A 144,179-nucleotide genomic window follows, 5' to 3' on the forward strand; every position below is an offset into this window, starting at 1 on the left:
AAGTTCCCAAATACTGCCCCCCATTATTAACAACTTACATTAGTATGGTAGCAGTGTTATACTTGATAACAGAATATTATTATACTTGTACTATTAATTATAGTCCATAGTTTACATTAGGATTCGCTCTGTGCTGTACAGTTCTATGCTTTTAAAAAAAAAAAAGATTTAAAAAAATACACAACCTAAAACGTCTCCTTTTAACCACATTCAGATATATCATTCATTGCCGTTAATTATGTTCACAAGGTTGTTGATCATATCAAAACAATCCTGTGAGGTGATAACCATCATCCTCACTTACAGAGTAGGACATTAGACTCAGAGAGGTGATGAACACAAGTTTTGTAACCCCAGAAGTGGACTTGCGAGTCAAAAGTTAAGGCTTTGTAGCTCTTGAGCACACTGCCAAATCACTTTCCAAAAGTGTAGAGACCATTTAAACCATAAGCAGCAGTGTGTGGGGGTGACAGTTTCACCGCAACCTCACCAGCACTGGGGATTATCTTGCAAAAAAAAGGTTTTGTACTCAGTGAGTAACAAGCAGCTTTTTCTTCCTCGGAGTTCACATCCTAACCCAGTCCATGAACACAGGAAAAAGCTTATGGACGTGGATGAGATTGAGTTATGGAGGGGACAGGGTGGGCTGCGTCTGCATGGGCTGGCATCATGGACAAGGTTTTGCACGAAATTCTTCATTTTTCTTGAGTATGGAGCTGGAATTGCTGTGTCACATAGCCACTAAATTATTGAGATGGTAACATAGTAGACACTGTTGTGACTCTCTTTGCTTATACTTAGCAAAATATGTTGGTGTGGACCCCATTATCAATACATGGAGGTCTATCTCTTTCTTATTAATGTCTGTTTAGTATTCCATTTGTTATATGCATCATGATTATTTTACCGTTGATTTCTGGAGAGTTCCCACCATTCCCTGATAAGAGTGGCTCCCTGTGCCTAAACTATTTGTGCATACACTAAGGTTCATGATGAACACCTCGTTCTGGGAGTTTTGAATTTATGTTCATGCTTCGCCATGTGTGTCTATATGAGCAGCTGCCTATAAAAACCCTGGGCAATCAGTCTCTAATTTAAAGCTTCTTTGGTGGACAACATTTGAAACATGTTATCACATCTGTTGGCTGGAGAAATTCAGTGTGCCTGTGTGACTCCACTGGGGGTAGCCTCTTGGAAGCTTGGGACTGGCTTCCTCTGCCCTTCATCCCATACATATTTTCCTTTGTGGATTTTGCTTAGTTTCCTGTCACTGTAACAAATAATAACCATGAATAGGACAATATAGAGTCCAGTGAGTACTCCTAGAGGATCACAAAACCTTAGACTGTTCTTGGGTTCCTCTGTCACAGACCAATACATAAGGAAAAAAACCAATCACTAGAAACTATCCCTGAATAATTCCAGATATTGGAATTACACCTTAAGAAACTGAATAATGAAGATCATAATAAGCCCAAAGAAAGCAAAACAAAGGAATTAAAGATTAGAGTGGAGATAAATAAAATAGAGAATAGAAACACAATGCAGAAAATCAATGACCGAAAGTTCTTTCTTTGAAAAGATCAACAAAGGTGATGAAATTTTAGCTAGACTGACATGGACAAAAAGAATGAGAACTCAAATTACTAAACTCAAAATTGAAAGAAAGGGTATTAATACCAACTCTACGTACATAAAAAGGATTATAAGGTAATATTATGAACAGTTTTATGTCATCAAATTATGTTACATAGATAAAATAAGCAGACACAGCTTACCAAAAATGACTCAAGAAGATAGAAAATCTTAATGAACCAAAAGCATGTAAGGAGATTGAAAAAATAACTAAAAACAACAAGAACAACAAAAGCCTCCTATAAAGAAAGGCTTAGAACCAGACTGATTCTGATTCACTGGTAAATTCTGAGAAATATTGATAGAATTAAAACCAAACTTCTACAAATTATTCCAAAACATAGAAAAGGAGAGATTATTTCCCAGCCTCTCATTCTAAAATACCAAAACCAGACAAAGACATCAAAGACAATAGCTCAATATCTCTTATTACTAGAGATGCAAAAATATTCAACAAAATATTGGGAAACCAAATCCTGCAAAAAAAAAAAAAAAACAAACATTATACATCCTGATCAAGTATATTTAATCCCAGGAATAGAATGCACGGTTGTTTGCATAAATGAAATTCAATGAATGAAATCCACTTATTAATAAAATAAAGTTTAGAAAGCATGTGATTATCTCAAGAAAATTTCTAAAAATGCAAGTAACAATTCAACACTCTTTCATGATAAAACATTGAACAAACTAGGCATAAAAGGAAACTTCCTCAACCTGATAGAAGTAATCAGTGAAAATCCAAGAGTTAATGTCATAGTTAGTGAAGAAAGCCTGAAAGCTGTAACCCTAAGAACAGAAAAAATACAAGTATATTCGCTGTCACCACTTGTGTGCAACTTTGTACTAGTTATTCTAGCCACAGCTAATAGGCAAGAAAAATAAATTAATGGTGTCCAGATTGGAAGGGAAGAAGTAAAATATCTCAATTTGTAGATGACATGGAAACTTAATTCATCCAAAATGTGTACATGAATGTTCATAGCAACATTATTTATGATAGCCAAAAAAGTAGAAACAACCCAAATGTCCATCAGCTGATGAATGGATAAACAAAATGTAGCATACCCATACAATAAGATTAACCAGTCATAAAAAGGAAGGAAGTACTGGTACATAAACTATAAAACAGGTGAACCAGAAAACATTATACTAAGTATACTAAATCAGACACGAAAGGCAGGATATTGTATTATTCTATTTATATGGAATGTCCAGAATAAGCAAACCTGTAGAAACAGAAATTAGTTGCCATGGCTGGGGGTGGGGATATTGGGGACTGACTGCGAATCACTAGAGAGTTCCTTTTTGGAGTGATGAAAATCTGGAATTACATGGTCATGTTGTACAACCTTGTGAGTATACTAAAAAAACCAGTGAACTGCCCACTTTAACAGGGTGATTTTACAGTTTGTGAATTATATATCAGTAATAAAAGAATATGCCTAATGTTTTCCTAGTTTTTCCCTAAATCATTACTCTCAAATCACCTTGATTAAATTTCCAGAGTACCTTGCATGCAGTAGGTTGTAGGGTGTGATACTTGATAGTCTATTCTTGGCTTTGGGCAGAAGCCCATTTTGATGCTCTTCAACCACAGCTGGGGCTCAGCCATACATTTTCTAGATGGTCAGTCAACCCTTATGTGTATCCTGTGTTTGAATCCATTAATATCTGTGCTGGTTTGGATGTATTAAGTCCCCCAAAATGCCATTATCTTTGATGTAGTCTGTGTGGGCAGGAAACGTATTGGTGTTGATTGGGTTGGAGACTTTTGATTGGATGTTTCCATGGAGATGTGATCACTCACCTGTGGGCAAGATCTTTCATTGAATAATTTCCATGGAGGTGTGGCCCCACCCATTCAGCATGGGCCTTGATTAGTTCATTGGAGCAGTATATAATCTCAGACAGAAAGAGTGAGCTTGCTACAGCCAAGAGGGACACTTTGAAGAATGCACAAAAGCTGAGAGTAGCTGCAGATGAGAGACAGTTTGAAGACAGCCGTTGAAAGCAGACTCTTGCTGCAGAGAACTAAGAGAGGACAAACACCCCAAGAGCAACTAAGAGTGACATTTTTGAGGAACTGCAGCCTAGAGAGGAATGTCGTGGGAGAAAGCCATTTTGAAACCAGAACTCTGGAGCAGTTGCCAGCCACGTGCCTTCCCAGCTAATAGAGGTTTTCCAGGCACCATTAGCCATCCTCCAGTGAAGGTACCCGATTGTTGATGACTTACCTTGGACACTTTATGGCCTTAAGACTGTGTAGCTTTATAACCAAATAACCCCCCTTATAAAAGCCGATCCATTTCTACTGTTTTGCGAAAAGGCAGCATTAGCAAACTAGAACAATATCTTTTTCTTTTCTCCTTGAATCCTTGAGGCAAGGCCCTGGAAGATGCATTCACAATATGGAAAGCTATTGACATCTTGCTAGCAGAAGACCATGGGAAAAATATTAATAGTTTATCCCAATGTCAAACTTTTGAACTCCTTATTCAGGAGCTGCCTGAATCAAAATGTCTCTTAAGAAAATGGATCTTGTATTTCAATATACATTTAAAATATTGAACAACAGACTAATTGCATGGGAAATACCTTTTTTAGATGAGACAGTATGGGAAGGCTGCACAGCCCAGTGACTGAGAGCATCCCATCTAGAAGACACATGTACCTGGGAAGGTACCTTAGCCCCTCTGGGCCTCAGTTCCCTGTTCTCTGGTGTGGAAATGTTAATAGGGCTTACTTATTAGTGTTATGTTATGAGGCTAAAAATGAGCAAATACAAGTAAACCCCCAAGAGAAATAACTGGCACTTCATAAGGCTCTATAAGTTCAGTTATTAAATGCCTGGAAGAATAAGCAGGAAATGTGGTAGTATTTGCCTCCAGAGAATTTACTGGGGGGGCTCTAGGACAGGAAAGGATGGACACTGACTTTCAGCCTTTACGTGGGTGTTATGCTTTACAACTCATGGAGAATATCTTTTCTCAAAACAGTGGAGGACACTGAAATTTAGAGAAAATAGGTGACTTCCCAGAGTCAGAATGTTGCAGTATGTTGGATCTGGGGCAAGAAATGTGGCTGGATCCCTGGGGACAGAGATCCTCAGTAATAATTATTATTGTCCTAGACCCATGTACCAAGAGCTCCCCTCACACCATGTTGGGGATTTAATGACATCCCTCCACGGAAGATATGTGCAAGTCCTAATCCCCCAGTCCTATGGGTGTAAATCCACTTGAAAACAGGACCTTTTGGAGATGCTATTATTTGTTAAGGTGTGGCCCAACTGAATGAGGGCAAGGCTTAATCTGCTATGTCTGAAGTCTTTATAAGCAAAGAAATTTGGATACAGAAGTAGAAGACAGAAGTAGGAGAAGCCAGAGAAAGAGAGGGAGGGCGAGAATGGGAGGGAGGGACAGAGAGAGATATTGCCCTGCGATGGAAGATTGCTAAAGACTTTGGAGAAAGCGTGGCCTTGCTGACAACTTGATTTTGGAATATTAGCCTCCAAAACCGTGATAAAATGAATTCCTGTGGCTTAAGCCAGCTATTGTGTGGTATTTGTCAAAGCAGTCCTGGCAAACTAAGACACTCCCTTCTCCAGATTTTCAAAGTTGCTAGGGGTGGGGAGAGAATTGATACCCTGGAGGAGGTGCCTGCACCAAGCTTTTAAATGTAGTATGGCCAATACTGAAGAACAATCCTTGGGGACCCATGACAGGGTAGTGTTTGTGCCTGATAATAGCAAAGCTATTTACTGAAAAAGTTGTAGGCCCAGTTAGATGTGACCCTGCATGTACAGATCTGGGAATCTAAGGAACTAGAAATAAGTAACAACACTTAATAACTAAGAATATGTTCTCATTGCTATCACGTGGTCTCTCTGGAAAAAGATAAATATAAATATAAGCAAAATGTAAAAGGATATAAGATCAAATTACTAATATAACAATCAAAAACATGGAAATTCATGACTACAATAAAAATAAACTAAAATTAGTAAACAACATACTTATAAATAAAGATATGTAAACATAATTCAGAAATGAAATGTTTTCACATCTGTAACATTTATAAAATTTATAAATTAAATATTCAATTTATTTTATATTTATAAAATAACTTTAAGATGACATGATTCTAAAAGTATGATTTAAAGGGTATAACTATAGATTTTGTTCCTTTCCAAGACTTGCTTTACAATAAGGACAATAATCAGGCGAAAAATCAAAATAGAGAAGGACAGGTGCAAGGAAGTTATAGAAAAGATTCATATGACAGTGGGAGGAAATCACAGCCATGAAATCTCAGGAGGCAAGCTGCCATATTTTTGAGCATTTCATAGGAACAACAGGAGAAATAGCTATGTGAGGTTGGAAAAGCATTTTTTGAATCATACTACTTTCTACAAATTCAAGAAAACGTATAAAAATTAGCAGCAGATATACATTGATATCAAATTCCATAGAAGTTATTATGGGAAAAATAAGGAAACTTACAGAATAACCCCACTGCAAAACATGAAAGCACATCACCTTGATGTATTCTATATACTGCGATGCACTTTTCAAAAATGAGGTAAAGGCACAGTAAGTAATGCTAAAGATATGAAAGGACCTCAAAAATCAGAATTAGAAATCTCGAAAATGAAGGTATAAAATTCTTGAAAGTTTTAGAGCAAAATTGAAAAATAACTTCAGAAATGAAATATAAACTGGAAGAAGCACAGTGAGAGATAATGCTGTCTGAGAAACAGAAGGTGAAGAAGAGGAAATTATGGAGAAGATTTGAGATAACATTTATTGGAGATAAACTTATTCAAAGATTTGAGAAAAATGTCAAAATGTAAATGTCAGCATAGGAGATCTAATATATGATTAATTTGAGTGCCTAAAAAAGAAAACCAAAACAAAGACACAAAGAAAATATTAAAATTTAATTTTTGTCTGGAAATAAAGAGAGGATTTGAAATTTAATATTAAAGAGAACAGTGAGCATTGACTCAGAATAACTTATGTCCAGGCATATTCTAGTAAAGTTACTGGATTTTAAAGAAAAGGAAAAATCTTTGTACATCTAGAAAAAGAGAGAAAATGACATATAAGGAATTCAGAATTGGAATTTTATGGTAATAATTTGTGCCAGAAGAAAATGGAGCAACATGTTTAAATTATTCAAGAAAAAAAATTGTGAGCCTTGAATTTTATACCCAAACTGACTTTCAGGCCTAAAGACACTGACATTGAAGTCATCGTGTAAGAACTCGGGAAATAGTCTTCCCAAGATCCCTTCCAGAAAAATGAACAAACTTCAGACAACAGCATACCTAGAAAGAGGTTGACGTAAGTAGCTGATAAGTACTAAATTTGCACTTAACTTTGCTCAACTAAGACTAAATGAGGGTTCTAGGAGAGAGAAAGTGATTGCCTTAAAATAATTCATTAAGTTCTAGCTTTGAGCTCCTTTTCTATATATGTGCTTTATTTTATAGAAAAAATATTTTAGGAAATATTTAATAAATAAACATTGATTAATGTAAAAATCACCTCCAATAAAAATTAAACATAACTCTAAAACTAATGGTAAATCTATGCTATTCACAAATTAAATATCTGGTACTAAATCAGCCGGCTAGAGAGGAGCATTTGTTGAGGAGAAGTAAGGAGGCCCGTGTTCTTTGGTGTCACATCTGACTTAGGGCTCCCAACACCGTGCAAGCTCCAGACCCTCGGAGGCTCAAGCAGAGGCCTGCAGGTGACAGCCTTCGCAGTTGTCAAGATCAGCATCTGCGACGTGAACATAGGTGCTAGAGTCACAGGGGAGAGGCACAGAGACTGATGAAGTGGGGCTTGCTCGGTGCGTGATCAAGACCCAGAAAGTGCCTGGGTCTCTAGAATGGCAATCTTGAACCCATGATGTCCCTTGGGTCAGATCCACAGGATACGGAGGCCTTTTGCTTTTCTGTCCTGAGAATGTTGTCTAAGGGCTGAGAGTGTCTATAAACGTCCCACGGAAGTGACTTAACCTGGGAGCTCACAAATATTTATCAAGGGGTTACTTTGTGCCAGGCACTGTTCTAGTTTTCACTTACATTAATCTATATTGAATCCTTACAAAAACTCTGTGAAGAACTTCTGTTGTACAGATAGGGAAGAGGAAGCATACGGAGGTTTAACTTTTCCTAGTTCTCCTTCCTTCCAAGTTGTTGGAACGGGGTTTGAAATCAGGTGATCTGGCTCCAGAGTCCATCCTCTGAGCTGGCTCCTAAACAGGCTTCAAAACCTGAGCAGAACTTGGGTTCCTGACCTGCCTTCATCCCATGGATATCTCAGACTTCATTGGAGTATGATGGGGAGGAGGAGAAAGTGCTGGGTAGCCTGCACACCAAGCCTGCACAACTGTCCTTAAAACTGACTTTAGATGAGGAACATAAAATGGAATTTCTGTAAACATACAAATGATCTTCTTTGAAAAAGTGGGCTTTTGCCTTTCCCATTTGTGGTGATGGTGATGGTAACAGTAGCTTCCATGTTGATGATGATGATGATGGTGGTGGTGGTGGTGGTGGTGGTGGTGGTGGTGACAGTAACTTCCATTTCTTGAGCACTTGCTATGTGCCCATGACTCTTCTCTGTGCTTTACACGTCTTCTCTTACTAAACCCTCACAATGCTATGAGGTGGTTCTATAAGAATCTCCACCATAAATCAGGAGAGGGAGAAGGCTGGTTTATTCTCAATTCTTTGGGCAGAAGGAAGAGGGAGGAGAGCTTTTGATCTGGGGCATGAGAAAATTCAGGAGTATGGAAAAGAGGGGACAAGAGCGTGTGGTGTCCATCCCTGCCCAGACATGTGGTTGGGATGGAGCTTCAGGGCAGAAAGCCTTTGGTTTAGTTCCCTATGGCTGCTGTAATAAATTAGCACAAACTTGGTGACTTAAAACAATAGAAACATATTCTTGCACAGACAGGAGGCCAGGAGTCTGAAATCAATTTCACTGGGCCATATTCAAGGTGTCAGCAGGCTCTGCTCCCCCCGAGGCTCTAGAAGAGGATCTGTTCCTTTCCTCTTCAACCTTCTGGTGGCTGCCAGCATTCCTTGGCTTGTGGCTGCATCGCTCTAAACTTCAGGGCCAGCATCTTCAAATCTCCCTCTGTCTTCACCTCCTTCACCTCTGTGTTTCTGTGGCACATCTCCTCTGCCTCTCTCATATAGGTGCCCTCACAGGTGCCTGGGCATTAGGGCCCAGTTAGATAATCCAGGATGATTTCCTCATCACAAAATCCTTAACTTGATCACTTCCACAAAGAACGTTTTCTAATGAAGGGAACATTTAAATGTCCAGAAATTAGAGCCTGAAATCTTTAAGGGCCTCCTACAGACCTGATGACAGGGGGACACGTGGGCCCAGCTGCTGTTGAATGGCTCAGAGTGAAGAGAGCACATTTCTGAGCTGGGCGCAGAGCCCCCTACTGCCCTGGCATCCTGAGCCCTCAGGGTTTGGGGACAGTGGGAGGCAGAGCCCTTTGCTAGACACAGAGGCAGATGGGGCAGAACACAAAAGATATGCTTCTGAGCCAGAGACAGGACCCAGAGCCCCTTCACCCGGGGAGCCTGGGGTGAGGGGAGGGGCCTCCTACTCCGTTAGCTGGTGGAGGTTCAGGCACATGGGAGTCCTGGTTACTGTTAAAGGGTCTTTGTCTGACCTCACCTGTTGGGGGCTCCCAGCACTTGCATATCACCTTCCTGGCCTCTCTCCCAACCCTTTCCCAGTCTTTTAGAAACTTTCTCTTTCAAAAGTCACCTAGACATTTTGTCAGTTTTCTTCTTCTCTGCTAGGGAGCGATCTACGCCCACCTTAGAAAACCACCATTTCTAATTCCTAAGATCGTAGTGTGGAAGACAGAAATGATCTGATCAGTCCTTCTCATGCTGCAGCAGGTGGAAAGGAGACCGGAGTGTTCACCAGGGCTCCGTCCAGTCATGGCAGGGATGTTAATTCCAGCAGTTGGAACTTGCTGAGCATTTAGTGTGTGTCAGGCTCTGTTCACGGATTAGCTCTTTTAATCCCTACAGGACCCTGTGATAGCAGCACCCATTCCATCTCTGAGGAAAGTGGGTCTCATCAGCACATAAGTGGGCAAGCTGGGATTCCACCCAGGTTTCTCTCAGTCCAGTGCTGGAGACAGAACCACCAGTGTCCCACCAACCAGAGTAGTTGCTGTTGATTGAGCACCTACTGTGTACTGTGCTCTAGACAAGGCCAGAAGAATGCGGAGATGAATAAGACTGACACACTCTATGGGTGATCCTTATGTGCCCCCTTCCCCCATCTTGGAAGCTTGAGTGTAGGGCTTAATTGTCCCTAGTGCCTGGAGCATCAGAGCCAGGTACACAGGAGGGCCTCAGTTAATGTTGGATGAATAAGTGAATGAACTGCTCCAGTCATACAAGAATCAGCACTTTAGTCATCTGATAGATTTTTTAGTCCATAAAAAAGTGAAGGTGAAGGACAGAGGATTCCTGTTGACCTCCCACTTGTTCCATTCACTGTTTCCATCTTCGGGTCTGTTGGCTCATCTGCACTGGGCCAAAGGCCCCTTCTGGTTCTGCAAAGCTGTCATTCTGTGGAATGGTGGTTTAGGTGGTTTAGGAATTATCATTTCTCAGCAGCATTTGTTTCTTCATTTACCCCAGTGTTTTTAATTTCTCTGGGGTCAGTGTCACTTGACATTGTGTTCCCAACACCTAGCACCATATTTGGCAGGATGTAGATATTCAATAAATATTTATTATTGGACCAAATGAATGTATAATTTGTGGTCCATAAATATATTGAATTTTTTTGAATGGGTTAAACTTTGTGGGAAAGTTTACCAACATACTTCTTGTTGGATCAGTAGGAATTAGAATTTCCTCCTAACTCAGCAGAATTGCTTGGTAATTAGAAGTGGTTCCACATTTTGGATTTTATGGGTCAGGAAATTGGAAGAAAAGAAAACAAAGGGCAAATGATGCAAGAATTTTTTTTTCCTTTCTGCTAATTAAGGGTAAAGAATAAATCATGCCTTTCATCTCTTTTCATGAAAGAACAGCTGCTTTAACACCTAAAGTGTAGGAATGAACTATAGTACTCCTTCAGCAGAGACAGTTGGTCTCCATGCAGTGTGGAAGTGATATGCTCTGCAATCAGTCACCCAATAAACTCAACTAAATTTGAGTAAGACATAGCAAGCAGGAGGCAGCATCTGGTAGCGGTTACACCCAAGCTTTGAAGTCAGACCAATTGGACTTTGACTCAGGTTCTGAACTTGCTAGATGGGGATGTTTTGCATCAGCGATGGTGCTTCTTTAAGCTTCGGTTTCCTCATCTTTTGAGTGGAATCATAATGACCTCTACTTCAGAGGAGTACAGTGAGGATTACAAAAGTGAATGTTTATAAAACACTTAAAATAGTGCCTGGCCCATGAAAAGCAATCAATGATAAGTAGCTTTGTTATTGTTTCTCTTATCCGTATTAGTATTATTATGTTTTCTAATAAAAGCAGAATAAAAATCAACACAATCAAGGGAATAACGAACCGAAGTGTAGAAATCAGGGAAGGCTTATATAGAGGATTTATTTTTAGTAACATATATATGACATGAAATTTTCCATTTTTGCCATTTTTAAGTGGCGTTAATTATATTCACAATGTTGTGTTACCATCACTGCCATCCATTACCAAAACATTTTCATCACCCCAAATGGAAACTCTGTACCCATTAAGCAATGACTCCACATTTCCCATCCCTCCAGCCTATGGTAATTTCTGATCTATTTTCTGTCTCAGTGAATTTGCTTACTCAGAATATTTTATATAAGTAAAGCCATACATTTGTCCTTCTGTGTCTGGCTTCTTTCACTCAGCATATGTTTTCAAGACTCATCCATGCTGCAGCATGTATCAGAACTTCATTCCTGAGAGGAGGCAATTTTTTAATCCACAAGCATATAAATTATTTGCAAAAAAATGACAAAATAGAGAAAGAGAAGATCACTCAGGTATCAATGTGGATCCATTCAGGAGACAGAAACCACACAGTTTTAAACATGGAAAGTTTAATATAAAGAATTACTAATCTAGGATAGAAAGTAACTGTAAGATGTTATGGAGGACTCTAAAGGGTATCCCAAGGCTCAGGCAGAGTCATAACCAAGTAATAAAACCCTTGGAAGGGGCTCCTTCCCCAAGGAAGGAAGGCTTCAGATGTCACTGGAGAAGAAGTGGTGCACCTTGGAAGGCAGAGAAGTCCTCTGGGCTGCCTAGAGTGGATCTGGTCCACAGTCCCTGGGCAAGTGAGTGACAGCTGATGAGCAGGCATGCAGGTGGTGTCAAGGTGTCCCCGTGAACAGGAGGCCTGGAGCATGCTGTGTCTGTAGGGAGCACTTGGAGGGGTTGGGAGAGGATCATCAGGCCAGGCTTTGTGAGGGACCGTGCATTCTCTGTGTGTGGCTGGGGCAAAGCAGAGCCAGAAAGAGGACAGCCGTGTCTGCAGATGCTGGTGGGGGGTGTCTGCACTTACATGTACATGCATGGCCTCTTGACATGTGTCCTTATCTCAAACTGCAGAGCCTCCATCTCATCATGCCACAGAAAACCCTGCCATGGCTCCCAGGACTGTGAAATAAATCCATACTCCTTTCTGGGTCAAGCCCCTCTATGACCTCCTCTTCTATGCCCTCATCACTCACGTGCCTTTATGTTTCTTCCTTTGGGACTTATTCTTTCCCTGCTTGCTCATCTGGCACCTGTCCTCCTCTCCAGCCCATTCACAAGTTCCCTCTTACACCTTCCTCTGCAAGCCAAATTCCTTTGTTTAACATTCTCCCAGCACTTTGCTCCCTCAAAGCCCATAATTCAGCTGCCATTCTGCATCCGTTTGCTCAAATCTTTGCTTGATGCCTGCCAAACTTTCCTTACCCCCAGACTGTAGAATTTAGAGGGAAGGAACATGTCTGTCTCATTCGCTACTGGGTGCCCAGTCCTACCGTCATCTCTGGCGCATAATAGAGAGCCAAGGATTTTTTTTTCTTTTTTCTTTTCCTTTTAATAAACTTTATTTGGTACAATTTTAGATTTGCAGAAAAGTTGCAAGGATAGCACAAAGAGTCCCTCTGTACGCTCCATCCAGTTCCCCTATTGTCTTCATCTCTCGTTACCATGATACATTTGTCAGAATGAAGAGATCAACATTAGTAAACTTTCTGCTAACTAAATTCCAGCCTTGATTTGGATTTCACGAGTTTTCCATTAATATCCCATTAATTTCTGTCCCAGGATCCAATCTAAGCCACCACACTGCATTTAATTGTCAGGCCTGTTCAGTCTCCTCTGGTCTGTGACAGTTTCTCATTCATTCCTTGTTTTTCCTGACCTTGACACTTTTGACCATGTATTTGTAGATACCATCTGACCAAGTGCATCAACTGGGTTTGTCTGGTGTCTTTCTCATGAAAAGACTGGAGTTAACAGGTTTTGGAAAAGAATCCTACAGTGGTGACATGCCCCTGGGCCCTCTCAGCACATCCTATCAGGTAGGGAGCACTGAGATCCACATGGCATCACTGGTCACTTTGACTTTCATCACTTGGAGAAGATGTACCAGGCTTCTCCACTGTAAAGTTACTATTTTTTCCCTTTCTAAACTCTGTTCTTTGGAAGTGTGTCACTAAATCCAGCCCACCCTCAGGAGGGAGGGCATTAATCTCCATTTCCTGGAGGGGTGAGTACATTATTTGAAATTCTTCTTTAAGGAAGATTTGTTTCTTCTCCCCCATTTATGTTTTATTCATTCATTTATGATATCAGTATGGATTCATTACATTTTATACCGCAAGACCCATCCCAGCCATAGCTGGTTGGGTGGGGACCATGGCAAGCCAAAGATACCCCCAGGTCAGAATTATGGGGGCACAGAGAATCTTTGAGTAGTAGGGACATGGGCTAGAGAGTGGAACTGAAGCAAAGAAAGAAATACATGCAATGTCCAGCCTGAAAAACAATGAGCCCTGTTTCTTTTCTGATTTTCCTGTCTCACCCTGGCTTCCTGTCTTGAACCCCGGTGGGAGTCCTTTGAATCCTGTCACCAAACTGCCCCCAGATGATTCCACTGTGCAATCAAAGCTGAGAACCACTGCCCCAAAGGAAGAGGAATTTAATGGGCTTGTGGTGGCCACCAGCAGCCATCATAGGTTATGAACCAAAGGGGAACACCAAGAAGAAAATGTCCTCTGCTGAGTGGTGCCTCTTCCAGCTGGCATTTTTCCTGGGGAAAAAAAAGAGATTATATTTCCTGATGGTTTATTTGCAACAGCCCAAGTTGACTTAACTAAAGATAAAAAAGGTAAAACCACCATTCTGAGAGAAGAGGAGGATGGAACTGAGTATTTAAAGTGTGAGGTTCAGGGCTCCAAGCTCAGAGGAACCCAGGCCAATGTGCTGGAGCTGAGGCTGGGCTTTCCACTTCTTAGGACATTCATATATTGACTTGTATTAAGATCTGTCTCCTTCGGTAGGGTGTGGGCTCTGGTGAGGGCATGGACCTTGTCCCTTGTTCCCAGTTATCTCCTGGTACCTAGAACAGAGCCTAGTATGTAGTAGATGCTCAGTAAATACTTGATGAATGAACAAATGATGCAAGGACATGAAAACTACATTTTCCAAAAGAGCTTCTGGGTACATGGCAGCACAGCTTTCTATCCCACCTGCTAATGGGGCCACAAGGAAGCAGTTGCTCATGGTCAAAACATCTCCTGATCCTTTCTTGAGTAATACAAACTCTGGTTGGAGTTCCCAGGAACTCAGCTGCACAATACTCAATAAAGAAAAAAATAATAATAAATTTAAAAAAACCATCCTGGGATTTAGTATTCACTTCCTAAAAGCTTTACATATATCAGCTTATTTCATTCCTATCGCAACCCTTTGAATTAAATATGAAGGCTCTGGAGAGTAGACCCGGATTCAAATCCTTCCTCTGCTCTTTCCCAACTGGGTGACCTTAGGTAAGTGACTTAACCTTTCAGAATCTCAGTTTCCTCAGCTATAAAATGAACTTCCCCTCATGACTGGCAAATGTAAGTAAGCACTTAGTAAAATGTCAGTCATTATTATCACCCCCATTTCAGAGGTAAGAGCATTGAAGCTCAGAGAGGGTAGGCAACCCACCTGAAGTCACACTGTGAGTTAGCAGAAGAGCCTGGATTAGAACCCAGATCTGTGTTTCCAGTCTGAGCACTTAATCATTGGACTTTCCTAATTCAGCTGACTGGACCAGGAATCCAGAAAAGCAATTCTGCCTGACACAGAAAAAGAAGGGACCTCTGGAGACTGTACCAGATATGATGTTCCTTCCACTCTTTCCCCAACCCCATCTTTCCCCCAAGGTTGCTTCCCCTCTTCTCTTGGCCTCACCTGCCACTCTAGCAAAGAGGAGAGGAGAGATCCCACTCCACCCTCTCCCCCTTCCTGGATCCAGCTAGCCACAACCAGGGGCCCTCCCTGTCTGTGACTTCTGGAGCTCATCAGTGCAGGTAGCCCCTTCCATGAGGGTGTCTGTCTTATATCCTAACCAGTGCGTTGGTGCTTCCCCAATCTGCCCTGCCCCTGCTGCCTGCTAAGCCTGCACCAGTGTGGGGCCTCCCAGGCCAGCTCCAAAGACAAGTGGGGCAGAAAACTAGTTTTTTTTTCCTTTCAGTCACTGGGTTTGCTATTGAGATATGCAGTAATTGTTACATCTGTTATCAGAACTTCAGTGGTAGGCCCTAAAGTGTGGCTTTTGATATTTATTTCTCTTAAAGAAATAGAGATTTGGTGATGGTGGCTGGGGGGGTGGGGGTTGGGGGTGTTTGAGACTTTGCAAAACTCTGAAACCCACATTTCTCTAGCTTATGTTGCACATGTGTAGCCAACAGTGAAGTTTAACTTCTTTTCATGTTTGTGAGTACTTTGATATAGCTGTGATGTTTTAGTTTCTAGACTTTTCTCCCAGAACAAACAGTGCAAATCGCCCAGTTTCTCTTCATTAAACCAGACAAGGTAAAATGGTTTATGCACATTTGAAAGCAAAACTATGAAAACAAATGAATCCTACCCTCTCCGTATACATACACAGCATCCCCAAAGAAAGTAAAATATTTGGAGTGCTTTCCTGAGCGACATTTGATTCAAAATATGGGGGAGTCCATTTCATATCAGTGCTGTATTGGTGTGTCTCTGGTAGTGACCCGGTGAACTTGGGAGCTGTCCATGGTTCTCAAAGCCTTCCCCAGTCCTGAGTGTGCCACGTGAGTTTCGAAATATGAAACATCTAAGAAAATGTCCATGAGGATATTATCCTAATCGTTCTACTCTCTGGTTCAATCTGAATACTTAACTGTGTCAAAATCTTATAAGTATTGCATTATTTCCCAGATGTAAATAACTGTTTGGATATTCCAAATAAAAATAAAATGTTTCCTGCAACATTCTTGCTGCTTGTTTCTAGAAAAAATACTGAATAAAACTGAATTGTGCCCATTCTAACCCAAAGATGACAGTTTACCCTGCAAGAAATTAAGATAGTAAAAATGTCAGCTATTCTGAAAATCTGTGCCTAAAGCTCAATGGAAATAAAGCCCTTAATCCATATTATATTTCTGGGAATGGGAGATCCCACATTAAGTCTTGATGGCTTGTTAAATTACCATGGAAATTAGTGTAAATGCATTTTTTACCTGAGAATTTTCTTCCTCTGCCCAATGATAAAAGAGCTTAATGCACCCTTATAATAGAATCTTATACAGCCATTGAAAAGGGAGCCATTGAAAACAAAGAGGTAGAGTTCTATATATCAGTTTGGAAAGGTGTCCAAGGAAAAACAAGGAGATGCAAAACCATATGCTCAAGTGGTTACCATTGAGAAGTGGGCCTGATTGGAAGTGGGCACAGGGGGCAACTTTTATTTTCTACTCTATCGGACTTTAAAACTTGCAGTTATATTAATGAAAATGGAAAATAAAAATCAAAGAGGGAACATTAATTCATTTTAAGCTTCATTACTGGTGATCATTACACACAAACATAAAAAATTAATTTGGAGGGGTTTGCTTTCTCAAGTCAAAGTAGCGGGTTCGAGCATTTTCCTTGAATGCTAATAGCAATCTCTGATCTCAAAACATCTGCTTTAAAAAAAGAAGTTTTATTCACACACCACGTAATCCATCCAAAGTATACAATTGGTGGCTCTCAATATAATCACAGAATTATGCATGCATTACTGCAATCAATTTGAGAACATTTTTATTGCTCCAAAAAGAAAAATCCTATATGCTTTGTACCCCCCTATTATTGACATTTAGCATTGGTATGGTATGTCTGTTGCAACTGATGAAAGAATATAACAGAGGCAGCCCCGCGTTTTGTTCGCCGACAGGAAGCCGGTGAGTTCACTAACGTGGAGGTGACAGCCGTCCTGGTTTAAGCTGAAATGGACGTTTCTGGACCTGATAATGAAGCCGCGGGTGAGAAGGAGGAGATGTGTGGGGTGCTTTGATAAAGCCTGGGTCACTGCATATGAAATATTTTCCCAGTCATGGGAGCCCCCACTTCTTCTGAACGAGTTCAGCCCTGTTTGCACAACCCATTATGGAACTGAGAAGAATTTACTAGATTGGTGAATGTGAAAGCCGTAATCTGGATCTAGTTGTGAAAACTTCATTCTGGTCACCAGTGTTGCTTTTTAAGGTAGCTGCTATTTTGCAGGAGAAGCCAAAAATGACCAAGTCTCAGGGGTTAGTGTCATTCAAGGATGTGGCTGTGGATTTCACCCAGGAGGAGTGGCAACAACTGGACCCTGCTCAGAGGACCCTGTATAGGGATGTGATGTTGGAGAACTATAGCCACCTGGTCTCAATGGGGTATCCAATTTCCAAACCAGATGTCATCTCCAAGTTGGAACAAGGAGAAGATCCGTGGATCTTAAAGAAAGACATATCAGATTGGATCTATCCAGACAGGAAGAGTAACCTTGACAACCCCCAACCATGTATCTTGGGGAGTATCTCCTTCCATAATAAGATATTGAAAGGAGTCACAAAGGATGGTTCATTGTACTCCATTTTAAAAGTCTGTCAAAGTGATGGCCAGCTGCAGAGATATCAAGAAAACCAGAACAAACTTTTCAGGCAAGTCACAATAATTAACAACAAAACAGTGACTGAGGAGTCAGGCGATAAATATAATGCATTTGGAAGAATATTTCAAGAATGCATAGACCCAGATACTTCAAAAGAAAGACGCCATAAATGTGATGCATTTGAAAAGATCTTGAAACTTAATATGGATCTACCTGGTTATAATAAAAACAATTCAAGAAAAAATCCTGATGAGAGTGTTGGGTGTGAAAAATCATCTAGCTACAGTGTGTCCAATTCCAAACTTGAGAAAATTCACAATGGAGTAATGCCCTCTGAAGATAATCAGTGTGGAAACATTCTTAGCAATAAACAATCTCATATTCAGTATGAGAAAGTCAGAACTAGGGAGAAAAACTGTGTATGTATTACATGTGGAAAAGCCTTTGCTAAGAAGTCACAGCTCATTGTACATCAAAGAATTCATACTGGAGAGAAACCATTTGATTGTGGCGCATGTGGAAAAGCCTTTAGTGAAAAGTTTCACCTCATTGTACATCAGAGAATTCATACTGGGGAGAAACCTTATGAATGTTCTGAATGTAGAAAAGCCTTCTCTCAGAAGTCATCCCTCATTATACACCAGAGAGTACATACCGGGGAAAAACCATATGAATGTAGTGAATGTGGGAAAGCCTTTTCCCAGAAATCACCTCTCATTATACATCAGAGAATTCACACTGGAGAGAAGCCCTATGAATGCAGAGAGTGTGGGAAGGCCTTTTCCCAGAAGTCACAGCTTATTATACATCATAGAGCTCATACTGGAGAGAAACCATTTGAATGCACTGAATGTGGGAAAGCCTTTTGTGAGAAGTCCCACCTCATTATACATAAAAGAATTCACACTGGGGAGAAACCTTACAAATGTGCTCAATGTGAGGAAGCCTTCAGCAGGAAGACAGAACTCATTACGCATCAGTTAGTTCATACTGGGGAGAAGCCCTATGAATGTACTGAATGTGGGAAGACCTTCTCCCGGAAGTCGCAGCTCATCATACATCAAAGAACACATACTGGAGAGAAACCTTATAAATGCAGTGAGTGTGGAAAAGCCTTCTGTCAGAAGTCACATCTCATTGGACATCAGAGAGTTCACACAGGAGAGAAGCCTTATATATGTACTGAATGTGGGAAAGCCTTCTCACAGAAGTCCCATCTCCCAGGACATCAGCGAATTCACACGGGAGAGAAACCTTACATATGTGGTGAATGTGGAAAGGCCTTTTCCCAGAAGTCAGATCTTGTTTTACATCAGAGAATTCATACTGGGGAAAAACCCTATCGATGTGGTGTATGTGAGAAAGCCTTCATCCAGAAATCACAACTCACTGTACACCAGAGAATTCATTCAGTACAGAAACTGTAAGAATGAACTGGACATAGAAAAGCCTTCAGTATTAGCTCAAGCCTTAATAAATAATAGAAACTGATAATTTGATGAGTTTGGGGGGAGAAAATAAGTTCATAAAATTTTATAAGAGCAGTCATGTTTCTACTGTGGTGATACTGAACTTTTTTTCAGCAAAAATGGTAGACTATACTTAATTGTAAAAAATTAACTATACTTACCATGGCATGTCAAGCTTTTAAAATTATGAATTGAATGCCAGTACTACAGTTGAACAAATTATATATACAAAATATTGTCAACCTACATATTCCTGATTCTACCATATAAGAATCAGATATGGTGAAATTGCTAATATTAGAGTAGCAAAATCATGACCATACAATAATTCCCTATAAAGGATATGAAGACATTTTGAATTAAAAAAAAATCAATTCTTAGGAACTGCATTCTAGGAAGGGGTCTTGAGCCTAGTCCCTAAAGGTACATGTAAAAATCTTGTAAAAAGATGGAAAGATGAGTTAATTGGATTCAATAAAGGACCTTTATGTGTTTTCCCATCTCAAGCATATAAGTTCTTTGGAAGGACTCAGAAGTTGAAATTGATGCTTGACCAAGTCTCCCCTTTACTGGGAACTACTGGGACCTTGATGTAGTGGAAAGATTTTTGGTACTGAAGCAAGATGGTCTTGGGTTTTAATCATTGTTCAACTACTAACAGATTGTGTTACTTTAGTAGCCTACTTCACTCAATTGGATATTTTTTCTAGTCTGTTAATAAAAATACAATGTAGAACACAAAAAAAAAAAAAAAAGAAAGAATATAACAATATTACTGTTAACTATAGTCCATAGTTTGCATTAGTTGTATTTTTTCCCATATACCACCCTATTATTAACACCTTGTAATGGTGACATATATTGTTTTACTTCATGGAAGAACATTCTTATATTTGTACTATTAACCCAGTCATCATCCACAACACGGTTCACTATGTTATTCAGTCCCATGTTTTATCCTCTGGCTTTCCTTCTAGTGACATACACTATCCTAAATTTCCCCTTTCAACCACAATCACACATATGATTCAGTGCTGTTATTTACACACACAATAATGTGCTACCATCACCTCTATCCATTTCCAAACATTTATAGTCAGCCTTATTAAAAATTCTGCACAAATTAAGCATCAACTTCCCATTCTCTACCCTCATTCTTTTTTAATGCAATTTTATTGAGGTATATTCACATACGATACAATCATCCAAAGTGTGCAACCAATTGTTCACAATATCATCACATAGTTGTGCATTCATCACCACAATTTTTTGAACATTTTCATTACTCCAAAAAATAAGAATAAGAATAAAAATAAAAGTAAAAAAGAACACTCAAAACATCTCATACTCCTCCCCGCCCCCACATTATTCATTTACTTTTTTTCCCCCTCTTTTCTATTCATTTGTCCATATACTGGATAAAGGGAGTGTAAGCCACAGAATCACACAGTCACACCGTATGTTCCTCTTTGCTAAGGCTGCCATTGTGCAAAATACCAGAAATGGATTGGCTTTTATAAAGGGGGTTTATTAGGTTACAAAATTTACAGTCCAAGGGCCATGAAAATGTCCAAATTAAGGCATCAACAAGATGATACCTTCACTGAAGGATGGCCAATGGAGTCCAGAAAACCTCTGTTAGCTGGGAAGGCACGTGGCTGGCATCTGCTGATCCTGGGTTGTGTTCCAGCTCCTCTCTCAGATCCTGTGCATTCTTGGTTTTTTCTCCCAGGATGTTTCTCTCTAAATGCCTGGAGGTCCTGTCTTAGCATATCCTGGGGCAAACTCTGGACTTCATCTTAGATCTACCAATTTTAACATTTTAGCCACATTTGTCATATTGTTCTATATCTATCCATCTATCAATCCATCTGTCTGTCCATCTATCTATTAGTCTATTTTCTGAACATCTGAGTGTAGGTTGTATACATCGTGCTCCTTTATGCTGCCACGTACACTTCCTAAGAATAAGGATATTAAATTATGTAACCACCTTAAATGCAGTTATTGAGTTCAAGAAATTTAACACTGATATAAAGCTTACAGTATATAATCCATTTTTTTTTTGTCCCCAGTAATGTGCTTTTGAGCCATTTCTCTTCCCTTATTAGATTCCATCCAGGATCATACTGCAATCAATCGTCACTGTCTCTGTGATATATATTTTTTTGTCATCGTGGAAACTTATAAACCATAAACTTTCTTATCACAGCCACTCCCAAGTATACCACTCAGTGGGATTTCTCACATTCACTAGATTGCAGTACCCTCACCACCTTCCACTACTAAAACTTTCTTACCTCCTGTTTTAGTTTTCCTTGGCTACTCAAGCAGATATCACGCAAGTTAGCATAAACAACTGGGATTTATTGGCTCATGGTTTACAGGCTAGGAAAAGTCCAAATCAAGTCTTCATCTAGGTAATGCTTTCTTCCCACAGACTGGCATCCTGGGGCTGGCTGCCTGGTGATCCCTGGTCCTGGGCTCCTCTGTCACATGGCAATGCACATGGCACCTCTCCTAGCCTCTCCCTTGTCTCCTGGGTTTCATTGACCTTCAGCTTCTTGGTTTCTGTGGCTTTCTCTCTATTGGTCCACGTTTCATTCCACTGATAAAGGACTCCAGTAATAGGATTAAGACCCATCCTGATTGAGTTGGGCCACACCTTACCTAAAGTAACCTTATCAAAAGGTCCTCCTTACAATGGGTTCATATGCACAGGAATGGGCTAAGTTTAAGAGCATGTTTTTCTGGGGTACGTAGTCCCATACCACCACACTCTGCCTTCTGGACCCCAAAAAGACATGTTCTTTCCACATGCAAAATATATTCATCCCATCACAACATCCCAAAAGCCTTAAGTCATTTCAGTAATAATGCTGAGTACAAAGTCTCATCAAAATCAGTTATAGGTGTGTTCTGTACTGGGGCACAATTCTCCTCTGTCTGTAGACCTGTGAAATCTAGAAAACATATTATCTGCTTCCAGTATACAATGGAGAGATAGGCATAGGATAGACATTCCATTCCAATAGGGAGAAATTGGCAGGAACACAGGGTCATGGGTCCCAAACAATTCTGAAATCCAGCAGGGAAAATTCCATCAGATTTCAAAATCTGAGAGTTATCTATGGATTGTTGTTTTGTCCTCTGGACCTGATGGAGTGGCACGTGAGCAGCGGCCATTGTCTCCCAGAACACTGGGGTGAAGGCCTCACCCCCTCCAGGCATCAGCATGGTGGCCAGGCTCTCCACAAACCCCGGGACACAGGCCCCACCCTCTCTGAGTATTGAGGTGGCAGCATTTTTCCTGAACAATGGGGCAGAAGCACCTCTCCCCGCCAAGCACAGTAGCAGCCCACTCTCTTTGCCCAAGGAGATATGACTGATCCAGACCTCGGTTTACATGGTTCTGCCCTTGAAATCATTCTTCCTTCAAATTGTCCCTTCTCTGTCCCTTTAAGTCCAGGCTGGCAGTAGTTAGACAAATTTCACAAAAAAACTTGTCAGGTTTGCATGTAGTTCACAGGGATCCAAACCATCAGACGAAAGGACTTTCCACAGATCCTTCCTGCATAACTGCATTTCCAATCTGACTTCTACTGAAATGGCTGATTGGATCCATGATGGTAGGAGCTTTGTCCATTGTTGCTTAGTAAATGGTGGCATTTGATATATATTTTATGAATAAATGAAGACAATTCCCTTTGGGATCTCATGAGTTTGGGCATAACCATCTAGAGTTGACAAAGCACTTTTCCATCCCTTCTCTGTATTGCTCGCCCATTGTGAGGTATCTATTGCCATCCCCATTACAAATTAAGGCTTAACAATTAGGTGAGGCAGTGTATTTAGTGGTAAATTCTAACAATTCAGAACTACACCTAGGTTCAATTTCCAACTTGGCCACTTACTATGTGTAGCCTTGGACCAAACACTTGACTATGCTCAGTTTCCTTATTTATCCAGCAAACATTCATTAAAAGTTATATTTTATTTTTCTAGAATCTGAGACACTGCAATATGCAAAAAGGACAAATTTGCTGCCCTCATGAACCTTACATTCCAAGGTGGGTATGAGGTGGTCAGAGACTAACAAAATGTAGTTAGATGCATAAATTAAATTATGATGTTTAGAGGAGGAAGGGTGAACGAGGGAGTGAGGGTAGGAAGTGTGTAATGCTGGAGGGTGGGGATTGTTGGAATTTCAGAAAAGAATGTCTAAGTAAACGTTCCCTGAGAAGGTAGCATGTTTAAAATGGGGCTTCGGGTTCTGAGGACTGGTGAGGATTTAATAAGAAAGTGCACAAACTCGTAGAAAACCTCTGATGGGTCCAAACTGGGTCCATGAGACCTCGGTGGAAAAGAAGAAGCCCGCCCAGAGCTCAAAGAGTTGAGGAACTTTGGTTACCCCGGAACGTTGGTAGCGGCGGAACGTTGATCTGGACGGATCGTTACTCTGGCAACGACGCGCGCTGGGCGGACATGGCAGCGACGGAAGACGGTGCGTGGGGCCGGGAGTGCGGTTGGTGGCGGAAGTGGCTTCTTCGCTTCTGCGAGCCGGGGAAAATGATGCTTCCCGTGTGGCGGTGGCTGTGGTTCGGGCTGTGCGGCCTCCTAGTGGGGCAGACGGAGGCCCCGAGCCCCGTGGAGCCGTCGGAGCGGAGCCGGCCGTATGCGGTGCTGCGTGGGCAGAATCTGGGTGAGCGGCCGCGGGCGGCGGAGTGAGGCCTGAGCTCGCGCTGCTCCGGGAGGCCGGAGCCTGGGACGCTCTGGGAGGGTGGAGGCGTGTGTAAGGGAGTGCGGTGCGGATGAGGCCTCTCAGGGAGACCCGCTTCCGTCTCCCCGAAGGCCTGGGGCTTTACCGCTCAGCGCCCAGCACAGGGCCTATTAAGCAGAAAGCGCTGCGTATGTGCTTGTTGCATGGAGTAGGGTGATCTGGATCTCAAGACTTCCTCCTCTCTGGCTGTTCGGGCCCAGGCTAGGCAACAATACGTAAAATATACCCCCTCTTCTTCTTTTCTAATGGGGCCAATAGTAATCGAATAGTGACGGTAATAGACAATTGTTGAGCATTTACTGTATACCTGTGTTGTGTTAAGCGTTTTATATACGTGATTTCGTTTGAGCTTCACAATAATTTAATGAGGAAGGGTTTTCAGACCTATTCTACAAATAGGGAGTGAAGCTCAGAGAGGTGAAGTTCGTTATCCAGTTTACGCAGTTAGGAAGTGGTAGAGGCCAGTATTAGAATCTAGGTTTTGAGGGGTTTGAAGCTTATACCTTTTGGAGGTCCTTTTCAATTATGGGAAGGAAAAATACACACATGTACATCCATATACATGTACATGGCTGTGGAAGGAGCTCTGGAGCTTAAAGCTTGGCAAACTTTACAATAAATCTGCCTTTTTGTTCCACCAAAGTACTTCCTTTCCACTGTACCTCCTTGTTACTTCTGTATATCCACACAGTTGCCACATAATATCATTTCTGGATTATGTTGACTCTGCATGAACTCAAAATCTGCCATGTATTGACCACTTGCTTCTGGGTGGTTTCCACACATTATCCTTTGAGCCTCTGATCAGAGTTTCCCAACCTTAGTACTACAGACATGTTGGACCAGATGATTCTTTATTGGGGGGTGGGGGTGGGGGTGGCTGTGTTGTACATCATAGGATGCTTAGCAGCATCTTCAGCCTCCATCCACTAGATGCCAGTAGCACCCTCCCCCTTGTCCTCAGTCAGGATTATCAGAATATCTCCAGACATTGCCACATGTCCAATTGGGTCAAAATAGCTCCCTGGTCTGGAACAACTGCTCTAAAACAGTACAAACTCAAAAAGGTAGTCCCTGGACCAGTGTGGGTCTCCACTCTGTTAATCTGCAGAGAGATGAAAGTACAGAAATCGAGAGTAAGTGGTTAGAAGTTTAATAGTTTGACATTGTTGCAGCATCCAAGCAAGTAGAGTCCTGTTCTGGGTGTGGTCAACCTGGAGTACTTTCTTTGCAGGTTGACCACACTGCATAGAAGTTTAAAAAACTAGTCCTTTACCAGAGATAATTTGAGAAACAGCACCCCAGGCGATCTTGTACAGTGGGTACTTTTCTTATGTCCATTTTAACAGAAGAGGTGACACAGAGACAGCATGAGTGAATGAAATAAGGGCACACAGCCTGGTGTCACCCCAATATTTAGGCTTCAAGAAGCTCTTGTGAGGTGGGTTCCATTTGCCCCATTTTATAGATGCAGAAAGTGAGGCTCCGCTATGGGAAGTGACCATAGGATGATCCTAAACAGTCTTTTAAGGTCCTGTCTGGGACAGTCACTCATAACAAGTGCTGGAAGAGTGAAAAGATGCGAAGTGGGAGAATTCATCAAGCCCCAAATGAATAGCTGTCCAAGCAATAGGTATATTGTGTACTTAATCATAATTTTAGGCTCTTTTTAATTTTGTTAAAGCAGATTTCCATCCCCTAATTCCAGTCCTGCTTTGGATATTTTTGTTTTGTTTTGTTTTAAAGAGTCCTTCCAAAATATAAAATGCAAGAAAATGACATAAATGAAATGAGACTTTTAAGTGCAATTGCAGTCATGACCTTAGAGACTCACAGAATTCAAGGCTTTGAAAAGTAGGGCAGGTATTTAGTTAACAAGAGCTATTTGGGGAAATGGCATTTAGTTCATGTAAGTCATAGATTTCATTTAACAGAGACCTTTAAAATTACTTCTATGCCTTAAACTTATGAGTAAGGAAAATAATGATTCAGGGTGACACCTGAATCCTCACTGGTAATGTGAGATGAATTTTTGAGCAGGTAAAGGTTGCCTCTAAGGTGACCCGCCTACTTTGCAGGATGCCTGGGTGCTGTGATCTGCCTGGTACCCCCCTACACCTGAAAAACAGACTAGCTGGAGAGTAGGAATAAAGATGTTATTGTCAGTGACAAAAAAAAAAAAAAAATGACCTCTGGTTTTTTGGAGTTATGACACGGTCTCTGTCACCTCCCCCCCACCCCCCAAAGATGATCTTTCTGTATGGTCAATTTTTAAATAATAACTGGGTTAAGTGTAGAGGTTGGGTAGTGGCTCACAGATACCCCATAATTACTGATTTAAATAAGACTCTGGTAAGATCATGATTTTTCTGAGAAACATAACCAGTCTGAAGTAAAACATGGCTAGGTCCCACTTGGAACCTGGGACAGGTCCACATATTTAAAAACACAAAAGCATGCATTTGCTTGTTTAAGGTAGCATTGTTCAAAAAGCTTCCCGAGCTATCTGAAACACAGAGTCACTATTGGACATCATGCTGCTGTGGAGTGAGCCTTCTGACAGGTTGCTACATTAGTAGTTTAAAGCCTGAGCTTCATAGTCTTACACAACCAGGGCTCAACTTGAGTTATCACTTGTAGATCCCATTTCTTACCCAAGCACCTTAGAAATATTGGATGTGAAATTCACTCCAAAAAAATGTAATAGGTTTGCAAAGTTGGTAAATTGTTTTCTTTGATCAGGAGATCCTTGTCCACTCTGGCCTCATTTCCTGCCTCTCTGCCCTTCACTCCTTTCACCCCAGCTGTGCTTGCCTCTTTTCTCCTCATGGCCTCTGTGGGGCTTGTTTTGGCCTGCAGTGCTCTCCCCCCAGATTTTCACATGGCTGGCTCCTTCCTTTGATTGGGTTTCAGCTTGCATGTCACCCCCTCAGCTGCTTCCTTGACCTCTCCATCTAGCATTGCCCATCCTCCCCGACTGCTATCATATTACCTTGTTTTCTTCTCAGCACTTTAAGCTATGTGAAAAGCACTAATCTGTTTACGTTTCTCTCCCCTACTTAACGTGGAGATGTCCCAAGAGCAGAGACCCTCTGGGTCTGTTCACAGCTGTTTCCCCTGCAACTGGCACAGTGCCTGACACCAAGTGGCATGTGGTAATTCATTGTTAGATGAATGAATGAATTACAGAACTTGCAGCTGCCACTAGGAGGTAACCAGTTTTCCTTTTGCAGTGTTGATGGGAACCATTTTCAGCATCCTGCTGGTGACCATGATCCTTATGGCATTTTGTGTCTACAAGCCCATTCGGCGTCGGTGACAGCCAAGCAAGCATGTTCTTCTGCAAGTATTTGGGAACAGGATAAGTTGTGTTGCATACTGGCCAGTGGAGAAGTTGAAATGAGAACTTCCCTGCTTGAAAATGACCTTTGGTCTGGACAGTTGGTAAACTAATGGTTTAGAAAAACCACCTACTAACAATTATTTTTTCCTAACACTGTAATGCAAAGAATTGGCCAGAGTCTTCTCTTCATTGTTTCTTGTTATATCTGGCTGTACTTGTTAAAAGTAAGATCTGAAGCTCCAAGGTTCAGTGTAAAGATGAAGTACTCATGAGAAAGAAAACATGGGAACATGGGAACCCTTGTGAGTGTCTGTAAGAACCACACTGGGAAGGACTAATAACTAATGTTTGAAAATGCTAAGTGGAAGACTTACCATGTAGAGATTCCCTGCTTAAGAATCATTTGGTCACAATGGGTTAGGATCAGTTGCCCTAAGAGTTGCAAATCACTGTCAGCTGTGGGAAACTTAGGCCTCCACTCCCCCACTGCATTCAGCACTGATCTGGGCTGTGCGCTCAGATGCACCCCTGCTGAAGAGTAGACAGTGTTGCCATGTGCACCCTTAGGCTGGAAAGCTCTGGGGTTATACCAGAAATGTTACTGGTTAGCCCATCTGAAAAAGAACTCCATCCTGCTCAAACACATCGACCTCCTTTGTACTGCACTTAAGTTTTTCCATACCAGGGCCTAAAAATGATAGTAGCTTTTCAGATTTGGAGTCTAAAAGAGACTGAGCAGTAATTCCTTTCAACCCTGGGTGGGGAGGGCTCAGCCAAGGGAAGTGCGTGTTCACCATGCATGGCAGGGTAGCGGGTGGGTATGTGTTTACACAAATCTAATTTCAACTTTGAAAATGCTGCTATTAGTTTGCACTGTTGGTGAACTGGATTTTTCCCTCAATGAAATGATACTTTTGTACTTCTTACAAAATGTTCCTCAGTATTTATTTTAAAGGTGCTATATTTAATTTTGTTACTAAATTGAAATGCTTATCTTGTGTCCCATTCAAGCACATAATTGTTTGTTAATAGGCTGCTCTTAATGTGAAATAACTGGTATGGGATCCTTTGTTTGACTTTAGGATTTCGTTTGTAATCTTGTAACATTGAGCCACTGAAATGTTCACTGTTGTGCTTTTGAGCAAAATGTCAATTAAAATTAAAGTAAAATCCTACATGCTGTTTTACTCTTCGTAATTATTTCCAAGAACTTAAATTGCAGTTATATGTTTGAATCTGATCTAATCTTTTAAGGCAGTACTGTGAAGTAGATTTTTAAATTAATATGTGAAATAACTATATTGCCCCAAGGTTAGGTATAGTTTCAGAAAACAGCCATAATTAAACTCTCTGGCTGGGCCAGGCGTCAGAAAACCTGGATTAGTGTCCCAGCTCCAATTATAAACAGGCTTAACTTCCCCAGCTCCCTAGTTTTTCCATCTGTAAGATGGTGTTATACATGTGTACCTTATCTTCCTTAATTATTATGATCAAATGATGTGAAAGTTAACACAAGTGGAAGGTAGAGAAGCTTATGGTTATTTATTTAAGGGAGAAGGTGTGAGTGGGATGTGGAGAGACACTGAGCATTGAGAATGAAGTCCCAGGCCGCATATCCCCACTTAGCCTGGAACGCACATTGTGATAGGCTGCCCCAGTATGTACTGCCATGTTTAGAACTTAAAAAGCAAACAATAAAAACACATCAAGTCCATAAGCCATGTGACTTGCTGTTGGTTCAGTAATCACCATCTGGATGGTTTGGTTATGTTCCAGTTTTCTAAAACAACCTTCTAATACTGTTATGCCACACAGAAATCCTATAGCTCGAATGTTACCAGTTCAGCATGAGAGATTTCAAGTTTAAAGTAAGACACAGAATAAACTTTGTGGAAAGAGGCTTATTACAGAGGGATGAGTAAACGGCAGTTCTGTGAGTGAGAATTATGCACCAGAGACTGGCTTTCAATCTTTGGCAAGGGGGCCAGAGATGAACCCTTGACCTTATAAACTGAACTGTCACAGAATATCACCATGTCCCCAAATGAACACATTAATTTTATACCAATCAGATAAAGTTATTTCAGCACTCATCTTAAGTGTTAAATCTGAGACTAGAGCAGGCTTTTCAGGTTCCTTGACACCTCATTTATGAAGTATGGTGTGATCAGCTTGTTTAAGGAACCTGGAACTACTTAGTTCCTAGCAGTATTTTACATCATAAATTGCGCCATTAGGGTTTGCTGCTGATACTGGGCCTCTGAAGCTTTAATGAACTTAAAGAAACTTAGTTTTTTTTAATTAAAAATTCCACAGATAGTCCATGTTTTTACCTAAGAAGGGCAACCAACTTCTTTGTAGTGCTCTGGTGGTTGCAAGTGTTGGTATTTACTTTCCCCTAAAGCACAGCAACTCCTCCGCATCTTACCAGAAACACTGAGGCCTCATTTATTTCTTATACCAAATCTTTACTGGACCCTGCCTTTTTGTTTTTATACGAACATATCTGGGTATAGGATAACTCTGGAAACATTAATTATCTGAACTCCTAACAACAGCTTTACAAAGCACTTTGGCTTCATAGGAGAGAGCATGTTCACTCAGATTAGAAAGATTCGATGTTGGCTTGTCTTCCTTTACTCCACAGAGCAGCCCCAATGCTGGTTTGCTCTTAATTTCTGTTTGAAACAGTAGTGTGAAGTATGTGGACCGTATAACTTGGGTGGGAAAGCTGAGAGAAGCATGTCGCCTCTGTGCAGTCTACAACTGAGTGGTGTGAGGGCACGCTAATGTTCCACTAACATTCCTGCTCCTAACGGGAAGCATGGGTCCATTCATTGACTAGAAAATACAATGTGAAAAGGGGGAAAAAAAAGGACTCAAGAATGTCAAGAATATTGTATGAGCACCCTCTAAGGAAGCAGTCTTTATTTGCATTTTAAGAGTGAACACATTCATGAAAAAGGCTGCAACAGGTTGACACAGTGCTCAGTCCCTTTTTAACCTACTGCCTGGGGAGAAAGTCAAAGACATTGGGAAACAGGGTAATGGAATGCAAACAGAAATTACCTGTGGTTCACCGTAGTGAGTAAACAACGTGGCCTAACCGGCAGCCATTCCCAAGAAGCATCTTTGCTCAAGATAAGCATCAAACAAAATGCCAAGCTGCATATTTGGAATAAATGTGATGTTGCGTATACTGGCCTTGTGTGCAAAGAAGGAATTTTGGTCAGACCATGACAAAAAAGGCAGATGATTCTATGGAATTAAAAGCACAATTCTTTGTGACTAGAAACATTTAACTGGCAACACTAACTAATTCAGATGTTAACTGGAACAGTAGTTTATTTTTCTCTTCCCATCCCAAAAGAAGCACAACAGACAGGAAATAGATGCAGAATGGAGGAGGATACTGTTTACCAGGTTATCTCAATGCAGCCTGTGGGAGTGAACACATGGGCCACAGTGAAGGGGCACTCGGCTGTATTCCACAGGGTTCCGTATGTTGTGTGATGGTTATTTACAGAAGGGTTAGACAAAATAGTTAACTACTAAAGGTATCCAAAAAAGGCCTGAGAAAATCTGGTTAAAATGTAGAACTTTGTATTGCTACTGATGGGAGTAGTCATTTTTATATCTTTTAAAAATCATAAAAAGATTCTGTTAAAAAATATATTTATCCAGAAAGGTGTTGATTTGAACTCTTAAAAAGCAATATGGAATCACCATTTTCCCTTTTGAATAAATAGAACCATTGATGTCCGTTGTAAGCTCCTTTTCTAATTTCAAGTCCACCCCTTTCTCTCAAGTGAGACGAGGGCATATAGTGGGTTCTTAGGCGTCTACATGGAAACCTTTCACTAGAGAAGGTGTAGACCCCACACTTGGTTTGGTTCTTTGCTGTTCCAATATTTTGGCAGCTTACCCACTTCAAGAACAGCCTCAAGTTCCTCTATCTGCTCTTTCAGGGACAGTATCAGCTGCCTTTGATTTAGCATGGAGGAAACTGTTGTCAAAGGAAATGCCTTTATAAATTCAAATCAGATCCCTTAAAAAATGGAGTGAGGCTGTTTGAAACTATTAGTATTTTTTAAGGCTAAGGCAACATCTGTGGTCATCTGTATATTGTAATTTGATGCAAATAGCTAACCATAATCTAAAATAGATCCTATACATATCTCCTCCTGAACTTTAGCTGGGGGTAGAAGGAATGGAGTAAGGTAGAGATGGAGGAGGCATAGTGACAGTGTTCTAGAAACCCTGTATAAAGGTGAGAATAAAGAGTAGATCGGCACAGATTACCCATTTCTTTGGTGAATAATAAGAAGTGTCTCACAAATTCTTATAAACCACTCTCCAAGAAGGCTGCTGCTGCTCTCATATATCAAAGCACCCTGACTCTGCAATAACGTTTTTTGTTATTACTCCTTGATAAAAATTAATCTACAAACCTGCCAGGGTTGGGGTTTTTGTCTAAAGCTGGTAGTAAAAATGTGGCCTGCAAGCCAGTACAGCTAATGGAAAGTGACGATGCTCTTCTCCTCTTAGCTGGGAGTCGGGGCCTGCCAACCCCAGCCCCTTCTCCACCAGGGGAGACTCATGGGTTGGCCTGGGAGTCCCTAGGCCTGCACCTCTGCACAAATACGGGGGCGGCTGCCATCTGCCCCACAGCGTACGCCAAGGTACAGTCCCTCAGAACCCGGCACACTGGTTGACGTGGCACCTGTGGTGCAGCCCCCAGCCTCTGCTTTGTGCAGCCCATGCTTGGGTGGGAGGGTCTATTTCTCAGTGAGCGACAGCTGTAAGACTTGCTGGAGCTCTGCCTCTTCTTCCTGAAGCCGAAGCTCCCGCTCCTCCAACTCTTTGGCGGACAGCTCCATTGCCAGCTGCAGGTCGCTATCAAAACGGCTGGTCTCGCTTGGGGCACCATGACACAGAGTTTCTGAGCTGGCGAGGAGACTCTCCTGGATGGCCCTGGGTTGGAGAAAGGGAGAAAAGAGAGACCCTCATCACCATAATCATCACTGTAGCAGCAGCAACTACATTTCTTAACTGCTTACCGAGTGCATGCTGTGCCAAGCACTTTATGCATAGGATGCTATGTAACCCCACATAACCCTGGGGGGGGTGTAGGTGCTACATTCAGGGGAGCAAACAGGCTCAGGGAGGTGAAGGAGCTTCCCCAAGATCACTCAGCTACCAAGTGATGGGGCTGGGAATTAAACTTGGATCTACTTTAAAGCTAAGTCCAAGCTCTTCATCAACAGGCTCCCATATATGCCTAAGTACAGGAACAGGCTTTGTAAAATGAATCTTACCAGTTTTCCCCCTTAAAAAAAATAAGGTATTCTACCAAAAACTAAAATAAAATGTAAACATCTCTGTAGCTCTTCCCCCAGGTGTAACCATCCTTAAAACTGTATCAACTTCCCACTGAGGGCATCTCAACCCCTCCATTTTCTTTATAGAAAACACTTACATAGAGTCTTTCAATAATAGCATTGGCCTAGGAACTACTCAGCAATCCCATTCAACCCACTCCTAGAAACTCAGCTATCAAGAATTTAGAGCTATTTTAATGAGTAACTGCCACAAGAGGAAGCAGGAGAGTTAACCCTTTATCAAGTACCTCCTGCCAGGCATGGTGCTGTGCACCTGCCTGGGTACCAATAAAGTGCCTGTGTCAGGGTCGGTTTAGTCATCAGAAGTCAAGTCAATCACCTCTCATACTGGGCATCATAAGCATGTGTCTGGCTGACCCCTCCATTCGAAGCTGGTCCTGAAACTTCCTAAGAAAAGCAAACATGGTGGCCATGAATACTTCTTACAAGGAAAAGGCAGCATACTGATAAGGAAATATTTACATGTACACTATTGACGGTGCTCTGAAAAACTAACAGATATTTGGGTTACCTCTTTAAAACCATGCCTAAATGTCAGGTACGACCTTTCACAGTTTGCACAAAACCAATCTATTAAAAACAGCTAATCTTGGGCAACTTTGTTTTGTAACTATTGATTCTGATAAGCTCCACCCTACAAATGGGGAAGTTGAGGCTCAGTGAGGTTGAGGGGCACACCCCAGGGTCACAATTAGCAGAGGAGGGATTTGAACTCAGACTTTCCAGGTTCAAAGCTAGCATCCAGCCCCCAGCACCACTCTAGCCTTCCCAACCCTGAACAAATTTTAAATGAACAAAGCAGACAATGCGTTTACAGCAAGAATAGAAGCTATAATCCAGGATTTGTCATTTTTCACTTTGGTCACTCTAGTGACCAAACTTACTTAGGGTCGAGTAAGGATTTATGTCAAAACTTAGAGTCAACAAGGTTTATGTAGACATTCGGGGGGGTGGGTAAGCTCACCTACATAAGGGAAGGAAAAGCATACTGGGCTGACAGTGACAGTGAAGCCTGGGGCTGGGTCTTCTCCCAAGATGCTTCCCAAAGGGATTATGCCTGCTTTGGGGTATGGCCCTTGGACTGGCAGCCTTAGAAAACCAAACAGGTCTGGAAATGGAGCCAAGATGGTGAGCAGGAATCCTGTTACCCAAGTTCCCAAGACCCAAGAATAAACGCCACAAATCTGAGCCAGTGGAGACTCTGGAGTGGGTACTGTCTGCAAAGCAAAGCAGTCCCATGAGGTCAGGGGTTGAGGCTGCTTCCCTAAAGAATTCCCAGTGCCTGCCACGAAGAAAAGCAGTCCACAAATATCTGTTGAATGGACAGCAGGAGCCCAGGATACACGAGTGGGCGGTGGAAGGAGAAGGCAGGCCTCAGCCTAGCAAGAGGGAGAAGCAACAGGAAAGAGGGGATGAGGGACGGTGCGTGGCGGAAGAGAACCTAAAGCCCTGGACCGCTGCCAGGTGGTGAGCCCTGGAGAAAGAACCACATAGGATGACAAAATGAAACAGTCCTCTCCTTAGTTCTTCTTTTAGCTGTAGACTCAGAGATGAGTTTAAAGAGATGACACCCTTACAAGAGAATAAAACATTTAAGTAAAAAAATTTGACCGAAGTGTCAACTACCATTTTCATCACATAGTTAACAAACAACCACACACAAAGACTGGTGTTCCTGGGGAGGAAGTGAGATTAAAATCTACGTTATTACCTAAGTACAAGATTACCAACACATCAATAACACTGCAAGAAGAGTATCGTGGTGTAAACCAGCAGAGCTTGTGAATTTACAGGTTTAGTACTAGAAAATTATGTAGTGCTTGTCAAAAAATACATGATTTTTAGTCACTCAGATGAATATGAGGAAAAGAAAAGTGGTCGGGAGGCATTTCGTGCTGATGCTAACTGGGGCTATGCAGACCGTCTTACATAACAAGCTTTTGTAGAAAGATAGGTGCTGAAAACAAAATAGTCTATATAAATACCATGAATATTTCAAAAATTGGGCCAAACCAGAGGGTAAAATCTCCCAAGCCTGGCCATTGATTCTAATAAATGCACCTGGCTCCGGCTGGTCTCCAGTAAGCTCTGCTGGATGGCAAACTGCATTATCTCGTAATCTTCATCTTGCAAATGCATGTTTCGGCCATTGTCTTGGACATGATAAGATTCAGGAATCTCAAACACCGACTGATCAACTTCAAAGTCTGTCAATTGAGAAGCTGAAACACAAAAGGGCACTGTCTGAGTTAATTACAATGAAGTTTCCACTCCAGCTTTTTCTAAAAAGTAAATGTGATAAAATTGAAAGGATCAAAATGGTGATAACCATGATTTGCTCCTATGTGAGAATTTGAAAAAGAATAATCTCATCAGAAAAAAGTACCAGAATACTGCTTTATTTTTGCCTTGATTAAAAAAAGAATTTTAGTGCTGAATTAAATTAATGCATTACTCATTAAAAAAAAAAACAGACTATAAAATGAAAGTGAAAATCTCCCTCTCCACACGCTTTCTCCTATTTCCAAACTCCAGAGAGAACCATTATTTTTTTGTGTATCCTTCCAGGAAGGTGATGTATATATGTATGTGTGGGTGGATATGTATGTATGTGTGTGTGTGTGTATACACACACATATACAGTCAAAAATATGCAATCAAAATATGCAAAAAAGCAAAATATGTCCTTTTGTTTTTTTATTATGAAGTATAGTAAACATACAAAAGAAAGTATATATCTGTACATACTTCAAATAAAATTGCTAATAACAAACCAAATGCCTGTCCTGGCCTAAGACACAGAATGCAACCGCACACATATCCCTCCTTAACACCACCCCCTTCCCCCTCCCCATAGGTAAACATGTAATTCAGAATAGTGGGTATCACTGCCTAGCTCTTCTTTGGGGTTTTGCCACATCTGTTTAATCTTAAACAATAGTTTGTTTTACCCTGTTTTTGAACTTGACATTAGTGGAATCATACAGAATGTAGAATGTGTTCTTCAAATTGGATTTTTTTTTCATTCAACATTATGTTTTTGAGATTCACCAATTTTTATGTGTGTGGCTGTAAATTTTCATCTTCACTCCCGCATGTTATTCCTTTGTATTAAAGTGGCACAGTTTGCACATTCTAGTATCTCATGACATTTGGGTTGTTTCCAGTCTTTTGCTTTTATGAACGGCGCCGCCATTCCATGAACAGTGTTTCCAGAACCCTGTGTGCCCAGGTTTCTCTAGGGTACGTGGTTAGGAATCGCTAGGTCATGGGGTGTGCATATCTTCAATTTTACTAAGAAATGCCCAACTTTTTTTTCAAGAAGTTATACCAATTTACTCTCTCACCCAAAGTAGACAGAGTGTTCCTTGGCTGCACAACTGCATGAGCACATAATATTACCCAGCTTTTTTGCCCATTTGGTAGTGTAAAATTGTATATCATTGCTGATTTTAATTTTCTATTTTTAAAATTTTAATATTTAATTTAATTTTAATAAAATTGTAATGTATTTACAATGAAAGGCTGTCTTTTAATTCACATTCTAATAAAGGAGAAAAACCATATGACCATCTCAACAGTTGCAGAAAAAGCATCTGACAAAAGTCAATACCCAATAATGATTTTAAAAAAAACACAAAAAACTTTAAAGCAAATTAGGAATATAAGGGAATTTCCTCAACCTGATAAAGGGTATCTACCAAAAAACTACAGCTATTATCACGCTTAATAGTGAAACATTAAATCCTTCCTTTGGGAACAAGGCAAGGATGTCCACTCCCACCACTTTTATTTAACATTGTACTAGAGATCTGAACCAGTGCAATAAGGCAAGAAAAAGGAATAAAAGGCTTACAGATTGGAAAGGAAGAAGTAAAACTGTCTTTATTCACAAACATGACTGTGTATGTAACAAATCCTAAGAAATTTACAAAAACATCACTAGAATTAATAGATGAATTTAGCAACATTGCAAGATTCAAGGTTAAAATGCAAAAATCAACTGCACTTTTATATACTAGCAATGACCAATTGGAAAATGAAATTAAGAAAATTAATCCACTTATAATAGAATCCAATGGCAAAGGAGCACATCCAGGGATTGTTTCGGGGTGATAGAAATGTTCTATATCTTGATTGTCATAGTGTTTACATGGGTGTATACATTTGTCAAAATGCATCAAACTGTCACACTTAAAATGGGTGAATTTTATTGTACATACATTATACCTCAATAGAATTGACTTTTAAGAACATGCTGTCTTTTTAATCCAAATGGGATTATAAATATTCTACAGGTTTTTTTTTGTTTTTTTTTTTAATTTAATAATGTCTTTTCCCTTCATTCAACACAGAGATCTACTTCATAAGATGCTCCAATTTAAAACTGAATAATTAGCATAATGACTAAATGCATGAATTTTTAAAAATCACAAAATCCAACTTTTTTACCTGAATCAGCCTGGGTCCCTTCCACATTTTGGGATACAGTTTCCTCAGCCGTGCTACAGCCATTAACGTTTCCAAATGTAATCCGTGCATTTAAGACATGAAATAATGGAATTTCTAACAAGATAAAAGCTTTTATAAATAAACTTTACTGAGTATAATAATAGAAATAGCTATCATTTTCTGAGTGCCCACTATGCTACTACCATACCAAGTACTTTTTATAACTATGGTTTCATTTAATCCTCCTAACAACTCTTCCCCTAATATACGGATGAGAACATTAAGATTAAGAGAGGTTAACAACCTGTCCTCAATCCCAGTAAGAGATGGGGCCAGGATTCAAGGGTCATGAATATACAACCATCCAAAATTAAAATCGCTCATGAATAATAAGCTTACTAGTTCAGGCCCTAAAACATATTTATGCATCAAAGGATCATGGTATCAACTGTCTTCTTCAAACAACTATCTAATTTGAATCATGTAAATAAGGTTTAACATTAAAACAATGCAAGTGTCATATCTGTATGCCTTTTTTTATCTGTCAGGAAATAGAACTGTAGGTTGGGGGTCTCCCAGTTTTGATATGGTTATCTCCAACCCTGAACTAAGAAACATGACATTCTTTAAATCAAACTACAGAATAATTCTGACCTCCTCCATTATATCTAGTATACATTACTTTGTGCCTAAAGTGCTACGATTCACTTGGAGCACATTTTATCTCCCACGAAAACCTCCAAGTGTTCCTGCGCTTTATTTACTGGTACCTATTTTGACAGGAAATCCAGGTGGGAATTCCAATTTGATGAAATCTCTCAGTCTTGCAAAGTGAGCACTAGTTCTGGCCATTAGGTCAATGATAGGAATGACCTGCTCCACGAGAGAGAGGGGAAACTCTTCACACATCCACAAGGTAGCTTTAAACCTGCAGGAGTCGACAGAAAAGGACTTCAGTTATCTCTACAGACAGGGAAAGTAGATTACATACATGCGGAAGGCAGACACCATCAGCCTCCTTTCCAACATTCTCCCCACTTATTTCAGCATTTCCTACTTCAGAGGCAAAAGAGATAAGAACCATAAGAATTCAGATCACTGATATCTGGCAATCAAGGGAAATGGTCTGCATTCAACCAGCCACTGCAACAGACTTAACTGATAGCAAAATATGAAAAAATAAGATAGCTGGTGTCAAACTGCAACCCAGTGACCTTGATTCTTGAAGATGATTGTATAACTATGTAGCTTGCACAGTGTGACTGTGTGATTGTGAAAATCTTGTGGCTCACACTCCCTTTATCCAGTGTATGGACAGATGAGTGGGGAAATGGGGACAAAAATTAGATGAAGAATAGGTGGGATGGAGGGGATGGAAAGATTCAGGTGTTCTTTTTTGCCTTTATTTTTATTTGGGAGTAAGGAAAACTTTCAAACATTGATTCTGGTGATGAATGCACAAATATATGGTAGTGCTGTGAATAATTGATTGTACACTGTGGATGACTGTAGGGTATGTGAATATATCTCAAACTGCATTAAAAAAAGTAAATGAACAATGAGGGGGAGGAGGGGAATGGGATGTTTTGGATCTTCTTTTTTATTTTAATCTTTATTTTATTTTTTGGATGATGAAAATGTCCCAAGTTTGACTGTGCTGATGAATGCACAACTGTATGACGATACTGTGAACAACTGATTGTACACTTTGAATGATTGTATGTTATGTGATTATATCTCAATAAAATTGCATAAAAAAATACAATAGCTGGCAGAAACCATTTCATGTGATTGGCTGAAGCTTATTGGCAGTAAAGAAATAAGGAACTCTTATATCCAAACTATATTCTGTTTGGAAAAGGCTAATAGGATGGGTAAACTACCCTTAGCTTTCATCAGATAAAGTGGTTTAAAAATTATCTTTAAAGGAAAAAGGGAGAGGAATAACTGAACATAATACAATAAAATAGCACTTCTTAAATAAATACAAATCCATAAGTTGAAAATGGCCACAGACGCTCTCTTACTTTTGTGTTCTAATCGTCAGTTCTTTAGGCCTTCCAATGTCCCTGTCTTTCAGATCAAACTCTTCATTGAAGTACTCATCAGGCGTGATGGCCGTGGGGTTGTTGGCAGTGGCACACTCTGTGGTCAGGTCCTGCCGAAGCAAAACCCAGTGGAGTTAGAAATGTCAAATTATGCTCCCAATTGGAGGCCTCTGACACGCCGTCTCTGAGGCAGATGCATTAACCAGCTACGAACAGAAAGTTCTAGTCATTAACTTTATTAAGTTACAACATGGAACAAGACAGTCTATAAAGGTATTACCAAACCACAGGGTAAGTTGAGTGGATTTCTCTACTTCAAAATTAGCAACTGACTATTTCTGCACTCTCCTTTTTATTTTTACCCCCAACTATAGAAAAGGTAGGGAAAAAAAAGAGAGTCAGAAATATTTAAAAGTTTGTAAGATTTGGAAGCTCGGGGCCTGCCATTCTCTATTTTGAGACGCTGGAAAGGTAATTTCATTTTTCTGGCCCTTGGTGACATCCATTGTACCAATTTCATAGAATTATTGTGAGGGTCATGTAAGACAATGTTTGTTAAAGTGCTCGGTAAAATATAAAGTTCTATACACTTTTTAAGTTCCATTTTTATAAAGAGGGCCTAGTTTATAATGGACAAGAGAGAGAAAGCACCTGATTTCTATAAATCACTACCCCTCCTCTAAAATCCTTATTTTTAAAGACTCACTCATCTAATTCTCTTCCAAAAGAATATCTCAAATTCCAGGATGAACATACTGCTTAATCTTTTCAAATAGGATGATCTGCTCATGATTCAGAAAATGCTATCACAAGTAGAGATGAGTCATTTCAGCAGACAGTGCTGAGGGCCCACTGCTTCAACTTACCCCTTGTGCACCAAACTGATGTTCCACAGTTCCCAGCAAAGATTCCAGGGGATTCCGGTCCGCTACAGAGGGGAAAAAAAGTTTAATTTCTAATATTACACCTTGGCTTGTGGCTATAGAAAATGATTCTCATCATATTTTAAAGGTTCTGATCCAAGCTACCAATGTTAGGAAATCCTGAAGTAAAGTCCTCCATTGATGGGCAAGCTGAAAAAATCATACACAATAAAAACACAAGCTAACTTATCCTTTATAGGACACTTTTTATTTAAGAGCTCTACACTAGATGGACAACAGATACAAGAATTAAAGCGGAATACTAGAAAGAGTATGCACTTAGGAATGAGCCCGATCTGGACCCCAGTCCCACATTAGCCCCTCACAACCCAGATAATTTCCCTGGGTCTGTTTCCTCATCTATCAAGTAATTGTAATAGATGGACAATGGTGGTAAGTGAACAGTGACTGCAGGCTTGCCACATACTGCATTACTGTTCTAAAGGTTTACATGTCGTAACTCATCTAATCCTCCCAACAATTCCATGTCACTATTGAAGAAACTGAGGCACAAGGCCACAGAGCTGCCCGTTGGCACAGCTGGGCTACCGCAACCACTTATGGCAACATATTAGCTTAGCACCCAAGTTCTGTCATCCCAAAATCTTTCATCACGATAGTTTGGACTAAATCACTCATTCCACTGTTAAAGATTCTCCAAAATCCTTATCTACTGCTGAATCTAACAACTGTCCTTCATAAAACATAAAAAAGCTTTTGTGAATGGCTTTAAATACAGCTGAAGCGACTATGATGAAACACCTCCAAGAATGAATCAGGTTAAGGAAATTTTTATAAAAAGGAATTTAGGGTTAGGATTAGTGCTTCTCAATCACCTTAACCCAAAACTTAACAGAATCAACCAAAGCTCTCTCTAGGCTAAAAAAAGGGGGAATGGGGAGAAATTACCTTTATATCTCTTTTTTTCTTCCTCAGTCAGATGTTCTGTCCGTATTTTGGTTATCACACTCACATTGTTTACCGTGTAAACCTTGAGAGATGTGTGCAAAGAAAATAGTGATGCAGGGAATCAAAACAAAAAAATCAGTATAGTAAGAGCAAAAATGCTAAAGCCAAAAAAAAAAAAAAATCCCCCCCCAAAATCTAGCAAAATAAAACTGAGAAATGGTTAACAATCATTAGGATCCTTCAGACAAAATGTACAAACTATACAAATGTATCAGCAGCTACTTTCCATATCACAATTTTAAATACTGAGGAGTTAACAGGGTCAGGCTGCATCTTCCTATGTTTCTAGGTAGGAGTAGAAACATAGGTAGGATTCTTGCTCAAGAATCTCAAATGAATGTCCCGCAATTTAGGTTTCCAGGCAGGATTTCTATTGTGCTAACCCAAACTGTATCATGAACTTCTACAGATTTGTGGTCATCTTATACTACTATTGACTTAGACAGCCATCTGCTGGACTGAAGGAAAAAGAAACAAACACAAAGTTCTCCACACCTATAGGATTTAGAGAACTCCAGCAAATCACTACTTAAAAGGTATCCTGTGTCTCTTAATTTCCTAATTGATATTTTATGCTTATAGACCTTTTTAAATACTGTTGAGTCTATTTTAAAAGTTTTCAATGAACACATACACTGGGAAAATCTTTAAAAAAAAAAGGTGTTCTGTATATTGGCAAAAAAAAAAATCATTTTAACTGTCAAGAGTAAATGCTCTGTTATCAAGGTTAACTGAAGAATATGGGAGTCTGGAAATTCAAATATAATGGTTAACAGCGAATTAACTGTATATGCCCCATGTGGGTTCCTGACACTCAAAGATTCAGAAAACAGACTCAGCACCAGAAATGCTGTTTCTAAATGTCTCTTGCTGAGCATGATGTAATTTTTCTTGGCTCACTCAGAGCCACGAGAGGACCCTGGCTTCTGTGACTCCACTACATCGATCCCTGCTGCACTGAGGGGCTAGAGAAGGGCCAGGGAACCAAGCTTGCCAGCCGACAAAATGCCAGATGACTTGATGGGTTCTATTAACTATTACTACATAGCTATTACAACTATATTTTTAAATTCCCTGGTGTCATAAAAATGGTTACAATTAGCCTGATTTAAAAAAAGAGACTCATAAAAGCTACTTTACACTATGTATTTTTTAACCCACTCAGGTTATAAAAAAGAGATGAAGAATTGTATTAAATCTAATCCTTTCTTCGTTCTTTCTTTTTTAAAAGAATTAAATGACTAACTTGTCATTTCTACCAGGACAACTGGTACCTGTACTCATTTCTCTACAATATTCTCTCTCTTTGGCATAACTAGAGCCCACCTTGGGACATGCTATCCCATTTCTCAAAGTCAAATAAATAAAAATTCAAGTGAGAGACACATTATACAATCCCCGTTCCCCCTGAGCATCGTCACGGCACAGGTGCATGAAAAAATCTGCACAGACTCCTCATTTGCATAGAAGCTAAATAGCTACATTAAATCTTATTTTAAGAGTTTCCTTTTACCTTTGCTTCGTAACCATTAACAACTTCTGCTTTATCTGTTCTCCAGCCCCAGAATCCGGATTTAGTTCTGATAAAAAGTGAACACCACAAATTTCTACATGTACAATATGCCATTCAGATTTATCCCTGCAGCCTTTATAGTGCTGTTTCTTTCTTCCCCCAGCTTAAGTTAATGAAGGACACTTGGAAATTACGGTCCTATACTGTGCACAAAAGGAGGCTGTCAATGGCAGATGGCTTAAGCACCCCCACCCCCACCCCCCCAGTTATTAATCACCCCTGGCATGGAAAGCCTCCATTCCTGGCTTCTGTCCAAAAGCCGCCAGCACAGGGGACAAAGGTGGTGACAGTTACTAGACAGCTGTCCTTAAAGAAGTGAGTGACGATGACCAGTGTCCAAAGGTTCGCCACAAGGTGGAATCTGGGTCTGAACATTTGTGGGAGTCATATGAACTGGGGGCAAGGGCGTCTGTGGCACCATCTCCATAAGCAGCCTCCTCTCAGTCGAGGAATTCTTAGGACCAGGAGGCAGAGACCATCCCGCTCCTTGGAGAGAGCGGAAGGGGGCAGGAACTCATCCTGGTGGCGAACCACGTGGAGAAGCCATTAATGCCTGCAGAATGGCTTAGGAGTCACTCGTTTTATCAGGTTTGGTGGCACAAGGGAAGAGGATGCTACACGCAGTTTTTCAGCCCAGCCGTTGATTCCAGCTTGTGGAACTGCTTTTCAAGTGGCCCAGTATTCCAGCAGCAGCTGCGGCTTTGGTAAAACGCCCCCAAAACCCAGTTATTTAACTCAACCTGGAGAGCACATATAGGAAGCAGCAGCAGCCAAGAGGCTCTGATTCATTTTCACAAAGCGCCTCGCCCTGGGAAATTCTACCACTCATGTGGGCGCCCGGCCCAGCCCTGCCCTTTGTCTGGAACATCACATCCTGGCTCCACTGTGGCTGCTGCACTTGGCCCTGCTGTAGCACAACAGCTGCCTCTGCCCGGACCCCCACGCGGTGCAGGAAGTCACGCAGGAAGCTCAGGAACAGTGGCAGGTTAGCCAGGTCTCAAAGAGTGCACAGGGTTATTTGCATTTTATGTTTCCAAACAGTTTACTTTTCTTCTAATGGGGTTTTGTAACTGAAATCAGGCCAGATGGAGTATTATGAGTTTCACAAATGTATTATAGACCATGAGATAAAGGAAGAGACCAGAGCTTTAATTTTTCCTATTAGTTGTCTACAATTAGGGCAGCATTACCCAGGGAAGGAAAGAATCCTGCAGGGATTATACACCAAATGCTAGAAGCTACTTCCCACTCATTTCAGAAACAGAACAGCAGCCTCTGGGGGTGGGGTGGGGGATGGGAGGTGGTAGCTTTGGGGACCACACCTGACTGATTAATAAACCAGAGTCTCCTTTTAGTCACCAGTAACTGAAGATTGAGACATCCATTTTAGTTAACTAATTCAATCCTCAATTCCTTGTCTTTCACTTAAGTCCCTTGACATCTTGGTCTGCCTGGGAAGTAACTGTTTCTGGCACATACGCTTCTGAGGTGCCAAAGGAAGACTCAGTCTGCCCCACTCCAACCTTCAGGTACGCTGAGAAAACAGGGCTTCACTTTCCTCCCTAGGAACTACCATGCTCCCCAATCGTCAACATCCACTCTATCACAGTCCTGCCCTTTCCACTTCCTCCTCCATTTCCAATCCCTGTCAGCAGTTTGGTTATTAAACTCCATGTCTCTACCCTGTTTTAAAACCAAGATTCTAATAGCTCGTTAGCTCTTGATTAACTCTGCAATCAGAGGCATCTGAAGATGATAGAACACCCAGCTTCCCTCTCTTGGCACATCACCGAAGGCAGCGCTTGGCAGGCACTGTGACTGGGGGCTGCTACACAATTTGGAGAAAGGCTCCAAGAGTGGCAGGAAATGTCTCCTTTGAGGTAGACAGAGCATTATCTTTCAGGGAAGAGAAAAATCTAAATTACCACCCAAGAGAATATACTGACAGGCCCAAAAATCATGGGGGGAGGGCACTAATATGCAAGCATTAAGCTCCAAGTAATGGATTAAAAGAGCAAAATGGATAAAAATGACTATCACACAATGAGAACGAGCCATACCTTCCAAAATCAATCAAATGAACATGTCCACTTCCAGTAAGCGAACCTCACACCTAAGTGGCTCAGATCATTGCTCAGTGCATGGCAAGCACACTGGGCACACACTTAATTCCAAGCACCATAAAAAAGCAGCTGTCTTCCAGAAATTCTCTCTCATCAACCCACTGTCAGTTGCAAAAGGAGGGTCAGCTTGAATCATTTGAAAACCCTGTGACCATGTAAAAACATACATGCCTTAGTCCTCAGTACAAATGGAATCTGCTGTCATTTCCCATCTACCCTCAGCAGGGTAACAGTCTGTAATCATCACACTCTCTTCATAAATAACGTTTAATGACAATCCATGACTCTAGCAACTTTGCTGATGAACTGAAGGGAACAACATCTTTTCTCCTGACATCTTAGAGTCATGGCCTTCAGAGGCTTCATCTCTAGTTTCACTCCTTTTTCCTTTCAGCTAAGGAAATGGAAATCCAGAAACATAAAGCACTTGCCCAAAGCCACAGAGCTATTTAGTGGCCCTGCCAGTGGTGCGCCGTTCTTCCCACTCTCGTCTCTACTGCCTGCCTGTGGCAGTGAGGGCAGCTCTTACTGTCTTCCAGCTTTATGAAGTCTCCCGGAGCCCTAAGCTGAAGGTGCCCTCCCTGCCTGCAGACGTGTATGCTGAAGCGTGGAGCTGTCTTTCCAAGACCCTTCCAGAAAAAGCCACAGTCAAGTCCCTAAACCTCACTGTCCCTGGAAGACCATGGCCGTTGCCTGGAGAGGCCAGTGCGAGGAGGAGACTGGCCAGGGGGACCTGACCCCTGCCTTAGGGACAGATGTGTTTCTCTTAGCAAAGCAGCAGAAGCCCTGCGGGTGCCACAAAGAGAGGGCGTTTGGTTTTGGTTTTCCTTTCTGCCTCTAACAGATACCCTAATTCCCCAGCTTGATCTAATCAAGACGAAAGAGCACTTAAATTTTACGGTGGACTAAGAAAACACTCAATTTTTATAGCCACTTTTATATTGGAAACAAAGGAAAGAAAGATAAAAAGAGAGGACAGTTAGTAGATTCATTAAAAGAAAAGAAAACCTAAATCCAGGGTGGTATTGGCCATTTTAGCTCAGGTCATGCTACTCTGGCTTACAAAGAGCTGGTTGTGACATCCTAGGCAAACACTTAGGGCTCTCGAGGGACTCCACGGATTCAGTGTGTGCGATGGGAGAAACGCTGAGGCTAATGGCTTGTAAGAAACAATTCTGATGACCCCTAGGTCTCAGCTTCACTTACAGGCAGAGACCGTCCACACCTTCTGTGCAGCCCGGAGCCAGGGGCAGACCGTGCTCTCATCAGGATCAGCCAAGGCACAGACTTCTCTGGAAAATTCTCCCAGTAGAGTCTGGAATAAAACTGAAAAGCTCCCAAACTCTTGCTCTGAACTACTAGGCCCCTCAGGTGGGAAAAAGAACCACATATAACTATATGATAGCATGGATGTGACTGACAAATATTGGTACAACTGAATGCAATACTGGATCATTTCTAGCTTCCAGAGACAACAAGCACCACAGTATGGGACTAGGGAGTGCTGTGGATCCCTGAACACCAAAACAAGAGTAAGATTTGAGCAAAACCCATTAGAGAGGTCCCATTAAAGAATATGAAGACCTTTCTCCAAGAGACTTACTCAGCCTGCTATAAAAAGGATATGCAATGCAGGGTGTCAGGTATGCTTTCTATTTGGTTAGAGCAGAGATCAACCTTAAAACCCACTAGCGTTCATTATATCGTATTAGAAATATCCCACTCCATCCATAACTTCCAATTCATACACACATGTCAACTCCCCAGGGATTAGCCATTAAAACCTAGCGCCTAACTTCATACCTCTCAAAAGCTATGTTTTTAGTATCGAGGCTGGTGTTAATGACTGGGCTTGTGAGCCGCCTCTCAACTTCCCTGCCTTTTGGCTTCATCAAGTCCAGGGTGAGGCGCTCCATTTCCTGCGACAGGTCGAAGTGTTCGCTGGTGACCACTCTGTCATCATGGTTGACTTCCATCAACTCTGCCCAGTTGTCTGTTAATGGGAACAAGGGCGTAACTAAGCGCAATGCCGAGAAGGCACAAGAACAAGGATGTCTGCTATGTTGAAATGCATAATCCCATAAAACCTAGAGTACTGATTACTGATAACCTCCTTGCCCAGGGATTATCTGGCCTGCTTTCTCTGACTCGTAGGAGGCTTCTAGGCCACCTTCCCCAAAGATGCAGACTTTTGCAATAATTTGCATTCTTTCTTAGCAACACATTTCATCTATCTGCTTCTTAAAATACACAATTATGAATTTAATATAAATCATTTATACACAAAATTGGCTTAGCAATACCCCCTCTCACCCTCCATTAGGAGGTTCATCCTGATATGGAGGGAAAATAAAGAGAAATAAGGCAAAACAGCAGACGGCTTTTCCTCAAAGGCTCAGGAAAGTGAGACAGACACATGTCAAAAGGCTAACAGTGCTGGGTCACAAATGATATGTGCAAGATGACTATCCAGAGAAGAAATAAGATGGTGATTGAGAGCTGAATAATTAATAAGAATAACAAAAACATGCCCTAGATAGGATCAGATAAGGCAAATGAGTCTGAACACATTTCGATGGTTAAAAATCACCAAACTTTAGTATAAGCAGTGATTCTAAAACATTGGAATCACTCACCTTCACCCTTAAATATAAAACTACGCCTCCCTCTTATCCAGCTCATGTTTTCAAATCCCAGCAACGTGATATCGACACGCAGTTTGGCACCACTCTTCCAAATGCGACAGACATCGTTCGGGCATATCCTAGAAACCAAGGGCACTGGAGAAGAGAAGCGTAGTACTGAGAAAAACCTGAGGGCCAGAGCAGAACACCCAGGCCCAGGAAATCAGGAGTCTGGCTCTTAAAAGAGGATGGGAGTGGCAAGTTGGTGATCATAGTATAGAACTGAACTTGGTGGCTCCCACACTTATTGTGTGGAAAACCACCCTTGAACAATAAAAATGGACCTTCTGTTCTAAAGCTCTCTATAAAAGTACAGATCTGTGTCTTGTCCGGAGAAAATGCTAAATGAATTTCCCAAGAGTATTCTTGATTCCGAAATGAACCCGACTTATTGACGCCCACCATGGCTATCGAGTGTGCCCATCTGGCTTTTCTTATTGACGTATGCTACTCTTACCATATGGCCGCAGCCTCCTATATTGTCATAGTCACCATTCAAAATATCAAATGTCTAAAATACGTTGCTTTTTAAACAAAACCTGAAAGAAGAGTGACTATACGCATTAGAAAAGAATTCATTAGTTTCACAGAAGAATCAGAAGTTCTCTTCTTTTAGATACTTCTTCTTCATTTAAATGTTTAATTAAAATTATGAATTCCTGCCTGAAAGGGAAATCTGGAAGTGAAAATGGCTGAAAACCTGGGAGAAAGAAGCTTTTGTTAACAGATCTACAAGAAATAAAAGTAAGAACATCTCAGAAATTAAACTGTCAGTCAATTTGCCTTATGCAATATTTTGGAGAAATACATCTATTTTGTAAAAAACAAGCTATTATTTAAAAGATTCAAGCTGAACCACATAAGGAAATAAGTCACAAAATTATGATATACCCACTACTAAAATTCTAGCAACTTAAAGTGATATTTTAAAAAAGCAATAATGTGGATAAATGTCAGTTATAAATGACAAAAAAGAAGACAAAATTGGCCATATGGTATATGGACCTCCGGGGAAAAGCCTCCTATTTGGAGGGGAAAAAAGATTGGAAGGAAAACACCCCAAAGCAGTAATAATAGTTGTGCTTAAGTGAGATGATGGGTGATTGTTTTTCCTTATTCTTCTCTATGCATTTCCTAGATTTTTTAAAAAAAGCCATGTTATTTTTATAAGGAAAAAATAAACCCATATTTAGCCCAAATAAACTTGGAAACAAAAATAAATTACCAGCCCACAACCACTTACCCCAGCTGGTGAATTCCCATTTCATCTGCACATAGAAATCGGGAGCCTGAAGGGCAGACAAACGTTTAAAATAAATTACCCTTGGGTCTATTAACTAAACACAAATAAACATAGCAAGGCCTGATAGGATTAAATAAATAAATAAATAAATAAATAAGGGAGGACAGAGAAAAGAAGAAGAAAAGCATAAAGGGCAAAACCCATCAAAATGGATGCTTATTTTTCACCTTGAAACCAAAAATGTCAAGACAGTTAAGAAAGTTCATTGAAAGCAACAAGGCTGGAGAGGATACAAGTCAAACTTAAATCGGGGGCTCAATCAGATTTCTGGTAACAGAAAGATGGGCCTGGGAAGACAGACTTATGTACTACCACACAAGGTGGACAACAGTCTGTTCCAAACAGAGAGAAGGGAATGTCGGTTCCATCTCTTCTGTGGGGAGCTTGATTGTAGAAGGCTTTGTGTGCAGGGAATCGCTTCATATTTATCATACCACTCAGTGAAATTAAGAGAAGCTGCTAGATATTACTTCCCCAGAAAGTAGATTTTCCTTCCAGTTAAGAGAATTTTAAACTTTGAAGATTTGGCTTTCTCAAGTTCTACACTACCAGAGTAGCCCCATTTAGGGTTATTTTCTTAACTACTGTGGATTCTTATATACAGTTATTGGAAAGCAAATATAAAAATACAACTGTTACCATCCACAAAGCAGAAAAATGCTAGAAATTCCAGGAGTTTTTCTCTTTCCTTACACCTCCAAGACTTTGTAGAAACAATGGGCCGAAAGGCTGAGAATCAACCCCGGAGTAAAACCAGCCAGGATTCCAAAGACAGGCAAAGACTACTTCCAAGGGGTAGCCAGTAAGAAAAGCTGGCACGCTGTGTAAGGAGACACTGCTGCAAAACAAAACCGCCAAATGCAGCATCTGGTGGCACCAGGTACACAGGTCACTCATGAGCTGTCAGGCAATGGATACAATTCAATGTAGCCCATAGCTATGGATCAATATGGGTAAAAATAGAAAATCCTTTGCACTAAATTTTTTAAATGAAGGGTGACCTCACATTCAAGCAACTGTTTTCTGCTTTGCAGAACAAGCAAATGATGCTTTTAGTTCTCCCTGAAGTAAGCTAGAAAAGAAAACAAATCCATGTGATCTTTGAACCCTCATAAACACACATGAATTTTAAAAACAATGTACACAATTATTTCACATTTCAGGAGGGGGTTCACTGTAGGACATGGGAATTGAATATCTTAGGCATGCTTCAGCATGAGTATGAAAGACATTTTTTAAGTGCTTAAATAATGTGCAGTGATTGCCTTTCTAAGAGCAAAGTTGTTCCTTTTCTCGATAGAGCTTTTAATTTTCCTCAGTAAATATGTTTTAATTAAACTTAAAAAGCTGATTTATCTAGCAAATCTCTATGGAGATGTTTTGGGGAGCTTAACTTCTGTGCTTAAATTGAGAATTAAAAGACATGAAAACTGAATCATTGGTACTTTCTTGTCTCCTATTTCTCTGGAAATACTGCAAACAGTTAACTAATAAGACAGTTCTTTCAAAAGAATAGTAACCATCATCCAAAACACTTCTGTGAACCTAGAAGTAAATTAAAAAAAAAAAAAAAAAGGCCTCTGAGTGTCACAAAGCTCATGCACTATAATCCACAAAACAGATGAATTGCCCAAAGGCCAAAAGCTGTGAACGAATTAAGGCAATGGATTAGAAGTCACAAAATACTAACAGCTCAAAGTGTTGGAGGTAGCAAACCTCAGAGCCTCAATACTCCCTGAAAATCCCTGAACAGCAACTGATGCTCATCACAATTTCCCCGAGTTACCTATTCTCGGGATGTTACTTTTAAGGAGTCATGTACCCAGACAAATTATGGCCAATGCCCATTTTTCTTAAATTCTCATTTTTAAATAGAACTTAAAATGGTAATTCCAGTGACCTGGAAAATAATTTGTGAAAGACCATTCCTTCAACAAGTTGGAAAGGCAAAGAATAATGCTATTTGGAATTCAGGATGTCATCGTCACTAGTCTCTAGGAAGGCACACAAGGATGCGAAGCTAACGGTGCAGCACTTAACTCCAAGTAGCACATTGCCACATTTTTACGGATACCTCGAGAATTTTTTGGAGCAGCTCAGGAACACCTTCGAAAGCTATGGATGTGTTGTGGTAGTCTCGATGTTGAAGGACTGTGTACACCATCTCAGGATCGCCAGTGCTCACAGCCTCATGTAAAACTGAAAAAGCAAAAAGGGGAGAATTAAATCACAGAGGATTCTTTCTGACAACCTCTAAAGCCAACTTGAAAAGTAATTACATAGGCCAAAGGCCAAAATTTTCTTCAAAGCAGGAGAGAGGCTGTAGTCAAACCTCACCAATTTTAACCATGACTTCTCATTGCTAGCTCTTAACTGAGTGAAAAGAAAATATAATGGAGTGCTCTTAGTCTCAGGATGAAACCCTCTCCACATCCCACCCACTCTTGCCCTTCAATCTGAAATCCTGATGTTTCCAGAAAGCTGGCTTTAACAATCATGGTTACATGTAGAAAGGGCAGGCAAGGCTTGTGCTCACGAGTCTCCTTGCACAGCCAACACAAAACAGCTCTGTCCAATATTAAGAGAGTCTGCAAAAAAAAGTGAAATGCCAGGAACTCACTGGAAGAAGCTACTTCTAGTCATAATTTCCTTTTGATTTTTGCTGATCTTGATGGATTCACTGGAGTTACCATCAGACTGGCCCCCACACCCATATACGGTGGAGAGGATTTGTGCTGAGAGATGCTTCCTGGATAAGAAGTCACCCTCTACCGGGCAGTTGTAGTCTAGGACAACACAATTCGGGCTGTTGTGCTGCAGGATCCACCAGCAACCTCCGCGGCACCCATCTCCCTGCTCACTAGTCCCAAGAAAGGAAGAGTCTGAAGATGAAGATGACTGAGAAAAAATATGGCTGAGGCTGTTTATTATTCATAAAGAGAAACCAAAATGAAAGGCCTTAAATTATTTTGAAAGTATACTTGCCTGTCCATCCCTGGTGATTTTCCTTTGTAACATCTGCTTTATGTCGGAGCAAGACTCTAGCAGATTCCAAGTGTCCCAAGGAAACAGCGAGATGCAATAAGGTTCGGCCTCGTGGATCCAGAGCCTCCACGTTCTGTGAAGTAAACGTTAGCATTCAATGTAAGTCTGTTGGTGGACAAATTACATAAAAACGTGGAAATGTGTTTGGGAGATCATATTAAGTATAAAAAGCAGAAAACAGTATTTACACACTAATTACAGCAACATTAGTAAAAAAGTATGCTTGCATGTGGGTGTGGCTGAAATATGAATTTGGGGGACTATAAATAAATTCTATAGTTACTGACTTCCTTTTTCTATAAAGTTAAGAGCCTAATAAATAAATGTTAGCGCTCAGCTTCAGATCATCAAACACAACCAGAAGATATTAACCTTCAGCTCTCAGCAGCACTCAAATTAAGTATAAAAAAGGCCAGGGCTTTCATGAAACGCAATTACCCTCTGACATGAACGTGGGGGGTTTCTCAAGTACAGATCAGCATTCAAGTCTAGGACAGGAAGTGCAGGACTTTAATCAAAACTGAAAGTACAGAAGATAATCTGGGCCATAATAAAACTGCATTCTCTAGCTGGATTCCTACCAAGATACCACTTTCATTATTGTGTTTTGAGCTCCAAGTGCCCTGAAGTAGCACATAAAATCCTGCAGCACCCATGGCTGCTCCAGCCAGCAAGCATGAGCCATCGGGCTTAGATGTACTTACGGATAAACGTAAAACACACACGCATCATTTGGGAACATTTCCCCTTCAAGGATTTTCTTCCACGTACTACACGTACATATGTGGCTTTTATCTCTTCGTTCCTGTTATGACCCTTTTGCAACATTTGGTCTACAGAGCCAAGCAACGATTTCTCTGGTGTGGGCTAAGTCTGAATGAACAGACAGCTCCTTCAAGAGACGGCTCTGTAAGTACTTCCAAAGACACAATAAACTGCCATGGGACTTTTAGAATACATTAAAAAAAAAAAAAAATTAACACCATAATACTTCTTAGGAAATGTGCTCTATCTTTATTTGAGATTCCAGTTGTCCAGAAACTAACTGTAATCTCCAAAGATATCCAGCACATGCTGCTTAGTGGGCCACGGGGACGGGGTAAGAAAGCAGGACTGTGGGTAAACGGCTACAGTTTACAGGTATTGAATCCCCCTGTTTTGCTAAAATTATATCAGTGTTATTATGCAGTAAAGATAAGAGCTGTAGTTAAGGAATAATAGGAGCGGTTGAAGACATTCTGCTCAGGGAACAGAAGTCATCCTGAATTGATCCCAGGCCTTGGTGTTCTCCCAGGTGCTGAAATCCCACCGCCTCCCCTGATTCCCTGACTTTTCTCTCGGTTATGGCTTATCTGTTTCACCAAAGGAATCGAGACTTCCAAAGGGTACGGTCCAAGTCTCATATTTCTAGCTTCTGCCATGCTAAGTCTCCAATTTCAATAAATACTTGTTTTGGAAAAATTAACGAGGCTAAAAACTATGAATGTAGTTGAATTTTGGCAGGAAAGACATAATTAGCAAATTCATTAATTATCTTCCTACACATCCACAAAATACACTGTCTTCTTACCTAATAGTTCAATCTAAATAGAAGTGCTAAGTTCAGCACACTGCGTGACATATAGGAGGCACTTAACAGTATTTATCACACAAAAGGGAAACTCTATTTACTTATATGTCACACACCTGCAATCCACACTCCAGGACAAAGGCAACATGTTAGACTAAAGATTAATATGCAAGCTCCTGGGCAACCTTTAGATGTGATGTATGAATAGAAGGCAAATACGTTAACTTTGGACGACAGGAAAAACCGTATGTATAAGCCATACAGAGGCATACTTTGCATGGCTAACTATAACTCCTCAGGGTCTCCTGGGCCTCCCTTCGCACTTGAAATGACAGAAAGCGGAAAAAATCCACAGCATATTATGGTGATGATATGATTTAAGCAATGGGTGAATAAAGATTAGAATAGAAATTAATGAAATAGAGAATAGAAAAATAGAGAATATCTATGAAACCAAAAGTTGGTTCTTTGAAAAGATCAACAAAATTGACAAAACTTAAGCTAGACTGCCCAAGAGAAAAGGGAAGAAGACTTGAATTCTTAAAATCATGAATGAAAGAGGGGATATTTACTACTAACTCAGAAGAAATAAAATCATTTTAAAGGAAAACTATGAACAAGTTTATGCCAACAAATTAGATAACTTAGAGGAAATGGTCAAATTCCTATAGAAACACAAATTGCTGAAACTGACTCAAGAAGAAATAAGAAATTTGAATAGACCTATATTAAGTAAAGAAATTGAAATATTTATTTTAAAACATTCTACCAAAACAAGCCCAGGCCCAGATGCCTTCACTGGTGAATTCTACCAAATATTTAAAGAAGAATTAATACCAATTCTTTACAAACTCTTCCAAAAAGTAGAATAGGAAGGAAAACTTCCTAATGCATTTTACCAGGCTAATATCACCCTGATACAAATCCAGAAAAAGATATTGAAAGACCAGAAACTACAATCAATATCCCTCTTGGATTTATACTTAAAAATCCTCAACAAAATATTAGCAAACTGAATTCAGCAACATTTAAAAAAGATTATATACCATGACCAAATAGGATTTATCCCAGGACTGCTAAGTTGGCTTAACATCTGAAAGTCAATTAGTGTAATACACCCTATCAATAGAATAAAAGGACAAAAACCATATGATCATTTCAATGGATGCAGAAAAAGCATGTGACAAAACTAACACCCTTTCATTATAAAAACACTCAACAAACTAGGAATAGCAGGGAAATTTCTCAACCTCATAAATGGCATTTACAAACCACTCACAAGTAACGTCATGCTTAATGGTAAAAGACCCTAAGACTGGAAAAAGACAAGGTTATTCACTAGTGCCACTTCTATTCAACATTGTACTGGAAGTTCTATCTAGAACTAGAAAAGAAAAATAAATAAAAGGCTTCCAAATTGTAAAGGAAGAAGTAAAACTATCCCTATTTGCAGGACATGATCTTGTAAAAGAAAATCTCACTATAAAAACTGTTAGAATTGATAAACAAGTTCAGCAAGCTTACAGGACCCAAGATCAATATAAAAAATAGAAATGGATATTTCTATACACTTCCAAATAAGAAATTAAGAAAACAATTCCAATACAATAGCATCAAAAAGAATCAATTTAACAAAAGAAGCACAAAATTGGTACACTGAAAAGAAGCTCTAAAAAGAGGAAAGGCATTCCATGTTCATGGATCAGAAAAGTTAATATTCTTAAAATGTCAATTCTCCCTAATTTGATCTACAGATTCAATTCAATCCCTGTCCAAATTCTAGTCAGCTTTTTTTGTAGAAATTGTTGAGCTGTTCCAAAAATTTCATATGGAAATGAAAGGAACCCAGAGTAGCCAAAACAATCTTGAAAAAGAGGAGCAAAATCAGAGAACCCAAACTTCTCAATTTCGAAACTTACTACACAAACCTACAGCAATCAAGACAATTTGCTACTGATTAAGGGATAAACATAAATAGGTCAATGGAATACAATTAAACCCACATATTTATGGTCAGTTGATTTTTAGAAAGAGTGCCACAATAGTTCAAAGGGGAAAGAAGAGTCTTTTCAACAAATGATGCTAAAACAACTAGATATCCATAAGCAAAAGAATAAAGTTGGACCCCTTCTTATACCCTACATGAAAATGAACTCAAAATGGATCACAGACCTAAATGTAAGAGCTAAAATTAGAAAGCTCTAAGAAGAAAACACAGGAGTAAATCTTCATGAACTTGGATTGGGCAAAGTTTCTTATATACAACAACAAAAGCACCAAGTGACAAAAGAAAACATAGATAAATTGGACTTCATCAAAATTAAAAATTCTGTGCTTCCAAAAAATACCATCAAGAAAGTGAAAAGATGACCCACAGAACAGAATAAAATATTTGCATATCACATACCTGATAAAGATCCGATAACCACTATATATAAAGGACTGTTTCAACTCAACAACAAAAAGACAAACAACCCCATTTTTGTTAAAAATAGGCAAAGGATTTGAATAGATATTTCTCCAAAGAAGATATACAAATGGTCCATAAGCACATGAAAAGATGCTCAACATAGCCGTTAGGGAAATGCAAATCAAAACCACAATGAGATGCCACTTTAAACCCACTATGATTTGGCTATAAACCAAAAAGGCAGACAATACTCCCCTGAGTGCCTCTTTGTTGCTCAGATGTGGCCCCCTCTCTCTCTCTAACTGAGCCACCTCTACAGGTGAACTCACTGCCCTCCCCGCTATGTGGGACCTGACTCCCAGGGGTGTAAATCTCCCTGGCAACGCAGGCTATGACTCCCGGGGATGAATTTGGACCCAGCATCATGGGATTGAGAACATCTTCTTGACCAAAAGGGGGATGCAAAATGAAACGAAATAAAGTTTCAGTGTCTGAGAGACTTCAAATGGAGTTGAGAGGTCACTCTGATGGACATTCTTATGTACTATATAGATAACACCTCTTAGGTTTTAATGTATTGGAATAGCTGGAAGTAAATACCTGAAACTATGAAACTCCAACCCGGTAGTCTGGACTCCTGAAGATGATTGTATAACAATGTAGATTACAAGGGGTGACAGTGTGATTGTGAAAACCTTGTGGATCACACTCCCTTTATCTAGTGTATGGATGGATGAGTAGAAAAATGGAGACAAAAACTAAATGAAAAATAGGGTAAGATGGGGGGTGATTTGGGTGTTAATTTTTACTTTATTTTTTATTCTTGTTTTTATTCTTTCTGGTGTAAGGAAAATATTAAAAAATCGATTGGGGTGATGAATGCACAATTACATGATGGTACTATGAACAGGTGGTTGTACACCATGGATGATTGTATGGTACGTGAATATATTTAAATAAAACTGAATTTAATTAAAAATATAAAAATTTTAAAAAAAGCAATAAAAACAATTTTAAACATTCTCCCATTGATCCCAACAAACTTCCCAAAAGAGTTCTCTGCTGGATAGAGAGCCCTTCTTCTCCCACAACTCTAGTCACTTAATCACCCCACAATCTGGTTACTCTGCTACCAGCATTCAAATAAATCCTCTGTCTTGTAAATTAAAAAAAAAAAAAAAAAAAAAAAAAAAGGCAGGCAATAGCAAGTTTGTTGAGGCTGTGGAGAAACTGGGATCTTCATACAGTGCTGGGGGGAATGTAAAATGGTACAGCTGCTTTGGAAAAATAGTTTGGCAATTCCCCCCAAAAACATAGTTACCATAATGACCCAACAATTCCTCTCCCAGGTATATAACTAAGAAAAATGAAAGCATCTATCCACACAAAAATTGCACAGGAATGTTCATAGCAGGACTATTCATAATAGTCGAAAAAAGTGGAAACAATCCAAAAGTCAATCAACCAATAAATTAAATGTGGTATATCCATACAATGGAATATTATTTGGCAATACAAAGGAATGAAGTTCTGATGCATGCTACGACATGAGTGAACCTTGAGAACATGCTAAGTGAAAGAATCCAGACACAAAGAAACACATATTGTATGATTCCATTTCATATAATAGGCAAATACAGAATAGGCAAAACTGCAGAAGCAGAAAGTACATTAGCGGTTGCCAGGGAGTGCTGGAGGAGAAATGGAAGTGACTGCTAATGGGTACAAGGTTTCTTTGGGGGATGATGAAACGGTTTGTAATTTAATAGTGGTGACGGTTATGACAACTCTGTGAATTTACTAAAAAGCCACTGACTAGTATATTTTAAACGAGTGAATTGTATGGTGTGTGAATTATATCTCGATAAAGATGTTTTAAAAAGTCAATTTGTGTTTGTGTGTTTACAAGTAATATATAAAACTAACCTATCATCTAGATACTGTTTGACTTTGGCCAAGTTGCTTAATTTCTCCTGAGCTTTGATTTGCTTGCTTATAAAATGGGAGCAATAAAAAAACACCTGCCTTACGGACTTCTTACCAAGATTAAAGTGAAAAACGGTTAAAGCCCTTAGCACAATGCCTGACACACAGTGAGCACTAAGGCAGGTTAGTTCTTGTTAACATACGCTTTATTAGCTCTTTTTATCATACACCCACACTACAAAGCTACATATAAGCTGTCACCTTCTTCCTAAAAGAGATTTATTGCAGTGGGGCTTAGAGTCTTCAACTAATGACATCAGATCAGAGAGCCTTTAGAATTTAACTGGAATTCACTCTGGAAGCTGATTGTAAGTTTTTACAGCCATGGGCTGTATTGAATTAAAAACATCCACCCCTTTTAACTATACTAGTGTCCCCAAAGAAGATAAGGAATGAAATTTCTGGATATCTCTTTCTCTTGCTAATTGCAGCCCAACCACTTTTCTTGCTTTTCAAAACCCTTCGTCACCCCTGTGCCTTCTGGAGGTGGTGAAGGGGCAGCTTGGAGTGCAGACTACAGAGCCACTTCCCCACTAGCTCTGAGGAGTTCTTACCCCTTCTGAGCTTCGGGTCCACATCTGCACAGGGAGGATAACAGCTGGAGGTGAAATGAGAATGTGAAACATTGAGAATGGTACCTAGCCAGCAGTACGTGCTTCATGACTGCTACTTATTGGGGGACCTCCTGCAAGAGGCTGCTAAGGTCCCCCACTCTCTCAACAGGGTCAACCACCCTTACCCCACCTCACTCTCAGACTGCCCTGGTCCCAGGGCCCCAGCTGGTTCCCCCACCCGAAGCAGGTGGGAAAGGGTGTCCACAGGCTGGTTTCTCAAAGGTGAGCCTGAGCCCCAGACAGCCAAGGTGGGGAAAACCACACGGTAGGCTCTAGGTTCTTGGTCTTGGCTGCCCGGTGCCCGGCTCACATCCGGCCTCCAGCCAAACAGGCCCTGACTCAAAGGTGTGCCCACTGGCCTCGGCTGGCATGCTGGGGGCTGGGATGAGAACCCCAGAGTAGCTCCCTGTCAGACCCAGGGTGCTGCTGCTGCCTGCAACGTCCTCTTCCTCTTCCTCTCGTCTGGGCTGTGCTTTCAATCACTGGCTTCCCAACCGGGGACTGGCTCTAGGGGCAGGCCTCATCTGCTACCCTCCACCCCAGCTGGTCCCAGGGCTTTCCCTACTCTGTCTGAGGTACACTCGCTGACCTCTGCATTTGTCCCCTTAAGTTTCCATTCGTCTTCCCAGCATCAGTGAGAAGGCCAAAGGAGTTTAACTGATCCCTCTAGCTAAATGGCAAACAACATAACAGTTCCAACTTCAGCAACCAACTTTTCAGACCTCACTGAGCATTAAAGACAGCAGAATTGACAGGTTAAGAGGCACGTTATTAAGTGCCTCTGCTGAGCAAACTGTGAGGGCTTGAAACAATCTCATCTTTGGCAAAGTTATACAACAGGAATGCAGGTTATTGGCAAGACTATGGGGTTGGGACTGGATCGTGCATGCTCCGAAACATGTGCTTTTCCTCTTCATCAGGATCAACTTGTTTCTGTTCCTGGAACAAAATAAAATTCTTACAGCAACCAGTGTGCCTGCTGTGAGTCCCACTCGTGTGATAGAAGGAATGAAAGAGGACAGCAGAAATGCATTGGCAAACAAAACATTAAGTGAAAAAGCCGGAGTAATTGCTGGGGAAATAATAATTTTTCAAAATTTAAATTACGCAATCAAAATACATGTTGCTTTTAGAAAACTTGGAACATACATGAAAGGAGCTAACTTCACAGGGTTATAAGGACGATTAACAATAACTGGAGCAGCAGCTACTGGTAAATGGTATCGTTCCCATTTACTACGTGCCTGCACTTTCTCCATGATCCAGAAATGGAAGCATTCTTTCTGGAAGAAGTATAGCAAAGTGATTAAGAAGACAGGATCTGGAGAGAGTTCGACTTTCTGGGTTCAAATCCCGGCTCCGGCACTTGAGAAGTACGTGACTGAGCCTGTCTTCGCCTCAGTTTCCCCAACTGTGAAGTGAGAATCAGAGTGTTGGTGGGAAAATTAAATCTAAGACTGCACATAAAACGCTTCTGCATAGAGCCTGACAAGATAGTAAGTGTTCAGTGTGACTCTCCTCATTTTTACAGGTGATGAACCAATACGGCAAGGGTAGGTCACTTGCCCAAGCCATGAGCCCAACTGCCTTCAGGCCACAGAGAGAGGTGGCAGTTTCATAATCAACAGATGATCCAGATAGATACGAAAGGGTCAATTAGCAACTTCTTGACCCAGGTCCAGTTATGAAAATTTGTGGGGCCCAGTGAAAAACGAATATGCAAAGCCCCTTATTCAAAAACTAGTAGATGGTGACAGCAGAGCATTAAACCAAGTATGAGGCCCTTCTGAACTGGCCCTGACTGGAGCCTTTCGATGACCAAGTTTTAGAACTGAACTTGGATTTTGCGGTCATGACAGTCAAGCGTCCATGGTCAAGACGATCTTTATGAATACACTTCAACTGTCTCTTCCCCAGAGGGAACTGGTTTACTGGGAACCCATATCCAGTGCTAACCAAGAACCAAGTCAAAACCAAGTAATTAGGAATATGAATCTTCTTCCTTGATCCTGACCATCAAAGGCATTAAGGATCAATTCACTCCAGGAAACCTGCCACAAAATTAGAATTCCCTAATCACAAGCGTCCTTAACATTTTTCAAGGTAAGAGGCACAGAGAACTTTCAATGAACACTTTTATCACAGTTCACAGGAAAAAGAGATAATTCAACTAAGTCACATTTTAAATTATAAGCCAAGACCTTACTTGTTCTTATCAAATAAGTGCTGATAATCTGTAAAGAAAAACTGCAGTTCATTTAAATTCTCTTCTTCATTACCAATGAATAGAAAGCCTACTGTTTTCAGGTATTGGTGTTGAAAATGTATGTGGTTTAATGATAATAAGGAACCTTTCTACTAAATACTTTCTTTGTATTTTCTCTTGACATTTTGCAAGAAGCAGGGTGGCCACAATACTGAGGAAATGCAGATGCAAAACAAAGCAGACACCTAAAAACCTGAACCAGTCTGGTCATTTTTAAAGTTCCAAGGTGAGATTTAGAAATAGAGCTAAGAGTTAAATGGTAGAGGATTCCCTCTGAGCCCCAGCTAGTAAAAGAAAGGGAAATCATCAGGTATATTGGGAAGCCTAATGGCAAATCATTTAGTCTGGGGTATATGTCGTATCTCCTTAGCTGTTAACCCTATCATCTCATCAAGACCAATGACTTACAAAAGTTGATTCCGTCTGTATAGGGCGTTTAATTGAAATAGGGAGACTTCTGACTTTTGGTGGATGCTCAAGACTTAAAGCATGCCCCTAGCACTAACAGTTCATCAAACAAGGCAATGCTGACCTTGCTCAATTTTTCCAACCAAAAGAAAACCAATCATCCTTTTTCTCTAAAATGTCTTGACAATTACACAACCAATTTTGAACCATTCAAAGACCAGGCCTTTTGCACAATGGATAAACGAGTGGACCCAATAAGAACAATTACAACAGATTTCAGAGACAAACCTTATCCTAACTGCTAAGTCTCTTAGCTTATGACTTGAGGGCACCAATACTCCCAGAATTGCTAGGATGCCTGTAAAGCAGGGTTTCTCAACCAAGACACTGTTGACATTTTTGGCTGGATAGTTCTCTGTTGTGGAGTCCTGTGTTTTGCAGGATGTTTAGCAGCATCCCTGACCTCTACCCACTAGATGCCAGTAGCACCTCATCCCAACACTCATTTACAACCAAATATGTCTTCAGACATTGCCAAATGTCCCCTGGGGGAGGGGGGGGGGCAAAATCACCTCCAATTGAAAACCACTGCTTTAAAGAGATGACAGTAAATAAAAGACAAGGAATCAAAGCACTTTACATCAGGAAGGGGTTTTAAGGATATTGTGCACAAGCGATTCTCAAACTTTGGTATGTTAGCCTCCCTGGGGAGTTTGTTAAAATGCTGATTCCTGGGCCTTCCCACCCAGATCTATCAACATAGTCAAGTTCTGGGTTTGCCCATGTTAGTTCCAACACCCTCTTCCTGCCAATAAGCTGGCTTGGGTTAGAGAGGAAAAATACCTTGCCCAAGGTCACAGAGGCAGTAGTTAGAACCAGGACTCCAAACCCAACTGTGCGGCTTCTTTACAATAAGGTGGGTGAGGTGAGGGCTGTGTGTGTGTGTTGGTCTCAGTCTTTGGGAGGCAGTAGAGCCTAAAGGTTAAGAGGGAGCACTTGGGAGCCAGCCAGCCTGCCTCAAAATCCCGACTTGGTATTTAGGAGCAGGACGACCTTGCACATAACCTCTGAGACCCTCAGCTTCCTTCTCTGTCAAATGGAATAGTAATAGTACCTACATCCCTCCTAAGGCAGTTAGAAAGTTTAAAAAGAGATATATATAAAGCCCTCGCCACAGGACCTGGTACACAGTAAGCACTCAATATGTGTCCTATTATTATTATAATAATTGGACCACGATTGCAGAGGTGAAGGGGTCAATGGGACCAGGAGGGGTGAGGGCTGGAAATGGGTTCAAGGAGGCTAAGGGACCCCCGACCTCTCTCTCTACCGGGGGCGAACTCCCGCCCTGCCCCTCACCTGGCCCCGCAGCTCCTTCTCCAGCTGCCGGTAGTCGTTGTTCCAGACCAGGAGGTGCAGAGGGAAGTGGCTGCTGGCGCCGTGGGCCGAAGACATGGCGAGGAGACCGCAGCGGGCCCCCGCCGCCGGCTCGCCAGAAGTCTCAGCCCCAGCGGGGTCTCCGGCGGCCGGCGAGCGAGAGAACTAGGCGAGCGAGCGCGGGGCGAGGTGCGCGGTGCGCGGCCGGGAGGCCTAGCGGGCCAGGTGCGGGGCGCGCGGGAGGTCGGGGGGTCGCGGGCCGGGTCGGGGACGGGGTCGGCGGCGCCCACCCCGCGCCCCGCCGCGATCCCGCCGGCGCTGACAGCTCCGGAACCGACTTCTGGGGCCGAACTGTCCCAAACAGGGAAGTGCGGGGAGCGAACCACTGCGAGCTGCGGAAGGGGGAGCGAAGCCAGGGACCCGGTCGGGTGTCCGCCCAGCCCTACCCACCTGCCCCCAACTCCACACCAGGAAACCCACTGTAATCATCTACACGGAACTTCGATTCCCTTTCTTGGCCCAAGATCTTGATAAAGAAAACTCGGTCTATCCCTCAGTAGCCTCTCTCCCCCTGCTCTAGTGACCCAAGGTGATGCGCGCCACAACTGGGCCGCTTCCATTGGCTCTGCGATCGGGGGGGGGGGGGGTCCGAGGGGTCTGGACCAAACCATTCGGGCTACCGACTCCCTGTCAGCCTTTTTGGACCAGGGCAGATGCTTCTACGATTTGTCGGAAACCATTTTGGAAGTGGGCAACACCAAACAATTTTAAAGGGAAAACTATAAACCCTGGAAAAATAGCATCTGCTATTGGCATAACAAGAGCATAGTTCTATCTCAGGGTTTCTCAACCTCGGCACGTTTTGGACAGAGTAATTCTTTGTTGTGGGGCCTGATCTGTGCTTTGTAGGATATTGAGCAGCGTCCCTGACCTCTACCCATTTCGATGCCAGTAGCACCCCCCAAAAATGTTTCCATACATTGCCAAAGTCCCCTGGGGGACCAAAATCGCCCCTCATTGAGAGCCACTATCTATCTGAACTCCAAACTTGGTTGTAATTCAAAAGTACCTGTGGTCACTGATGCGAGGTGTTAATAATAGGGTGGCTTACAGGAACTCCATATTTCATCCATTATTTTTCTGTAAACCTACAACTTCTCTAATAAAAAGAAAAAGAAAGTACTGTGGTGGTAGTTTATTCCACATACTTGTGTCATTTATTTATTTTTTGTTTAGATTTGAGATTATGGCTGAAAGGACTAATGTATAATATTCAGACTTAACCACAATCTGCAAATATGAAGTTCATCCTTGGGTTTCAGCCTCAAATACTATACCTCTTTGACTTAATAAAGAACCAAATCAACTTCAAACTTCAAACCAGCCTGAGTTTTCTGCTGCTGCTGCTGCTGCTCAGCTGTCTACAACCAGACAACATAGCTGGGCAAAGTTATTCAATGCATCCTAAAAACATCTTCTCTGCCTTTCCTGTCTGTGCACATCCAGCTTTTCAGATGCCTGCGACAACAACTGTTCAAGAATTCTGGGCTAATCCATTCTCCACATGTGGTGAGACCAGATGATTTGTGAGTCCAGGAACCAAAACAAGAAACAGGAGCATCAAGATAGCACCCAAGGATTCTAACTGTGGAATGTGCGAGAACTATGTGGGTATTTCGACATCACATTTATCAAACTGGAGAGACAGACCATGGGCCAGTGCCTTGAGGCCTCTTCCAGAACTTCTTGTCCTTTCAGAAGCCTCATGCAACTTAATTTCATTCTCTCCATCATCCCATGTTAATTGAACATCGCTCCTATCTCATTAGTCTGAAAAACCCCACAATGTCAGGGACCACTTCTGTTTTGTTTACCAGACTACCTGAAGCCAAAACAGTACCTGGCCCATAATAGGCATCCAATATGTGTTGAACGGAGGTCACAATCCTGGTTGCATGTAATACATACAATAAATATTCATTAGCATTGGGGTCACATCTCTTCTCTCCTTCATACTAATTAACCTCATTTCATTGTGTTTATCTCACACCATCCTATAAATTACTCTCCTTCAGGATTCTTATTCTCAAATTCCAAGTATATGAAGAAAAGCAGTGATTGGAAAATAATAATAATACCAGTGATAGTGGTAGCTACTATCTATTGAGGATATCTTATGGGACAGGCACAACACAGTTTTCCTTAAATTATTCCATTTGTCCTTGGCCAAATAATAAATATTGAGGTTTTGTGAGTCACATAGGAGTTTTGTTGCATATTCTTCTTCCTCTTCTTCTACTTCCTCTTCTTTCTCCTTTTTCTTCTTCTTACAACCTTTTTAAAATGTGAAAACTATTCTTAGGTAGCAAGCCTTACAAAAACAAATCGTGGAGTGGAGGTAGATAATATATTATCTCCATTTTGTAGATGAGAGTAAAACTGCAATCTAAAGATTCTATATTTTATATTCTATGTTTTTACTTATTTTATTGTAGATGTACCCTAGTAGTATGTAAGCTCCATGCGGACAGGAAATTTTTGTCTGCTTTGCTCACTGCTGTTTCCCTAGTTCCTGGAACAGTATGTGGCAAATAATTGGTGCTCATTAAATATTTGTTGAATGAATGAATGAATGAACGAATGAACGAACTTGGCCAAAGTTACAGTAAATGACTTGACCACTGATTGTCTCAGGAGGGTTGAGGATTTTGCTGCTTCCCCTGGTATTAATCTGTGCTGGAAGGAGACCTATCTCGTCCAGGGGGATCCAAATTCAAGATTCAGAAGTAAGGCGGAAGAGGCTGGGGAGGCACCTGCCCTTACTCAAGATGGCGACAAGGCATCGTGCCCTGTCCGGTCACATGACCTCCCATCGCCGAAGGGTGCCTCCTCGCGCCTGCGTGCTGCGCCGCTGTTCTGAGGCGCTGAGGGGAGAGGCGCCGCCGCCAGCGCCGCCGCAGGGACCCGTTAAGCGGAAGCGCTGCTGTCGCCGCCGCCGCCACCGCCTTCGGTGTCCCGGGGCCCCTAGTTCCCGGCGCGGGGGAGGCGGGAGCCATGTCGAAGCGGCTTCGGAGCAGCGAGGTGTGCGCTGACTGCAGCGGGCCGGGTGAGTTGCACCGGCCGGGCCCGCTCGCGTCTGCTCTCCTGGCCGGGACCCCTGGCCCCGGGCCGCCCCCTCGGGTCGGGCAGGTCCCCGCCGCCGAGCCCGGGCCGCTCGGCCGTGGTCGCTGCGAGGGGGGACCGAAGGCGGCCCTGGGGCAGGGCCTGTCCCGGGCCTGTCAGAGCCGGACGGGGTGGGGTCCGCCGCCCTCCGGCTCTTCTCTTTCCTCTCGCCCCCACCCCCACCCCACCCCTTCTCCTGCATCCCAGACCGCGGGTGGGGGCGGCGGGGGCCGGGGCCGGGCCGGCTCCCCCAACAGGAAGGGGCTTGGGCAATCCAGAGGAAAGCCAATTACAGAAGTAAACTGCGAACGTCCTCCCGGCTGCAGCCCCCCGAAGCTGCAGGTGTCACCCCCACCAGCCACCCGGACTCGCCCGGCAAGGAGGCCCCACCCGGGGTGGGCGACACTCGCGGCTTCCTTCACCAAGACACGTCAAGGGGCCCCCGGGGCAAGTGACTTCCTGGCTCTTGACATCCCGCTCCCACTCCACCGGAGAGAACCCAGGACGTTGGGGGCCCGCAAAGACAGCCAGCGCTTGGGAGGCAGTGGCTGTCTCCAGTTTGGGGAGCTGGACGGCCTGGGTTCAGGCTGGTTTTTGCCAAGAGTGACCTTGGACTGGTGACTTCATTTGGTCGAGCCTCGATTTCCTCATTATTTCCGATGGGGAAAATTGGAAGTACTGCGCTCAGCGGCTAGGAAGATTCGAGTATTCTTATAATACTCTAAAGTTTTTTGTTCTTTTTTGCATTGTGTTCTTTAGTTCCAACCCTCGCAGTCTCTTAAAATTAAATTTGCATTCCTAAATCACACATTAATTACAACTTACCAGATAAACATAAAATCACTGGCAAAATACATATTTGTTTACTGTTCAGAGACTATAAGCATATTGGGGGTATTAAAAGGCCAAAGCCATTTCCACCGATGTGCACTTTTCAGATTTAGCATTCAGACTGTCTTAGCAATTGGAACTGAATTGACAGGTCTCTATGATTAGTTGTTTTTATATGCTATTTTCAGTGCTTAGATTTATCTCCTTGGAGTTTGAAGTAGTTCAAAAGTAAGATGGCTTCCTTGGCACAAGAGCACCCAATAAACAGTGTTAATGAAATCATAAACACCAGTGTTTTTGCAACTGTTCTGAACTTCATCTTGTGATTTGGAAGTTGAGACTGATTTTAAATAGTACTGAGATAATGCAGACCTTACATGGTTTTGCCATGTGGCCTGTATAGTGCAAGCAGGGTTACTAGTTTCTTTTGAAGATAGGAATGGTTTAAAAAGAGATGTTTCATAAACCAAGTTAGAGTGGGTATACAAACTCCATTTTTATTCTCTAAAAATGTTATTTGTTCCACTTCCTTCTTTTCTTGCCTCTTTTCAGTTGAACTTTCTGAGATGTGTTTGATTCACATGTGTCTGGCTTCAGACTTCCTCTTAGAATGAGTCTTTACTTCTCAACAGATGGCATGGGGCTAAGGAGAGTTGCTTCTCGAATTGCCACCCCAAAGACTACCTTGCACTTTTGTGGCATTTTGTGCATTTCAGAACATTTTCTCTTCCATTGTATCATTTTAGTTGTTGTTTCATATGCATAGTCTACAGAGACTTGAGTCACTTCCTTCCTGTTTTGAGTATAATTAGGCTACCTTGAAGTGTTCTGTGAACATGAACAGCTAGGAATTTGTGCTGCCTTTTCTGCAAAACCCTGGTGCAAGAGTTACCTTTCTGCTTAGGAACCCCTTTGAGAATCTGATGAATGCAAAGGCTCCACTCCCCAGAAAATGCAGGTACACTCACTCTCTCACACAGAATTTTACTTAGGATTTCTCAGTCACCATTTCTGGTGTCCGTGGAACCCAGATTAAGAAGCCCTGATGTAAAACATCCAAATAAACTGGAAAGATTTCACCCAACCTCATTCATGCAAACTCGATTTTTGTTCTACTGTGTTGTGACATTCTAATATTCTTTCCGTGAGATTCTGATCCATGATGTTAAAATGAATATTTGAGAACCTTGCTTAGTGTGTGTTAAATCCTTGCTATCTTGTTGCTGTTTAATTTCCTCCAAGAATACAGTGAATCCTCTGGGTGATCCATGAAAATCAAAGCTAAGCTTCAAAGTAAATAGTTTTATTTTTGTTTTTGTTTTTTTTTGTTTTTGTTTTGGTCATCAGTAGTAGTATCAGACTGCAAAAAACAATGTTGCTATGTTTCATCCTAGGGATCCCCATCTTGATGTTTGCAATCTTTGTTTTTTAGGATGGTATAGTAGTACTGAGAGAGTTTTACTTCATTGAATTATTTTGTTTCTGTTTTGTTTTTCGGGCAAACATTTAACCACAGTCGCTTCTTCTTAAATATTTCACTTATGTTAATGAGTCTAGATCGTTTTAAAATACATCACACTCTGAGTGCAATTACCTGAAAAATCAGGTGAGATTTTCACTGTAGTAGTATAGTGTTCACATGAAGCATTCAGTGTTTTTTAAGTATTTCTAATCAGAAATCTTTCTCAGTGATCATGAATTTCAGTGGGTTCTTGAAGATATCTGAACGGTGTTTAGAAAAGATATAACAGCTAACATCACTGAGCACTTACTATGCTCCCAGTACTTTTCTTACTCTTTTCTACCTTGAGATGTAGGTATTATTACCATTTGACCCATGGTGAGGAGGCTCAAAGAAGTAACTTGCCTGAGGTGATTGTGCAAGAAGGGGCAGAGTTGGGGTTGAAACCCTGTTCTTGTCTCCAGAGCCAACCCTCTAAACCACCAAATTCCCAGGATTTGTCTTTGATTGAAATACCGTAACTTTTCATTATATGGTTTGAAAGAGTTTGAATAAACTGTTAAAAATGGTAAAGATGTTTGTGGACATTCAAGAATTTTTAAGTGTAACCCTTAGACCAGGCAGCTTGAGTGGCACCTGTTGTCACTTCATGGTGAGTCTGATGAAAGTAGGTCTTCCTTTATTTTAGGTTCCTAAGTGCTCAGTTTACTTACCCAGATCCATCTTGCTTGCCACGTGTGAATTAGTCCTTCTTTCAAAGGCCGTCTAATAAAGTTCTCCTGAGACTTCATAGAAGAAGTCTTTATTACATCTTTGCCTCTGTGAAGCGACTATTAATGCAGCTTATTTTCTTTCAGATGAGTTGTAGGGTTGGACCCCATGAATAGTTTTTTTAAAACAACTAATGAATATCATAGAACATTTCCTGGAGGAGGAGGCCAGGTTTCCCAATCTGTCATCAGAACCATTGCTGCTGAATGATTTTATAGATCTCTCACTCACAGCTTTCCCCTAAGCATAAGGGCATGTAGATTTGTAGATTAGGGTAGCAGTCTTTTTGCAGTTTACTTCAGGTAATATTGTGCTGCTAATTCACTGTCAAAATTATATTATCTGGCCATTTGTGGAGATGGAATTGAAATGATTCATCTGTACCCTCTCAGTTTGCTTCTCTTACAGTGAATGAAAGAGCATCCTAATGTGGTAGATCCACATTAGGGCTACAAACTGTGGCCCTGAGCCAGAAAAGAGATAACTTTATTTAGGGAGTCAAGTCATATTTTTAGTATCAATTAACATGGTACATAATCAGCTAAAATAGGTGGTATCATCAACAAGATCACTAGCTTGATACGTTGTTGGCATATTGAGATGACAAAAATTCTTTTTTTTTTTTTTGGAAATGCAAACCTCAGTCATCTTTTGCCATCTGGTAGTATAGCAACCAGCTGGCATCCTCACCTATGGGATTTCATTCTTCTATCCAGATCCTTCCTGGGCATCAGTAAATAGGGGGACTTTCATATGTGATGAGTGCTGCAGTGTCCATCGGAGTCTGGGACGCCACATCTCTCAAGTCAGACATCTTAAACACACACCATGGCCTCCAACATTGCTTCAGGTAAAGGACAAGAATTCTTCTCACAGCTTGTCATTTAAGTTTTAGGGCTTCTTGTTTTAGCAACTAAAATTTCTCCTAATATACATCTTCAATCTCTCAAAAACATTTGGCTAATAATTTAATAGAGGGGCTGAACCAGTCAATGCTATATGTAAGTATTGTCTGTATTGAATTTGTGATTTAAGATTTTTTTCCTCTCCTAACATCAGTCTGGCCCCAGAAGCTCAGTTACAGACAGAGAGACAAATAGTCAGCTAGTATGTCACTAGAAATTGTTTATAAATAGTCTAACTTTTCTGCTCACCATGATGAATGTTTCAGGAAGCTACTGCCTTAGAAACTTTTCATTGATGTACTTATTCCTGAGTTTGTGCTAACATTTTTAGACAATTTTTTTTTCTTCTTTGATAGAAGCATGAACTGGGATCTCTTAAATTTCTGAAGCATCTAAGTTTTCTGAAAGCTCTTGTTACTAGTCAGAGGCCAAATTAAGTTAACATGTTTTGCTTGAGTGCCTAATGCTCTGCTAACTATTAAGTGGACTTTTTGGTTTATTTGAGGTTAAATGTCATGTCACTTATATTTCTGTTTTGGGGTGCACATTCTTCAAATTCTGCGGAACTCGGAATTCAGTGTGCATTTCACCTTCACTTGTCTTGTGGGCACATTTTACTAAATCTCTGGCAGCTGCACAATATGCTCCTTAGACTTGCCTATGAACAAGTGGGTTTGGATCTCTGATGTGAAAATATCCCCACTAATGTTAATAACAGATGGGGTCAGTTTGCCGTGTCAGGAGCCATGCTTTATTAATGGTTTATTAATAACTTTTGACTTAAACATTTCTGAGAGTCCATTCTCTTATGAAAGTGAGTGTTTACTGTTGCCAGGTCTGTCTGGGTTTACAAAGCCCTATTATATTATAGGATCTAAATAAAGTCCAGAGATGAGTAGTTTAAAATGACAGGGTTGACCCTAAAGCAACAATTCCCAAAGTGTGTTATGTGAACTACCAGTGGTACTCCAGACAGCTGTAGGTAATACTCAAATATTTATTTTAATAGTTGCACTATTTTAATATGTATGAGAAAAATATAATTAGCACATCAAACTATAATTGCTAGTAAACATTTTAAAAAGTGAATGGACAAAAAGAGAACGATTAAGTGAGTAGGATAGGCAACATAGGTTGTTAGGAATCTTGAAAATAGTATTCGAATGATCAAGCTTGGGAAACACTGCAATGAAGTAGCAAAGTGCTCTTCCTTCATAATTTATAAGAACAAAATAATCAAAGCAGTTGAGGTGTGCAGCTGTCCTACTGGTCAAACCTGAATCTTGTGTACAGGTTCGTCTTTTCCTGTTCTAAAATCAGAAAGCAACAATGTGATAGCTCAGTCATGTTAGTGTTTATAGTGGGGCTTTGTTTTTCCTGATTTTGTCACTGATTCTTGTTGACAATTTGTGGAAAGAAATTAAAATATGATTTTATATTGCTTGGTTTTAGATGGTTGAAACCTTGTATAATAATGGTGCTAATTCTATATGGGAGCATTCATTGCTGGACCCTGCCTCTATTATGAGTGGAAGACGTAAAGCTAATCCACAGGATAAAGTACAGTGAGTGGAATGTTTATAAATACTTTTATTTCTTCGTAAGGGAGTGGGGCCCACTGAAAGGGAGTGTAGCTATTTCTGACCAGCCTCTGGAAGGGCAGCACAGGAGGTGGTGACCCCAATTATGTATTGGGCTTTTTTCTGCTAGAAGTGCAGGAGGAGGCCAGGCGGAACCATCTCTTTTGCATTTTATCCAGTACAATTAAATGGTTTCTCCAGTTTGAGACTAAGACTTAGAGACTGTTGATATAATTAGGCTTAAACTTAGATGTAAAAGAAAAGACAGTCAGACCAGAATTCTAGGTTCTGGGCACCGGTCTAACTGAGGCCTCACCTGTAAGATGCCTCCTTACAAGGCTGCTGGGTCAGTTAAGAAAACTACACAGAGAAGAAGGATGCTATAAGGTATTCTGCAGTCCTGGCCATTATAATGACTAATATATGTTGTCAGACTGCAGATCTTAAAGAGTGCTGAAACTTATTTCAGTATTGTTCATTTTATTCTCTAGTGGGGGATGTGGGTCACTTCTTCTTCTCCTTATGGTACAGAGAATGGGGAATGTCGTGTCTGAACTGAGAGTGAACTGTTTTCTTTTTTTGTTTTCAAACCAGTCCCAATAAAGCAGAATTCATCAGAGCCAAGTATCAGATGTTAGCATTTGTGCATCGCTTGCCCTGCCGAGATGACGATAGCGTGACTGCCAAAGATCTTAGTAAGGTGGGTCACACCTTTTAAAATCCCTAACGAGCTGAGTGAAAAAGAAAAATCTTCAATGAAGGAAGAAAAGGAAAAAAATTCATTTTGGTTCACTAAATAATTAATAATAGCTTTTATGCAATTGGTTAAAGAATTCAATTGGAAGCCATTTATGTTAGTGGATGTACACAAGGGCAGAGAGGGAAAATAAGGCTCTAGAAAACAATTTGTTTTTTGTTTTTTTGTTTTTTTTTCTTAGATATATATTTAAATTTTTATTTCTATGAGCTTTTTTTTTGTTCATTTGAAATAGGAACCATCTGAGAATTTGTTTCTGAAAGGGACTAGAAAGTTTTCAGGACAATTGTTTGTTTCTAGTAAGGAGTAGAAAGAGTACCAAAGGAAGAGGGGGAATTTCTTCAATTTCTGGATTGCATAGTGAGTAGGCTCTTCAGGAAGCAAGATGTAACTCAAAGCTGTGCTTTATGTGGAATGGTTTATGATAGTTGTGAAATGAACATACGGTGTTCTTTATGTGGGCCTTTGCATGTTTTTGAGTGATGCCATAGGAAATGCATATACACTGCTTTTTGGTGAATACTCACACAAAGCATAGACACATTCAGAACTATAAATTTTGTACAGGGGGTTACTTTCATTAATCAATAAGACTGCACATTAGAGTAGTTTTCTCCGTTCATATGATAAGGGTTATTGTGTTTTGGACAATTCTAGGTTAGATTTGAAGGAAAGCAGCTCATTTTCTGAATGTTTTAAAGCTCTTCTGCAATAGTACAGAACTTGGTATGCCACAGTCCTATTTCCCTCCCTGAAAATCTTTATTAAAACATTGTGAACAGCAGAGATAGATTGTGGTGATGAATGCATAACTATGTTATCATACTGTGGACAGTGGATTGTATACCATGGATGATTGTATGGTGTGTGAATGTATTTCAATAACACTGAATTTAATAAAAAAAAAAACAAACAAACATTGTATACAGGCCAAGAATAGTCTTGTGTAAGTGTAGTGTAAGGCAGAATCCCATAGCTTACATGGTGTAAAACTAGAAGCTCTAAAACCCTAGGTTCAATAACACCAACAACTAACAATATTTGTTGAGCATTTCTAACATACCAGGCTCATTGCTAAGCACTTTATTAAATATATCATTAAATCTTCACAATAACCCTGTGAATGGATGGCTTTATTATCACCATTTGAGAGGTAAGGAAACTGCGACTCAGAGAACTTCAAGCACTTTCTCAAGGCCACACAGCTTGAAAGGGGTGTGGTTGGAAAGCCAGGTCTATACCACCTCTTCATACTGCCTCTCACTCAAATTCTGGTTGGGCCACTCCCTTGGACAAGGCACACGTTTGAGCAGGTCAGCCTTCACAGCCCTCGTTTCTTTGTCAGGAAGATGGGCCTGTCTCCACCTTACAGCTCAGGGGTGGTTGTGACTAGCAAGGGAGAGACTGCTTCATCCACCTCATGGAGCCAAATAAAGATCATTTAAGACTAATGTAATATATATTACAAATGGTCTGCCAGCTGCTGTAATGCATCATTCCTTATGTTTTTAACAAATACTCCTTGTGTGTTTGTTTTTCAGCAACTCCATTCAAGTGTGAGAACAGGTAATCTTGAAACCTGTTTGAGGCTGTTATCTTTAGGAGCACAAGCCAACTTCTTTCACCCTGTAAGAAAGCCTGAATTGATTCAGATATTAAATTGAAGCCAAGGGGGTTGTGTTTGCTTAGCCTTTAGTTTATTTAATTTGCTTTTGTCTACTTCTTATTCATGATTCTTAGGAAAAAGGAAATACCCCACTCCATGTTGCCTCCAAAGCAGGGCAGATTTTACAGGCTGAATTATTGTCAGTATATGGAGCAGACCCAGGCACGCAAGATTCCAGTGGGAAAACTCCTGTCGATTATGCCAGGTAAGAGAGCTAGATTCTTGGCATTTCTTTCTGGTTGAAATTATTTATGTTGCATTCATTGCTGAGCGGCTGAATTGTATATGACTCACATTTAACCCCTTTAAAGATTTACATTCTATTATTTTATAGATGAAGGCATTCATGTAAGCTCAGAGCCTGATGATGTCAGGAAAGGGTAGAATCATAAACCAGTCTGCTTCGCTTCCAGTCTTTTATTTGATCCTTTATACACAATGATATTTGAGCCATAATCAGAATCCGAATCAACTATTGAGAATTGCAGAGCCCACTCTTTAATGTTTTTAATACTTTTGAACTTAAAAGCAAATCCCTATGATAGATATGTGATTAAGCAAGACTGGGTAAAGTGTTCATTGTAGATTTTGGGTGGTGGACATCTGAGTATGCACTATAAAATTCTTTAAATTTTTCTTTGTTTGAAAAATTTTAACTATGAAATGTTGAAAAAATCCATAGGTTAGTCTTATACTATCATTTCAGTGATTGAAGATTGATCGTCTTTCTTCTTTTTCCAAATTAGTTTTATTAATTGTGAAGCACTATGCACTCTGCTCCATAGAGGATAAAATGGGTGAAATAGCAAAACTGCCCTCCCAGAATTTACTGACTCTTGGAAGAGATGATTCATAAATGCATAGAAGAGTAAAATAGTGTATGATTTATCACCAAAATGAATAGTTGGCCTTAAGGGTCTCTTAATTGTGGCCCAAATTCATTAAGAAACTTCTTTAGTTGGTTTTTGAAGAATGGGTTTCATTTAGGTAGATGAAGGTGAGAGGGAAGGCATGAGTTAAGATTTCAAAGTAGAGATGGACAGGACATGTCCAGCACAGCAGGAGACCTGACTGGATAGAGCAGAGTGTGCCTGGGAATAATAAAAGCTAAGATTTTCAGATATGGATGAATCCGGTATTTCATCAGTACAACTACATCAGTTGTACCATGCATTGTTATTTCATATGCCACTAAGAAAGGTAAAAACTTAGGCAAATAAATCATGGTGTGTCAATCAAAAGGAATATCCTGATTTCAGAGGTATTAAAAAATGAGGGAAAAAAAAGATGTGTGTCTTAAAAATCAAAGAAGTGTGATTAGATTAGAGGATATTTTGTAGTGCCTTGAGTGACTGGGAAGAGAAACTGGCAGAAACAAGACTTGATCTTTTAAGGATAAGAGAGCCCTCAGTAAATGATCCTTATTTTCACTCACTCTGGAATTTCCTCATATGTGTACCTTGCACATAATAGTCTCTCAATGTAATAACTTATTTATGTGGCTTATTACTAAAAGGATTTCAAGCAGCTTAAATATTTCAGGAATGAAGAAAAGAAAACTTAATATTTTCTGTTATGGAAGTTGAAGTTAAGGAGGTGAAACTAGCTACAGGTGTTGTGAGCTGTGTGTTAGGCTGGTCTGTATCTCCCTGTATGGAAGTCCTGGAAAAGGTCACCAGACTCATCTGGAGCCAGACTGGCTGCATCAGAGTCATCTGGGGGAAGGACCTTTTTTCAGAATATCAATACCAGGGCTCCATTCCTGTCCTGATTCAGGATTTCCAGGGCTGGGGCGTGCACATCTGTGTGTTTTTTTTAAAGCACTCTAGTTAATTTTTGAAGCCCTCTAACCTAGACCATTTATTAATTTATCTTCTCAACTCATTAGATGAAGTTATTTTCTATCCCTCTTTTAAGTGCTTGAGTTCCTTATTGAATATTCTGTTGTATAAATTAGTAAAAGAAAGGGGGTCATTTAGATTATGGAAACAGTTTATAAAGGTGGGAATCCAAGTATACTTTGACAATTTACCTCACATAAGAAGGTGGATCATTCTCAAACGTCATGTTTGATAAACTGCTCAGGTGTCTTAGGAGGCACCTTTGTACTTTAATATTCTAAAGCCAGCGAATGGTAGACAATATAAACAGTACGCTCTTTTCTCTTGATAGGCAAGGAGGGCACCATGAGCTGGCAGAACGCCTGGTAGAAATACAGTATGAGCTGACTGACAGACTAGCCTTTTATCTCTGTGGCAGGAAACCTGGTAAGTGAAAGAATAACAACCTCTCTACATCTCTAGTCAGTAAGTCTCTAGGAAAACAAACTGAAACACTAGTTTTTAGGACCTCCTCTGCTATAACATATCCTCAGGAAAATCATTAATAAGGGTTTTCATTTGAAATTATAACTGCAGAATTTTTAGTTAAATATAAAAGATTTAAAGTTATCCAATGCTCCTTGAATTTTTAGTTTCTAAACTTTTGTTTTAGCTTTAGAGAAGTGACTTTTTCCAGACTTTCTAGAGAAGTGACTATTTCAGGGAGTATAATTGAGCTGTAATTGAACGTGCACCACAGTATTTGTGCATAAAGGACTAGGAATGGAAGAGCAAAGCAATAATTTTTGTAGTTATTTCAACGGTTCTGCTATCTAGGGAAAGGGGAGAACTCCAAAAGTGAACTTGGCCATTACCTGCTCCATTTGTGATGTAGAGTAGGAATCAGCAAACTACAGTCCATTGGCCAAATCCAGCCTGACACCTGTTTTTGTTTCTTTTTTACTTTTTTCTCTTTTTTTTTTTAACTGCTTTTAGTACTTTTTTTTTTAATGCATGTTTTATTGTGAACTAACATATATACATAACAGTGATAACTTTCAAAGTACAATTTAACAATTAGCAAATTTCAAAGAGTGTTATGGGTTACAGTTCTACAATTTCAGTTATTTCCATTATTGTAAAATATAACATATATACAAAAAGGTGTTACCTTTTAATGTACAGCTCAACAGGCAGTTATATAGGTAATTTCAAAAATTGTTATGGGTTATAGTTCTACAGTTTCGGATCTTTCCTTACTGTGAAATATAGGGTATACACAGAAAGGTGAAAACTTTCAAAGCACAATTCAATGAATAGCTATAGAGCAAATTTCAAAGACTGTTGTATGTTACAGTTCCACCATTCGGTTATTTCCTTTTAGCTGTTCTAATACCCTTGCATCAAAAAATATGTAAATATATATTTATATAAAGTTTCAGTATTTGTAATCCTTTGTTAAATCCTATCTTGTCTGTTGCTACCCCTTCCTCCCATTTAATCCCTTTCTCCAGGGGTGTCCAGGCAGTGACCATCTAATTTGTTCATATTGAAAAGGGGGTGTCACCTGTTTTTATAAATAAAACTTTGTTGCAAGATAGTCATGCCCATTCATTTGTATACCATCCATGGCTGCTTTTGCACTATAGTAGCAGAGTTGAGTAGTTGTTACAGAGACTATATGGCCCTTTACCAAAAAGTTTGCCACCTCTGATATAGAATATCCCCAGATATATACAGTGGTTCTCAACCCTGGCTATACAGTGAAGTTAAGAACTCCTGATGTGGTTCCAGTTCTGGGTGAGATGGAATAAGCGCGTGCTGCCGTGTTCTTCCCACTGAATGCAGCTAAAGCACCCTGGGCCAAATGCAGCTATCCAAAGGCTTTGAAAAGTAGATGCTAGCAGACAGATTAGGGAACTCAAAGTACCATCAAACTGATGGTGAGTGTCCTGTTTATTCTTCTTCTGATATGGACTAAATAACAACCTGAAACCTGGAACTGCGTAGCAGATACAGAGAAGTCTTTCCCTTTCTTGTTTGAGGAGCAGGAAGTAGGGCTCCCACAGGACAGAGAGAGAAAGGGGATTGCCTTGGGGTTTTTTCTTCTTTTTTCTATTCTCTCCCAGTCCAGCTCCTAGGCTGCAATAGCAAAGACAGCACAGATGCCTGAAACTCTGACCATGAGCATGAGAGAATTCCTGATTGCCTTTATTTTTCTCTTTATTTTCTCACCACTTGGCCTGCAAGGCAGAACCTAACTGGTCAGTTGCCTACTAAAAGAAAAGCGTCACCATTACCCACAGTCATCATTTGATGAAGAAAACACATTTAACAAAATTCGGTATCCATTCCTAATATAAATTTTTAAAAATTTTAAAAAAACTTAGCAAACTAGGAACAGAGGGGACTTCCTTAACCTGAAAAACAAAATCATCCTTAATGATCAATGACTGAATGCTTTTGCCCTAAGATGGGAAATTAGACTAGGGTGGCCACTCTCACCACTCCTATTCAGTGTGACTACTGGAAATCCTAACCCGTGCCTTAACACAGGAAAAATAAATAAAAGCCATAGAGATTGAAAAGGAAGAAATAGAACCGTCCCGATTCATAAATGAGATGATTTCTATGTAGAAAATTCCAAGGAACCTGAAAAAAGTTCTTAGAATAATTTAGTTTAGCAAGGTCACAGGATACAAGCTCAACAACCAACAACCAATCATATTTCTATAAATAGCAGTGAACAACTAGAAACCCAAGTTAGAGAAGCAATACATTTATAATAACTCCAAATTTAGATACTTAGGTATAAATCTAACTAAACACATAGGATCTTTATGCTGAAAACCACAGAATGCTAAGGAAAGGAAAGAAGACCTGAATACATAGAGAGACATACTGTGTTTATGAATTAGAAGACTCAATATAGTTAAGATGTCAGTTTTCTAAAAACTGAAACATGGATTTAATGCAGTTTGAGAATTTTTAATAGACATAGACATGCTGATTGTAAAATTTACATAGCAAAGCAAAGGATTTAGAACAGCTAAGACAATTCTGCAAAAGAAGAAAATAGGAACAATCATTCCACCCAAATCTAATACTTGCTGTAAAGCTCTGCAGTACTCAAGACAGTGTGGCACTGGTGAAGGGATAGACACAGAGATCAGTGAAGCTGTGCAGAGAATTCAGAAATAAACCCACACAAATATGTTTTACTGAATTTTGACAAAGGTGCAAAGGCAATTCGATGGAAGAAGCATAGTCTTTTCAATTATAAGTGGGAACAACTGGACATCCATATGTAGAAACATACACTTTGACCTAAACCTTACGCCTTATACAGGAATTAACTTAAAATGGATCATAGGGCTAAACTCAAAACCTAAAACTACAAAACTTCTAGAAGAAGACATAGAAAAAAATCTTTATGATCTTGCATTAAGTGAAGTTCTTAGATATAATACAAAAAGCACAATCCATAAAAGAAAATATTGATAAATTGAACTTCATCAAATTTAAAATCTTTTGTTCTGTGAAAACCACTATTTAGGAATGAAAAAACATACTACAGACTGGAAAAATACTTGGAAATCATGTATCCAACAAAGGACTTGCATCTAGGATATTTAAAGAACTCAAAACTCAACAATAAAGAAACAATCCAATAAAAACTGGGCAAAGACACTATGCAGATGGCAAAAAGCACATGAAGAGACACTCACCTCATTAGCCATTCAGGAAATGCACATTAAAACCAAAATGAAATACCACTACATACCTATTAGAATGACATATAAAAAATTAAAAAATAAAAAACTGACAGTACCAAGTGCTGGGGAAGATGGAGAACAACTGTAACTCTCTTATACCTTGGTCAGAATGCAAAATGATACAGCTACCCTGGAAAAAAGTTTGGAAGTTTCTCACAAACTGAAACATGCACTTACCTTGTAAGCCAGGAGTCCCACCCCTAGGTATTTAGCCAGGAGAAAAAAAGACTTATGTTTACCAAAAACTTGCATGTGAGTGTTTATAGTGGCATTATTCATTAGATCATGATGTCATCCAGAAGCTGTGTTAGGACCTAGTCAGTAAGCTTTGTAGGAAGTGGAACCCCTCTTGGATCTGCAAATATTACCATGCCCCAGTCCTGACTGCAGGAGGTTTTATACTGATTGATCAATTTGAAGGTAGGCCACCAAAATTCCCCCATCCCACACAGAGCTGATGGAGCCTGCTCTGAGCTAATTCAGCTCCTTAGAAGTTCTTTCCGTGGCTGAAGATCATCAGTTATATTGTATGTTGGGAATGAACTAAGCGTAAGTATTGGGTTAAGCATAGCTTTCCTGCTTACTGATGTCTGGACCTTTGTACCAGACGAAAAACAAGGATATGATCCTTGCTACTGGCCAGGTCTTTGGGAATTTGTCGCCTATCTGATTAAGTGGCAGCTTTTGTTCCCCACTCAAATTCATAATTATGAAAAAATGCTAATTGCAAAACATAAATAGAAAATCATGGTGGTATTGAGTTTATAAATCTTTTCAATTTTTATATGACCAAAACTTCGGCTTGGTTTCTGTTTCAGATCACAAAAATGGACAGCACTTTATAATACCTCAAATGGCAGACAGGTAAGGCCATTGAAATACCAATTTTATCTGTCACTAATATTTCCTTGGTTGTATAGTGTTTACGGATACTATATTTTGTGTCTAACAAAGCCCATACATTTTTCTCTCTTTTGGCTGTACAATTTGGAAATAAGACGGCTGTAAGTAAACCACCATATAAAATTTGTTTGACAAAAATACAAGTAACAAATTTGCTAATTTGAGTCAGTGGTATTATCACTGTTTTAGTCAGGTGTGACTGTATATTGTGTCCACAGATCATGTTCACAGAATATTTCTGTATTATAAGCTATTATATTCTTTGTCTATAATAAGGGTCGGCAAACTTTTTCTGTAAAGGGCCAGGTAGTAAGTATTTTAGGCTTTGTGAGCCATAAGGTCTCTGTCACAGCTATCCAGTTCTGCAGTTGTAGTATGAAAGCATCCATGGATAGTGCATAAGTGAATGGGCATGCCTGTTCCAAAAAAATTTTCTTCTGTTTGTGGACACTGAAATTTAATTTCATATAATTTTCATGCATTATGAAATCATCATCTTCTTTTGTTGTTGTCATTAGCCATTTAAAAATGTAAAAACCATTCTTAGTTTATGAGCTAAACAAAAAGCAAGCCATGATTTGCCAACCCCTGGTGTGGTATGAGATCAGAAGAGTTCATTGCAGTAGGAATGAACCTTAAACCTGTATTTAGCCAGTTACCTTTGCACAAATGCTGTCAAGAGTTTATGAAATGATTAACTGCTATTCCAGATGTAATCTTGCCATTCTGGTTTTTCACATTCTGTTCTTTTCCTATTTTCTTCTATCATGCTTTTTTTCATACTTCAAAAACTGTGACTTCTCACATAAGAGCCTGAAGATTATCTTGGCTGTTGTTTTTGTCTTTTAGTTGGTAAATGATTTTTCCGCCTTAATTGTATTATGGATCATAAAATTTCTAGGAGTTACTGTCACCAAGTTGTTCTGTTCAGTTTCCTCACTGACTTCCACTGTTCTCTGACAATGTCCGTGAACTATAATTAATATCTTGATCCCTTGGGTATCTTCATCTTCTATAGAGCTCACAGACATGGTTTCATTTATTTGCTTATTAGTTTTGTACATTCTCTTAGCAGCCTGGATTTGTCTGAATTGGCAAAAGCTGCCAAGAAGAAACTTCAATCTGTGAGTATTTCTCTTTACTAGTGCACTCCAGTATGGGAATTAATGTATCCTGCTAATACCTATTCTCAGTCCAAGTTATCTATTGTGCCAATGACTTTATTTCATACTTTTAGATGTTGTTAAATCAGAAGCAGACCATTGAATGAAGTCTGAAAATACTATTAAGATTAGTATGTCCAATTAATTGGCTCTGCTTCAAATAATACCATTTTTTTCCTCTGTCATTTTAAAAGTGAAGTCTGTGCATTTGACATTAGGAAGTTGTTTCTCCTAGCAAGAGTTCCCTAGCTTCTCTCAGCGTAGATGAGTTATGTGGAATGCACTTCTTTGGAATTACTTCCTGTAGTCACCTAGGATGCTAGAGAATGAAGAAAAGCTGATGCTGGAATGATGAGAACTGTAGATTCACTCGCTACCATTTGGTATCCAGCCATTGTTGAAACTCTTGCATAGTCCATGCCATTCATCAGAGTTTTTTAAATTTATGATTTTAAAAGCTAATGGTCCTGTCCTGGGTACGTGCTCAGAGCTTTCCCTGTTCTGCAGTTTTACTTTGAGCTGTGTGCTTCTTCCCAGCCTGTCCACCTCTCAGCCTTAGTCAGGGCACCAAGAAGTCTCCTTCTCTGGGCAGTTTTCTCTTTGTTCTGTCACCTGCTATAAATACAACATTGCACTCCTGGTGCTCTTCATTGTTCTCTGGTCAGGTCAAGATTCATAACCTTTCCTGTGGTACCCTTTAAGGGTATCATCCGAGTCTCAGCTTCCAGATTCTGTCTTACTGCCCATCTGGCTCCCGTGGTGTATGTGTATGTCTGTTAAGTGTGTGTGTGTATTTCTTTATTGCTTATAACTCCCCGAGACCATTAGCTGCCACCTTCAAGTCCTCTTCCAGGGATCCTCTTTTGCTTGCAGAGTTCCCCTTTGCCAGCTTCCATCCCTTTTGTTGCTCAGGTAGCTGACATATGACCACCTTCACAATGTAGGTAGTAATTTTCCCAAAGCCTCACTGAAAGTACAGCTTCCCTAATTTATGACTTCCCCTTTATTTCCCTTTCACAGAAGATCCATTACTAGAATGTCACATAACACTGAGTATTAAATACTACATGAAATGAACTTATCCTTTACTAGTATTTAACTGTAATATTAAATAAATGTATTTTTTTTTGCAATTTGGCGTCCTTGTGTTCTATATCTACAGTTTTGTGTGTATTTTATTGTCTTTTAAATTAAGGAGGTCATATAGTAAGATAATTATGATGGTAAACTTTGGAGTCAGCACTAAATAGTGTGCGATTTATTTTTTATTATTTAGTAATATGTAGGCAAATTATTATGATAAATAATTCAAGCATAGAACAAAGCCCAAGTTCCCTTGGACTATCCTGCATTCAATAGGTTGAAGCTTCATGAAAGCCAAGGTTATGTCTGTAATATCTCTGGCATGTGGCAGGCACTAAATAAATATCTGGAACAAAACTTAGTACCTTTCTCAAAAAACCTGGGCTCTGAGGAGCCTGGGTGGGTCTCAGTCTTAGCTCAGCCAGGCTCCTTTTCCTCTCTGTGTCTCAGTGTCCTCTCCGAGAATGAGGAGTTAATGATGCAGCAGGGATTGTACATCGTAACTGCTCAGGAGGGGTGTGCTGCCATCATTACTACTTATTGACCCCCACCCGGGTGCCCCTCTCATGGGCACCTGTTCCTGTCTGTTCCAGGTTGGGGTTTAGTTTCCAGGATCTCCTTCCTTGCCTCCCTTTCTCCCTAATGAAAAGCTGAGAGAAATACAACAAAAACCTTGAGTTAGTAAATGTTAACATTTGGATCTCAAGTCCATCACTTCTTAGCTTTGTGACTTGAGGCAAACTAACTTCTGTGCCTCAATGCCCTTGTCTATAAAATGTGATAAGAGTAGTTCCTATCCTCTATTGTGAGTATGAACTATGACATTAGCACAGGGCCTGGGATGTTTGTAGTCTACCAGCATTAGCCATTGTTGTTAGTAATAGTAACATTAGCTGGGAGCACCTTAGAGGAAAGAGACGAGATATTTATGAAGCAAGTGCAAACTTCTAGTCCTTTGTGTTCTTCACTGGCACAGGCTTGTGAGGTTTATTTTTAATTATAAATATGATGTAACCACATTAGAGAAAATTGGAAAAATATAGAAGAAAGAACCAGTCTCAATCACTGTACTCTTAATAGATTCAGACTCAATACTTTGGTGTTTCTTCCAATTCTTGTTTCATATGCTTATTTTTTTAACTGAAACATAATCATAATTATGTAATTTTATATCCTGCTTTGTTACCGAGCAGTGTACTGTATCCATTTTAACATGTTACTATGAGGTCTTTGAAACCAGCATTTTTAACTGCTGCATAGAATACCTTCTGATCTGTCTGTGAGTGGACACTTACTGAGTACCTCCTGTGTGCCAGGTACTATTTGTGGATGTAAGGGACTGGGGTAGGCAATGTAACAAATTCAGTGTCTGCCTCAAAGAGCAGGGAAGCAGGCAGTTACAAAGTAACAGCCAAATGTCAGGATGAGTTTTATAAGGGAGAAGGTGCAAGGAGAGCTGGGGCCACCCTTGTATGGGCTTAACCTGGTCTGAATTCAGGAAAGCCGTAATTGTCCTGCCCATTCCCCATTGCCAGCAGTTAGGCACTTTGGTCTGTTTGGTGATTGTTTTGTTAGTTGACACTGCACAGTGGGGTTTTTTGTTTGTTTTAGAGAAGTTGTAGGTTTACAAAAAAACCATGCAGAAAATAGAGTTCCCGTATATCCCCCCTCACACCATTTTCCCTGTTAACACTTTGCTTTAATGTGGCACCTTTGTTACAGTTGATGATGATGTTGTTATAATTGTATTATTAACTATAATCCATAGCTTACATTAGGATTCCCAGTTTGTGTTTTACAGTCCTATGGTTTGTTTGTTTTAATTTTTATTCTAGTAACATGTGCAACCTAAAATTTCCCCTTTTAACCACATTCAAATGTGTAATTCAGTAGTGTTAATTACATTCACAATGTTGTGCTACCATCACCACCCTCCATTAACAAAACTTTTCCATCTCCCAAACAGAAATTCTGTACCAATTAAGCCTTAACTCCCCATTCTCTACCCCCATCCTGGCTCCTAATTAACCTGTATTCTAGTTTCTCTGTGAATTTGCTTATTCTAGGAATTTCATAATATTTCATATTATATGAAAAAATATGTATCTTTTTGTGTCTGGCTTATTTAACTCAACATGATGTCTTCAAATGTTATCCATATTGTTGAATGTATCAGAACCTCATTCCTTTTCACAGCTGAATAATATTCCGTTGTATGTGCGTACACACACCAGTCTATGTGGTGGTTGTTTTGTTAGTTGACACTGCACAATGTTTTGATGAGCCCGTCTATGCTTTGTTAGGGAGCCGAGTTCTTTTGAATTGAAGGATAGATAGTGAGGAAGATAGCAGAGAAACTTAACAAAGGCCTGGTAATGTTTTGTTCAGTGGCACATTCTGATTCTCAGTATGGCATGTTTTGGCTTCTTTATCCTACCAAGCGTTTAGGAGCTCTTCTTGTATTTTGGGGAACTGGCATACGCTCTCAAGAGCAGAAGAGATTGAAAAGATAATATTACATAGAGTAGCAAACTGGAACCTACTTTGGAGATTATGCCCTTTGGACACATCTTATGTCCTTAACAGCAATGACCATATCTGTGTACAAAGTAGTTAGGCTGCTATGGAAAACAAATATTTCTGGAGAATCTGTACTATTTCAAAAATTTTATTGTCTCTTTAATTAACAGTGGGCATTTACTTTGCTCTGGCTTTGGGTAAGACATTGGAGATAAAGGGTGACTAAGTCACAGTTCCCGCTTGTCCTCTTAGTGTTAATCCTTATCCCTTGTGTTCCTGATATTTTTTACTTTCAGCTAAGTAATCACTTGTTTGAAGAACTTGCCATGGATGTGTACGATGAAGTTGACAGGCGAGAGACTGATGCAGGTGACTTAACATGTGGCTTTATCTAATAAGCTTCTGTTACCAGTGGGCAGCAACAAGCTGCCAGCTTCGATGTTTTGCTTGCTCAATTTCTAATGTCTTGGTACCACGTGTGTCGACATTTACTTTTGTGTATGTTGGCCTCAGCGTGTGCCTCCCCAAGTCTCCCTAGTAAAGCGTGAGCCGTTGCTCTCAGAGGAGCAGCGGCACACCATGGTGATGAGATTCTCTCTCTGGCTCTACCCTCTGGCTAGTCTGGCTTGCCACTCAAAACCACAGCACCCTCGTAACCGAGACAACCGTCGTTCCCTTCCTTCCAGTCAATCCCGAGTACTCGTCAACGCGAAACCAGGCAAGTGGCTGAGTTTGAAAAGTAACCAGTAATACAATTTGGGGAATGACTAATGTCATGGGATTTTATTTTTCCAGGACAGGTATTTTAAGGTTTTTATTGATAAAATGTTAATATGCTTCGTATATACACACACATACATGCACATGCATATACATATTTACATAAATATACACACATGTAACCCCCAAATTGAATAAATAGATGACAGATGACTGGGAAAGAATATAAAACAATTCACAAAAGAAATATAAATGGCTTGCAAATGTGAACAAATGTTTAGCCTCGTTAATAATCGAAGAGAGCAACCTAAAGGCATAAATTAAATTTTCATCAAGCAAATTAGTAAAATATACAACAAAAGATACCCCAAGCTGGTAAGGATGTGACAAAATGGGTTTTTTCACAATACAGATGAAAGAGTTTAAAATTGCTACAGACTTCAGAAAAGCAATTTATTAATCAGTTTCAGAAGCCTCAAAATTAGGTGCATCATTTACATGGGAGTTTCTTGTTTGGGAATATGTTTAACAAAGTAATAATAAAACATACAAAGATTTGTGCATAGTTATTTTCATTGACATACTATATATAATAATAAAGGACAAATGTTGAGTAAATTAGGAGGGCATTTTGCTTTACTGGCTGTCTTAAAAGATGGGGTTCCAGCACCTAGGCTATGTAACCTTGTTTATCTTGAAATTTTAAAATTTCCCTCCAAACTTTTCATTACTGGGTCTACGTAAAAATTGAATTGATACCTTTTTGTATATGTTATATTTCATAATAAAGGAATAAAGGGAACTGTGGAACTGTAACCTATAATATTCTTTGAAATTTGCTCTCTAACTACTGGTTAAATTACACTTGGGAAGTTATCACTTCTATGTATATATGTTATATTTTACAATAAAAAATATGATTTAAAAAAATTGAATTGCTATTAGAAAAAAAAACATTAACTAAGACCATTTTGTTTTTGTTCACAAAAATAAATATGCATTTGAGAACTTAAATGTTATGAACTTCTCTTGTGTAACTGGTTTTAAACTTAGCATGGAAAACTTTAATGCTTGATTCAATTATGGCTGTTTTTTATTATACTTTATTCATGCTGGAAGGTCTTTGCAAAAGTCTAATAATGGGCTGACCAGTTTTGTGTGAATAGAAATGTATGTATATTCTACCTTGGGAATATTTCCAATTCTTTTTTTTGCTCATAGGGCAGACAGAAATTAGCTCGGTTTAATGCCCATGAGTTTGCCACCCTGGTTATCGACATTCTCAGTGATGCCAAGAGGAGACAGCAGGGCAGTCCTCTCTCTTGTTCAAAAGGTAACTATTTTAAACCTGTAAAAGTTTGCTTTTTTGACCTTCTAAACTTAATACAAATGTTATAGTTATAAATTGATTAAAGCAGTCATCAACCTGACAGCTTATTGAATATAAGTTTTGTGGATAATATGTTGTGACTAAAAGTTTACCTCTTTGAGTCCTGGTGAATTAAAGGTATTTCAAAGTTATTACCTATTATTCAGATTTACCTTAAATATGATTTTATTTTTGGATCATTTGTCTTTCCTATAAAATTACATCCTGAAATCAACCCAAAAGTCCAACTTAGATCTTGTTTGAGAACATAAGAAACTATCGCTTGAGGTTGCTTCTCGTCTGTTGTTGCTACTCAGAAAACTGTGTTTCAAGTCATTAAAATTTCTTATTATAGACTTTAAATGTCTAAAATGAGAATTATTGTGATTTAAAATTGTAAAGAGAGCAACTAGCACCTATTTCAGAGGTGTGCTTTCCTAGTCTAGCTCGGGAGCTCAGGGGTCCTGTCTCTTTATTTAGAGGCACACTTCCTCCCCAACCCCCATTAACTGTATCCTTATTTTCTTTTTTAATTATAGAAATGATACATTTTTAAATTGTAAGGCATTTAAATAAAATAAATTGTATGCCATAAAATTTGCTTTTCAGTCAGCATCCCATTCACCAAAGACACTAATCGTTAACTAACAATAATTTGGTATATACCTTCCAGGGCTCCTTCTTGCCTGTTCAGGAATTTGATTTTATTGAATCAACCAGGAATAAACAAATTCTAAGAAAGTTATTAAATTTTGGTAAAGGTGCAGCAGGGGTCCTCACATCAATTTGAAGTCTCAAAATGTTTGCTCTTTGATTTGGAACTTCCATTCCTAGGAATTAATTGAGAGGAAATAATCAGATGTTATATGTGTTAAATATAACAGTGAAAACATTAGACTAGACACAACTAAATAATCAATAATAGAGGAACAATCAATCACATTTTTGAACCATACAGAGACATCTTTTTTTCCCAAAGAATATGTAATGGCAGGAGATAAAGTAATAAATTTTTAAAAGTTTAGTATAATCCCAATTCTGTAAGGAACACACATATGTATATATACACATAGGTTTAAATGAATGTAACACATGTAAGTATAAATATGACGCACATATAGACTTAGAAAAGAGACCGGAAGGAAATAGACCAACATGTAACAATGGTTATGAGAAATCATTCTATCTTCCTTATTCATTAGTTTTCATATTTTCTATATTGACTCTGTATTACGTCTGTAATCTGATGATATTTACATATATTTTAATATTAATTTTAGAAATTAAAATAGGGCCTATTCCTTTTAAGTAATCATACTCTGTTACCCACATATATCCAGCTATTCCCCAGATACCTGAGGAACAAGATTAGAAAACAGAGGTTGGCTTGAGTTGCCTGAAAGAAATTGGAGAGACTTACATAGTTTGTGGAATCTTTTATTAAAAAATATGCTGGAGCCTATAGATTCATCCCTGATCCCCATAAAATTCACCTTCCTAATGATATGCACACGTGTGCCCACTGGATTCATTTTCCTCCCCCACTCCACCTGGGGTTCAGCTGACTAAATGCCAGTGTTCCTGTTCTGTGAGCATCTATGTTCTAGGCTCTACTTTGACAGCTGCTCATAACTCTCTGTTTTGAGCAGCTCTTACCTAAATCATCTCCTTAATTTGCCATATATTTGGTGAGTAGATGAGAGGAATGCTTAAATCCCCCTATGCAGTTTGTAGTAGACTGTCCATCTGGTTGATAACTTTTTTCTGTTATCCCTGTGTTGATGTGTTTTGACATTGCTAATTCTGTCCTATTCTTAATGGTCCTTTAAACGGCTAGCCCCAAAAATCCTCCATAGTTTTTTGGCAATGTTTTTAAAGCCCAAAACAAAGGTATTTGTTTTTGTTGATAGACAATGTGGAGCTCATTCTGAAAACAATCAATAACCAGCACAGTATTGAGAGTCAAGACAATGACCAGCCGGACTATGACAGTGTGGCATCGGATGAAGACACAGACTTGGAAACCACTGCAAGCAAGGCAAACAGGCAGAAGGTAAGTACACGTTTCACACAGAAAGATGGATATGTTTCTTTTAAAACCTTTTCCCTGCAAAATTGCCCTATTTGTACATCACTTGAGGGCTAGCCCTGTGAAAGGCACTATGGTATTAAAGTTGGGTTCACTACTAGCTTGGGGCAAGCAAAGGTAAAATGAGGTAAATAGTTTTAAAATAGGGGGTCCTTCATCCTGGAATCAATGGCTGAATTACAGAATTCTGCACTTAGGATTTTATAAAACTTGGGAGTAGTGATTGGTGTGTTTGATTCATCCAACAAATGTTTACCAAGTGACTTCTCTGGATTAAACTCTGTGCTGAATGAGGTGTAGTCACTTCCCATGAAGACAGCACCATTCAGTAGGAGAAATAGCTATAATAAAATGTGCAAAATGATGTGTGTCATAAGTACAAAGGAAGGCTGAGGAATTAGGGGAGAGATTGCTTGTTGCTGAGGGGTATCAGAGAAGGCTGGGTAAAGAGGATGGCTCTAAAGATGTGTCTTAAAGAACACCTGGGAGTTAGGCATGGGGAGGAGGTAGGGAAGGGCAGTCTGGTTGAAGAGAATCAGGAACCAGGGTGTCTATGGGGCAAACCTGGTCATGTACAGGAACAGCCTAAAAGGAGTGGAACTCAAAGCTGCAGCAGAGCGCTGGGCCACATGTGGGGGAGCGTGATGCCAGACTGAAGAGCTTGAGCCTCTACGGGCAGTGCAGAGATCAGGAAACTTTCAGATAGGTTAGGAGGGCAGTAGTCAGCCATGCTTTTGGAGGGCTGCCCAGGTGGGTCAGAGGGTAGAGGAGGGGAGCCTGGTTAGGGTGCTTGGAAGATGTCCAAACAAGAGTGGACGCCAGCCAGAGCCTGAGCCTGGGGGAGAAGGGAGAGGGTCCTGGTCAGCCCACCCACTGCTGACCCCCAGCGTCTCACCTAGGACCTGACCCTCATGAGGGCTTCAGCAAACATTTGAGAATTGAGAAGAAGGTAAAATAGAAAGGTCTCGGCAATGAGTTGGATATTTGAGGTACAGGGATAGACTTATCGAGATATGTCCAGCGTTTCTAGCTCATGTGATGGTGAGAATAGTGGTGCCAGTGGCAGATGCAGGAAACCTAGGAAGACAGGCAGTGGTCACTCCTCCCATCTACACCTCCCCTGCCTAGACCCCCAGAAGCAGCTCGTTTCGCCCAGAGTGAAGGCCCAAGTCCTCGCAGAACCCTCTGAGAGTGACTCACTTCCTACCCCTCCTGCCTTGTACTTCTGCGCCCTCAGGCTGAGCTCTCCCCCTGGCTGGAGTGCTCTCCTTCCAGACATCCATTTGACTGACGTTCTCACCTCTTTCAGCTCCTGCTCACATCTCACCTGTGCACAGGCACAGCCAACTAACTGACTAAAATGCAGCCCACCTTTACCCCTTCCTCAGCTCCGAGCTCTATTTTACCCTATTGTATTTTCTCTTTTTCCACAGCATTTATCATCTTCTCTCATACTATATATTTACAAATTTTCATTTTTATAATGTCTCATTCTGTAGAATGGTAAACTCCATGGAAGCAGACATCTCTGTCTATTTTGTTTTCTGGTCTCTCCCAAGCACCTAAAACACTGCCTAATGCTCAGTAAAAGTCTGTTGGAATGAACGAATTAATGAAAGAATAAATAAAAGAGAAAAATGAATGAGAGAAAGAAAGCAAGACAAGATACACCCACTTGAGAATCCTCATCAGAATAGATTTGTAGCCACACTACCTGTTTTGTTAGAAAATCTTGACTTAAAAATTTTTTAAGTGTTATAGTGACCTTACTTCTATGTTTTAGTTCTGTGTTATTCTCAGAAGCCTTTATTGGTTTAACCTTGCAGTCCAGCTGGCATGGTCAGAGCTTGAAATTCGTTAGCTGTTGGTCTTTAACGTTATCATCTCAGATTGTGAACATTTTCCCCAATTTATTTTTAGAGTCTAGATTCAGATTTATCAGATGGACCAGTCACTGTACAGGAGTTTATGGTGGTCAAAAACGCGCTAGTGGCTTCTGAGGCCAAGATACAACAGCTAATGAAGGTGAATAACAACTTGAGTGACGAGCTGAGAATTATGCAGAAAAAGGTAACATGTTATAAAATGCCAGGATGATTGACTCTTTCATCCCATAGTATGAGGAAGAATCCCCTGCACTATGCTTGTGGTCAGAGGGAATAAAACAATTGTTGTAATAGACCTAAAAATCCTTGGGCCAAGCTGTCCTATCAGAAGCAGGATGTGTTAGGATATTTCAAATGAAATAGCCTTGATTTGAAATATATCCAGAGTCAGTTTCCCAGGAAGGAAAAACATAACCTGTTAAGTATTTCTGTCGGGTATTGTAACCCCTGCTTCATTGCTTCCTAGGAACCTGGATGTGATTGTTTCTATTGCTAGTTCTAATGAATAATCACACCATGAGGATAGAAGAGACGTAAGCCCTGAATAAGTAGGTGTGTTTATGAGCATTCCGCACCCCACCCCACGTCATGCAAGGGCTGCTCTCCCTGTTTACTCTTTCTCTAAATTGTTACCTTCCGCACTCTGACAGCCCTATCTGACGTCCCTGCTTTATTTTTCACCAATACCTACCACTTATTTGTGGTATCCTCAAAGCTTAGAGGAGGGCCTGCAACATAGTTCTCAATAAATATAAGAGAACATTTCATTTATGTTAGTGAGAATTGTATATTAGTAAGAGACATTCTCATTAATTCAGCATTTTCTCATTCTGTACCTTTTAAAAAACCCAGAAATACGTATATATATTAACCCCTAAAAGGACTGTGGCTAATAGCAGCAAGGAATATACTCAAGAGGGAGATTTATATATGATTTACATAATTCTTTATACGAATGCTAAGAAAAAGAAGTCGAAAAATTCTAAATTATAACCAGTACTTTGTAGATATTCCTCCCATTATTCGATTGTCCTCAAAAATAAAATGTTGAACACTTTCCTTAAACAGGAACAAAACAATTTAAAACAATTTATCTGTGTTTTCATGCTGTCATTTGAAGAGTAATATGTTTCAGATCATTTTCAAAACCTGAGAACATAGGACATTTCATTCCTGACTGGATCTGTTTCAATGATGATTCCTGAAGGAATGCCCAAAGAACTAAAAAAGAACCTGTGCTCTTCTACTTATTAGGGAAATAAATGGTGGTGCACCTTTGCCTGGGGTTTAGTCTAGGATCATTTTGGTCATTTTGGTCCTAGGTCATTTTTTTTTTTTTTTTTTTTTTTAGGTCTTTAGAGATAAATAGGGAAAATACCTATATTAGAAGGGAAAAAAGAACACCTGATTATCAGTCAGACTCTAAACAAACACCTTTTATCAGTCGGTTAATAAGAATTGGCATTGCAGTCACTCGGCAACTAATCTGAGAATACCTCCTCTGTGCCACCCAGGCCCAGGGCTGGTGTGCAGCAATAAATGACACAGACCAAGGGCCCCCATCCCACAGGGCAGGCATTCCAGCAGCAGTTTACATTTAGTGGAAATAAAAGGTATACGTCGTCATAACATTCAGGACCTGCATTTCCTTTGTCTTTTTGAAATATCTTTTGTTTAATGAGTTATAGTTTCTTCCATTAATTGGACTAATAACTTTGTTGAAGTGACTTTTCCTGAAACATGCTGTCTTTGCCATTATAAATTAATCTGCTAAGCATCACCGTTTTAATTCTATAATACTTCTTTTAGTATTTGTAGAAATCACCAGAAATAACCTCATATCTCTGAAAGCAAACGCCCTAACATTCTTTAAGAAATGCGGAGTGAAATTATTTGCCATTGCTTATTGATTATCTCTTCAATTCTTAGACATACTTTTGATTTCTGAACCGATTGAATTGGCTATAACTTTTTATTACCTCTTATACTCCTTCCAAACTACAGTGTAGCCTGGTTATTATTAAGATAAGCATCTTTAAAATTTATCCATGGACATCTCTCTAAATACAGAGTACCAGATTTTTTTCAATTGAGACCAGGAACTTGTGCTCATCAAAATACATTCAGACAAAATCCAGGCTGGATGACAAGTGTTAGGATAAAGTTTCAGATTTCAAGGCCTCGTCTAAAAACCTATAACAGAAGGTTTTTTTCATAGGCAGAAGACATGTGACCAACACATCAGTCATTTGTTCAGGGGTGTGTCTCTTTTATGCCCCTCACTCTAGACCTAGACCATTTCACTTTAGGGCATGAGTTCCCTGATAAATAGTTTTGACAGGCAACTATTGCCCATCTGTATCCTGGAATGTAGGAATTTTCCGTGGCAGCTTGTCACTTTGCAGCTGTTCTTTCTTTGGAAAGGGAGTTGCAGATATAAGTTAAACCCTGAAATCCTTTGTGGTGCCAAATAGGTCTGTCTCTCATTCCTTAGTGGATCGCTCTGAGAAAAAGTGAGAGGGAATGAATATTTCTGTGGAAAAGGCATTAATTCACACTCTCAAAGGTTTTGTGCTATTAATAAAAAGTATGTAGAATTTGTTTATTTCAGAGTTAGGTAAAAAATTTTTATGTAGTTGACACAGTAGCATGATTTATATCTGATCTTTCACATTTAACAGTTGCTTGGAAAAGATGCTAATTAATGAAGAGGAGCAGCCACTATTGGTGTATTTTTCACAGATCGGTGCATTCTAAATAGAAATTAAAAGTAACTCCTAACAGAGAATGGGTTTGCCGTTGAAAAAGTAATGATCTTCTGGCGCAAATACAGTTGCTTGTGGACTTAAACCTTGGCACTGGTGAGGAATTTGGTCAGATTTTACAATCACTGTCAAAGAGTAGACAGCTGAACTTACACCACACCCAACCTATAAAATGTCATGGAAGATGAAGGCGCACCCGAGGGGAAAGGACACTGGGCAGAATGGACACAGTCAATTGTGTTTAAAATGTCAGACGCTAAAGAGTAACATGATTCCTTGCCGATACCTTAACTAAATCGTCAAACACCATGAAGCAGCCTGCATGTGAGGAATGGAAAGAGCTGTCAGGGTCTGCGAATGGCAGCCTCTCCCTAAAACGGGGTGGTGCCAGGCATATTAGAGCGTTTAAAGCTGACACTACCAAGGTCGTGTTTTTGTGTGACAGAGCCAAAGGAGAGAAAGGCCAGATATGCCAGCCCTGGCTGAAAGATGATCAATCATCAGAGGGAAGCAAGCATGCTCCATGGAACATTCAGATGAAGATGTTAATTTAGCTTAATAAATTTACAGTTTTACCGTGATATGTTAATATAGCAAACTTACTATGATTTAGTTCCCTAGATTTTTTTAAAAGAGCAAAATTTGTTTGGAATAGCATGAGTATTATGTAATAAAAATGTCAATCATAATTTTTCTTGCTGGCTTTTTTGGAAAGCAATAGCCTGATCTAATTTTGCATAAGCTGAACTTCACTGTCTCTCTTGCTTTGCAAAGCAACTCTAGTTATCTTTGTGCTGCTTCCATGGTGTCTGCTATGATTTTTGGCATTTGCAAATAGCTTAGGGCTCATCCGAAAAGGAAGTTACCTAAGTGATGTTTTAATGATCTCAAGCTCTTGCTCGAAACAGCCTTAGAATAATCCAGAGTCCAGCTTGCCTGCAAACATTTCCCAGTCCCACCATGAAAGTTTATTAAGTGGTTAGATTTTGGTCTCTAGTTTTTAAAAAGTCCCAAACTGCAACTTTTCCACATTCAGCAATTAAGCTATTTAATTTGGTTAAGTGATGAAGTGAGTTGATTGTGTTTCACTCATTTTAGAAGAAAAGAGTTGTTTTTATAGTTGCTTTTTACTGTCAACCCAGCTAGCTGTTACTGTTCTTATTGTTAAAGCTGGTAGTTATTATTCGTTTATTTCATGTTTGCTTTTTCTGCTTGCTGTAGAAAAACACAGTCCCACTGCCAAACATTTCTTTCAGCTTCAAACACTCCAGAGTGAAAATTCGAACCTCAGGAAACAGGCCACAACCAATATATATCAGGTGCAAACTGGTTCTGAGTACACAGACACTTCCAACCTCTCTTCCTTAAAACGACGTCCGTCTGCCCGAGGCAGTAGGCCTATGTCCATGTACGAGACGGGATCAGGTCAGAAACCTTATCTCCCAATGGGAGAAGCGAACCACCCTGAAGAGAGCAGGACGAGACTCCAGCCTTTCCCCATGCACGTAAGTAACACCGCTGGCGCTTCCGCTGTTCGCTCTCTGTCCAGCCTGACTCCTGCATTCCCTCTGCTGAACCTGCGGATGCCCGCGTCTCTGCTTTGCCAGATCTGGCTACGAGAATTGTCATCGTGTTTGCTGTATTAACATGTCGACAGATGCTTGCAGTGTTCCTCAAGCACACAGGGCCGACAGCATTGGGGACTGGGGCTCTGACTCCACCCCCTGTCCCCTCTTCACCTCCATATCCATAATATATTTCCCAACCAGCCAGTACTGGAACATATTTTTTTTACAAAGTTTCCTTCCCCATTTTCAAAAACAAGCCGTAAAGCTTACTAGCTGAAGTGTCATCTTCAAGATAGACGGGTATGTGCCCCTTTTGAATGGAGCCCTTAGAATCCAAGATGTTGAGCAGGCAGGCGGGTGTCTGTGACCTGGGTATGCAAGGTATGGGCAGCCTCTCCCCACGTGGTCAGTGTCCCTGCTTGGTCAGCTTCTGCGTCCTCCTCCTCCTCCTTGTGGAGAAAGTGTTGCTTTGTCATTTCACAAAAACAAAGTGTGAAAACTCTGCATCAGTTTTACAAGTGTTGTATTCCAAAGATTGTATTCTATAAGAAGGTACTAATAGACTTATTTTATTATGGGACATGTATTGTATTATAAGAGTTTCAAATATTATTTTCAATAATATTTCAAAATATTTCTTTTGGACTAACTTATTAGAATATATGTTTTGACAAAATATTGCAGATATTTGAAACATATATGTGAGTAATAGTTATCTTTTTTATGTCTAAAGGTTATTTCTTCAGTCAAATTTTAGAAGAGTTTCAAAAATAATACTCGGGATAAATGCAAATTAAAGGGTATGGTCTAGTAAATTGAACTGTAATTTAATTTTGTCAAATTTCAGTGTAGTAAAATTATAATGTTGTTGTATTGTAATAGGGAGCCCATATTTTGACTTCTTTTTAGGTTAATTGGGTTTAACGTTCTAGGGCAGTTGATTCATTTGGTATAATGGGAATGCCGCTGAACTAAATTAAGAATCTTATTTTTGTATAACTGAAAACAAAATTTAGGAAAAAGAACTTCAGTTAGTTTTCAAAGTATACTTTTTTATTTTAAAAAATTTAAAATGTAAGGACGTCATATTGTAGAAATCCTGTATCTATACTAAAGAGTAGATAGATAGCATACATAATTAAATCAGTCCTGATTGAAAAACAAATTTTCATTTTAGACTATACATTTTCAAAATTACTGACAAATTTGACAGTTATGCTGGGCATTATCTTTTCCCTTATAGTAAAATAGCTTTATTAAATTTAGAGTAATTAATGGGAGGCATTTCATTATGGAATTAGATGTCTTTGGGGTCTGTCACCGTGCTGTCATTGACAACCAGCATGTCTTGCACAGAGATTTCAGCACTGATCACAAGTAGTGGGTTAGTTTTTATCATTCTTTTACTGGATGGAGTACCTGGGCTGAGGCGAGGTTGTGCTGTAAGGTATTTTATTTGTTTTTGTTTTGTTTGTTTGTTTGTTTGTTTGCCCGAGTGTGTTTCTCTTTCCCCTTCCAGATCGGGAGGAGTGCGCTTGTGACCTCCTCTTCATCTCTGCCTTCCTTCCCCTCCACACTTTCCTGGTCGAGGGACGAAAGCGCCCGAAGGGTTAAGTACACTCTGAATTGGTCTGCTCTCTGGAGGAGGCGGCAGTGCTCCAGGCGCTTTGTGCTTTGGCCCCATCCCTCCCTTAGCTAACCACCCATGGGTCCTGCATGAGGCAGCGCGCCCGCACCGGTTTCTCACAGCACGGTGGGTGCACACCCAAGCACATCTGCGGGGAGACGGCCTCCCTGTGTCTAACTCCACCTCGCTCAGTCACATGTACTATTTAACAAGGTTCACAAATTACCCTGCGGCATTTATGCTGAGCATACTGCCTTTTTAAACAATCATAAAATTAGCTGGCTGCTGGTTAAATATTATAATTGGGCAAATCTGTCAAATTTGTTCAGAGCTACAGTTACCAGATGATAACTAGTATCTTTGGACTAGCTGAAGCTCTAAAACATCATGTTTTTTTTTACTACCTTTGACCCATTTTATGTCAGCACCATTGGTGACAAACTAAACTTTCCAAGTCCCTACATCTCATGTCATATCAGAGTTGTAGCATAGAGCAGCATGGAGACAAATCTAGCCTGTTGATGTATAATATACATTCTCGATAGCAGTACATAAGTCAGGTAAGCTTCTTTTAGAGCACCCCAACAGCACATATTTATTAAGCCCCTGCTCCATGGCCATCCTTTTGATGAGTCACTTAAAGAGTCCTAAGGATGTCGCAGTTGCTGCCTTGGCACCATCAGTGGTAAGATGCAGTCGTGCACCAAGTGTACATGATACAGTCCGGTGAAGCCGCGGAGTGACCACAGTAGCCTGGCTACAAAGGGGAAGTGCAGTTAAGGTGAGAAAAGTTCACTGTGGGTGGGGCCACCTTTACAGACAAGGTGGGACTTGCACTGGGCTTTTGTCCATTCCCTCCTTGTCAGTAGGAATGACGGAAAAAACATTGTTTTCCACTGTCCGTGCCATATAGCTCATCAAGGCCCTTTTCTGGTTCTTTTCTTCGCTATAGAAGTAGTCTGTTAAAAAGAATCTTGATGTATGGTACTTAAAATCTTCTGAGAAGTTCTGAAATTGAGCCACAGTGTTTTCATTATACTGGTTCAGTTAAACTAAGGGACAGATAAATAGTAATGAAATATCTAATTTGAAACTTTGTTAATAAGAGTGAAGTAAACCTCTTTTTTCCACTGTGAAATATATTTTTTTTTAAATTTTTGATAGTTTTGAACATTGTTGCAGGGACTGTTTGCTGAGACAAAGTATTATACAAAATTAACAGTTAAGCCATTTAAACAGGTAATCCAGATTGTTTCGGACAACTTCAACATGGGTTGAGAAAACAGAAAATCTATTAAATAAAATGAACCAGCACCAGCTATAAGATAACTTTTCTATTAACAGCTTTCAGAGAGCAGCTCTTTTAACCAATAGATCTTGGCTCTGCATGTTTTACAATAATTTTTATAAAATTAAATGCTGGCTAATTTGAAATCCTATACTTATGCTTTTGTTGATGGCAATGAAGGATATGATGCGTAAGTAAGTGGATTCCTGGGTGGTTGTCACTACACATTGTTTTCTACACTTGAGAAGCATTTCCTTAGTGCTTTTATTAGATAAATGAGCTGTTTCTCATCCAAAATTTTACATGAAACTTGTTACTTTGGATCATTGTGGGGCAATGCATTTTGTTTGCGATTATCAAATTTACTTGGTCAAGAAAGGCAAAAAGACCCATTATGAAAATGTGGCATTTTCTGGGTTTAATTTTGCTTTCCAGATTTTCCCACTGGAGTGACTCTGGAAGAATTTTCTAGTATAATCATTTAAATGCCTGTTTTTTTACATTCCATTTATATGTATGTGTATATACACACACGCATATATGCACTCATCCATGTGCGTGTGTGAGTGTATCTAAAATGTAAAGGAAAAGAAATTAAAAGATTAGTCAAGCATTCCCTATGAAAGGTAAGAAAGGAAAATGGTACGAAGAAGGAAAGAAACCATTTCCGGATCCACTGTTCACCTTTCATTAAATTTTCAATAAAGGGTTGGCTCCAGTCCCAAATGAGTTCTGGAGCATGAAGGCCGCATAGTGTAAGTCAGTCACTGTTTTTCAAGATCATCTCTGGAAGACCCTGTTTTCACTGTTCCCTGCACTAGATACAGTGCTTGCCTCTTCCTCTTACATCTAGACTTCTAGTAGCCAGTTAAAATTACTCGCTGATTGATACATAAGGCCAGATTGGATAAAGCAGCATCTGAAACATAACTGCTTGCTGGTAGGAAATGTAAACCAAAGAATCTTAAAAGTTGTAGTAAGTCTTGCAAAATTTCATTCTGCAGACACCTATGTGACTTCAGGCCAGCACTTTTAATCATTCTGCCAGTTGAATTTGAGTGGGTTTAAGTGCAAATTCATACTGAATTTTAGGACCCTTAAGCAAGTGTCATATATTAGAGTGGCTAGGACTAAATAGAGCACTTTGGGGAAGTTTGAAAGACCTCAGCAGACAGGAAGAGAACATTTGCCCTGGGAGAGAAGAGGGAGGCCAGCAAAACATGGGGTGCAAAGGAGTCTTCTCCACCTTGGTGGTGGCTGCCTCTCCTACCCGCATAGGGTTTGTCAGAGGGCTAAGCAGCATTATCAGTAATGAGCCAATCTTAGACTTTATGCAGACTTTCTTAAACTAACTCTAGATTAGCCATTCTTCTGGATTATGCTACAGGGTCTTCATCAGCTTACAGCCACAGCCTTAGCCACATTTTATCGCAGTTTCATTAAAATTCCTTACTCACATGTTTTGATTGATTAAACTGGATTAAGTTCAGTTATAGAACTGGAAATAGCTCGTAATTTTTTTTAATTCAGTTTTATTGAAATATATTCACATACCATACAATCATCCATGGTGTGCAATCAACTGTTCACAGTACCATCATAATAGTTATGCATTCATCACCCCAATATATTTTTGAACATTTCCCTTACATCAGAATCAGAATAAGAATAAAAAATAAAAGTAAAAAAGAACACCCAAATCATCCCCCCATCCCACCCTATTTTTCATTTGGTTTTTGTCCCTATTTTTCTACTCATCCATCCATATACTAAAGGGAGTGTGATCCACAAAGTTTTCACAATCACACCGTCACCCCTTGTAACCTACATTGTTATACAGTCATCTTCAGGTGTCCAGACTACTGGGTATAGTTTCAGGTATTTACTTCCAGCTATTCCGATACATTAAAACCTAAGAGGTGTTATCTATATAGTGCATAAGATTGTCCACCAGAGTGACCTCTTGACTCCTTTTGAAATCTCTCAGCCACTGAAACTTTATTTTGTTTCATTTTGCATCCCCCTTTTGGTCAAGAAGATATTCTCAATCACGGTGCCAGGTCCAGATTCATCCACAGGTGTCATATCCTGCGTTGCCAGGGAGATTTACACCCCTGGGAGTCAGGTCCCACGTAGGGGGGTGGGCAGTGATTTCACCTGGTGAGGTGGCTTAGTTAGAGAGAGAGAGAGAGAAAGAGAGAAAGAGGCCACATCTGAGCAACAGAGAGATACTCAGAGGGAGACTCTTAGGCACAATTATATGCAAGTTTAGCCTCTCCTTTGCAGTAACGATAGCTCGTAATTTTATTTTGCAAGTTTACATTTTGAATGAACTTCCACAGATTAATGTTCTGGATGAAGAAATTCTCAACTACTATAGATAAATATTGAGGTAAATTAATTTTTACTAAGCACTCCAAAACTAACAGTGCCTTCAAAGGAATGTGGTCTCCTTGATATTTTGGCACCTGGAAGGCCCCCTACTTAGCATTGCTGCCATTTACTCAAAACATTTTTAGGATTCCTCTTTTGAAATTGTCTTTTGAATGTATAGTCCATTTTTAATCTCCACAGTTGCACCAAATCTTTATCCTCTTTTTTGTTTTTGTTTTAAACAGACAAAAGTGATTTGAAGCCAGGTGTCATGCTGGCTTAACCCATTTTGGTTCAAAAACAACATGTGACTCGAAATTAATAATACTGGTTTTCTTGTGTGGTTCATAAAAAAAAAAAAAAAAAAACATCTCTGAGGGCAGTTCTTAGTGAGCTGTAAGTGTTTGGAGCCAGAGTGATCTTTAGAGCCCCAAACATGGAATATTGGAGAAAGCAAAAGGCAGGAGACCTGGGTTCTTGGTCCTGTTTTTCTACCGATTTGTGTGGCTTTGGGTGGGTCACCAACTTTTTTGCCCCTTCATTTTCTCTTCTGATATTAGACTAGATAATCTGCAGGTGGCCTCGAGCACTGAGGTCTATGGTTGTGTAAGTTCTGGCACATTTGATTGTTTAAATGGGTTTCATTTAATACAGTTAGATTGTGTTCCTTTTAGAGGAGAATGTGGGTATGTTCTTTTGTGTATATGTGTTAGTTTGTCACAGGATCTTTTTACAGAGTAGCCACTTAGATAAGAGGAAAATGGTACGAAGAAGGAAAGAAACCATTTCCAGATCCACTGTTCACTTTTCATTAAATTTTCAATGAAGGGTTGGCTCCAGTCCCAAATGAGATCTGGAGCTTGAAGGCCACATAGTGTAACAGGTAACAATTCTCAAGGAAGGCTCCCAAGACGTGTCTTGTGTCCTAAACTGATGAAGGGTACCTCTTTCTTTCTTTTAGGCATCCAGATTGGAGAAGCAGAACAGCACACCTGAAAGTGACTATGACAACACTCCCAATGACACGGAACCAGATGACATGGGGTACATCTGCAGGGAGAGTGTACTGGGGCTTGGCTCTAAAAGACCAGGGACCCGGCAGGCATTGGTCAGGAGGAGTAGTTCATCAGCCACATCTCTGTTTCTTGTGTTTTGTCTTAGAATAGTCAGCATAAATCCACAGTTTATGTGTCTTCTCATCTCACATTATTGCCAGGGGGCCTTTCTCCTTCCTACCAGCATTTTATAAATGTCTTCGAGTATCTTAATGTGCTTAAATTCACTGTCGCTTCATTTTTTTTAAGTTAACATTAAGTTACATTCTTCATTTGTACCCCTAAGGAATTGGCTGTTGTGGAGATACCTGTGTAAAGGTACAACCTACCCATGTCAGTTGTTTCCTCCCTTTTCTCCTTCATTTTAATAGTCCGCATCCCTGTGGTAGGATGAAACAGCCTCCGTGTGAGTCGTAGCTGCCTGTTGAAACAGAGCCTTATGATGAGTCTCCTGCTAGAGGGGATAGAGGAAACCACAAAAACAGCCTCTTCCTGCCTTCAGCAAATGCATGTTAGGAGGCTACATGAAGCAGAGAAGCAGCTGATAAAACCCTGTCGTATTTCCCGCTTTAATGTCCACAGGTCAAGCAAAAAGGGAAGGCAGAGGAGTATGGTGTGGCAAGGTGACGGCTCAGGACCAGATACAGCAGAACCCCATGCCGCTCCAAGCCCCACCCTCCCCAGCACTGAAGACGTCATCCGGAAGACTGAACAGATAACCAAAAATATACAGGAGCTCTTAAGAGCAGCCCAAGAAAATAAACATGACAGGTAAGGAGGATTGAAAATCCTGCTTTGGGAGAAAGTGTGCACAGGCTGTGAAAGAGATGCTGCTTCAGTTGTTACCAAGTATTTTTTCAGTATGCTGATTTTCAAGGTAACTGAAACTTTGGATTTACACAACAGACTTAACAACTTTGTAAGTTTATAGATTTTCTTACATGGGATTTTCAATTTTCCATCATTGTGAAGTTCTCTGAAAATAAATGCCTCTAGAAATAGAATTGGAATATATTTGGAGTAGTGATATTGCTAGTTCTGGATGAAGAGAAAAAAGAAGCTACCTCACAACTTGCAGTTTATTCTCCCAGCCTCTTCTCCCTGTGATCTCTTCAGCAGGGGAAAAATTTGCTGACATAAAAGGTATCCTGAAATGAACTTGATTTCTTATCTGTCTCGCATATGTGTGTGCATGTGTGTGTTTATACTTCTAAGAAACAAATGAGTTAGAAATAAATAAAAGTTGATTTAATCCTCAACGAAATAACTCTCTACTCATGAAAGAAGAATCTGCTTACTCCGAACAGAACTGTATCCTGCTGCAGGGTTCTTACCATGTGGGCGGGACTGCCTTTTGTTCTAACTCACCTTTCTATTCTCTTGAGAGTGAATTCTCTGAGAACTTTTAGTAAGTTGGTAACCATTCTGGGTGACATCCCAGTTTTCACATGGCTGGCCTGATTTAGACATACCCATAAAACATTGTTTAACCTCATCCCATTGAGTTTGAGAAAGCAGCAGAGTTTGGTTAAAAACCAAGAATACCCACTTTATTCATGAGGCCAGCAAACTTTAAGACTTCAGTGAAGAATTTTTCTTGGGTGCAAGGCACAAAGTTATTCAAGAAACAAATTACTGTAAATTCTTCCTTCCCTCTGTTCTGCCACATAAAGATGCATCAGTGTCTTTTGGGTTCTATTCTGTGTTCCTGACTTTGCTGCACTAACCTTATCCCCTTTTTCTACCCTTTTCCTTTATTTATTTATTTATTTTTTATTAAATACAGTTGAGACCTCTCCTAATGTTATTTCCCACTATGTAAGAGAATAACCATCTGTGTTTATTTGAGGATAAGACTTTGTCTTCATGGAGGGGCTATTGGAGGATCCTCAGAGACAGAGAGGAAACCATTATTTCTCAGCCTCCTTTCCAAAAATTATATAGCTACCTTTCTTCCCCCTTTTCCAGTCTCCACTCTATCCCAGGCCTGTCATGCCTCACGTGTCATCGGTGTGTAGTTGCTTGGCAGTGCATGGCTTCAGTATCTTATATAAAGCAAAGTGCTTCTCAACTTTCCAAAGTACAGTTTTTGACAATCTGTGAAGTAACCTTGGTACCAAAAATAACACCTTCCCTGTTGCTCTCCCGCCATTTAACAATGTGCTTCGCTTTTCATTTCCTGTAGTTCAGAAGTGCTGTGCTTGCATTTCAAACTATAAAATGTGCTTACATTGTATTGCTCTGACAGTTGTCAGAAATATTAATATCTTCCCTGAGGCCATTTCTGTCTTCAAAGATTGCAATATGGTGCTTGGTACAATTTGGGAAATTTTTTGTTTTGTTTTGTTTTGCTTAAGATGTACAAATCCTTTTAAAACATTTTATGATTTTTTTTAAGACCATGAAGGAATGATGCGGAGATTTTCATCATTAGCTAATTCTTTTGGTTTAAAACCAGAATTGGTCAGTAGAATTGTATTTCATATATTACTCATTGTTTTATTAAAATAGTTATTTACATATCCAAGACTCTTTCATTTATAACCTTACATTGATTGTACTAATTAAACCCAGGCTTTGTCCTTTTCCCTTTTGTTGATCTGTCCCTTGCACTCATGCTAAGTGGACCTGTAGCCCATGTGGGCACATATTCAGGCTGGTCCTGGTTCCCTAGGCCATGCAAGCTGCACAGCCACTGTCCTTCCTGCAACCTGTCTCGTCTCCTGGGCCTCCAGCCTCGCTCTGCTCTCTCACACACACATTTCAGGGATTACTGCATGTCATGCATGGAAGCCTTTTTGAGGAAGAATGTCAATTTGAAGTTGCAAAAATGAATTCCCTCTAATAGAAGAGGAAGACTTTCTCATTAACCTGCCTACGCTTTCTTTTATGGCTTATCACAAAAGAAAATTACTAATTTGTGATGAGTGAAGTTTTGAAGGGTGTCATTGGAAAAATTTCTTCTCTTTGTAGCAGGGAAAGAGGGTAGATTGTATTTCCGGGTCAAAATGAAAATCATAACCTGTAAAGCTCAGGTGTGGTTCTCAGTTACTGTGATTTGAATATACACACTTGTTCAAGAGACATTTGTGCTCCACACAAATGATTGCTGTAGACATTGCTTTTTCTCTTTCTCAGTGTCTTTGTGATCATATGGGCTGTTGCCCCTTTTGATTTGCAAGTTAAATAGCTCCTTATTCATTGGCATTTTTGTTACTACGTGGTATATGGTTTTAATTGCTCATTAAGGACAGCATGAGTCCATGGGGAAAAGGTCAAAGTCAGGGTTTCCCACTTGAAGGCAATTTTTGATAATATAAACCATTTTCTAGAAATGTAATGGTTTAATTAAAATATAGACAGTCTTAATTAAAATAGTTTGGGTACTACATTTCTTACAAAGATGAAGAACAGAGGATGCCTATGACAATCTTTAAGCAGAACCCAACTTTGTGGTTTAAAAAAATGGGGAAAGGAATGTTACTTGGATGCTGAAAGGCGTTTGGTTCTGTATCTGAATGAGAAAGAATTAAAGCAGCCACATGGGTTCTTGGATAAGTCAAAACTTCTGGTACTTAAGGTAGTATTTCCAAACATGCTAAATATGAGCTCCTAAAGGGCTTTTCCAGTATCCCATTTCCCTCCTGGGCCATGGGTCAGTGCTCCTAGTAACAAAACTCAGGCTTAGTGGCAATGTGGTATCTAAAAACTGCTACTTGATAACCATGATGAGTTTGTTTGTCTCTCTGCACCTTTTAACACACATTACTTAGTGCGAGAACCCAGCATTTTCAAGGTGAGGGACACTAGCCTCCTATGTTGCAGGTCATAGTACTAAGAATAAGAATCCTGGATGAAACCAAACTGTTACTTCTTCCAGTTCGCATCACTTAAGAAATTAAAATCATCAATCATCAGTGGAAGAGAGGCTTTCTATAAAGAAAAATATGAATCTGTTGCCTCTTTGTGAGACAGGGCCCATGTATGGTGTACCTGAGGCACTGGATGGCCAGGTTTGCTCAGCTCTCCTCTCACTGTGGGACCTTGACAAGTTCTTCACCTCACTGTGTCTCAGTTTCCTCATCTGAAAAATGGGCATGATCATTGTGTCAACCTCTTGGGGCTCTTGGGAGATCAAGTGAGTCCTCTGAAGCACCTAGAACAGAGTCTAGCATAAAGTCAGCTTCTTAAGCGCTGGCTGTGGTGATATCTATGAGGCCTTTTGCAGAAGCCAATCAGCCTGGAAGAAGATGCAGACAGGCAGACCTACTGCACTTTGTTTCCTCGGAGCACATCAGTGGGCAGAGGTAGTGCATTTCACTACAAACAAGTAAATAGCGACTTCATGGAAAAGGAGATTAATGTCTGAACAAGTATATGAAGCAGGCCTCTTGTGTTTTCTCTACACAAAGTAAAGATTTTGATTCCCCAGCACTTCAGAGGCATTTGAATGGAAGGAGTCTAGAAGTGCCCATTGGTTAAATGACACATGGATGTTGAGGTGCAGGGTCCAATTATAATTTTAAGGTCCCCCCCCAGTCCTCTATTTTTAACTCCTGTGTGACCTTTTGCATGGAAATCTTTGTTTTTCTTTCAAGTAACTAGGAAGATTGTACACATGAGAAATAAATGATCAACTTGAGGGAGTGTGAATACCTTTAGATACAAATGGCTCTGTGGCTTCACCTGGCTAGTAGTGTCTGTTGCCTGCGTTTCATACCTGGGGACTTTTTGTATCAGAATTGTTGCACTTACAAAAGAGGATGGGGACCCACTTTATAACCGTGGTCATGTAATACAGAGCATCTGGTCATGACTTCAGTCCTTTTCACCAGGAAAATGTGAATGGAAGCTGTTCAGCCCCTGAGTACTCTCAATCTCAGTTGTTTTTATTGTTTTTTGAATAACCACTTCAATATTCTTGCAGTTATAGTCCCTGCTCAGAGAGGATACATGTAGCTGTTACGGAAATGGCAGCATTATTCCCCAAAGTAAGTCACTTCCTACTTACTTGGTTCATATCCTTTTAAATCAACTGCAAGGAATTTCTTGATGACCTTTTATTATGTTGACATTTTTGTAGCACAGTAAGGTTTAAATATGCAAACAATCCTACCGGGCTTTAAAATATTTTTATTCTGCATGAATATTGGTCTTAATAAAATGAGTATATACAAGTCAAGTTCTAAAAGGCAAAACATTAATAGAATAAAATTATCTGGAATAATTCACCCAAGCGGGTTAATATTTCTCAAGGAATACCTCAAAATAGCACATACTACTAAAATTACACTTAATGCAATTTGTCGTTTGAGTCAGAACACTTCAGCATCTCTTAACACTGAGGATTGCAGAGCTCCCAGTTTGTAGAGCACCCCAGGTGGAAAAGTACATGAGCAATGTTAGTTGTTTTCAGAAGAATGCTTGGCCCTTGCTCTTGGATGTCACAGCGAATGGCTGTGTCTTTCTGTCTAGAAACCCAAGTCTGATATGGTGCGGACTTCCCTGCGTTTACTGAGCTCCAGTGCCTCTCGCCTCCAGTCAGAGTGTAAGAAGGCCCTCCCGGGGGGCCCCAGCTCCCCCACGGACATTCAGCTGGTCACGCAGCAGGTCATCCAGTGTGCGTACGACATCGCCAAGGCTGCCAAACAGCTGGTCACCATCACCACCAAAGAGAACAACAACTGAATAGCCAAGGATCTTCCCTTCCATTTTCTAGACTTTTTGAAGTCCCATTTCAAATTTAGACATGGAACTTTTCAGATTTTTACCAAAACAAACATTTAATGACAGTTTAAAACTTTTTAAAAGAGAGCTCAGTATTATTTTTGCATGTTTTCTAACAAATTTTCAATTATTAATTTAACCCACTTGCCTTATTTTGTGCCTGTTTGCTGGTTTCGTTTCTGGTTTCCTGTTGGGCTGTCGGTAACTTTTGAGTTAATGGTCGTATACATCCAAAAGCATAGCTTCACTGTTTTCAGTTTCTTAGAACTTTTTTGTCCCTTAAAACTCTGTGCCTTTGGTTAAAACTATGATTTTTCAGTAAAACATTCTCTTGAGAGAGTTGGATTAAAACAAAAATTAACATTATCTGTTCCCTACCAAGCGTTGTGCAATAAGAGAATTTTCCACCCTACTGCAAAATCTCTTACATTTGGGGTATCTCTAAGCATTTATGTAGAGAAAGGACCTTGCCACCTTCTAAAAATAATGTTATAATCTTGGAAGGAAACAGTGAATTGCTCTGTTTCTTTCAACTGCTTTATCATGTTAAATGTTCTTTTATTTAAATTTTTAATCTTGATCTTTTTTTTTTTCTTTATTTTTTACTATCACCCTGAAGTCTCCAGAGAGTCAGATGAAGTATTTGTCCTTAACCTGGTGTCTCTTTTGACCATGTTCAGGGTAGGCGACCACCCACAGTGCCACACTTGGTCAAGTGCTCTGCCTTACCACTGTAAGCCAGAAATTTTATTCCAAACATGCAGCGAAGAGGAGCATCAGTCTAACAAGCCAGAACTAATTTTGTACTATCCATTCAGACATCACTGCCATGAACTATGGGGAAAAGAAATAATTACTCTCTGACATTGTATTGCACTTTTCATCCCAAACTCAGCTGTTCCTTTAACCACATAAAGTTTTCTCATGTGAACTGCTTCGCATTTTACATCACCTTCAAAGACTTGTTAGACGGTAGGATTTATACAGTCATCTGAGTTAGTTTCTCCTCCATCAGCTCCCTGGTACTTAAAAATTAGATGTCAATTTTTAGAAATTCCTTAGGAAGGTATGCTCTAGCTGACTACCAGCTATTCTATTCCAAAGCTACAAAAAGAATATAAGTTAAAGTTCTGGAACATGCTGAGATTACTTTTTAAATTACTAAAAAGACCTCTCTTGTTGTGAAACATATTCTTTCCGTGCTTATTGCAGCAGTCTTGAATGGGTGTGGTTAAGGTGCTGACCTAGACCAGAGGGGGCCAAGCCGTAGTGCAGGGGATGTGGATGGGTGAAGGCAGCCAGGGGCAAAGGTTGGGGGTGGGGGAGAGTGCTGGGGAGCACTGGCCTACCCGCCCGGGGCAGTAGCTCTCTAGCTCCGTCCACATTGCCATGAGGGAAAGTGTGCCCAGAGTTGCCAGAGCCTTGGTTTTTCAAGGGACACCAGAAATCTGGATGTTTCATGTGTCATCTCTCCACTTTTAAATGGCAACTAAGACAAACATTGTAATTGGACACACATGTGGGTGAGTCGTGGCCTCTGGGTCACCAGCTTGTAACCTCTGCCACAGCCATAACTTTGCTGCCTGAGGGCCTGGTCACGCCTGGCTTAGCCTCTGCACCTTCCCTGTAATGTAGCCGCCTACCGTGGGTTAAGTTGCTGTTTGTCTTTTTAGCCATATATAGTGGATTTTCACACATGTGAAGAAGTCAGAGTTATCAAAGTATAAGTTGTCTACATATGTACTAAATTAGCCTCTATTTTCACAGAACTGTTTGATTCATAAACAACTTTTTAGCTTGACCGTATGCTGTCATGAAAAGTGCACCATGATGGTGTGTGTTTGGTTTACGAAGTCTGGTTTGTGGACAGCTTTTGTCGGATGTTACTGTACTGCCAGTAGCACGGGGAAAAGAGTTCACATCTCCAAAAGGCTCATCCCACTTGTCAGTCTGCACAACCCTAAGTGCCATGGTATTGGTGGATGCTGAGGTGAAGCCGCAGTTGTAACTGCCTTCTAGAAGGCGTCCTCTACCTTATGTTCAAGCACTGTCCAGTAGCCTTTTTTGTGAGCTTTGTGTAGTTAGCTGTCTTTCCTCTTTCTTGTATACACCTGTCCCTCCTGCTGGGCCTCCCAGGTTCCTTGGGAAAGGCCCAGTGGCATTCCTGAGTTGGCACCCTTGGTCTCCCAGGGAGGATGGGCTCCTGTGGGGGCTTCTGAGAGATGATGAGTTTTCTGCGTTAGGTGAAATGGTGTCTTCACTTGAACGCTCAAGGACCTGTGACACAGGACATTGTTCTTATCCCCCTAGAGAAAGTCAAGGAGCACGGGGACCAGCAAAGCATTTCTAATTGTAAGAATACCACAGAGAGTTTGCTCTGTAACCCACAGAGGCAAAACTCCAAAATGAAGCTCCCAGATGGAATAGCGTCCAGTGACAGGAGGGGCTGCGTGTCCTCGTTAAGAGCCCTATACACTTCCTTCACCTGATTTGAGGTTCTGCATCAGAGGTTCTGTCGTCCTGTTAGCAAATTGCACCTTGTCTAAACGGGTGTTCTGGCCACCTTTTGCACATGAATTCCATAGCCTTGCACTAGTAATGCCTGTGTTCTATAATGTCAGTTTTTACCCTTTGTTCTCAAATACACCGCCCCACCCCCAGGCTAATAGGACAGAGGTGCACTTTATGAAACTGGCACTTGCTGAACAGAAGGTAACAGTTCTACCCCTGAGGTTCTGAAATCATCTGCCTCGGAAATGCAAATAGTTCTTATTTGCCAAAGAACAATGGTTTGGGCCCAAAGATCAAATTCAGCATTTTATAAAATTGAGACTATACACGCACAACTCAGGAGCTGTTATATAATTCCTTAAGTGATTTAAATTGCAGAACCAAGAGTGAAACTAGCATGTTTTTGTCCTCAACAGCATCCGTGAGCTTTCCAGTAATGTAATTTTCTTTTCTTGTCCTGGTTGAAGGTAACCCTTGTTTTAACAAAAGACAAATATGCTGCATAGGAAAAAAATGAAATGCCTTTTATTCAAATGTGTTTTGTCCATGTCACTCATTCTGTACTTATTTTTCATTTTTATTGTACATTCTATTCCTGTAATTATTGTACAACCCTTTGAGTGTTGTAAAATTGTTTTGGAATTTGTGCCTGCTAGTTATGCAATAAACAGGCTCTATACATGTCTTTGTGGTAATGCTGTGCTCCCCATCCATTAATACGAGTTGGTTTCTAATATGCTTCCTCCCTTGGGGTTCTTAGCAGCTTTACAGTGATGAGGACCTTTTTCTCCTCTGAGCTTGGCAAGCAGCTTTCTTAAGAGGAATCCCACATGAAGATATTAGTTTCACGTGTCTTACCAGGAAGTAGTTCCTCCTTGGCTTGATTTTGAAAATTCAGCTAAATGTGGCCAAGCACAGGTACCCTGGCCTTTAGTAACAGATGAACAGGGTCCAGAGTTAGTTCGGTCTCTGAAGGCTGTCAGGCTTTTTTTACTTGCAGAGAAAGGCCCATTGTGCGGGCTCATCTGGGGGACTGGGGAATAGATGTACATCTGAGTTTGTCTGCACCATCCACAGTCACCAGAAACTTGTCCTCCAAAAAGGTGACGTGGGGCTCTTCCAGGTGAGAAGTTGGGAACAGTGGAGGAGCTTCTGTGCTGTGTTATCCAGCCCATCTAGGAGAATGTTCCTGGGGACCTAGGACCAAGCAGCTCCTCGACCTGGAGCCTGCCTCAGATGCCCGGGGGGTCCTGCTGCGGACCCCCACCCCCAGCAGCACCAGAGTTTCTCGGTCAGCAGGGCTGGGCTGGGCTCTGAGAATCTGCATCTCTAACAAGTTCCGGGGTGATGTGGAGGCTGCTGGTTAGAAACCCTGCCCTGGACCATTTTCAGGCCCTGCCAGCACACCGTTCCTCACCTTCTGCTTTTAAACATGCTTTTATAATATATCAGTCATTGCAGCTAACATTTATCAACTCTTGTTGCCAGGCCTTGCACTAAGTGTTTACACTGGTAGCTTGTTTATTCCTCACTACAGCCCTATGAAGTGGGAGTTGTGATTCCTGTTTTACAGAAGAGAAAACTTACACACAGGGAGGTTAAATCCCACATCAGGGAAGAAGGGAAGAGAGGATAAGTTTCCTTCGACCTGTTCAAAGTAGGTTAGGTATTGTATGTGGCCTTATTACTCTAAAACAGTCAAGTCATGTCTTCAGAACCCTAGCAGTGTCCATAGCTGAGAAGCCTCTGAGAAAATGTTGCCTCCATACAGAGGTGCGGTCACCGTGCTGCCTGCTCGGAAGCAGGCTGAAAGGTCCCTCCCAGCACAGGGACCCCTGAAGCTCCACATAGAAGAGGGGGCCAGGTGGGCGATGTGAGGCCATGAATAAATGGCTTCCTCAGCCCTGTCAGGGTCTGTGTCCCCAGATCTACAGGCCCCTCGAGGTAGCCTTGAGTTCCCTGTGCCTGAATCTCCATGGTGTTTGTTGAGTGACCAGCTGGAAGGCAGCACAGAGCTCTGTCCGTTGGCTCATAAGCACCTCGAGAGCAGCGTTTTCCCATCACGTAGAGGCTTCCCTGCCATGGGGAGAGCCCAGTGATGACCTGAGGAGTGGCCCGCTGCCCAGCACTGTGATCCTCAGATCTGCTTTCAGGAGACAGATGGTCTGTGCCGTTGCCAGCCGGCCATGAAGCCAGAAGCTAGAGCCGAGTGAGACAAGATTGCTTTACCCCGACCAGGTTGTTTTCTAGCCACTTTGCAGGTACGTGTGTAAACTTGACCATGCAGGGCTCTTTCCCTTGATCTCAAAGGAAGGGATCACTCGAGGGCAGGAGAGGTGTGGCATGACCCTGGCTTCTTCCTCCCTCTCACCCTGGGCTCTGCCTTGGTCCACAGCTGACTGTACTCTCTCTTCCCAGGTCCCAAACTGTTTAAACCCTTTGAGAACTTTTCAGCCTTCCGGTTTCTTCCTAATGCAGCCTCTCTCCAATCCCAATGTCTCCTCCAAAAGCCCTCTTCCCACCCCTTCCCAACACCTTTGCTTCTTGGGACTCACTTCCCCCTTCCCTCTCTTCGTTCCCAGGCCCTTTGTCCCCGCCTTGCAGCCTCAACTTCTCTCCAGCCCACCACTCACGTGGCCTTGGCCTTCTCTCTTGACTTACTGCTGTGAGCCCATCTCTCTCCCAGGTCTCACTTCACTGAGATTCTAGGATGCCTTAGGGAAAGAGAAGAGTTTTGAAATCTAGGCCAGTCCTTTAACCTACTCCTCCAGGCCTAAGACAGGCCTCTTAGCCTCCCCTTGTACAATTTAGCACTGTCTGCTTCTCTCTTTCCCTGCTTCTTTCAGACCAGAGGGACTGAGTTAACAGCAGCCCTCACTTGGTGCCGCCCTGCGTTACGTGCGCTCTAAATTGTCCGCTTAGTTGTCAACAGCAGTCATGTAAAGTAGGAATTGAAACTATCCCCGTTTTGCAGATGAGGAAGGCAACGCTTTGCCCTTAGAGCCCCGTTGGTGGTGGAATGAGTCAAGGCACAGAGCCCTTGTCTGAACCACCGGGCTCTGCTGGCACGGCTGAGCCATGCGGCTGAGGAGGGCTCCAGGAAGCTGCAGACGACAGGCCTTCCAGGTCAGACGAGGGCGAGGAATGCAGCGGCCTTGGCACAGGTACAGGGGAGGGAGAGAGCAAGCAAAGACATGGCTCCCAGCTCCTGAGAGTCTTCTTTCCTGGGAGTGTTGAAGAGGGAGGCCGAGACCCTCACCTCTGCCCAGCCCAGGCTGCAGGGAGGTGTTGCTTGCTGGGTGGTCTTCTGCCCGACTGGTGGAGAGACTTAGAGGAAGAGAGCCTGGGTGGCTTGTGTTTTGTCTTCAGATTCCTTTTCTTTGCCACAGATATTTCTCATCTTTTCTGTTTGTTTCAAATTGAGATATTCCATAAATGCTGCTCATATATGGCTCTGCTGTGTGTGTGAAGGACATTGACTGATTCAACTGAATGAGTAAAGGGCCTCACAGATGTCATGTGGCACGTTGACTTAACCCAAGTCAGCCCTTCTGGAATGAGCTGTGCCTGGTGCTAGGGCACAGCCGGGCTGGTGCACCCCATCCCCAGAGGAGGAGAGAGCTCCCCACCCCAGGAGGAAGGAGCCTCTGATTCAGAGTCGGAGAACAAGGGGTCTAGCCTGAGTTGACCTGCTGCCCAACAAAATGACGAAAATCCTGCCCAAGTCCACCAGCACCAACATGGGCTCTCCCGCCACAGGCAGGACCCAGCCTGAGGGAGGAGCATCCTCCCGGCTAGGAGCAGTATGTCCTTTGGAGCTTTGTGCTTTCCTCATCTCAGGTCTGATTGCATCCACTTCTCCATCCCCCACACTTCACAGGTGAAGACCAGAGCCCAGAGCGGGGTCACCCAGCTGCCCTGTGGGGGGTGGCAGGACTAGAACCTGGGCCAGCTTGGGCCAAAGCTTCTGTTTTTCACCTATGCTTACATTTGCCTCTCCCCACCCCCCTTATCATGAAATATGAATGCAGGTGTGCATTGAACATATCTGTGTAGAATTATAAAGTGATCACCTGTGTTACCAGTTCCAGGTCAAGAAATAGAATATGCCTTCCCCTTAGGAGTCCCTGCAGCCCCTCCTTCCCCCTGGACGTTCCTGGTGATCATTTTCTTGCTTATACGTGAACACCTGTGTGCCAGTTTGAAAGTACTATGTCCCCCAGAAAAAGCCATGTACTTTGATGCAATCTTGTGGGGCAGACGTTTTAGTGCTGATTAGATTGGAACCCTTTGAGTATTTCCATGGAGATGTGACCCACCAAACTGTAGGTGATAACTCTGATGAGATAAGTTCTGTGGGGGTGTGGCCCCACCCATTCAGCGTGGGTCTTGATTACTGGAGCAGTACATCAGCTCAGACAGAAGGAGCGAACTGCTACAGCCAGAAAGGATGCTGAAGAACACCCAGAAGCTGAGAGAGGACCTGCAGTCTGATGACAGCTGTTGGAAGCAGACTCTTGCTCCGGAGAAGCTGAGAGAGGACAAATATCCTAAGTGCAACTAAGAGTGACATTTTTGAGGAACTGCAGCCTAGAGAGGAACATCCTGGGAGAAAGCCATTTTGAAACCGTAACTTAGAGCAGACGCCAGCCATGTGACTTCCCAGCTAACAGAGGTTTTCCAGACTCCATTGGCCATCCCCCAGTGAAGGTGCCCAATTGCTGATGTGTTACCTTGGACACTATATGGCCTTAAGACTGTAACTGTGTAACCAAATAAACCCCCTTGTATAAAAGCCAATCCATCTCTGGTGTTTTGCATTCTGGCAGCATTAGCAAACCAGAACAACCTTATGTGCATCTCTCAGCAGTAGCTTCATTGTGCCTGGTTTTGAGCTTGTAAATGGAATCCTGCTGCTGTATTCTTTGTTCCTTTCCCTCAATATTGTCAGATTCACCTAGGTCGGTACCTGTAGCTCTAGCTGGTTCATTTTCAGGGCTGTGTAGTATTCTCTATGATTGCACAATTTATTTATCTAGTATTGTATTGATGGGCATTTGAGTTATTTTTAGTTTGAGGCTCTTTCGGAAAAACTGCTATGGAAATTACTGTGCATATCTTTTGATGCACCCATAACTGCATTTCTGTAGGGTGTACACCTAGGAGCAGGACTGCTGGGCCATACAGTATATGCATCGTCAAAGCTTTAATAGATGCCAGACCATTTTCCAAAGTGGTTGTACCTATTTACGACCCTGTCAGCAGAATTTGAGAGTTCCCCTTGTCCCACATCTTTGTCATCCCTGGAGTAATCAGACATTTTATCTGCTGGGTTGTTGGTGGCGTCTCATTGAAGTTTTAATTTGCATCTCTCTGATTAATAATGTGGTTGAGCGAGAGGTTTTTCACATTTATTAGCCATTTAGATTTCCTCATTTGTGAAGCGCCTCAGTATTTTACCCATTTTTCTATTAGGTTCCCTCTCTTTTTAAACATTCATGGGAGCTTTTAAATGTTCTGCACTGGAGTTTTGTTGCTTATCTTAGTTACACAGATCCTTTCCTGTTCTCTGGCATGTCTTTTCCCTCACTTCATGTGTCTCCATAAGGGTTTTTAAACATAGTCAAATTTATCAATCTTCTCCTTTATTTATGCTCTTTGTGTCTTAAGAAACCTACCCTACATGAAGAGATTCTATTTTTTTTTTTAATTTTGAAATAATTATAAAAGTTGCAGAAATAGTAGAGAGGTCTCCTGTAACCTTCAACCAGTTTCCCCCATTAGTAACACCCTATGTAGCTATAGAACAATATCAAAAATCAGGAAATTGGCATTGGTACAATCACAGACCTTATGCACAGATCCCTGATTTTATATGCAGACATCATGTGTGCGTGTGGGCATGTATGCGTGCATATAGTTCTTTGCCATTTTTATCACATGCATAGATACCCGTAACCACCACCACAGTGCAGACCCGGAACTGCTCTATCAGCCCAAAGATCTCCCTTGTGCTCCCCTTTATAGTCACACCCTGTCCTCTGGTGACCACAAATCTTGTTCTCCATCTCTAGTTTTGTCCTTTCAAGAATGTCATATAAATGAAATCATACAGCATTTGACCTTTTGAGATTGGCTTTTTCCACTCAGCATAATACCCAGCCAAGTTGTTCAGAGGTGGAAATCCTGGAGAGGGGCTCCGGAGACCACCACAGGACTGGGCTCCAACTGGAGACCTCCCAAACACCGATTTGGGAATGGGTCCTTAACTTTCCCTATCAGGACTTGGGTAGATATTCAGGAATAGAGGCTGGGTTTAGCTCCAGTTTATCTTGTAGTGCTCTGTTAATTATCTCTAGTAGTTGCTCCTTTATTTTTAAAATAATGTTTTGCCCTAACTTCAAAAGTTATAAATGTTCTCCATGGAAAATACAGAAAAGCACCCAAAAGGAAATGAAAAATACCCATTATCCCAACTGTTAGAAATTACAAGATAATATCTTGTTTCCTTAAAGCTGGAATTATATTGCCTTTTAACACAGCATGAACATTTTTCAAGGACATTAAGCATTCCGTTTTGTTTTAAAGAATTCATAGCAACCCAAATGCAAATTGCCTCCCTAGTGTTGGGAATCTAGGTTATCAAATTTTGCTATTGTAACTAATGCAGTAAGGAACATCTTTGTGGGTCCCTCTTTGTACCAATCTGATTGTGCATTCAGGGAGGGCTTGTGGCAGGCCAGTGATATAGAGTCTTGTGGGTCGGGGAAGGATTTTGGTCTTGGTTCTAAATGCAGTGGAAGGCCACTGAAGGTGGCAGATTTTCATTTCAGGTGTATGTAAAAGATCTCTGACTGCAGACTGGGGACAAAATGGTGTGGACAGGCGATTTCAGATGGAAGTCATTGGTAGCCATGAACAATGGCAGCGAGAAGGAGCAAAGTAGATACACTTGGAGGAGAAAGTAGTGCTGAGTTTAAGGAACCTTTGAGACACAATTCGAGACGTGGAAGTGGTTGCAGAAGTCTGGGCTGGGGACGCGGATGCAGGGGCTACTGATATGGAGATGGCACCGGAAGCCAGAGACCTGGCTCACACCACCTGGCAAGGGCATGTGGAATGAGGAGAGGCCTGGGCCTACAAGGCTGGCACTCCTCAGGTGAAGACTGGCAGAAGCCAGAGTAACTGTGGTGGTTTGAAACTCTGTGTGCCCCCAGAAAATCATGTTCTTAAAGCTAATGCATCCTTGTGGGTGTAAGCCTATTGTAAGTAGGACCTTTTGATTAGGTTACTTCAGTTAAGGCATGGCCTAGGGTGGGTCTTCGTCTTCTTACCGGGGTCCTTCATAAACGGGATGAATACAGAGAGAAAGGGAGAGGAAGCCACAGAAGCAAGACGCTGAAAGCAATGAAACCCAGTAGAGACCAGCAGATTCCACCACGTGCCTTGCCAGGTGACAGAGGAGTCCAGGATCACCAGTCTTCAGGAAGAAAGCATTGTCTTGATCATGCCTCGATTTGAACATTTTCATGGCTTCAAAACTGTTTTAAGATTGTAAGCTAGTAAATTCCCAATGCATTTCTTGGAATCTTCTTTGACCAGCTTAGCAAACTAAAACAGTAACTCAGAATTATGTGCCCAGAATTAAGGATCCATCCCCAAAACTTCATCTGTAACATCAACCTGGCTGGATCAAGCACCGTGTATATTAATGGTACACCCACATCAGTGATGTGTACACGCAGGTCCAGAAGGCAGCAGCCTGAACAACAGTGCCACAGTCTGGTAACCACACACATGGGGAACCCCTGCCCACCAAGATTCTTCTACCATAAAAGTTTCTATGTAAAAATGAAGGGTTGGGTCTTTAGGGAAAAGTGAACAAAGAGGAGCTGTAGCATTTTAGATCAGCTAACCAAAATAAAATGAGAAAAAAGTGCTAAAGCACTGTAAAGGCAGTTGTCATGACATAAAACAAAGACTTTTCCATCCTCATCAGAATCACTGTAATGTTGAAATATATTTGTCCATGGACTTAATGTTTGGTGATCTGATAATCTTGAATGTGTGCTTAGAAGTTATATGCAAGTATGTTTGTAGAACCACTATCTGTAATAGAAAAAAACTGGAAACCAAACAAATGAGAATGAATAAATCATAGTATATTCACATAATGAACTCTATATAGCAGTAAAGATAAACTGCAGCTACGTGTAAAAAAAAAGTCACATGCATGTATCCCTTGAGGGAGTTTTTTTGTTTGTTTTTTTACATTTTAAAACTTCTGATCAGAAAATTAAGTCATAAAGTAAATGCCCCCTAAAATGAAGACAATTACAGTGTCAAATCAGCTCCCTAAAATAAAGCTCTACATGGCTACATGGCTGAACTTACTCAAGGTCCTCAGGAACTGCTAATGCCAATGCTTTTAAAAGCTTTAAAAGGATGCTCTGTATTTTGTGAACTACCTAAAAACCCAAATCATGAAAAAAAAATTCATTATATCCATAAAGAAATATGGATATACTGAGTACATTTACTGCACAAATGACTTTTCAGTCCCACAAGTTACAGCTGGGCATGGGCCTGTGGGCAGTGTCTGCTTGCCTGTGTGCAAGTCTGATTCCTGTCCCTATTCTTTGTTCAGGTCTGCAGCTCCCCCCAGACCTAGCAGTGCGCCTCGCTGAGAGAGAATCTGGGCTAAATGAGGAGAAAAAAGAGAGTAAAAACTATCATTTACATACAGAACAAAGTAAGAATAGTTTAGTATTGGTAGTGGCAGCCATACCATCTGTACCAAAGAAAGTGACCTTAAAGAATCTGCTGAAGAACAATCTGTAAATCATTAATTTTACAGTAAGTCAAATAGAAAAAGGTGCTTTGGAATAATAAAGTCAATAAATGTGTTGGTAACCAGAACCCAATCAAAATACTCAAGAGGAATATGGGCTAAAATAGAGATAAGACAGTAGAAGCCATAAGTTTAGAAAACAAACATTTTGGCCCAGTTTAGAGAGGAAATATTTATGCAACGTAATAATAGAGAAGAGAGCCAGTATACATGATTTTTAGATCCTGGTAAGGAAGATTACAGCCATCACGCACCAGAGCTCAGACAGCATCCTGATTGCTAACAATTTTCTGTGGCCTATTTAGAAGCAGCTCCAATGGCAACAAGAGGGGGACGCCACCATTTTTACAAGAAAATATAATCTAGTAACATGACCAGCCACAGAAAATATCCAAACCTATAGGAGACAAGGATTCAATCAGTAAAAGCATATCACTCTATACAACCCACTTTGCAGCAATTAATAAAAACAACTGTAACAAAGCCTGGAAGCAATGCAGTCAACCAGAACTTTCACAATTAATGAACATCTGAAATGGGGAATAAATACGAGCATACATAATGAAAGTGGCGCTCAGGGGATCATACTCCAAGAAACTCAAGACAGGAAAATGAAAAACAGATTATGGATGCAGTTAGCAGCCCAATTTGTTTTTATAACCCAATGGAAGTGAAAGATAATGTAGCCCTTAAACCAGGATTTTTAATAAACTATAGCTTTTAATAACCATGGAACAATGCCCTGTAACTGGCAATAATACATATGAAAATTTTTTGAGATGGAATCTTGTATACAAAATAATGAAAACAAACCCCAGAGGAAGAGTATGGAAAAAATACAACTCAAAAACATGATTATTGCTCCAAGGAATTTTTAACTATTGGTAGAGATTTAGTCTAGAAAAACTGTCAGGTTGACAAAAAAGTGGGGGAAAAATTTTTGGCTGCTCCATTGTTCTGAGTATGACCTGGTTTCATCAGGCTCAATGCCCCTTTCTCTGGGCACGTAAATCCCAGAAGGCTGCATGTGGCTGAGGCCAGGAGGGACCTCCCAAGACACCACAGCTCCAAGTCATGGCCTTGCCTTTAAAAGGTGAGCCAACCAGGGGACAGCCGGGCCCACTCACTCCCCTTTGGAGGCTCAGTCGAGTCCATGCTGGGATCACTCCCACAGAAACAACACTGTCAAAACTAAATGTTCCTGAAGGGGGACAGACTCATCTCTTACTCCCCTTCCAGAGAGCTTTCATGGACCAAGTCAGACTGTCTCAGGGTTCTCATTTGTTGATAGTTCTTTTCTTCCATAATACAAAAGACATGATCCTTCTGTGACCATCAGGACTACTTCATTAATAAACCCTAAAATAAACTGCACCAAAACCTACTGGTTTGTTTTAATAGAATCTTTAAGTTAAATTTTAAGTGGCAGTTTTTAAAACTGTCTCACATCCCTAGCTGGAATTAGAATCTTCATTGGGTATCCTGTCATGGAATGCAACTTGTAACTCTTAGTACTGATTCAGAATCTGACCTTATTTATAAATGATACAAGATGGTTTGACAGCACTGTCAATGTGTGCCTAGACAAGCCCTTTTCCCAGATGAGAGTGGCGAGAAAGGGCTCTCACTGGGTGCTGCATATCCTCAGCACCTCGGTTTCTGGCTCCCCCTCAATCCATTGAATCATGCACCCAAACAGGTGTCATGCAGCAATTTTACAGTGACCTAATGCCGACTACAACAGAACATCGTAAAGCTGTTGGGTGGCTGCATATCACAGGCCTCAGCATCCTTGTGCCCTGTGCTTATGGTACAAACTGAGTCAGTTCCAAGCAATTCTGGGATGTCCATAAAGCTGGGAAAAGAAAAGAAACATAAGACAGGTCAGATCAGCAGTCTGTGGAGACTGGGAATTAATCCCATTTTAAGTATGAGCTAAACACATGGTATATATGGCTGTCTTCATTTACAACTGAAAAAGTTTTGACTCTAAGCCATAAATGGGACACTTGATAACTTTTTTAAAAAGGTACCAGCCCTAGGAAACATTTCAAATGTGCTGTGTGGCACCCTGATCCTGAGAAACTCACTGACTCCTGGTCAAATGAGTTTAGAAATTTTCCTGAAGGGGGACAGGAAAACATTAAATTTTACAGCAAGTGTAGTAGCTGGTCTAATTTTGTTTCACTCTGTTTCCCAGAGTACTCTGCCCACGGAAGAAGCCAGCCCTTCTTCTCTTGCACACATGGCCCAGGGAATGCACTGTGAAAAAGGTGCTCTGTGGCCAGTGTAGCTCCCCCGCCCAGGGAGGGGCAGAGGCAAGTTGCCCACTGGGCCCTCGGCCAGTTTTCACTGGAGCTTTAGCCATCAGCTCCCTTGGGGCAGGGTTACAGCTATTCTCCTCTGCAGCACTTCAGTGATGACCAAGAGAGACAGGGAGAGAGAGACACACAGAGGGAAGGGGAGGAGAGGACCAGACAGTGGGGAGAGGGCAGCAAGAGGCGCCAAGAGGAGGAAAGGAACAGAAACAGCTCTGTTGCCTGAGGCTCTGGCTGTCTGAACAGGCAGGACCTAACACCACTGCTCTTCCAACTGCTCGTCAGCTGTGGCCAAAGCTCTTCTTGGATTTTTGTCCCTGAACAGGGACACAGCACACAGCTTCCCAGTCAGGACCTCATTGTCTGGACTGCAGTGGCATGAGCCAGAGCAAAATCACCTATAAAGCCCTTTGCAGTCCCACTGAGGACCAAAACAGACCCCACGTCACAGTTCCCTGCTAGCCAGGAAGGAGAGACAGACAGGAGAAGAGCACAGGAGAATCCGGGTGGCTGGAAGCAGCACTGAGCATGGAGCTGGCTCTGAGCAGGCCCAGGAAGGCAGGGCCCATTGCCCAGCAGGCTCCTACCTTGGGCTGGTAGCCCTGCGTGGCCATCGTCTTTGCCTCCTGCTGTAGGAGGGCATCGCTGAGCTGCTCCGCCTGCCTGGCCGCCGCCACCTCCTCCTCCTGCCGCTGTTCCTCCTCCCAGGCCTGAAGCTGGCGCACGGCTACCTGGCCACCGAGAGCAAAGTCACCCTGAGCTGGGCCCACGGGCGGAGCCCTGCGTCTAGTCAGGAGGGAAAGCCCATGGTTCTGCCCAGCTGGAGAATCAGAGCTAAACAGCAGTGACAGAAAGTGCAATAAACAAGAAAAAATGTCTGGCACTGGAAAAGGTTCTATGTGAGGGAACATACACCTTGTAAAAACTCCGGATGCAGCCAGGTATTTGGGGAAATATGTTGTTATACATATTAGGCATTGGATTGAATAAATAAAGGATTGTGACCCAGTAAGTGAAGTGCTTGCAGATGCAGACAGGATACGGAGAAGACAGACAGCATGACCGAATGCTCCCGCCAGAGAGGGAGGAGCTGGGGTGGAGTCTGAACTACATCCATGTGGGTCAGGGTTTCAGCTGGAGAGGAAAAGGTGTGCGCTGAGCTCTCCAACGAGAACTTCTAGTCAATGCACTAATGCCAAGGGCCCCCGATTCCTGCCCCAGGATGATGCAAGAACCAATGCCTTGGAGGGAGCAGGGCTTGTTCCCTCCAGGGCCCTCAGCCCCCTTGCTGCTCCCGAAGGTGGCCTCCCACCCCCGGGCTCAGCCCCACCTGGGCTTCCAGCTCTTGCTTCCTCGCGGACTTCAGTTCTTCACTCTCTTCCTTCTCACGACGAGCTGACTCTCTCACCTCCTCGAGATTTTGAATAAGTTGCTCCCTTTGTTTCAGGGATTCCTCTTGTGCACGTCGGTTCTGTTCAATCTTTTCTCGTATTTGTTGTTGTCTTCCTGTCAGAACCTATTCTTGGCAAAAAGGAGAAGGGAGAGTTTTATTTCGATTCTAACAGATACCCTTTCTACCAGCCTCCAGTGGGCTGCAGCTACCCTGAGATCCAGCCTAATGCTCAGCTTCAGACCTAAATACTCCAGACGAAGGCACGTACAGACAACAGCCCTGGGTCCAGACAGCGTCCACTAGGTGTGCCAGAGCACAAGAGGCGATGTGCACCACCCTAGCACACTCACACTACATCCCACCTGTGGAGACAGGTGGGCACCGAAGTGGTCAAAGGAGTTGTGGAAGATGTCCTTCTCCCCAGGGGCAGAGAGACTTCTCAGCAGCAAGGTGAGTCTCACTCTCTACCAATGGATTCCGCAAAAAAGAAAAAAACCCACAAGCCATACAGATGACCAGAAGCCGAGTCTGGGCTCTCCCCTAACCTTCTGGATTCAACTTTACTGCCCAAAGCAGCAGAAGCCTGCTGTGTTTAAACGGGCCACAGAGCAGTATTAGGCCCCACGAGCCCAGACTCAGGAGCAACAGTGGGAGTCATGTGACCAGGCCAACAGTGATGTCCTCCGGAAGGGCCTGTAAAGTGGCCACAGCTAGGCAGAGACTTAAGAATGGGGGAAATCAAGAGACAATAGAGAATATTTGGTATCCACAAAAGTGAAAAATCACCAATTGAGCCCCGACTTCTCATGGTTTCCAATACACAACATACTGATATGCACAAAATATAATTTCTCTTTCTAAACTACTTTAAAATAACTTTCAACACATGCATAATGACTTTTTTTTTCCCAAGTGATTTCCTTGTAATTGGGATACAATTAAATTAATACAATTAATTTATTTATTTAATTTAATTTAATTTAAATTAATACAATTAAATTAATGTAATTAATACAATTAAACCTTGTAATTGGAATACATCTTAATTTCTATACTGATAAATAAGATAATCATGCTCTTTAATCCACTTAGTCTACTTCTGGTTATCCAAACTAAGAAAAAAATCCTAAATATGGAAGAGTCCATGGAACAAGCCATGGTACACACACATGACAACGTGCTATGTACCTGTTAAAATATTTACAAAGAGGATGTAACTGAATGATAAAATGCTTGAAATCAAACATAGCACAAAAAATAAGTAGAAAAAAATGTTATGTAGAGAAACAAAAGAGGAGAAGGAAATAAGTAATAGAAGCTATGTGGACGACAGACCTCTGGGTACCCTTTTTGTTTTTCCTTTTCTGTACTTCTGATTTTTTTCCTAAAAAAGCATATACTGCTTTCGTAATGATTTTTAAATAACCAAGAAGACTGATCCGAGACCACATGGCAGGGTCAGCCTGTGACGGGGATGCCCAGACTTCTGCCCCTGGAGTCTGATGGCCCTTCCCTGTGCGTCGCGGCCGAGATTACCTCCCTCATCAGTCTGTCCCGCGCGCTCCTCTCTCGGGCCCACTCAGCCTCTCTCTTTTCCCACATTTCCTTGGCTTCTTCCCTGGGCAAACACAAAATGGATGAGAGCAGGTTCCTTATTACTCCACCAACGGCAGGAGGTTAACCAAAGAACAGCCAGGGCTCGAAAGCAGCAGTTAGCACACGCCAGGGGCTTCCTGTGGGGCCAACCTTCAGCCAGCCTCTCCAAACAACTTTTTAAAGATTAATCTTATGGACAATATTCACTGAAAGTATTATTAAGTACTTTAAATTATCTTTTCTATACCCCATCTCCTTACAAAAAGCACTTGCAATGACTTGCCACCAGGCCATTTAAACAGAGAAGGGAAGGAAATCGTCAGGACCCTGGGGAGCAGGAGGGGTGGTGCCTGAGCCTTGTCACCCCTCTCCTGGGCTCAGTGCTCCCACCTGTGACCTGGGGCAAGCGAGTGGCCCCTCAGGTCTCCGTGGGCTGAGTACTTACCACTTGGCTGGCTGTCAGGATTAATAAGATGAGGAATGCAAAGCACTTAGCACAGTGTCTGGCTCATAGTAAGTGCTCAATAATGTTACTTATTATTAGATTATTTTAACTCTACTTGTTTAATTTTTCAGCTCCAGATTCATTCATATACATATAAGAAGCATTCACCATCTCCATCATTTATAAGCATTTCCTTTCAAATTTCTAAGATTTTAGATGAACAGTTACTCAATCCCATTTGATTTCTGCTCACCCACTCACCCGCAAACCTGGGTCCAATGGCAAAGATGTGCTCTTCGCAAATGATGGACAACGGACAAGGACAAATGTTTGGATAACCGGCGATTCTCGCATTGACTTGCAGGGATTTCAAGGTACCAGAGCAGAGGCCGGGTGGTCGTGCCCAGGCAGCTGCCGCCTCTCACCTCAGCAGCATCTGCAGCTCTGCCTCCCGCTCCCTCTCCAGCTGCAGCTGCTCCTCGATGACCTGCTTCATCCAGGCCACATCCGACAGGGCCTGCTCCCGCTTGGCCAGGTGGATGCGCTGGTTCTCCTCCTCCTCCTCCAGGAGCGCCTGCAGGATCCGCTTGTCAGCCTCCTGGAGGAAGCAAGGTGGAAGCACAGTGGGTAAGGGGGGATGCACCCCCGGGGGAGGATGGAGCCCTTCTGCAACCACAGCCTGGCACTGCTGCCAGCCGGGGAGTTTGGCTCTGTCCTGAGACAGGAAAGACATACTCAGGGGGAAAGCTGCACGATGGGAACAATAGTCAGGCTGCTCCCTGATACCTGTAGACAGGGATAGGAGGGAAACTTAGGTTTGCTTGTGCACTGTTTTTGTCCTACTCAGGATCTTGGTGAGAGAGTACATCAAAGTACGTGACGAACAAGCTCAACATAAATATACTGACCTTAAAAAAAAGTGTGAGATTTACTGTTAAGTAAACACGCTACAGAATGCAACTTCAATTACATTTAAAAACCACAACCCCAAAACAACCTCTCTGTGGGCAGGTACCAAAATGGACTTCTCATGAGAGGGGCAGAGACTGCAAGGGCAGGCCAGGGGGAACCTCACTTTGTGTTTAATTCTTGCAAGTGTGCACTCACTGTGCAATGAAAAACATTTTTTTTTCCAAAAGAGCGTGAAAGAAATGCCAGGCTGCAACTTCACACTTACCAGTTCCTCTTGGATCTGCTGTGTACGTCTGTTGAGTTGTACATTATACTGATGTCTCAAAAAGCGCCTAAAAATGAGCAAAATATGGATTGCCTTCAGTGTCTTATACAGGACCAAACAGAAGTTAGACTACTACCTACTCCAGGTTGTAGCCTTTATGCTTTCAAGGATACTGATGCACGTCTGAGAAAGCAGCGAGAGACCCCTGCCTGGGAAGGGCCCTGGGGGGTGAGGGCAGCAGTGCTTTCCTGCACACACCCCAGCTCTGCCTTCTGCCGCAAGGCTGCCATTTGCTTCCTCTCTTCTTCCAGCCTCTCCAGCTCCCACCGTTGCTTCAACAGATTCTCCTGCTCCTTCTTCAGTTTGGTCGCCTGTTGTTACAAAGACAATAAACCTGACTAAGACCATGCAATCAGATCTTCCTTCATGCCTCACCTCCATTTTCGGCAAAACTAAGCAACAAGGGCTGGGCCTCACCACCCTGGTGATCGTGATCCTCTCCCACCTCTGAGGCTCTGAGCCCCTCTGCCTGGCTGACCCCTCGCCCGTCCTCTATCAGCTGGCCAGCATTTCCTGCAAAGCCTTTCTCAGGTCCCATGCTCCATGCTCCCACAGGACCCACACTCAGCCATGCTCTACTATAACTTCACGTCTGTCTCCCCCGCCTAACATTGTTTCTCCTGTGAGGGCTGCGTCTCTAGCACCCAGCCCAGCACTTGGCACTAGTCTAAGTAGCGGGCACTAAGTTTCCATTTATTGAGTCATTCAGACGTGGGGATTGAGGAGTTCAGGTACACACAGGGCCTCATCTCACCCGCATGGGAAGACCCAGCCCTACAGGGAAACTGCACAGACTCCTGGACCAAAACCCTCCATTTATGCCTTGAGAGCCAAGACATGCTACCAGTGGAGAGCTGTGTGCTGAGGATGCCAAACTAATTCATGTCTGCTGAGCACCCTGGGAAATCCAAGTTCTAAGGAGGCTCTCAGACAGAAGGTCTGCAACGAAAACATCTATTAACTCCGTATCATTGATGTCCTAGAATCTGAGCACACACCTAGGAGTGTGGAAAAACCATGGGATGGGAACTACATGTGAGAGAAGGGAGAATCCAGCTGGTGCATTTCTGAAAGCTGCCTTCCCCTGATATGACCTCTTTTTAGACCAACTTTTTAAATTCCTGTTTGATACTAACAAACAGCTTGTAAGAGAGGTCGTGGGGGTGGAAGGCCACCTGGCCCAGGTGGGGCTTGCACTTACCTCCATCTCCTTCAACTTCAGCTCCTCCATCTGCTGAAGCAATGCCTCGGCTTGTAGCTTATCCTCTAACTGCCTCCTCTCTTCTTCTGCTTTCATCCGTTCTATCGCTTCCCTGCGGGCCGTTTCATATTCATTTTCATACCTTTTTTTTTCTTCCTTGTTGGTGGCTTCTTGCTACATGGGGGCAAATGAACCCGGGAGATCAGTATCTGCAGCCGCAGGGCCCACCAGTTCCTCATTCCAAGGCATCTGCACCAGAGTCGGCCCGCCTTGAGTCCCCTCTTAGCTGTGATCCTGGACGAGGGTGCACCTTCCTGGGCTCGGTTCCCTCAGAGTGGTGGGGATGAGACCTCCCTAAGAGACAAAGCCTGGGCACTGCTCAGCACAGTCCCTGGCTCAGAGGAAGGGCTTAATGTCAGATTTCTTTTCCCTTCCAAAACCCAACAAAAGGCTTTCCAAAACGAACCCATAGGCAAAACAATGAGCTCAGGGGGAGGTGTGGACTTTTATCCCCAGAGGTGCCACTGTAAACACAGATTGAGAGTTAATGATGCAGATTACCTAAAAACAGATTGAAAAAGAGTGTCAGCCAGCAACAAAAATGCCCTTAAAGCCCAGTCCATCTAGAACCGCCAAGAGAGGCCGACCTGCTCTGATCACCTGGTCTTATTCTGCCCCTGAGGATGATCTCACAGGACTCTAAAACATGCCAGAGCAAACCTTCAGCTTTAACATGTGTTTAGGAAACTTAAAAACCTCTAGTCTTTGCTTGGAGTCGTCAGCACTGAAAACAGGAAACAAATTCAAAGAGATAGAGACTCTCACACTGTAGCACATGGGACTATTCCAAGAGCCATATACAGCACCTGTTTTTTTTCTTCTTTCTGCCTTTCCCAAGAGTTTATCACATGCTTCTTGTGAAGGTCCAATTCAATCTGAGGACAAGAAGGGGGAGAATATTATTTTCCTCAGGGGTTCATCTGACATTCACTGCAGGCTGGTATGCTGTCTTCTCAGCCACATGCTGGAACGTGGCCATGACTACACTTTGGGAGGACTCACAGTGGCCCAGGTGTCCACTCCTGAACAGTGAGCGAAGCACAGGGTGGTTTGAATGCAAGTAAAATAGAAAACCAAAGGACCAGGTGCTTCTAAACCATTCTCCAGAGTTGGAACAAAGAAACAGAAATTTTTCTCCCAGTACCCTTGGGGTTGAGCAGAACAGGTCAGCAGACACCAGAAAAGCAATACACTGTCTTTTTGGTTGGTCTGAAGCCATGGCAGGCCACAGAACACCTGGAGGCACCTGGGTGAGGGGCAGACCCAACCCCCTGCCCAGCTCCCCAAAGTTCCCTTTGCAAAGCAGTAGCTGCAAAAACATGTGCTTCCCTGTATCAAACGATGCATTGGAGGGTTATTAATAAGAGATATGAGTTTAGAAAATCTTTGGATCAGAAAATGAATGCCAATACTCTTATTGGGGAAATTGTATGTATAGGTTTTAAAAGCTTCTCAATTTCCAAATCTGAAGACCTGCAACTAACTTCAATATTTTGAATAAACCTGTTTGTGAGTAAATAGTTTTGCAGGGCCACCTAAGTCAACAAATGGCCAGTTTAGAGCCAAGTGTATAATAATAGTCAAAAGCACCAAGATGCTCCATTACTTAGTGACTGGAAATTTCTAAATTTTATTGCATAAATTAATGACACCAAACTGTACAAAGACTGTGAATTTTAATAAATCAGTGCTATCAAGGATGGAATTATTTCCTTCTAGCCCAATCTCCTTATGTTCCCTCTTGGCTGAACGAGGCCACCTTGCCAGGACACCCTCTCTCCCCGACCCCAAGTACTACAGGTTTCTCCTTTCTCCCGCCACCCCAGTTCAGACCATCACCATCACTCACCTGGGAAGATGCTGCATCCCCTCAACTAGCATCACCCTCCCTGCCCAAACTCTACACTGCTGCCAGAAGGAGTTCTCCAAAATGCAGCTGGGTCCTGTCCTGCCCCCGCCGCATTCCCGGTACATGCAGGAGAAGGCCACACAAGGCCCTGAGAGGTCTGCCCCCCACTGCCTTACCAGTCTCATCTCTCGGGGCTCCTCTTCCCCATCTGGTGGCCCAGCCTCACTCACTTGTAGCTTCCTGGGCACGTTCTGCACTTCTGACTCAGGCCTGTTTCCTGCATGGTTGTCTCTAGAACATCCTTCCCTCACCTCTGTGCTGCATTAATGCCCTCCCCCGTCCTTCCAAACTCCTCTGGGATGCCTCCCCAACTCCCAACTCAGATGGATACTGTGCCAAGCTCCATCTTCCCAGGGCCTACCCAGTACCCATGACCCTGCACTGTAACCACCAGCCCACTGTCTAGTCTTGCATGCCCCATGCAGTAGACTGAGCAGTAGATGCTCAGTGAATGTTTTTTAAGTAAGTGAATGAACTGGTGGTCCAGTCCACCCAGCTCTTCTGCACGGGGCTCTTTTCATGGCTAGGCAGTTCCCTCATTTGCTTCAACCCAGCAAAAGATACAAGTTTTAAAAAAGGCTGCAAACATGAGCTCATCTACTTAGGCATATCAGTGAGCATCTCCTTGGTTTTCACCTCTCGAAGCTTAAGGTTGTTCTTTTTCCAATGGTCGTACAGAAGCTGTTCAGCAATCTGTCCAAAGAAAACACAAGGGAGGCCTGATGTCACTTTTCAAATCCATTCACTTTTTGGACAACCCACAGTGGCAGTCAGCTCAGACAGCCAGGCTAAAGGCTCTTCCACCTGGCAGCCTCACTGCACCCCCTTCCCTCCCCTGCCTGCCTCGCAGCGCCCACTCTGGGAGCCAGACTGCCAGAGCAGAAACAACAGCACCCATGGGCGGAAGAAACGACCCTCACAATGGCAACATAAGGGGACCAAAATCTGATGCCACACATAGGTTGTCTCTAGGTTTCAAAATGTAGCAGGCTTAAAACACACATTGGGGCTCACTGTTCCAAATACTTTGGAAGATAAAATATGCCGGCCCCAGACCTTTGTGGAACCACAAAATTGGAATAAAGAAAAGGACTCGGATGTAATGATTTGAGTGTGCAAAACACGCTCCTTGATCAAAGATTTAGGAGTTAGCACACTTCCTGTCTGGATCTGGCACCAACCGCCCTCTCGTCAGACCAGAATGCCTAGGCGTGATCCCACGTGCACAACACTGACAGGCTGGGGATGCTCTTGCTCTGGAACCTTCTAAAGGTCAGTGGGAAGTTACCAGTTTCCTTTGCTCTTCTCGGGCTGATTTCAGGCTCCCAAGCCGCTCGCGGATTCTACTTTCCCGGAGGTCTGTGCTCAGGTCCTCCAGTTCTTTGGCCAGCAGGTCCTGCTCCTCAAGCAGAAGCTGCCTGAGCCTCTCGCGTCTGGCCTCCAGACTCCTCCTCTTCTCCTCCTTCATCTTCTCCCGCTGATAGGCATGCATGCTGGGTGAAAAGGATCCACAATAAGCCAGTCCTGCTGGAGCCACACAGCGGAAGCTCTGCTCTGCGAAGGAGCAGAGGTGGACATGCCACAGTGACACAGAAAGGTGCCACCTAACCAAAGTGGAGAGAGCAGGTCACAGAACAGGATGCAAACTAATTTTGTTTTCATAAACAAATACTGTTTTGCATGTGATAACAGTAATAGCTAATGCTTTCTGAGCAATTACCACAAGCCAGGGACTAAGCTATGCATGTATCTTTACATGGATAGTTTTATATTAATCATCACATAAATCCTACAAAATAGTTCTGTTTTAGCCTACTTTACTGATGAGGAAACTGAGCCTTATTCATGTAGCAAGTGACACAATCAAGATTTCTGTGTCAGATCTGTCTGACTCCAAAACCTATGCTGTTAAACACCATGTTTGTACATGTATTTCTAGAATGAGTGTGTGTCTATTTATACACAAACACAAATGGGAAAAAGTATGAAAGGATATGTACCAGATTCTTCTCTCTGGAGATGTGGGTTTACAAGGAGATTTCCACTTCATACACTTCTATATTGTTTTATCGTTTTCAATGTGAATGTGTTACTTATGATTTTTTCTTTAATTTCCAGTTGGGAGAAAACATCACCACTATGCAGGTAACCCACGCTGTTCAGCAAATCCCTCAAGAAAACATGCAGTCAAGCCACACGTCCTTAACACCATGTCCGCTGACCAGCTAGTGGGGCCCCCCACTTCCATCCAATTGGCAGTCACCATGCAATTACCTCCGCTGGTAAGAGGTCCTGGAGCTCCACTCTGCCTGTTTGGAGCTGCAAATGTCGGACAGCCTGAAGTAGCGGCTGTTCTGATCCCACTGCTGCCGAAGCCGGGCCTCCTGCTCTCGCTGTCGTGCTAACTGCTGATCTAGGAGCCTCCGGCTGCACCAGTAGGAGGGCAGTGTGGGCAGTGCCATCTGAGAACAGTAATGGTGATAATATGTGCTGACTGCAAACCCCAGGAAACTGCATAAGCTTGGCCATATCCCTTTACTCAGTGGTCCTCACCCCTGACTGCACATTGGAATCATTCCCTGGAGCTTTAAAGAAATACCGATGCCTGGGACCCACCCCCTGAGACAATCTTAGATCAGGACCCAGGCATCGGCATTTTAAACATGATCTGCCAACAGGGCTGCAAATCACTGATTTAAATTAACCCAGGATGCACCCAGCTGGGGGCCAGGCATTCTCAGGGGCAATGAGGACAGAGACAAGGACAGTCCTAGCAATGCTGGATTTGGCATGCTGGAGACTTTTATACTCTGTGTAAGTAACAGGTACACTAATTGAAGGACAATTTGTATGTGCCAAGCATTTGGTACATATGACCTTTCTCATTCTTACCACCACCCCAATATTTGACAGATGAGCAAACTTAAGTTCAAAGAGGTGAAGCGACTTGCCCAGGATCATACACAGCTAAGAAATAGAGGAAATAAAAAAGCTGGGATTCTAATTCATGTAGGTCTGAGTCCAGAGCCCAGGCGCTGCCCACTGTGAAAGGCTGCCTTTTGGAACCAACATGCACTGGCTCCGGCAGCCCCAGGGGAGGGACGAAGCCAGGAGGCACACTTGGAAGTCTTCTGGGCCACCATGAAGGGCAGACCCCTGATCTTACGGATGGGGAAACTGCCACACAGAGACAGGACGTGACTTGCTGGGGGTCGGGGGCAATCTGGGAACCAGAAAGTAGAGCAGCCTCACTCTAGCCAGGACAACCCTCCCCCCACCCACAGCTGTCCTCAGGTGCAAGGTCTCCACAGTGCCTGACTATCGTAGTGCTTAAGGAACGTCTGTTGAATAAGCGCGTAGGCCGGGGTCTGCGCCAAGAGTCTCATACTCAGTCTTCCAGGAGCTGAAGGCAAATAATATAAGTCCATGCACCCAATTTAGCCTGCAGGCTGCTAGTCTGCGACCTCTGCCGTGAGACTGCGCGGGCCTGACATGCTTTTTTTTAACCCTTGCCTTTTCAAGAAGCCAGTGGATACATCTTTGCAACGAGGAGTCAAGAAATTCAAGATCCAGTGCCCTGAACAAGCCGCTTCCCTCCCTAGGCCTCAACATTCATATCTGGCAAACGGGTTTACACAGGGAAGTGTTGACCCCAGGGCGCATTAGGAGTACAGAGAGGGGCGCCCTGCCCTGACGTCGTATCTCTGGACCTTCGCTCCGGTTCCCGCCAGCGCGGGGCCGACCGCGGCCGGAGATTGTGAGTGCCAGCCGCAACGCCGGCTCCCGGGTGGACTCAGCCGCCAGACTCACGTTTCTCCGCGCCCCAGAGTTTCCGAAAAGCCGCCAGACGGAAATCCCGGAAGCCTGGACCAGGCCTAGCGGATACCGCAGCGCCCGCCGCAGGCCTCTAGGCACTGACGCCGGCCGTTTCCCCGCTCGTTGCCTCGGCAACGGACCCGGCGACGGAGCGCCGCGAAGACCAAGCCACCTTCAGCGCGATACTGGACGCGCAGGGAAGAGAAAGGTTGTGGTTTTTCCTCTGGCGCCCCCTGGTGGTGGGCGGGAGATCAGTAGCAAACGTTGCTAGTTCTTGAAATAGGGAAGGATGGAGGAAAATAATCCGTTCACGACACAAAATTCAGGATGGTGGTTATCTGGGGGAATGAAGGTGAGGGTGGGAGGAAATCACGGGGCTTGGCTAGGGGAGGAGAATATAAGCCAGTGCTCCTCCAACCGTGCAGCACGTGGGAATCATCTGGGAGCTCTTAAAATCCCAGGTCCCCAACGCAGGATGTGACTCCGGGGGATGAGCCTGGACCCGGCATCGTGGGATTGAGAACATCTTCTTGACCAAAAGTGGTAAGTGGAATGAAACAAAATAAAGTTTCAGTGGCTGAGAGATTTCAAATGGAGTCAAGAGGTCACTCTGGTGGACATTCGTACACACTGTATAGATATCCCTTTCTAGGTTTTAGTGAATTGAAATAGCTAGAAGTAAATACCTAAAACTATCAAACTCCAACCCAGTAGCCTGGACTCTTGAAGACGATTGTATAACAATGTAGCTTACAAGGGGTGACAGTGTGATAGTGAAAACCTTGTGGATCAGACTCCGTTTATCCAGTGTATGGATGGATGAGTAGAAAAATGGGGACAAAACCTAAATGAAAAAGAGGGTGAGATGAGGGGGATGATTTGGGTGTTCTTTTTTACTTCTGTTTTCTCAATTAAAAAAAAAATCCCAGGTCCCCAGACAAATCACATCTGACTCTCTGGGGGTGGGGCCTGGGCAGCGGTGTTTGTCAAAGCCCCCCAGCTGCGTTCAATATGCAGCCAAGGCAAGAACCAGTTATGTAATAGATGCAAGTTATTGGTAACTTTCTATTGTAAAGTCTTATATCGGTGGCTTCGGGCCTCTTCTTGAGGTGGGGGGCAGGAGGCAACGTCAAGGGACCCTCGCCATTCAACTTTAAATCTCACGATTATGCTGTGGCCTATAGCCCACGAAGCATCTTTCCTTTCTTCCTCCCAACTATCCTGTGAGGTATTGTATCGTCCCCAGAGAGGTGGTAGCATCCCTTGCCCCAGGAGCCACAACTTGTAGGCTGCTGAGTCGAGATTTGAACCCAGCTCAGACTGGTTCCAGGGCCTGGTCCGGCTCTGCCAAAACTCACCTGCCTTAGCCCAATACTTCCGGCCCTCGGGGAGAAAGGCCTCATTGCCTTGACTTCCCTGCCAGAGCTGGGTCATCTCTTAACTCTCTGACCTCAGTTTTTCATCATTTGTAAAGGGGGTTTAGAGTACCCCTCTCCTAGGCCTTCCTTCCAGAATACCTTGAGAGTGGGCTTGTTGTCAAGAGATTGGGTCTGCAGCACCCAGCTGGAAGGCGGGCACCCAGTGGGAGCTCGGGCTATACCAGGGTTTCCCACCACAGCCTTATCGACACTTGGGGCCGGATAGCCCCTTGTGGTGGAGGCCGCCCTGTGTGTGGTAGGATGTGGAGCAGCATCCCTGGATTCTGCCCACCAAATGCCAGCAAAGCACCACTGCACCCCAAGTTCTGACAACCAAAAATGCCTCTAGGTGTTTCCAAACGTCCCTGGGAGGGAAACAAAGCCACAATGCCACACTGCTCTCAAAACACACTGAGAGGCTTTACACTGAGTGAAGAGAGTTTGTCCTGGAGATAAAAGAAACAGATGAATCTCCTTTCCATATTCCTGAGTGTCCCCACTTTCGAAAGGAAATGCCCTCCCATCAGCTGCCCTGCACCAACATGCCCACAGGCACTGGGCTAAGCCCCTTCCGTGCTCTGTATCTCACTTATGACTCAGAGCCCGGCTATGAAGTCTGAGTCGTTAGCCTCGTTTTACAGATGAGGAAACTGAGGCCAGAGAGCGGAGGTGACTCGTCCTAATCGCACAGCCGGGAAGGGGAGAGGGAGAGCCAGAACTTGAACTCAGACCCACCAGGGGCTTTGGACTTCGCTCTGGGCTTCACCCCCTCGAATCTCAAAGAACAGAAACTGGAACCCCATTCCCAGCAGGTCTGTGCAGAAGCAGACCAGGGATCCCCAAACCAAACCGTCAACCATTACATGAATATTTGTTAATCACTTTCAGTAGTGCTACCATAACTTAGCTTCATCACTGAAAATAGTACAGGAGTAGAGGGTCACTCTTTTTCTTCTTTTTTTTTAATTGAGTGCACCAATATACATAAAGTACATCAGTCTTAAGCATATAGCACAATAAATTTTACGTATGTGTAGACCTATATAACCATAACCGGATCAAACTATCTGACAAAACAAAACAAAATATTTCTATGTAGTTTATTTAGGTCTTCTTTGAATTCTTTGAACTCTTTCATCAGCATTTTTAGTTTGCACCATACAGAGCCTACGTATATTTTGTTAGACTTTTGCCTAAGTATTTCTTTTTATTTATGCTATTGTAAATGCTATTCTTTTTCAATTTTTGGATTCCAATTGCTGATTGCAATTATATAGAAAGATGATTGATTTTTGTATATTGAGCTTGTATCCTGAGACCTCACTAAACTCACTCATTAGTTCTAGGAGTCTGGTTTCTAATTCCTTGGTATTTTCTACAGAAACAATTATGCACAGAGAGACTGTTTTATTTCTTCCTTTCCAATCAGGATTCCTTTGATTTATTTTTCTTTCCTTATAGCACTGGCTGGGACTTCAATTGAGTTAATTGTGATTCTTCTTTTGACTTATGTGTTTTCTAAAATAAACACATGTTACTTTTATAACAAGAAACCGCACAGAAGAGGTTGTCACCCTGAGTATATCTGCCTGCCCCTGGTGCCTTCCCATCTGACATCTCATCTGTAAATCAGAAGACTCATCAGAACCTGTTCCAAGAGACCTTTTTCTCCTGTGTGCAGAGGAGGCTGGAAAATGGAATTCTGTTCTAGGAACTTCCATTCAGAACCTCAGGTAGCTCAGCCTGCTTCCATCTGGAAGAATACATTTATCTGATAGAATGGCACTGACATTTTTTTTTTTTTTTTTTTTTTTTTTTGTATTTGTGGTTGTTTTCTATGTACCCCTGAAAAACATTAGTCCATTCCTGTGAGCGTGAACCTATTTAAGTAGGACTTTTGGATGAGGCTATTCAGTGAAAGTGTGGCCTGACTATCAGGACGGGTCTTAATCCTGTTACTGGAGCCCTTTATAGCAGAATGAAATTCAGACACAGAGAGAGAAAGCCATGGGAAGCAAGAAACTGAAAGTAAACAGATCCTAGAAGAGAAGTGAGGGGCCAGGAGAGACCACCATGTGCATTGCCATGGGACAGAGGAGCCCAGAACCAAGGATCACCAGCAGCCAGCCCCAGAACTCCAGTCTTCAGGAAGAAAGCATCACCTTGATGATGCCTTGATTTGGACTTTCTTAACCTCAAAACTGTGAGCCATTAAATGCCCATTATTGAAGCCAACCCATAGCATGGTATTTGCTTTAGCAGCCAAAGCAAACTAAAACATTATCCATATTATCTTTCAAGGCCAGCATGATGTGAAGGAAAAAGCCTCTGACCAGCTACCAATTGTTTCGTGTCTCTGAGCTTCAGTTTTCTCATCTGTTAAATGGGAATAATAGTACTGGTTTGTGACTGTTATTAACAGCTGCCTTAACACAGTGCCAGGCATGTTATCAGAACGTGAGAAATGACAGTCATTGGTATTATAACTGCCTTCATACTGACAATTTTCTACATAACCACTGGCCTCAACAGGGCTGGGTTTATTTCCTTCTGTGCTAAAGAAAGGAGCTGGGAAATGTTAACTTATTTGCTCCTCACTGGTCGGTTACCAAATAGTCATTCCCCCAGAATCCTTGCTCAAGCCCAAGCCTGATTGGGGTTGGGTAACTACCTTTCTCTATGTGATTCAGGGATAAATCCTGATCAGGCTAAGCTGACTGTGGCTGGATCCACTCTCCCTGTCGGTGACCGGGGCAAAAGGTGGATGTGTGCCTCAGTTTTGCCCTGAAGAGACAGCTGCTAGGGGCAGGGAGTTGCTGGATGATGTCGTAACTGCAGGAGACCGTGGCACTGCTGCAGCCAGTGTCCCACCAGGAGGGGAGGCATGGCCATTGCAGAGCAGAAAGACGGAAGAATCTGGCCTTGAGGGTGATGTCAAATACTGAACTAACTGGCCCCAGAGGCTTCCACTCTTTCTAGCTTGGGGTCCCTTTTTAGAAGACAAAATAAAGGATCGTATTGCTGGAGTTGTTTCAGTCACCAGGAAGCTTCCCCATGGACAGACTTCCCTAGAGCAACATTGCTCAGAGTGTAATTTTTGAACCACTTACCAAAGCTGCAAAGAAGAGAGTCAGCCAGTGTTTTGGTTTGCTAAAGCTGCTGGAATGCAACATACCAAAAATGGGTTGGCTTTTTCAATGGGGATTTATTAGGTTACAAATTTACAGTTCTAAGTCTGTGAAAATGTCCAAATTAAGGCATCAAGAGGAAGATACCTTCTCTGAGGAAAGGCTGCTGGTATCTGGGTTCCCTCTGTCACACGGGAAGGCACATGGCGATGTCTGCTGGTCTTTCTCTCCTGGTTCTGGTTTCAGTGGCTCTCTCCAAATGTTTCTGAGCATTTCTCTCTCAAATCCCCCAGAGGCTTTTGCCCTCTTAGCTTCTCCAGAGCAAACTCTGGATTTCATCTCTTAGCTTCTCTGAGCTCTCTGAGTTTCATCTGCCTTTTATCCTCTCATAAACAGCTCTAGCAAGGGAATTAAGACCCGCCTTGAGTGGCTGGGTCACATCTCCATGGAAACAACCTAATCAAAAGGTCCCACCCACAATACGTCTGCCCCCACAAGAATGGATTAAAAGAACATAGTCTTCTCTGGGGTACATAGCAGATTCAAACCAGCACGGCCAGTAACTGCTTAGCCTTTATTGGTCTGTGCCTATGTGACCTCCATTTGTCCTCCGGCATCTCTAGGAGGTATGGGTTATCATAATCCCACTTTTCAAATGGGGAAACTGAGGCTTGGGGTTTTGGGCACAGGACTGTCTATGGCCTGTGAAGTGAGTCAGGATCCCAAAGCCCAAGCAGCTCCGTTCTGCTGGGCTATTGGGTATGGGTACATGGCACTAAGATGGGGCATCGAGCCAACCCTCTGTATTCCATGAATTCACTGGACACAGCCACTGGCCCATCCCTGGACGGCAGGGAGCATTCACTTCCTAAGTTCCAGGCGACTGGTGGGCAATGCCACAGCATCTCCCCCCACCCCTGCTCAGCACCCTTCTGTGGCTCCCATTTCCCCGGGCACAAAACCCACACTGTGAACAAACCCCCCACTGGGCCCTCCACGGTTTCACCAGCCCCACTGGCCTTCTCTTTCTTTAACCCTCACCTCCGAAGTCTCCACTATGCTGTTCCCTCTTCTGGGAAGATTATTCCCTCTGCAAACTCCTACTTGACCCTCAGGTCTCAGGTTAAATGCCCCTTTGTCTGGGAAGCCCTCTCTGATCCCTCCACTAGGTCAGGTCATCCAGCCTCAGGACACATGTCTTTTTCCCCCATAGCATTCATGGCAGCTTTAAATAAATAACTTTTTAATATTAATGCCGCACACATTCACACACACACACACATTAGACTGGGAACCCCATGAGAGCAGGGGCCTTGCTGTATCATCTGCTGTGTGTCCCAGTCTCTGCTGTACTGAATGGTCCACATAAGGTGCTTAATGTTGAATGAATGAATGAATGAATGAAACCATGTTCAGTGGGCGCTAAGTGCCTCACCCGCAGCAGCTGGGGATGTGGGGGAATGAGCTGGAGGAAAAGGCCCTCCCATCCTTTTCAAGGGCCGCACCCCTGCCAGAGGGCTGTCACAGCACCTGCACAATGTGCCGGGACTGGTTCCTTGTAATTAAGGACAATCCCTCTTAAGCAAGTGCCTGGGGTGTTCCCAGACTCCTCTGTTGACTCCCAGGAGCCTTTCATCCCTGAGAACAGCCTCACCATTCAGTCCTGTCCCTCAGACCCTCCTCCATGGCTCCCTCATCAGAAGGATAAAGTGCACGTGTTACTGGCCAGGAGAAAAGCCACCTTTAGAATTAGAAGGTAGAAGGTCTTCAGAAATCATCTTGCCAGACCTGCTCACTTAACACACGAGGAAACTGAGGCCCAAAGAGGGAAAAACGGTCTCGTCAACAAGTCAACAGCAGAATTAGGGCCAGAATTCAGGTCCCCTGACAGATCGCCTGGGCATTTTATGCTTTACTTGATCCCCTGCTTTCACACAGAACTACTGAGAGCTGGGGAGATCATTTGTAGAATCTTCAACTTCATCTTCAGCATCCTCATGTGACTTATGTTGATTACTAGCTGCTGTCCTCGCTAGATCTTTAAATGTGCCACTTCGTTGAATATTCTCCTCCATACCTTGAAGGAAGTACTTGTGGGACCCATTTTACAGATGAGGAAACTGAAGCCCAGAGAGGTGCCATCACTTGCTCAAGGTCACACATCCAGAAGTAATAGAGCCAGAATTTGATCCCAAGTCTGTGTGTCAGACTCCAGAGTCTGGGCTCTTATCTCCTGCCTTTTGTCCTCATTTCTGGATGCTCAGGATCAGCACACAATTCATTTCTGTTACCACTACGGGGTCTGTAGCTCCTTGAGGGTGTGCCATCTTTGAACTCCCATTGCCTAGGAAAGCCAGGTCTGAGGTCGGTGCTCAGGAAATGAGCGTGGAGATGAATTGAATGAAGGAGCTCAGCCTCTACAAATTATATATCTCCCATTGAATGATGATGGCAGTTATGTCCTAGCACTGTCTTAGGCCATTGCCATGGTCAGGTTTCCTTAGAGGATTTTTCCCATGTGAAATGCCAAAGGCCGGGCTCTCCCAGTCCCTGAGGCCACCCAGGTGGGCACCAGAATGAGATGGCATTTCCCCGTCTTCCCTACAAAATACCCTTTGCATTCAGTAACTGAAAAAAAGGTTCAAATATCTGGCGCAGTGAGCAGTGCTGTTTTCTGGGATGGTGGCACATCAGCCCTCTGGCGGGTGCCATCATGGCGTTAATTAGGAAGCAGTGACGGGCTCCATGGGACAGCAAGGTGGGCTGACATGCGTCTCCAACACCCAGAGGAGTTGGCTCAACAGAGCCCACTTGGCATGTTTAATCCTGCTGAAAACAGGGCAGTTTTCAGGAAGCGACGTCACTGGAATTAATGACCCCCACAGTTGCCAGGGCTGGGAAAAAATAACTCAAGAAATCGATTCATAATAACTGCACCCTTCACTGAGAGCGGACCGCCTACCAATGTGCCAACTGCCTCACTTACATGAGCCATTGAGAGCTCACCCCAGCCCTGAGAGGGAGTCACAGTTACTACAACCCCCATTTAACAGATGAGGAAACTGAGGCTCAGAGACAAAAGGTGTAGTGGATGGAATCATGATCGCCCAGGGATAACAGGCCCTAATCCCCGGAATCTGTGGATGTTACCTTATTTGGAAAAAGGATCTCTAGAAAGCTAAGGCTCTCGAGATGGGGAGGTGATCCTGGATTCTCCAGGGGGACCTTGAACACAATCACGTGTATCCTTATAAGAAAGAGGCAGGGGGAGGCTTGAGGACAGAAGAAAAGGCAGTGCAGCCACCGAGGCAGAGACAGGGCCAACGCAGCCAGAAGCCAAGGGGTGTCGGCAGCCACCGGAAGCTGGAAGAGGCAAGCAACGAATTGTCCCCTAGAGCCTTTGGAGGGAGTGCGCCCATGCTGACATCTTGGTTTCAGCCCCGTGATACTGATTTTGGACTTCTGGCCTCCAGAATGGTGAGAGAACACATTTCTGCTATTTTTAAGCCACCACGTTTGTGTTGATTTGTTACAGCAGCCCCAGGAAACACAGGGGAAGTGATCTTGCCGATGGCCACGCAGCAAGAAAGTGGAGGTGTTGGGCTTTGAACATAATAAGCTCTTGATAGGTGTTAGCTGTCATTAACTATTAGTACTCTGCATGTGGGGAGGCTGGGTTTGTAGGATGAGATGTCATCCTAAAAAGCTCATGAACTTGGCCAATTTCATCCATCCCGACGGAGGCAGTTGGGATGACGCAATCTGAGTAACCGCGGTTTGATGATGATTCACTTTTAGAGGATGCTGTTAACACTGGATGGACCTGATTCGGGAAAATGATGCAACTTTGCAGGGTGAGCACCTCACCCCCACACAGTCTATTCCAACCCCTAGAATTAACTCCTCTGACCGAGCTGGTCCTGCAGAGCTATCTGAGAGCTGGAATTGGTGAGTTTGCAACTCATGGGGCAAGTATGGTGACCCAACAGGCCAAAAAGATAAGGTGGCTCCTCAATGTCTGGCAGTATTCCACCCCACCCCATCCCCCACACACACCCTTTATTGATTGTTTATTTAATCCTCTGTCCTCTTTGGTTCAGAGTAAACACTGGACAATATTGACGATATTTGTTGAATGCATGAATGTCTAAAGGTAGGAACTAATAGTCTGTAGTGAAGCTGGCTTGCAAAAGGTTTGCATGGCTTTTCCCCTTTTTCTCCCTTCCCCTTCCCCTACCCCAATGATTCAGTCCAAAATCCATTAGGTAGGGCTAAGTAAGGCAAGCATCTGCAAAACGGGGAGGCACGGTGGCCCAAAGAGGGGGTCAGAGTATAAACAGATGAGGACTTGTGCATGGGGTGGGGGTTGACCCAGCACCAGTGGTCAGAGCTCACGCATACGAAGCAGATGTCCTCCTGCAAATGAGAAGGGCATCCTCCTGGAAAGGCAGCTGGCCTGGGCTGACCAAGCTTGAGTGGGGTGTAAACAACATCCCAGCTGGAGAGAGGCCAGTGGCAACAAGAAATTGTTACATATGAGGTATTGATCAAACAAGTAAACATATTAAGGACAATGAGAATGAAGTTTCTCGCTGTTGGAGAAGGGAGTTACAAATATGAGAAGGGAAAGAAATGAGAATGAACCTTGTAGAGTTAGATTGGAATTGGATCTATCGGGGTGAACGCATGGTTTTCAATATAGATAGAGGACTATAGGACAAATACAGATATAAATGTGTGCATGTGTGGAACTCTGCCTATTGAGAGGGTCTAGGAGCACTAATACCCCGAAAACATAAGCACACCTAGCACCCAGATCTTGGTTTTTAAATACCATACTTCACTAAAAGGAACCTGGGATCTCTGGAAAAATGGATGATTTCAGGCATAAGGCAGGAAAAGTACAAAACAAGCCTGGAATATCTGGTGCCGGAAATTAAAGAAGTACTTAAGGAATGATGGGGACATGTCAAAAGGACACAGAAGCCAGCTTGAGGATGTTATCACAGGCCAAATCTGGAGTAATTTGAGCACCCAAAGAAACAATACAGTAATGGGTTGTAACCCATGGAATCACAAATTCATGCAGATGTAAATAAATAAATGGAAAGTTCAATGATGGATGGAATATTTGCCTAATCTCAAAGTACCTCCCCACAAAGTATTAAATTTCAAAGCGAAAAAGGGTAACTTCACCATTAAAAAAGCTTGAGATCTCACCTTATTCAGGTGATCAAAGTTAATTTAATCACGAGGAAACATCGGACAAACTGAAATTGAAGGACATTCTACAAAAACTGGCCTGACCTCTTCCCAGGTGTCCGGGTCTTTAGAGTCAAAGAAAGACTGAGGAACTCTTCCCTTCTGAAGGAGACCCAGGAGACAGGACAACGAAATGCAGCATGTGACCCTGAATTGGATGCTTTTATTATAAAGAACATTATTGGGACAATTGGTGAAACTTGAATGGAAGCTGAGTTTTTGATCATAGAAATGTATCTGTTCATTTCCTGATTTTGCCGGTTGTGTTTTGGTTATGGAGAAGAATGTCTTTCTTTGGAGGAAAGACACATAAAAATATTCAGGATGGTGGGGCATTGTGTCAACAATTTATGCTCAAATAGTTCTCTTTACTGTAATTGTAACTTTTCTCTAAGTTTGAGATTATGTCAAAATAAAAAAAAGGAAAAAGAAATAAATGTTTTAGTGGTTTATACAGAGTTTAAAAAAAATGTTTGAATTAGTTTTGCCAACTTCTAAAATTCCAGAGATTGTACCTACAAATCTAGCTTTCTGTTTTCTCCTGAGAAATCTGAAAGCTGGCAGCCCTGCGCAATGACTGGCCAGGTGAATCGCCATAGTGCCTTTAAATGGGTCAACTGACCCCCAGTTCTCCAAAGTCTCCACCACTCTTTTTGTGTACCACCCAACCCACAACATCCATTTATGGTATCCGGGTCCCTGGCACCAGCCCAACCCCTGTCATAAGCTATGGGAAGGCAAGAACCCATCCCACAGCAGGCACTTAAAACTTTTGTTGGAAGGATGCATGAATGGATAAATGGATAGATATGATGTGGATGGACAGATGGGGCTGGGTGGGTGGATGGATGGATGGATGGATGGATGATGAACTTTCAAGATACTCCATTAACCCAGAACAACATATCTCAGCACATCAAGCCTATGTTGTATGGCAAGATGATTCTTGTAGACTTGAATTTCTTGTATCATTCAGTGTCTGGTGGTTTGGATGAGGTGGAGCAAGTTGAGAAATCAGGGTGTTGTCTGATGCCAGAGGTCCCCATGTGGGCTGTGATCTCTTGGAACAGTATGAAAGATGGGTAGGGTTTTGGCACTGCACCAGAGTGCTGAGTGGGTAGGTGAGGCTTTGAGGAAATGGTATCTTAGGATGCCCAAGGCATTGAGGTTGGGTAGGGTGGGAATGTAACACAGTTGTTGGCTTGGCTCCTATCCATGGGAGATCTGATTTGATGGGACTCATCAGGGTCTGGGTTATGAGCAAGAGATGATGATGGCTTCACCTCCCCCAGCTCCTCTCCCTTCCTGATTTTACTTGGGCCATGGCCTTAGTTTGGAACACCTCTTCTCTAATCTGTCTCTGAAAGGTCAAACCGAAAACATTTAATAAGGTTCAAAAGATATTTTTCTGGCACTAGAGATTTCTCATTGCCCTTGGAATAAAATCCAAACTCTTATCACCCCCACCTGATCCAACACATTCCAGCCCCCGCTCAATTTCCTGAGCTAACTCCCACTCCACTCATCCCCCACCCTCACTTTCTGCTCTCCTATCTCCTCCCCTGGTCCCCCTGGTTCCTTGCCCACACCAAACTCTTTGCCACCATAGGGCTTCTGCACATGCT

At 41.8% G+C, this 144,179-nt stretch overlaps 4 protein-coding genes and 1 non-coding gene across 17 annotated transcripts; 3 read left to right on the top strand and 2 right to left on the bottom strand.

Annotated features, from left to right (window-relative positions):
- Positions 1–17,198: 17,198 nt before the first annotated feature.
- LOC119519569 (zinc finger protein 300-like) lies at positions 17,199–19,959 on the top strand. The gene has a single exon (XM_037817280.1). The coding sequence runs from the start codon at positions 17,438–17,440 to the stop codon at positions 19,223–19,225; it is 1,788 nt and encodes a 595-aa protein (XP_037673208.1). The 5' UTR covers positions 17,199–17,437; the 3' UTR covers positions 19,226–19,959.
- Positions 19,960–26,001: 6,042 nt separating this feature from the next.
- Positions 26,002–26,151, top strand: LOC119519661. Its single transcript, XR_005214063.1, has one exon. It is a non-coding gene; the product is annotated as a U12 minor spliceosomal RNA (small nuclear RNA).
- Positions 26,152–30,285: 4,134 nt separating this feature from the next.
- On the bottom strand, positions 30,286–62,890 carry ANKRD13A (ankyrin repeat domain 13A). The gene is made up of 15 exons (XM_037816925.1): positions 62,526–62,890; positions 51,853–51,985; positions 50,942–51,066; positions 48,808–48,853; positions 47,517–47,660; positions 46,684–46,873; positions 42,698–42,764; positions 41,125–41,206; positions 40,159–40,220; positions 39,272–39,402; positions 38,015–38,172; positions 37,245–37,358; positions 34,854–35,014; positions 33,112–33,179; positions 30,286–32,364 (listed from the first exon to the last, which is right to left on the bottom strand). The coding sequence occupies exons 1-15, from the start codon at positions 62,619–62,621 to the stop codon at positions 32,169–32,171; spliced, it is 1,773 nt and encodes a 590-aa protein (XP_037672853.1). The 5' UTR covers positions 62,622–62,890; the 3' UTR covers positions 30,286–32,168.
- Positions 62,891–65,442: 2,552 nt separating this feature from the next.
- Positions 65,443–110,604, top strand: GIT2 (GIT ArfGAP 2). Of its 13 annotated transcripts, none has more exons than XM_037816641.1 (20): positions 65,443–65,649; positions 69,486–69,619; positions 71,127–71,239; positions 71,849–71,954; positions 73,553–73,639; positions 73,752–73,882; positions 75,850–75,944; positions 80,092–80,137; positions 81,249–81,300; positions 85,239–85,311; positions 85,563–85,660; positions 86,884–86,995; positions 88,942–89,084; positions 91,041–91,190; positions 95,028–95,276; positions 96,859–96,948; positions 101,589–101,671; positions 102,265–102,453; positions 106,610–106,673; positions 107,158–110,604. In XM_037816641.1, the coding sequence occupies exons 1-20, from the start codon at positions 65,598–65,600 to the stop codon at positions 107,368–107,370; spliced, it is 2,280 nt and encodes a 759-aa protein (XP_037672569.1). In that variant the 5' UTR covers positions 65,443–65,597; the 3' UTR covers positions 107,371–110,604. The 13 variants fall into 13 exon arrangements, with proteins under 13 accessions (XP_037672569.1, XP_037672571.1, XP_037672570.1 ...); XM_037816643.1 differs by having other exon boundaries at positions 91,041–91,145; XM_037816642.1 differs by having other exon boundaries at positions 81,252–81,300.
- Positions 110,605–118,068: 7,464 nt separating this feature from the next.
- Positions 118,069–132,863, bottom strand: LOC119519442 (trichoplein keratin filament binding). The gene is made up of 13 exons (XM_037817079.1): positions 132,741–132,863; positions 131,205–131,392; positions 130,219–130,423; positions 129,567–129,623; positions 127,828–127,896; positions 126,962–127,135; positions 125,959–126,071; positions 125,701–125,767; positions 124,949–125,121; positions 124,019–124,100; positions 122,420–122,605; positions 121,677–121,820; positions 118,069–120,626 (listed from the first exon to the last, which is right to left on the bottom strand). Exons 2-13 carry the CDS (start codon positions 131,390–131,392, stop codon positions 120,594–120,596), a joined length of 1,491 nt encoding a protein of 496 aa, XP_037673007.1. The 5' UTR covers positions 132,741–132,863; the 3' UTR covers positions 118,069–120,593.
- Positions 132,864–144,179: the final 11,316 nt, after the last annotated feature.

Source organism: Choloepus didactylus, chromosome 23 (genome assembly GCF_015220235.1).
Source record: "Choloepus didactylus isolate mChoDid1 chromosome 23, mChoDid1.pri, whole genome shotgun sequence".
In the NCBI taxonomy this organism is placed as follows: domain Eukaryota; kingdom Metazoa; phylum Chordata; class Mammalia; order Pilosa; family Megalonychidae; genus Choloepus; species Choloepus didactylus.

Excerpts from the sequence above, each read along its gene's own strand:
- ANKRD13A (XM_037816925.1), bottom strand. The coding sequence starts at position 62,621 with ATGTCTTCGGCCCACGGCGCCAGCAGCCACTTCCCTCTGCACCTCCTG. Across the intron at positions 51,986-62,525 it reads AGAAGGAGCTGCGGGGCCAG|AACGTGGAGGCTCTGGATCC; the intron begins GTGAGGGGCAGG and ends TTTACTTCACAG. Across the intron at positions 48,854-50,941 it reads TGCTCCAAAAAATTCTCGAG|GCTCCCGATTTCTATGTGCA; the intron begins GTATCCGTAAAA and ends TCTGCCCTTCAG.
- GIT2 (XM_037816641.1), top strand. The coding sequence starts at position 65,598 with ATGTCGAAGCGGCTTCGGAGCAGCGAGGTGTGCGCTGACTGCAGCGGG. Across the intron at positions 73,640-73,751 it reads AAGCCAACTTCTTTCACCCT|GAAAAAGGAAATACCCCACT; the intron begins GTAAGAAAGCCT and ends CATGATTCTTAG. Across the intron at positions 81,301-85,238 it reads CCAAGAAGAAACTTCAATCT|CTAAGTAATCACTTGTTTGA; the intron begins GTGAGTATTTCT and ends TTTTACTTTCAG.
- LOC119519442 (XM_037817079.1), bottom strand. The coding sequence starts at position 131,392 with ATGGCACTGCCCACACTGCCCTCCTACTGGTGCAGCCGGAGGCTCCTA. Across the intron at positions 127,136-127,827 it reads AGAAAGAAGAAAAAAAACAG|CAAGAAGCCACCAACAAGGA; the intron begins GTGCTGTATATG and ends GCCCCCATGTAG. Across the intron at positions 124,101-124,948 it reads GAGCTGCAGATGCTGCTGAG|GGAAGAAGCCAAGGAAATGT; the intron begins GTGAGAGGCGGC and ends GTGTTTGCCCAG.
- LOC119519569 (XM_037817280.1), top strand. The coding sequence starts at position 17,438 with ATGACCAAGTCTCAGGGGTTAGTGTCATTCAAGGATGTGGCTGTGGAT.